The 144179-nt window shown below is 39.7% G+C and overlaps 2 protein-coding genes across 2 annotated transcripts; one reads left to right on the forward strand and one right to left on the reverse strand.

Moving 5' to 3' along the window:
- The first annotated feature begins 9563 nt into the window (after positions 1 to 9563).
- Positions 9564 to 106952, forward strand: LOC137864973 (uncharacterized). The gene is given in 67 exon segments (XM_068699630.1): positions 9564 to 9567; positions 9807 to 9857; positions 11433 to 11593; positions 13077 to 13147; positions 14008 to 14023; positions 15315 to 15488; positions 16318 to 16505; positions 17112 to 17194; positions 17295 to 17422; positions 25676 to 25779; positions 27331 to 27496; positions 29960 to 30142; positions 31519 to 31671; positions 32040 to 32184; positions 34642 to 34800; positions 35543 to 35661; positions 36703 to 37014; positions 37958 to 38161; positions 38633 to 38811; positions 39675 to 39860; positions 41316 to 41407; positions 41603 to 41785; positions 42075 to 42164; positions 43264 to 43343; positions 45443 to 45623; positions 46829 to 47005; positions 49219 to 49403; positions 49991 to 50171; positions 52623 to 52834; positions 54062 to 54224; positions 54886 to 54896; positions 55042 to 55181; positions 56597 to 56759; positions 56885 to 56950; positions 57467 to 57601; positions 58037 to 58156; positions 58397 to 58614; positions 60171 to 60457; positions 61105 to 61427; positions 72500 to 72616; positions 73245 to 73475; positions 74167 to 74374; positions 75633 to 75829; positions 76504 to 76644; positions 77152 to 77314; positions 78526 to 78707; positions 84193 to 84341; positions 84510 to 84875; positions 88391 to 88409; positions 89264 to 89383; positions 89794 to 89932; positions 90085 to 90098; positions 90334 to 90501; positions 91626 to 91994; positions 92940 to 93185; positions 93840 to 93894; positions 94318 to 94502; positions 95075 to 95167; positions 95564 to 95657; positions 96477 to 96664; positions 97358 to 97455; positions 97872 to 98056; positions 99850 to 100052; positions 100548 to 100725; positions 102515 to 102598; positions 104007 to 104074; positions 105949 to 106952. Coding segments are annotated over 67 exon segments (10197 nt in total). The 3' UTR covers positions 106093 to 106952.
- A 10143-nt stretch (positions 106953 to 117095) lies between these two features.
- Positions 117096 to 118607, reverse strand: RMI2 (RecQ mediated genome instability 2). The gene is made up of 2 exons (XM_068698929.1): positions 118155 to 118607; positions 117096 to 117950 (listed from the first exon to the last, which is right to left on the reverse strand). Exons 1-2 carry the CDS (start codon positions 118435 to 118437, stop codon positions 117802 to 117804), a joined length of 432 nt encoding a protein of 143 aa, XP_068555030.1. The 5' UTR covers positions 118438 to 118607; the 3' UTR covers positions 117096 to 117801.
- Between the last annotated feature and the right edge of the window lie 25572 nt (positions 118608 to 144179).

A 144179-nucleotide genomic window follows, 5' to 3' on the forward strand; every position in this document is an offset into this window, starting at 1 on the left:
CTTTTATGTATGTATGTATATTTATTTTCTGAGATGCAGAAGATACAGGAAGGTGAAGCTGATAACTTGCACATCTATTCTAATGCATTTTTTATGAACAAATTAACCAAAATATAGGTTAATGAGTAATTTGAATTGTGAAGAGTTTTCCTCTGCTGATAGATCCAGAAGTGGCATGCTGATCCCATTTCCACAAATGCCTAAGGAAAGAGTGGGGTCACCTGAAACCCTCCAACCTCACTTAACAAATTCAGATGAAGCCTTCCCCAACTGCTACCTTCCTTAGCTTTCAAGGACAACATTGCTGTCTGTTCCACTCGGACAGCATTATTTCCATTAGACTTCTGTCTTTAATCAACCAGTCTTGCACAGTGCTCAAACTTAGTTATTTCTAATGATGCGTGAGCCAGAAAGAAACATCTCACCATGCAAATGACATTTAAAAAAAAAAAAAAGGGAAAAAAAAACCCTGTTAAGTAAACACTAGCTGACAGCCTTATAAGAGGGTGTTACTGAGCAAAAGCAGTGGTTTCAAAAAGCTGCTATTTATTGCAGTGTTTTGGAAAGCATTTCGGACCATCTAACCAAAATAAATTTTTGATGAAGCTAGTTGATTTGTGTGCTAAAAAACAGTCAATTATTCTTCACAACTGAGTAACTCAAGGTAAGTAATAGAACACATGCCAACATCCTAGGAATAAACAACTTCGGAAGTGCAAGTACCTTGACAGAGATGTCAACAATCAAAGTGTATAGTTCTGGTATTTTATAACAAATTCACCTTTGTGTCCCTACTTTTTATTAAAATAAATAAATAAATAAAAATCCTGCAACGGGATGCAAATTGATTAGCTTCAGGATGACTTTTAATGTGTTTTTTTTCTTTTGTGAAGTGTACCCTCCATATGGTGTGCCAGATATTGCCGAATGTATCTCTATACCTGATTCACAAGTGATTTGTTTTCTCAAGTTAAGTCACCAAACCATACATGGTGAGACCTGCTGATTTCAGAGGAAATGCTTCTTATACCATTCTAAATCTTTTTTTATTTTTTTTTTGTGTGTGTGTTTTTGTTTTCTCCTTATGATTTTTTTTTTTCTTTTTTTGGTTTAAGAATCTGAAAATCTACTGTCTGTTTGAACAGGTGGCTGTGTGGTTTGGAGATACTAAAAATAGTCATGCACAAGTCTAGAATAAAAGTAAAATGAGTAGGAAGCTTTTTCAAAGTCCCGTTGTGGTTGGTTCATTTGTTTTTTGCAACTCCTTCGTATTCATGTTTCAAAAAGAAACAAAAAAAAAAAGCTTTAATGAGCTCCAGATGGTTATTGTATTAGCAGGGTGTGTGACAGACAATGCTTTAGGATTTAAAACCATAATATAAGATATGAATCTGAACATGACAACAGGGATTTCACAAAAGCATTGGAAAAAATAACACATAAAAACTGAAGTAGTTTCTATCTCTTGTTTTTCCAGACAGTATCGCAATCCAAAGACTGAAGCGTTATCTGTAAATCTTGGGTAATTTCCTCTATGATGGAATAACTAACATCAGTAGGAAAGGGTGAATGCCCCTGCTGTGCAGCAGCTACCCTCCCTGCTTCATGCACAGCCTCTGGAACAGTTGGAGCTGCATGCTCCATCACCACTGGGAAGTGTTTTCTCTTGTCACACTTGGGAGGGAGAAAGACAAAACCCCACCATGCTGGGTCTGCGATCCAGGCAGTCATAGCTTGTTACCTTTTTCACCTGGAGGAGGGGCAGAGGGAACATTGCTGAGGGAGTAACTTGTTGGCTGGTGGACATCGCTCAATTGTACAAAAGTGATATTAGGCCTGTACTTCGTAAGATACTTCTGTACATAATGGTGCTCAAATATTCTGCACTCTGAGATAAATATATATATATAAAAAAAACACTATTTTGAGTTCATTTTTGCATAGGAAAGAACAAAAAAAAAAGGTGAAAAATCTCAACACTTGACGCTCACCAGGCCCCAAGCAGGTGGGCAAGATCATGGTCTATTTTTGCAAAGACAGATTTTCTCTTTTGGGGGCCCTCCTGGCACTTGGCTCTGACTCTGCTGCCCAGGGAGAGGCAGGGGCACTCCCTAGGGGGGCAGCGGAGGAGTCTTGGGGTGCTGCAGGACCTGGGCCCAGCCAGGCACAGCCTCCTGCCCTCACGGCACTATGGGGTTTGGGCCCCACAGTAGAAGGAGGACATCAATGTCCTGGAGTGTGTCCAGAGAAGGGCTACAAAGCTGGTGAAGGGCCTGGAACACAAGTCCTGTGAGGAGTGGCTGAGGGAACTGGGGGTGTTTGGGCTGGAGAAGAGGAGGCTCAGGGGAGACCTCATTGCTCTCTGCAACTGCCTGAAAGGAAGGTGTGGGGAGCTGGGAGTTGGCCTCTTCTCAGTAGTGATAGGACTAGAGGGAGTGGCCTCAAGTTGTGCCAAGGGAGGTTTAGGTTGGAAATGAGGAGAAATTTCTTCCCAGAAAGAGCAGTCAGGCATTGGAATGGGTTACCTAGGGAAATGTTGGCACCACAGTCCCTGGGGGTGTTCAAGGAAAGGTTGGACGTGGTGCTTAGGGATGTGGTTTAGTGGGTGACATTGGTAGTAGGGGAATGGTTGGACCAGATGATCTTGGAGGTCTTTTCCAACCTTAACAATTCTAGGAGTCTATGTTGGTTGTGGGGAATGAGAAATGGGCACAGCGATCACTGTTGTAGTTGGCCCATTAATTGCATACTTTGGTTAGTGGTCTAAAAATTTATGTCTGAAAACACTCCTTGGTTTTGAGGCACCCTTTCCCACTGGGAAATTAGTTATTCTGAATAAATAATTGGTGACAAACCCAACCATTACCATCCCAGGACAGTATCCACTGCCTTCTGCCTTTTCCAGCTGTTCCGGCTGCAACAGGCATCTGTTCACAACTTCTTGATAAGACACGGAAGCAGTAAAGTCTATTAAGACATCAAAAGGTTGTGAAAACATGCAGGTGGGACCTGGGGCACAGGCTGTGGGCAGCCCAGCTAGGCTGCATCAGCACCCTGCTCTGAGGGAGCTGTGGCTGCCATGGCAGGAGGCAGTGTCTGCAGGTGCTTGCCCCAGGTGGGCTTTGTAGGTTGGGGGCCAGGGCCAAGGGTGCTTTCCTCCTGCTTCTGGCCATTAGGAGCTAATGTGAGCATTGTAATATTAATTTTAAATGCCTCACGGGCCTTTGCAAAACAGACTTTGCCGATTTGTTAAACCTCAGATTTTGTTCGCAATGCTAGCATAGAGTGTTCAGGAATTCATGGACATCTTTACTCTGTTGTGTGCTACAAGGTGTTTCTGATTAAATTTATTTCACAAACTTGTGAAATAAATAGATGAACAATTCTCATAGACTTAGTGCCAGGTAAGTCTCCTGAGTGTCATTAAACTAGTGTTTGTAGCGTTCATGTCTAGTTTTCCTCAGGATTTTCAAAGTATGAGTAGGTTATCTGTGACAGAAACATATTGGAAATTCCTCTGGGAGATTTATTTGTCTGTTTTTCTTTGGGGTGTTGTTTGCTTGTTCATTTATTTTAAAGAAAAATCTCTGTTATGGGGGAGGTAGAAAAAATGCTTAAATACATTGAGCTTGTTTTTCAGCCTTGGAGTGCATGTTCTGCTTAACAGCCCACTTGAATTAATGAAGTTGGTCAAGTACATAGGGCACTGAAGATATAATGTATTTTATTGTAATGATTTGACTTCGTGTTTTTTTTTTTTTGTCAGTGTTTCTCAGAGCTTGTGCCCTTCATGTTAAAACTTCAAAGCTAGGAATTAAATGTCTGGCTTACAATAGGCTCTTAAATATCTGAAAAAAAAAAAAAACAAAAATAAACAAACAAAAAAAAAAGCCCTGGAGTTTTGTTTGTGAATTTATTTGCTCTTAATAAAAATTGATTGGTAGGTTTATGAAATTGTCAACCCCAGGTCTATAAATCCTTGTGTGCACTCATTTACGTACAAGACATTTTTATTTCTTTGTTTCAATACAGTATCTTCCCTAAAAAATTGAAAGCCCCAAAGCCAGACGTTTACATTAAAATGCAGGTTTGTTTATTTTGGAAAGTGTGATTTACAGCTGCAACTGAAAAAGCAGAGCAAGATAGTTTGAACGTTATAGAGAATGAAAACCAGGTAACATTGATTCTGTTTTCAGAAAAATAGTCACTTCTAAGCCAAAGCCCAAATCCACAAGCCTCTCCGCTGCTAAGCTGTGCTGATCATGATGCACTCCGGCAGTCTGCGTACAATGTGCAGTACAATGACCCGAGTCTAAATTGTGAGTCTCTTAAGTCTGAGTTGTAGAATATTGAAATGTAACCCAGTCTGTAATTAATGCTTTTATATGAAAAAGTCACCATATGGTTATTTTTCATGGATCTTCTTGTCCATATTCAGTCTGTAGCTCTCATTGTTATTACTGAATGTCAGTCCTCAGTGTGGTATCAGAAGGGGACCTGTCTGGTTCTCAGACACCCAGATCAATGGTGACTTCTGATGGAAACTTCTGAATAGCTGCTGCTCTTTTCTTAAAAACATTTGAGTTTCTCTAAATTCTGCTCAAATACTAATGTCCAGTGTTTACAAATTAAAACTTTTTCTCCAGTGTTGAGAAAAAAAAAAAAAGAAAAAAAAGAATGGATCTTTTGAAAAAGTTTGCTTGTTAATCCTTAAAGAGAACTCTTCTGCTATGACACAACAGCTATCATAAATGCTTTATTTTTCCATAGAGGTGTCATTACTCTAAAAATAGCAGTTGAAATGCTAACATCCATAGCTAAGTATTTGTTTTAAAGCTTTGAAATGTGGCTTCTTTTAGGAAAGACTATAGCATCTTTTCAGAAAGGTCATCAGGACAGTCCAATTTGTTTAGTGTGATGCATATGTAACATTTGAGGAAGATACATATTTCTTGTCTCTTGTATGTGATAGGACATATATGCAATGTTGTTGATTTGTTGTGCGGAGCATTCTGAAGCATCCCAAAATTTGTGTGTGGATTCCCAAAATGTAGTACAGTCTTGTAAACAACAGGTCTGACACTGCCATCTGGTTAGTCCCTGCTGTGTTTCAGTGACCTCAGGCACAGGCTGTCTCTCAGCATAGTTTGTACAACCTTTCCTGGTCTCCCTCTTTCCTCCAGCTATTTTCTTGTAGGAAAGGAGCAGCCTGTGACCTGCATGAATTATTTTGTATGAAAATTTAAAAATATAACTTCAAGAGAAAATTAGATTTGTAAAAAGAAAAGAAAAAAAACACACAAACAAACACAAAACACACACAAAACAAACAAACAAACAAACAAAACCAAACAGAAACAAACAAAAACCACAATGCTATAAGGAAAGTCTAGTTTTTTAGAGAGAAAAAATGTTTCTGAAAGAGCTTCTGGAATTTAATGACTAATAAAATGACCATATTCCAAGATATCATTTAGATTTGAGCACATGCCTAATTCTTTGTGGTATGCTTATGCATAAAATTAAGCACTTATGTACCCTGACTCCAGACATGGATGTCATGCATGAGGTTAATATACACTAACTGGAAAACTTACTGTAAAGCACCTAATTCATTTGAAAATGAGTTTATGTTGGTATCTCAATCAGATCACCATGTTGTCCTAAATATGAAGGAAAGGCTACACAAGGGGACCTCAGTGCACAAATGCTGCTTGTACGTTGTTGATGTTGGGCTATGTGGTTCTTAACAGAGCTATGATAAAGTACAAATTTCTCCTAATTCCAGCTTTGATCACCCCACTGACCTCAGTATAAACTTTGTTCTTTTAAGTTGTTCTGCAATAGCTACAAGTTACAAAAAATCTTACTCTACAAACAGTTAAAAGTCAGATTCCTGTGGAGAACAGGCAATAGTAGTGATTCAAGAACATAATCATCACAACATAAGAATTTTACTCTGAATCATTAGGTTTTAAATTCTTGACCACATATTATCTTGCCTGCTTTTCTATCTATAATTGCTGATTGTAGATCAAGAGCTGAATGACTGCAAGTTACCTTACTGAGCAGGTACATGTATTGTGTCCAAATGAGCTGAAATCTTAAAATGAAAAATCAGAACAAATAAAAAATGGAGTACCTCAGCAGAGGAAAAGCAAACAGCAAACCACACAAGTTGCAAGATTTCTACAATGAACTCTCTCTAGCAGTTTCAAAATTAGAATTTAATGTTCTGAAAAAATATAGTTGGATATGGTAGGAGGTTTTCTCAGTTATTACTTGGGTTGATCACAGGAAATCCCTGCTGATGTGTGAAGTCTCTAAGATTGTTGGATCCAGTTTCAGGCCTGAGCTGTCCCTGAGTTTAACATTTACTCCCCACCTCTACTCTGCCCTGGTCAGGCCTCACCTGGAGTACTGTGTCCAGTTCTGGGATACCCCGGTACAAAAAAAAAAAAAAAAAAAAAAAAAAAAAAGAAGATCTCCTGGAAAGAGTCCAGAGGAGGGCCACAAAGATGATACGGGGGCCTGGAGCATCCTCCTTATGAGGAAAGGCTGAGAGATCTGAGGCTGTTCAGCCTGGACAAAAGAACACTGAGAGGGGATCTCATCAATATGTTTAAATACCTGAGGTGTGGGAGACAGAGGGATTTGGCCAACCTCTTTTCAGTGGTTTGTGGGGACAGGACAAGGAGTAATGGCCACAAGGTGGAGCACAGGAAGTTCCGTATCAACATGTGAAAGAACTTCAGGGTGAGGGTGACAGAGCACTGGGACAGACTGCCCAGGGAGGTTGTGGAGTCTCCTTCTCTGGAGATATTTAAGGCCTGTCTGGATGCCTACCTGGGCAGCCTGCTCTAAGTAACCTACTTTGGCAGGGGGGTTGGACCCGATGATCTTTCAAGGTCCCCTTCAATTCTGTGATTCTGTGATTTAGGGGATCTGTTTTTTTTTGTACAACAATATCTATTTAATTGTGAAGTATTTTATTAACTCTTTTTACTTGACCTGCTGTCTCTCATTTACGTCAGTCGTTGATCTATGCAAAGCACATATGAGAAGCTGCTTTCCTTTTAATTAAAATTTTTAAGCATTTTAAACTGGGCAAAAGTTAACCAATGGAGAAAGTGAGCTCAGGCAACAGGACGTGGTAACACTAGCTTCGTGGTGGAGTATGGTAGCAGGGACTGGAACTGCGGTTTCTGCTTGTGAATCTTGTTTGAAGTAAACGATAGCTCATGATAAACCACAGGGACTCACAGCAGGTTAGTAAGTGGCAGAAAATAAATATTGGCATGTTCAGAGCAGCTTCCTTCAGAAGGTCTTGGTGTGCTTGTGTAACTGAATTCTGTTAATGCCTCTGGCACAGGTGATCATCAATCCTGTTACACATCAAGAGTGAACAGTAGGTTTCCAGGGAAGGTGTGTGACGAGCACCCAGGTCTGTGTGAGAAACACTCTGTAGCAATAACTTAGGCTCAGGCGAGGATCTCAGTGAAGTAGTAATTTATTCGAGATTGCAATGGCGGGCGCCCCACAATCAGGAGAGCGCATCTACTAGTTCCAAAACACAGTTTATATACTTTTTGATGACAGGACCCTTCCCTGTTTCCCCACAGAGTGGGTAATCCAGGTTCACAATCTATCTGATGCTTCACAAACAATGCATGGCCTTCAGATGCTGGCCTGTTAAATTTCAATTTCCTTTTGACATTTTTACTGCTGGAAGTGGTAATGTTTCTTCACTTATCTGACTTGACTTGACACTGTGATTTTCACCTAATTGTCCTAAGGAGTCTGGTTGTCTGCATTTTACAAGATCGCCTGCTAAACTTTCTTATCACTGTAAGCATATCTCAGTACCACATTCCCTCCTTCTAAACAATGTAACTCTGCAAAAACAACATTTCTATTCCCACAGAAGCTCTAAGTTTAGGCACATTAACAAAATTATCCAAGTGCCTGACTGAACTGTCTGAGGTGTCCAGCCAACCACAGCATCTGTCTGTGATAAGCACGTTGAACAATTCTGACTGCAGCGTTCAGGTATCCACGTGGGAGCTGAGAGAGCTCTTAAATCTCATCCTGGGGAGGCATGCTGAACATTTTAAAAATCTGATGCTGCATAAGAGATAAATTTTCCAAGTTTGCCTTACTATATTTACTTCAAGTTTATTGAATGCGATACTGATTTCTTCATTAAAAGCTAACAACTTGAAACAAACTTTTTCCACAGTTTAAAAGAAAAGAAGGGGGGAGGGAGGGGGAAAGGGAGTGTCCCTTTTTTTTTTTTGCCTGAACCACAAGATACTTAGGGATGTCATAGAGGCAGTTGCAGTGATGCACAGGAAATAGATACCCTAAAACTTTGACTGGTCTTAACTTTCCATGTGCAAACAGAAATTCTCCTCCAGTCTGTCATGTGCTTTTTATGTTGTCTAGCAGTGCTTGAAATTCCTACCTTCATGTCAATGAGAACACGAAGCAATTCCCTGTGTGGTGTAGGTGTGTCCTGGTCTCCCTCAGACTCACTGCCCTCCCAGCCCAAGTCTGAAGGAAAGTCATGCTGGAGAGCAGGCTCTCCGGTGCTGAAGGATGCTAGCCTTGAGTTGTGATGTTTAAGTGTTTGTTCCTTAGTGGGCTGGTGCTGAAAAAAATCTTTCTTCAGCAGTAAAGCTTGCTCTTGTTCCTGTTTTAAATGGTACTAATGAATTCTTGATTGTCTGTGTGCAATAAAGATTTTAGTTAAGTAGACATTTTCCTAAGTTAAAGGCCTGTGGCTGTGCAGAAGTTTGGCGTATAGGAAATGTATTTATTGGATTAAGAACCCCTAGTTAATGCAGGCATAATTCCATTGAAAAAAGAGCCATAATTTCCTTTTTGTTCTTTATTTGGTTATCCATGGTATTGTTGCATTTCCATACGTACCTCAATAAATACACTAAGGCATGTCATCCCTTTATCTATGAGCTTGTGTGGTTTAGACACATGGAAAAGGGTAAAAGCAAAGTCTAATCCTTGCATACTTAGTAGCAAAACTGTCTTTTTTTTTTTCTTTTTTTTTTTTTTAGGGGTGGGGGGTGTTGGGCTTTGGTTTCTGTTTGGAACAACTCAATGAATGGTTGAGGCCTGGTAGCAACAAAAGGACAGAGGGTAGAGCCATGCTGATGTTTCATGTGGTCACATACTTTAACTCTGAAAGTAAATGATATTTTTCTACTCAGTGGTTGTTTCTAAGATTTTCTTCTGGAAAACTGAACTTTTAAAAAAGACAGAATATGCTAGTTATTGCTTTTCTCTTTTCTTTGATCTTTTCACTAAAAAGAAGGCAAAAGAGAATAGATACATATCTATACAAAAAAGTGTAAGATTGAACACTAGTATATACTACCTGAAACAACCACTGCTCTTATCTCTCCTCCCCTTTCCCCCCCAAGTGAGCTCCAAAGGGTTCAGCTCACAACACCACAGAGGGTTCCTGTCTGGAACAGGAGACCCCTGGCTCTTGGTGCTGAAATCAAATGTACACTTCACTTTTACACAGATGGTGGTGGTACGGAATGGGTAAGAATCCTTTGTATGAAATATAAAGTGGATCTCAGCACCAAACTGTTGGATATGATCCTTCTGAGTTGCTCTAACATTATGACTCTCAGGGTAAGGATGTGTGCTTGCCCCCCTAGGGTGTTCATATGTTGCTTCTTATTATTTCATGTTGGGTTTGTGGTAATTGAAGAGCAGCAGATCTGTCCTGAGCTGCACACAAATTCAATGCTTTTCAGTAATCTTACCTGTCATTACAGGATCCTCAGAAAATGTAAGTTCTGGAGCTTCCTGTTCTGCTGATTGTATTGGTGAGTAACACAAGACTGTATTCAGGCCTTGTATGTGATGAGGAAAGAGGGATTTGAAAACTTCCTTCTCTTCAACAGGGACGTTGATTTATTAGAAGAATGATATTTATGTCCAAGTGATATGCATTCACAGAAGTATCTGAGAAGTCCTACTGAACTTTACCATGCACAGACAGCCTCAAGTTCACATTCTGTGAACTGAGAAAACTCATAAACATTAGGGCTAAACAAACTACTAAGCCAGTGCAGGACAAAACCCAGCCATGTATGAATGTCTTTTTTCCAGAACCCAGTGTCAGCTCCTTTCATACTGAAATGGGCATGAAGAAAGACTTCTCCTTCAGTGACCATGAACAAAACTTCTATTCTTTAAAGGACGGACAGAGAAGAAGACAGGATATTGAGCTGACCTGGAAAGGTTTGGTTGGATGGCCTGAAGTACAGTTTATAACTTTTGCATCTGATTTACATTGCCAGCAGGTGCTTGAATGTGCAGATATATATATATATATATATATATATATATATATATATATATATATAATGTTTTTATTGTAGCAGGAGGGAAAACATGTGGATGTTCTGCTCACAAGATCTCACCCTGGCCTCTTAGCTTCCTACCCAGACAGTACAGCTTAGAGACCCTTGGCTCGTTCAGCATTATTTCATCCCCGTGTGGCATTGTAATTGAAAGTGCTTGAGTGTGTCAGTGTCACTGTGAGGCAAAGAAAAGGAAGTTCTATTTTATGGGAGTCACAGTGGTCAGTTTTCTGGGATCTTGTCTTCTTCACCTGAGGGAAGAATGTGTATTTTCTATGAATCTTTCCTCTTCTGCACTTCAGTGGTCCTAGATAAGGCCATACCATGATATCTTCTAGGGATATCATATTTGTTACAATCTCACACATCCAATCTCACACATCACAGACACCAAAACTTTTGGCACTGAAGGTATTATGACTCCAATCCTTTCCTCCTGTGAGGGTAAGTTATCACCTGGCCTAGAAGAGAATCTCTGATTAGAGGAATACAGACACTATGCAACACGCATCAGGGTGTCTGACATCGTGTTCTCTAGAGGACAGTGCTGCTAATGGATGTTGCAAGGTCACAACAATGTCTTCATATACAAACATGAACAATCCCTCTCTTCCCATGCTTTCTTTTCCTCAGCCTGGATCTTCTAGGGTAGGTTGTCAGAACCAAACAAACTTTAGTTTGTGAAGGTCCAGCTTTGCTGCTCTCTGAAAGGTGTCAAGAGAGCATCGTGCCAGAACTGCATCACATTCTCTTTCTGCTCTTGGAATTAGATTCTTGACTTGATGGGAATTGTGAGGCTGTGAGCATAAGAGAGAGGGAAATTCTCTCCACCTTCCATATAGGATCTATTTCTTGCATGCAGGGTGCTTTCAGAAACCCGGTTCTTTCAGTTGTAAGCCCAAGTGGGAAAGGAACATTTTGAAAATTTAGCCCCTTACTTATCTGATTTTAGTGGTGAAAAGATTAAAAAATATATTTAAAAAAGGAGGAAAAAAACCTGCAAAAGACAAAAGGTTTTTTGTTTGTGTTTCCTAGGACACAGTGTATCATACTTCCCCCAAAGAGCTAGATACAGCTACAGGTATTCAGCAGTCATCAACACGTTCCTGCAGGAGAGTATTTATAAAAGCAGTGGCATCTCTTTGGAGAGCACAGTGATCATTGAAGTATTGGGGAACTGCCAGATGGTTTTGAAAGTGAGTATTGTCATAGTCTGAGTGATTGGGATGAGCTAACATGGAACTGTGTCTTTCTGTGGGATTACTGCTACATTTAATAAATATTTTTTTCATAATTAGAGATGCAGATTTGCCTGAATGCAACACAACTTCAAATTAAATAGCTTAGAAGGCAGATTAAACAAAACATTTTCTTTCTGAAGTGGCCTGTTTTGTTTTCATAAATTTCATTGTTTTGTTACATTAAGTGCAGAACTAGATATGAAATACAGAACTAGATATGAAGCTAATCCCTTTGAAAAGAATTTGTTTTATTTTTAATTACTTTCATATCTGTAGCTGTAATTTAAAAATAGCAAACTTTTTAAAGAGAACTTGAGAAACCTGTATGATGTGCTGGATAGGTGCCTTTCCTAGTACAGTGTAAAATTCAGTTTTGTAACACTCCATTGATCTCAGTAGAAGATCTCTGTCTCAGTGACAGACCAACAGACCATTTTCAGTTTACAGACCTCTTCTTTAGGTGAGCCCTGTGGTAGGCAAGCTGAAGAATTACAGTTCTTAAAAAGGTGAGCATGGAAAATAAACTCTCATCTGCCTTGGTGTTCTTTGGGTTAACAAATGAGCTAATTCATCCGTTCTGTGGGGGAGTTGACATATGTGTGCAATATACAAAAATATAGATGAAGCCAACAAAGAATAGGATAGTTATCTCTGTCCTAATATGGCTATGTGGATAAAATTACCTGGTCAGTGGTCCCCTGTTTTTGCATAAAAAAATAAGAATTCGGTTACTGTCTTCAGGTTGAATCATTGAGTTCTGCCTTGTTATGTCAGTAGCTGAACTCTGCTACTTCTAGCTTTTTGTCTTAGTTGAGGTCTCGTAGGACATGCAAAAGAATCTGTAGTTAAATGCTTGTCTTTATAAAATAGAAAATATTAGGGAAAAAATCACTAGTGGTTGTAATCTATGCTGTATTTAAAAAGGGGACAATGGAACACCATTCTTGTTACATCATTCGAGAACAGCTCTTCCTTAGTACTACCAGCCAAATTGGAAATCACTTAGGCATGCATTTTCTCCTCTGAATTCAGTAAAATTAAACTATGAAATGGCTAATGAATATGGAGCACTTTACTGTGTTTAGTTGCAAGAATCAACCAACATAAGTAGTCATTTTGCTTCTCCACAGAAGTAGAAAGGATTTATATTTATCCAGGTTCCTACTTTAACTTAGAATTGGTGATTGTTTCTGGCTTGAAAATAAAAGGGTATAACTGTGCTGTACAAAATACACTTAATAATCAGTGAAACTTATTTGTAGAAGAAATTTCTGGAAACTGTCTCAGATATTTACCCTGAAGATGTGGCTATTGCAGTTGTCTTGTTTGCAGCACTGAGGCTTTTCTTCATAGTCTTCTACTTACATGTCCTTATGTGACAAAGTCCACATGTTCCTAATGGCATTGATATTAATTGCTCTATAATCTTTACTCCTAGGTGCAAGATGTACAGATCAAGAAAAGTCTTGCATCCAGAGAAGAGTCTCTGAAGGAAATGGACACTCTAAGGTGGAAAAACTTCTAATTTAGCTTAGTTTTGTTTGTTTGTTTGTTTTGTTTTTGTGTTTGTTTTGATACTGTATGGTTTAGCAGCAGATAAATCTGAAGACCATCAGTAAAATGAGGATCATATGGTCCAAAAAGATTTTTTGAACTTATTTTTCATCCTTTTTATGTAAAATTATTTGATGAGTAGACAGTTTAAGTGATTCTGGGTACAAACTGTCAAGCCTCTTGCTGCCTAGCAGCAAGTATGGAACATTCATTAGTTTTCTGAGTTGCAGTTGTTACTTGCAGAGACTCTTGAGTTTTGAACTCCATTTTAGAAGTTCTGGGTTTGTAGGGGACTGTATTTCTTGTGATGTAAAACTTTTTTTTTTTCTTCTTCCAGGTGATTTAAATTCCATTTATTCTTCTAATGTCACGAGTCTTCTAATGCCATCTTCTTCCACTTATACTAGCTTACTTTTAATATACTGTCAGTGTGTAGCTCTCTGACAGGCAAAGGTATGGACACTTGTGAAGAATCCTATATAAAAAGAAGCCTCTTCTAACTGTGGAGGTCCAGTATTTTTTCCAGAGAGCTTCTTGTATTACCAAAAAAAAAAGGAATTTCTGTTGTCTGGTCTGAGCCTCCTAATCTTCTCTTTGTCCTGCTGCTTGGATTCTCAGCCTTTAAACAACACTGACAAGTGAGATAATTGACTCAATTCAGAGTGTCAAAAAGAGCAAGTTTGGAGTAAATGTATTGCTTTTTATGTTCATCAAGAAGAGCTCTGTGTTCCAAAATAAGAGTAGTGGTATTGGAGTTCCAATCATTTATACAGGCACACATTCTTCCATAAAGATATTTGTTTTATTCTTTGCAGAGAAGTGAAAAAAGAGGTAGCAAAGAAAGCATTCAGTGAAGTCTGGCTATTGAAAATAATTATTCAGACCAGGGAACCTTATTAGCATTTCCCTCAGCCTATTGTGAATAACAGTGGTATAGCTTGTCCTCTGAACACGCGTGTAATTTCCACAAATAGTAACAAAAGCAACCTCATTTGCCTAGGAGTATAGAAACCCTTATCCCATGTACAGTCTTTTCTTCTGGAAAGACTTTTTCAATGCACTAACACCTGGACAATGTTTTCCTCTTGCACTGTCTTTATGAGTTGGCTTGAAATGAATGGTTAGTTCCAATGTTAATGTGCAGAAGAACCGTGTATCTCCCTGTTTGGGAGCTGACCATTGGAATACTGCAGAATTCTTCCTTTAGATGGCTTATCTTTCCCTATTGAGAGGGAAAATAGATTATTAGATTACATTGTGTTAGGACTGAAAATCAGTGTTCAAACACAGTCACTTCCAAAAGTGGAAACTTCTGTACTCTCAGCCTGGGATAGCAAAGTTACTGAGTCAGACAACAAGGACTGGGGGATAACACCGTGATAAAGCCCAAGTATGTACACCTAGCAGAGCAGGAAGATAAAAACAAAGGGTTGACTGGAAAGCACTTAATCATGGTTTTGTGCGTATCACAGCAGAAGACAAATTTTTAAGAGTACATGCATTCATGCAGTCGTTGAAGAGGTGAGACCTGGTAGAGTCATGCTCTAGGTTGACTGTTATTTGTGCCTATTATATCTATCTCCTTGTTAAAGACTACAAATTTTTACGGCTTGATGACAGGCTAGCAGCCCATGGTGCTTGTCTGATTTGTTTTAGAAGTTAGAGTTATGAAATTATCTGCAATTTGCATTCTTGTTGGGGTTAGGAAGCCAACACATTGTTACCTGAGCACAGTGTGCACTTGTTCTCATGCTATTGCTACATAGCATTGTTTAAATAAATGTTCCTTTATAAGGCGTGGGTCATATTCAATTCGATTTCTTTGAGTAGAGTAAAAATACTCTTCTTAGTTAACGCTTCTCTGCAAATACAGAGAATCTGGAATGAAAAAGCATATGTCTGTAAATGATCTGATTAAAAATAATGCACTGAAGTTAAACACACCAACAAACCCTGGCTTTAATAAAACCTGTCTAAGATCTTTAAAATGATTGGGCTTTCTGTGGCTTTTGTATCAAACCAAGTGTCCTGCAAGGTAGAATTTATGTCTCTCCTCTTTCATTACAACAAAGCAATGACTTAAAATTATTGTAATAGGCCATAATACTTCCTAGTATTGTAGCATGCATGTGTGATTTCACACTTTACATTTTACCAGATGGATGTGCTGGGAATATGCCCAACCAGGTATCAGCGAAAGGGTTCTGTTCTTGTCAAAACAAGGGACTTAAACCTCTGCTCTCATCGATATTCTGGTTTTACTTCTGTGCAGTCTGTTGCTCTTCCTTGTATGTCAGTAAGTGCTGGGAAATGGCATTGGTTCTTCCACAGGTCCTTTTAATTTCTTTGGAAAGTCTAAGGACCAGGTCTACAATTCGTGTCAGGTACTTCTATGGGAAGGAACATTTTTAGTAATGTAAATGAAAACATTTTGAGTAGTTGTTTATGCTCAATTACGTTTGTGCGTGTCTACCCAAATTTGAATCCTTAGCAAAGAAACAATTACTGTTGTTGTTGTCCTTTTAATGGCTATTAACATAATCTGGTTTTAATGCAGATTTGTACTGTAATTGTTGAGTATTATAGAATAAATGCAAGAGATTACTATGGTGCTTGTATTAACCTCTGTCATTAAAACCTTATAGTGGAAACTGACAGAAGAGCATGAAAGAGGGGAATAGAAAGAAGGAAAATAAAGCTTTTTTAAAAGCAAAATTTACAACTTTTCACTGCTCATAGCAAATACTGTTAATGTTTGTATTTTGTATCACTTTAATTAGGTGAAAAATAACTGTTCCTTGTATTGTACTAGCTAGTCATCATTTACCAGCCTTTTTCTCGACTTACTTGACCAGAAAGATCTGCTTAACACTAATGCTTTGCAAACTGAAATGAATTGAGACCATTTGACACTGAAAGTTAGTAGCAGTTGCATTTCAGTGAAGGAAAAGTGTAGACTGAAAAAAAGAGCACATTAACCTACACAGGCTGGGGGCAATCAGAGGTCTATACAGAAGACTTAACTACATCACAGAACTGGAAACCTCCATGAAGTCAGGAGTGAAAGAATTGGGCAGCCTGACATAGGTCATCAAGACTTTCCCTGAAGTATCTTTTCTTCTCAGTTGGAGCAGCAGATCCTGTCTTCTAAACTGGAATGTGTTCAGAGCATTAAGGATGGAGTCCTGGCAGAAGCCAAGTGTACTGAATCCAACCTCGTTGCATTTTCTCAGAAAAGGTGGCAGGGTAAAGACAGAGACTCAGTCTTCGTTGAAACTCTTTCAAGTGGAAGCAGAGACACTGTACAAAAAAGGTAATAGGATGTTTCTGCTTTATCAAGAATAAAATTATTTCTTGCAAAACCAAATGATTTCCTAGAAGAATCTTGGGATTGCATCTTGCCTGTGAGAACTCCAGATATTTCTGTTCTAGTATTAAACTATGTGAAAGGTGATGTTTGTACAGTCTGAGCTACAGACAGCTGCCATTTTTTTGAAAGCCGGAGAGACTGCTGTAACTGTACTTTGAGTGGCTATCTAAAAGTGGTAGATTGAGCTCTAAATGTGAGGAACCTTTTTTTTTTTTTTTTTTTTTTCTGCTTTAAAAATATTTATATATGAATTTCCAGAATACTTTTTATTTGTATTTGCACTGATGTAAGATGGCGTGATCTTCCTCCTGGGGAAGAACCTTAGAGTCCAGCCATGTATTATTCTTGGCACACAGATCTCCTATTGAATTTTGGGAGGTTGGGGTATGGGACAGAGTAAATGATTATATAAAACTAGAAAGGACAATGATTGTAAAGTAGCAGGGTAATTGTAAAAGGCATATTTATAGCAAATGGGATTTTTTTTTTTCAGATGTATCTGCTTTGTTTTGTTTCTCTGAATTTCTTTCACACCACATTTGTGTTTAGGCCTTCATTCTATGATATTCAACCAGAGTACAGGCATACATATTCATCCCTTGACTTTACGGAAACTAGAGAGATTCTTACATGTAGAAAGAAATGCTGAGAGTAACATTTCCCTAAAATTTGGTGTTAACCAAAGCAAATGGCCAGAAACCAGATGTCTGATTTTTTCTTATGTCTTTCCAGTGGGCTCCAAGGATCTATATATGACCAGCATGCTCTGTGAAAGGGAACAAACCAAGAAGGAGGTCACTGGGAAGGAAGTGACCAACCTATTGTGGAAGCTTTGCCTAGCACATAGTATGAGTTTTGAGGTGAGTTTTTACATGTAACTTCAGTTTCTAGTAATACACTTTGTGGTCAAAAAAAAAAAAAGTGTAGTGGGCCATATCCAGCTGGCGGATGGTCACTAGTGGGGTCCCTCAAGGCTCCATTTTAGGGCCCTTATAAATGTCCTTACAAATGATTTGGATGTAGGACTAGAAGGTGTTTTGAACAAATTTGCTGACGACACCAAACTTGGAGGAGTTGTGAACTCTGATGAGGGTGGAAAGGCCTTGCAGAGAGATCTGGACGGACTGGAGAGCTGGGCGATCACCAACCACATGAAGTTTAACAAAGGCAAGTGCCAGGTCCTGCACCTGGTAAGGGGCAACCCTGGCTACATGTACAGACTGGGTGACGAGACGCTGGAGAGCAGCCCCGCAGAGAGGGATCTGGGGGTTGTGGTAGACAGCAAGTTGAATATGAGCCAGCAGTGTGCCCTGGCAGCCAGGAGGGCCAACCGTATCCTGGGGTGCATCAAGCACAGCATCACTAGTCGGTCGAGGGAGGTGATTGTCCTGCTCTGCTCTGCGCTGGTGCAGCTTCACCTCGAGTACTGTGTGCAGTTCTGGGCACCACAGTACAAGGACATTAAACTGTTGGAGAGTGTCCAGAGGAGGGCAACAAAGATGGTGAAGGGCCTAGAGGGGAAGACATATGAGGAACGGCTGAGGGCACTGGGCCTTTTCAGCCTGGAGAAGAGGAGGCTGAGGGGGGACCTCTTCACAGTCTACAACTTCCTTGTGAGGGGGAGTGGAGAGGCAGGTGACCTATTCTCTGAAAACACTAGTGATAGTGATTCAAAGATTGAAGCCAAAATTTCCTTAAGTGGTGTATTCTTTATTGCAGCGCTGGATGCATGGGGGATCTTTCCACCTAGCTTAGGGATATGGTTTAGTGGGGAATGTTTGTGTTAGGTTAGAGGTTGGACTTGATGATCTTGAGGTCTCTTCCAACCTAGAAATTCTGTGATTCTGTGATTCTGTGCATATCTGAAGCAACAAACCATCTCATATTTATACAGCAAAATGATGAATATTCTATTAACGCCTATACATATTCATTACCCAAACCCGCCTACTCTTGCTTCGTATGCTAATTAGCTTATCAGTCCTTGCGCTTGCGCAAAGCCTTCCAAGAATTGTGGGCCGGGGTCTTTGGGACATGGGCAGTGGTCTCTGGGAGGAAGACCATAGGTCTTCCTCGTGATGCACTTTTCACCTTTTGCTTAGAAAATGCCAGATAGGATGAATCAGTTTTTTTCCAAGCTGAGTTGGATTTCAGCCTAGATGAGGGTTGGCAGATAACGGGATGTCTCAGTTAACAAGACATAACAGAAGGTTGACTCAAGTTATCTCAAGTCTCAGCCTGACTGAGGGTTGACAGATAATGGGATGTTTCAATTAACAAGATGCGTCAACATAACAAAAGGTTGACAGATAACAAGATGTCATCTATTTTGTTCTCATTAATTTTTAACCACAAGATTTATTCTATCCTAAACTGAGTCTATACAATATCAATAGGACTTGCGGGAACGGTGTTAAGCTGAGGCAGGGGATGTTTAGGCTGGACATCAGGAAGAGGTTCTTCACCGAGTGGGTTGTTGCGCACTGGAACAGGCTCCCCAGGGACGTAGTCACTGCACCAAGCATGTCTGGGTTTAAGAAGCAATTGGACTGTGCACTTGGTCACATGGTCTAAACTTTTGGGCAGACCTGTGTGGTGCCATGAATCGGACTTGATGATCCTTATGGGTCCCTTCCAACTTGGGATATTCTATGATTCTATGATTCTATGGTCTGAGAGTTCTACACAGACAGATGTATGACTTCCATTGGACAAGTTTAGAATCACTCTGGCACCATTACCGTGGCCCTTCATTATCCTTACGTAATCCATAGCATCAAACCTGTTCCTATGGGAATTGTACAATTTATGATGCAGCAAGAGAGTGTAACAGAAAGAGGGAGATGGGATAGTAAATCTAGTAGCCTCAAGGTTATGGAGGTCACTTATTTTTTAACTGGGTGAATCCAAGTGTTTGAAAGCAATTAAAAAAATAAATAAAACAAAAACCCAAAAATGTTCTTTTGCTCACTAAACTGACTGGCTTCTTTCTACTTATCTTTTTCTATTACCTGCATGCTGTACTTACTGCCTTTGTTCTCCCTTCCCTATTATGATTTAACTGCATGTTTTAGTTGTATCTTTACAACTTTGTATCTTTACAACTTTACAACTATCTTTGTATCATTAGGTATCAAACATATATAAACTCTACTGTAGCTCAGACAACTTTATATATAGGAGTTTAAAAAAATCTATTTTTGCTGCAAATTGGCTAAAAATTTTGAAAGATGAAACATTGTGTAAAATGGAATTTATGCATAATGGGTTGAAAAGTTTCTAAGCTCTGTTATTATGAACAGATTTTCAATCTTTATTCCAAGTTAGTTGTAATAGAGGTGGGGAAGCAGAAAGATATGTCCCATTTCTGGAGTATGCAAGTAAAGCCAAAAGATGAATATTTACATTAGGATTTAGCATTGCCATAAATTGCTAGTTATGTGGTTTGTTTAATATTCAAAATTACTACCTAACATATGAAACTAATGTGAATTTCCAAAAATATGTTTTTAAACATCATACATCTCTCCTACGTCTTGTGACCTTTTACTGTTCTTGGATAAGGATTTATTGTTAGACATGTCAGAAGAATACTGGCTCCAGGTTCTTCTTCTGGTAGTTATATGTAGCATGGGCCTGATTCTAAGAGTCAGCAGAAGTTTGTTCTGGCTACATTATGCTAAATAAAGAACAGTTTTTGTAGCAGAAAATTTAATTCAGTAGAAATTGTAGTTTTGATTTTAAAGGGCAGCAGTTTTAAAAACGCTGAAGCCTTGCATTGTTTTGGGAATGTATAAGTGCTGGATTATAAAAAGATAAAATGCTTTGAAGTGTCACTTTTACATATAAACAATAAATCAGACTGAAAAGATGACTTGTAAGGTTGTAAGACCACTGAATATTGGGAAAAAGCAATTTTGAACTGTATAAAAAAAGTCTGGTTTGTATTGACGCTGCAGTTTGTACAATTCAGCATCAAAAACTTCTTTCCTACAACTTTACTGGGAGATACTGTCCTTGGTAGTGCTATTGTTTCCATGTTTGAGTTCCAAAGTTCTTTCTCGTTGCCTCATTCCCTTAAAACAGTTTGCACATGAATCCCCTGCTGCTGAGTCTTAAATGGTTTGTTCCATGTGTTTCTGATGAATTCTAGCAATAACTATCATATTTTTTTGGGAGTGCTGCTTGGGGCCAGAGGCAACGTTCTCACCATTTTCACTGGTGATTGCTGCTAACGTAGGGTAGAATATTGTGGTCACATGGAACATGCAGTACCTTCATTTTTTTCTGTGACGGCCATCATTCTAGATGAGGGTCTGCTTGTATCCTTAGATTGTTCAGGTCTTGACATTTTTATTGATACACTGGAAGCAACATATCAGTTAGTATTTGTCGCTGTCTTTGAAACCAAGATCCCTATCTTCTGTGAAATTCTGAGGTTATCAAGAACACCTGTTATACACAATAGAGAATGATCAGCAGATGATGGTGCTTAATCATTGCTGATGGGAGAAAACTGATGCCAAAACCTAAGAGAGAGAGCACTCCAATATCCCGTTATCCTTCAAATTGAATGGTTCTTGCTGGTAATGGAGCTTCCATATTGAGCTACCTTGAAGAAAAAAAATAAATACAAGAACACAGTTCTTGTTTAAATCATTCATGGTCAGCATGTTACTAGAAAACAGATATGTCCTAATGGGGAAAACACTGAATTGAGCCTTAGTGCCTTCAAAAATCTTCAGTCCTAGCCTAGGAGAAGGCACTCCACCTTCATTCATGTAATGTAAGTCCGGTGTCAAGCAACAAAGGCTGTCTGCATCTTCCTTGGGAAGAAGTGACACAGATGCTCCAGTATGGGTACAGATGGGGTACATGCTTTACGGGGACTGGAGAAGAAAACCATGGCGGATTACAGCTCTGCAGGGTAGTGGTGCCTGTTTAGATATGAATATACTGCATATATTCACTTTTCTCTTAGTATTAGCTGTGATTAACAAGCACAAGTAGGTGTTTGTGTAATGTGGCATGAGACTTATGGTAAAGACATAATATAATAATAAAAAAAGACAGCCCTAGGAGTTACTACTAATGTATTAAATAGTGATCATAGCCTGACCTTGTATCACAGCCTGACAAAGACCTATAGCACTAGGCTGGGGAGCAAGCGGCAGGTGGCCTTTCGAAGTGCTGTTCTGTGGGACACGTTTCTGTCACTGAGCTGTAAGCAAGTCTGCCATCTTTTTAGCATGTGTTAGGGAGACTGGTGCTAAAGAGAGCAGAGCTGTGAAAATAAGGGTTCTTGGTATGTAGAATAAAATCAGCCTCTCTACTTATGATAACGCTGAATTCCATGTGACTGTCATTGTAAACGCAATATATAATGGCGTTTAGGAACAGACTAGAGTGCTAAATAGAGTTTGGAAAATGCTGAAAAAAGAAATCATTGTAGTGAACCTGAGAAAGTTTCTCTAAATCCTGCCTTCTTTTGAACACCCATATTTCAATGTCTTTGAAGAAATGGTAGATGATTTTTCCCAGAAACAGAAGGATGTCACTTCTGTCTCCAAAGGGGCCCCGATAGCTTCTTGTGTGGGAAATTTGTTTTGTAAATTACTAGAATTAGCACAAGTGACTGCTGTTTGTGTCACTGCCTAAAAGAGAGGTGAATTATTTATCATAAGGCTGTCCCAACACAGGGTTTGACTGGTCATCGGCTGTTTTCATTGTTCCAGGGTGTTCCTTCTTTGTGACAAGGCATTTCAAAAGGGATCTGTATTATCCCTCATTCTAACCAATAAAATGTCCTTTTGGCTAGGAAAGAAGTTATGGGAATGGTGATAGTGTTGCTTGGGAGACAGCTCTGTTATTATGCATGTATGGCTTGTTTGTCCCCTTATTGTCTGACTGTGAATGAGTCAAGATTATGCATCTCTTTCAGGACCCCAAACCAAGAATAAGTAGAAGGGAAAATCTCAAACTCCAGTGAAAACAGTAAACAGTGGAGAAAATGGAGGAGGAGACTGTGTCATTTCCAGGAAATAAAAGCTGTTGTTTAATTTTTTAAGCTATTATGAGACAAGATTGAATTTCAATGTGGATGTAGATTAGCTAATGGACCATTAAGTGGACAAGCTGCATACTGACAAAGAATGGTCAAAGGGATATGGGGAGAAGGGATCCTCACTTGAGAGAGATTTGAAGATTTGAAGGAAGGCTGGCACACAGCTTCTGCTGGGGGCTGCATTTACATATGGCCGTCTGAATTTTGATGCTGAACTGGTAGCTCTGGTGAATGTAGCTATATGTGTGCATTCAGCAGCGTGGGCAAGAGTATGTCAGGCTCACTCACCCAACTTCTGTATCCCAATCTGAGCCAAAAATGTTGACATATAGGGCATAGTCTCAGTGTTTTTTGTATGATATATACATGCACTATGGACCCATACAGTAACTAGTTCTTCCCATAAATATTCCACAAGAAGTTTTGTACAAACCCCTAATATTCTTCCCTTGCTTTCCATAATTAGTCCTGGTGGACTAATTAGTTCTGTCAGTAGACTTCAAAGAGAAGATTGTGCCACCTCCATGTGATATCAGACCTGTCATTCAATTAAAGGAATAACTGGTTCTTTAGCATATGTACAGTTGAAAAAAAACAATCAGCTGAAAAACAGAAGTACAGAGAAAAGACTAAGTAATTCCAAAGATGTATATTAAATTTGTTGGAGAGAATGGCTCAAACTTTTACTGAGAACACATATTGGTAGGTGAAAACAAATATGTTCATTGAACACATCAGAGTAACTTCCCTTGTGATTACATGGGGTTTATACTTGGAAGCAAATAACGTGTCAGGCTTCCAAAGAGTAAGTGCTCCTGTACATCATAAATAGAAGTATTTTATTGAGCAACATCTTACTACTATACCTTCTGATTTAAACTATAACATATCTATGCTTTCAGAGGAAAAAAAAAAAAAAAAGATGGAGATACAGATGTCTGCAGATAAAAGGAAAAACAAACTCCTGAGTACAATAAAAGCCGGGCTTCTTTATACTTCATTTAGGCTTGTGAGTGGTAGCCAAATTAGCATGTAGTTTCTGGTTCTGAAAATGCAAATAGAGGAATTTACAATGAGATTATTGTTTCTCTGACATCCCAATTTCAGTAAAACTTACCTTAAAAAGTACAAACAGCCTACTTCAGCAGGCAGTTCATTCCAAAGCTTTATTTTGTTAGGAAATAAAAATAGTTGTTTCCCTGCTAAATTTTGTCCTGGGTCTATTAGTCTAGATGTCTAATTAGATTAGAGTTGGTCTTGTCAGCAGGTATGAAACTGAATGAAGTTTGTCTACAGCCTAAAATCATGTTGCCTCAAAATATATTAGTCTGGAGATGGTACAGGGACTGTGCTGATCGGCCACCTGAGCCAGGCCCAACATGGCCTATTCCCGGCGGCAGCTGCACGCGCAGCTCCTTGTGATGGAGTCCGCGAGGCCATGCACCTCCTTAGCTCCCCCCTTCAGACTGCCATGGTGTGCTTACGTGTATAAAAATGGACATAAGGCCTGAATTTAACACATACTTTTGAAGAACTTCATTAAACAAAGTTTTCTGAATTTTACAGACTGTGAAATGTAATCTGTTTCCCCAGCTCCATGGTGCTCAGGGCTCAGTAATTTGTTTTTAAAGTGGACCTTAGAGCTAATGCTGGAATATATGTTTATCTAGCTGGATTTTAGCTAGGAATTATAAATGTCATCCAAATTAAATCCTACGAAGTGTTTCATGTACAACAATAAATGTCATTTTGATGAAATCAATACATTACTGCTGAAAAGAAAAGAAGTCCCAAAAGAACAGAAGCATAAACAATATTTATATTGGATCTGAAAAATGATTTCCTTAGCCTATCAAACAACACAGTAAGAGATTACTCTGTCTTCTTACTGAAAGATAAATTCTTTTTACTGAAAATGTTTTGGCAGTCTTAAATGAAAATTAAATGTTGGCATTGAGTTATTCCAATTTTTTATTACTTTTGGAAGCAGCTCCTGAGAGGAAGGTCAAGAGGCCCAAATAGGTCTCCCCCCAGACCTTTGGAACTGTGACTTAGTGTAATTCACACTGTTTGAATGATATTTACACAAAGAAATATTTTTTCATTGGAACCTGTGCAGTAGAGCTGTATCTAAACCTTTCACATCTGAAGTGAAAAAACAGTTGAAGTGAATCCTCATGATGTGGAGCATGATTAAAGCTTGCACACTGTGAAGTTAGATTAAAGTGAACATATAAGTTACTGTATTTAACATTCTCCTAATTTTTCAAGTAATGAGACTTATCTCCCATCTTGAACTTTAGATCAGGTCTCAGAGGAACATATCTACATGTTATTTAGCCTTTAAATGCTTTTCTTGCTGTACCAAAAGCTTCTACTGAGACCAAAATAACAATGTGATGAATAGTGTATATGCAAAAGAAAAGGATTTATGTACACTGACAAGTGCATGAGAATAATGTCCTGCAGGTAAAATAGCAGGTGTATGTAGTAGCAATTCAGCAGAGAAGAGAGCAGTTATGTCTTTGCTTTTCCCCATTAAGATGGGATATTGTCACACAAATATTAGCCAGAGACACTTAAGCAAAACTTTTAAGTGTTGGTCCCCCTTCAGTTAAATGATCTTTCTCATAAATTTCAGATTAAAATAAAGTTAGCTTGACTGTTGTTTCATTTTGTCATAGTTACGTCAACTGTTCTGGTCATGCACCAGGATCTCACAAAGTCAGAGAAGATTACAGTCTTCTCTTCCAGATTGTTATTCATTTGTTTGGAAGTGGTGTGCTTAGTGGTCACTGATCACTGTTGCTTGAGGGACTGAGTGGTATCCTAAGTGAAAGCCCTTCTCCTTAGATGTTTGCAGCCGCCAGAGAAAAGTTGGGAGGGAAGGAAGACAGAGGCAAGCAGAAAAGAGGGGTCTTGGTTCTTAGATTATGTCGCAAATTAGCAGCAATGCTGCCACAACCCAAAGTCTCTTCTTGTGTTCCGTTATCTAAAGCTGGTTTCTGCACAGCAGTAATACTACCTTTATTCTTGTGCTGTCTTGCAGACTGAGGACCTTTTCATGACTCTCGTGTTTGAGCTTCGACATCTTTCTCTTGAAGCCTTAAAAACACTATGGCAAAGATCTTCGTTTAAGTGCAGAGACGACTGGTAAGACCCCTTTAATAACTTAATTAAATATACACATTTATCAGAGAAATGTTTTGTAAATATTTTAAATGGATTAATGATCTAAACCCATGTCCAACTGTTGGATTTAAATTTGGAGTACTTTAAATGTGTATTGCAGATCTTGTTTATGTGACAGACATGATATTCTTCCTTACCAAATTAACATTGTATACAAAATAGACTTTCCTGTCCCATGCATATTTCAAAAGACAGATTTCCTGTTTCAGGAAAAATGTGAACAGGAAACTTGAGTCATGGCTTAGCTGTAAATTAGTGCTGATGGTTGTGAAAAACTACTGCCATTTGTCACAAAAAAAAGCTTACCTGGATTAGTACCTTTAGTGCCCTTAGTACTGGCTGAGGAGAGGAGACAAAGGCTTGGCTAGGAGTTACAGACCTGGTGAAACCATGTCTTTCAGTAGCAGCCTGGTCTCAGGATGCTTTATACTGATATTGAACTGCCAAATTGAAGTTCACGGTCCCCACTCCTTTGTGGTCAGGAGTAATTGTGATCCAGTGGTTTGACACTTTCAGGAATACTAATCTAGTATTATTAAAATCAATACAATTTCTTTCTTCTTCTGAAATCAATGTCCTGAAAAGTGAATACAAAGAGATAATTTTTTTTACTGGTTTCAGTATGAAATATCATTAGTTTATTTGAAATTCACCTGATGCCAGGCTTTTTTAACAATATTTTGTTTGTAACAATATTTTAATATTTACTTAACACAAAAGGGATAGATTTTGGTTTGGCTTAGGTTTGTTCTCATCTTCTGAGAAACAGTCATGTTAATATATATTAGAGAGCAATCTGAACTACTCTGCCTCTTTCTGTAGTAACTTTAGACTAACTTACTCAGGACAAAGTCACTAGTTTTAGGAACTAAGAAGAATTCCATATAGACTACTCTCTTTTTCCAATACAAGTGCTTTTACACAGTTCAGTTTAACTGCTTCCTAGTTAATGTAAATGTGTGTTCATCCACCAGTACAGGAGGTAGGTGCAGAAGTTTTACAGAAGGACTCCTAAGAGCTGAAATGTGTATTGTCTGATTGTCTGTCATGCTGGTGTAATCTTTCCACTTAGATAAGGTATAAGACGGTACAGGAAGGTAAAAATAAAGTTAATTCAGTAAAAGTTAATTCAAATATTTTCATTTGGTATTGGTGAAACAAAAGAAAAAGAAAAAAAATAATATAAAATTATTACTTTAAGATATTTTAGTCTTCAGAATTTTGGATGTCTTTGGACGTCTTTTAAATTAGTTTTCAGAGAAAGCAACCAAATATTTTGCTTAGAATCCTGGTTACAATGACTTACTGAAACACCAAAACATTTAATCATATCTTGGCTGAAGCTTATTTCCTTACGGTCACAAATCCAAATGAAAATGGAGATTTCTATGGAACTTGCCAGTGGAGTGGACTTTTATTTACTTTGAAAGAACCAACCTCAATGTGTTCGTTCTTTTATTCTTGAGTATTCTGGTCATCTTAGATTTGCTGTACTTTTTTCTTGTGTTACAGGCAGCCTTTAATAGATGCTCTCCCATCTTGTGCTACGGAAGCATGCGTTATCCTAATGAAAGAAATTATAGCTTCCAGAGAAGTTGAAGAAGACAAAATGGAATATTTCTTATGGTCATTTTCATTCATTCCTAAGCCCACCTCAGGCATGATTGAATCTCTTGCTGTGAGCAGACCAGTTTTTTCTATTTTTATTTTTTTTTAACGTTTATCATCAATCTAGTTGTTTCACAATTTTTGTATTTCACAGTAACAGTCTTTTTCACAGATTTACGCAAATCTCCATCTGCAGGCATTGTTTGAGCAATGTGGTGAAAGTACTGGTAATTTTAATTGAATTTTCAAAAGATGATCAAGTCCTGTTTGGTCACTGGAGCTTGATGTACATTTGTAGTCTAGAGACTTAAGAAGCAAAAACAAAGCAAAACAAAAGTGTATGAACTACCCTACTACTGTGGACTCTAGAGTCTGGGCTAATTAGTTTTAAAGTTCAATGTCAGGTCTGTGTGAGGATAGGATATAGAAATTTGGCATTTGCAGGTTTATGGGATAGATATAATTATTTTCACTTTAAAATGGGTGAATTTACTAAGTTGTCAGTGCTTTTTGCTAATTTTTTAGGTGGGATTTAGAGAAAATATATACTGATGATGGTTTTAGTATTAAGCAAGAAATAAACCCAGCATAGGTTGCCTCAAGGGCATTGATCTTTCAGTTCCCTTTATGACTTATGTGGTTGATTGCATACAGCAGCAGAAGTTTACTTATCCAAATGTGTTAGTTAAATGCTAGCCTGCTGCCTTTGCCATTGAAATATTTTTTATATTATGTGTACACATACACTCTAAAGTTCATCTTTATATATTTATATATATACACACTATACCAGTGGAAAAATTCAGTAGTAGCCTTGAAGAATACACCGCACTAGCAACTGCCATACTGCAGTAATAAATGGTGCAACTATCCTCAAATACTTAACTTAGTGTGATTTTGCTGTGTGTTACAATAATGAACAGTGCCTAAAATCACAGATCTGCTCACTCTGTGCATTTACCTTTGTTACATCATATCCTCAGGCACCACCAAAGCAAGCATGAACTTTTAATAGTTTTACATGTACATGGCCCACCTTTCCCTCTGTAAAATTTCTGTTTTCTCCTTCATTCCGGTGACTTTCTTTTTTCTGTGATCGTGGTACTTATTTCTCTGTTGTGCAGCTCTTCACTTTTCATTTCTTCATCTCCTCTTCTCTGTTTCCTGCTGTTAGCTCTTCTTTTCCACTTGGGATTATAGCAGCTGCCCTCAATTTGCTGCCTAGACATGCTGTCACGGCAGCTTGTAGCCTTCTATTAAGACAAGAAATTGGACAGAAATTTGAAAAGCTGATAGGCTGTTACTGCATAACGTGCAGACGGGAACAGCTTTGGTTGTGGTGAGCGAAAGTAACAAGCCTCTTTCACCAGATAGAACTTATTTGTTATTATTATTTGTTTGAAAAGAGTCTGGCTGCTAGGTAAGATGTATATATTAACCATGTACCTTTTGTACAACGACAGATGGCATGTTGTGAGCTAATGTAAAATATAAAATCACTAAAATTGTATGAAATTTGGCAGGTTCTGCAATAAACTTGGGTTTTCCTTTGTCCTCCACCCTCCTTTTCATGTAAATTTTAGGAAAACAGGAGACTGTCCATGGATGTGGCTCCGATTTGGAATGTAAATGATATTTAAAATATCAATATTTTGATATTGATAAACTGGAACTGAGTTTTTGGCCAGCTCCAAGGATAAGAAAGCCCAAAATACGTGTATGACAGGCATGAATGTCACAAATGCTGTGCAGTAAAGCATAGTAACTGATCATCCCCGTTGAATGCAAATGTTAGAGCATTGATTACAGTTACAAGACTTGGACCTTGGAAAAGATACGTAACTATGAGATCCATAAATATCCAGTCAGGCTAATCTACCATTCATGGATGCTGTATGCAGGTTACCAGTTTCAAAAGCATGTGCTACAACTATAAACACATCATTAGATTTCATAGATGGTTTCAAATACTCTTCTGTTGGACTAGGTAACTAGCAATCACAAATAATTATCTTCTAATTATTTACAAATAGTACAAGAGTATTAAAAATAATTATTTATGGAAGTCTTCATCAAGGCACAGCATATTGCGTAGTTGTTCTTCCTTAAACATTTTAATGCTAGTTTTTACATCCTCTTCTAAATTACTTGTGTGTCACATCGGGGATACTCAATTCATCATTTTGAGCATCCTGGAAACTAGTTTAGATTTGTTTTCTTACTCTTTCCTGAGCACACAGGGCATGATTTCTTGTGGAAAGAACTGAGGTCTGTGTCATACTGACATTACCTTAGCCCTTCTGTTTACATGTGAAGGCGGAAGAATTTTCCATTATTTCTCTGCAGGGTAGTCTGTTCCCCCTTGCCCCCCTTTTTCCCTTTTATTCCTTAAAGGGCTGTTTGAAAGCATGCATTGTTGAGATTGAGTTTTAGTATGTAAAACTCTGGATACATCCAGTTTCTCTTGTGTGTTATAGTAATTATAAGGAAGACTTTTCTGATGCAGCCTGTTTTTATTCATGCTTGTTTACAGCCTTTGCTGAAGTCATCCGGAGCAAGCCAAAGCTGCTTCTTAGGAGTGACTGCTCTCTTACATCGGTTTTGTTCAGCTCACAGCTCTTGTGATGGTGTGCCTGCTGTGCAGAGTATGATGAGGACACTTGGAGAATTTTTGGGAGGAAACTGTACCGTGCAAGATTCAGAAGGTTTGAGCCAGGTATTGATCATATAGATACCAGCATGTGGTATAATGCTTTACCACATTACTGTTATGATCTAGAATATATTTGATGGAAATAGTATTCAGTGGGTTCCCAGAAAGTCATGAATACAAGTTTTTTTGATGAATATCCTTGAATAGTATGAGCAGATATAATCCTGTAATCCAACAATTATTTCTGACCGATCAGCACAGACATTCATGTGTATTTAAAGAAGGAAAAGTCTTGGGTCTTTTCTTGAAGTCATGAAGCAAACTTCGTCACTTGAGATATGGAAGAACACCCATCACTCCCCTGTAAAGTGGCATGATGATGAGAGTTTCCTATTCTTTGGTGACTTCCTTTGGACATAGAATCATGTACAGTTGTTGGCTATGATGTCATTGGCTAATAATTTTTATTGAGTCACAATGTCACTGTCTGTAAGCAAATTGTGGTTTTGGGAGGGTGTAATGGGAAAGTCTGTGATTTTTACTCATTTGTCTTCCAACAAATCTCATTAAAATTAGCTAAGAGATTAGAGAATCAGAACTGGGAGTTGAAGTGGAGCCTCTTGAAACTCAGCAGCATGTTGCAGTGACATGCATAGGTATCTCTGATGAGGACAACTTTTCTGAAAATGCTGAGCACTACAGGAGAGACCTGCCACCTGAGCTTTCAAACCAACAGTGAAAGGAGTCTTTGACCCGTACTGTTAAGGAAGATTTTTGAACATTTTCACTGTGTTGGCTTCAATGTGATTTCCAGGGGACTGTTGGTGAAAAGATAGGCCCCATATTACATACATGTACATGTAGAACTCCCTAGGCTTTAAAGCTCTAGACTTCAGTACAGACCTTTTAGCTAAAAAATCAGATTGCCAGCAATTAATATACTTTCTGGATTCTGAAATGGCACAGGTTTCCTGTATGTTTAGCCAAAATATATGGTAACATATGGCATCTGGTAATGAGTTATTCTTTTAAATCAGTTATTACCCAGTACAGTTTCCTGAATTCCATGTTAGATCACTAAAAGATATTTGAACTTGAAAAACTTTTAGTGTATATCAAGTCCATGACTTCTGCTTTCCCACTGCAATGCAGGTTGGTTGGTTGGTAGGTTTGAATGTGCTATTTCACCAGGTCTAAGCCAGATTTTACTTGTGTTACATGACTTTAGGACACCAGTCCCAGTCCATATTCATAAAAGGTCTCGTTCACACTTTAAAGCCAGAGTTTAGCTGTTACAGTAGGGTCTGCAAGGAAATCTCCCATATGAGCAGCAGTTATTTTAAACAGAGATTTTTGCAAAGTAAATGTTAATGCAATAAGTTTTCATGTACAGCTGACAAGATATGGAGATTTATTTATGTTCTACTTTGTATTTACAGATGCAGCTGGTTCTAAAAGCTATTGGAAATGCAGGAATGGCAGCAGCTTCACTTGCTCCTGTTTTGAGCCTGTGTGCTTCCCTCCAAAGCAATCCAACTGAAATTTGTCTACCTGCTATCCAGGCATTCAGACACATTCCCTGTTCTGTTAGGGTAAGTAATTTATTGCCAGGTGGCATCATGGTACAGTTGCAGAGTTTGGACTTTCTCTAATAGGTAAGAAACATGCAAGCAGACAAGAAACAAATCTAAATGCTTCTTTCAGCAGAGCTTCTTTGCTGTTGGAAAGGTTGGTATGGCCACCTTAAAATTGGACCTATGGTAGGTTTTGCAATAGCTGAGGTATCATATCTAGTGACAGAGATAATGTTGTGTGGCTTATGTCTATGTGGGTTAATGGTTAAAAACTTAATAACTTTATATATAATAACTCATTATATAATAACTTTATGTAATAGCTGTATCGTTCATTCTCTCCTTTTTTTTTTTTGGTAATCTTTTTGTCTTTCTTTTTCTCTTAGAATGCTGTATTACTTGAGCTGTATCAAGCAGCCAGTGAAAATGTGGAAATAAGGATTGCTTCTTACTATATAGCAATGAAATGTCCGAATGAAGAGTTGCTTAAACAAGTACAAAAGAGTTTGCTAAAAGAAACTTCCAGTCAAGGTTAGCAAAGCACCAACTGGAATCTTAGGAATTCTTCAGTGATAACGTTAACTTTACAGGTCTAATGTGTACCAATCTATTTCAATGTTTATTTAATTTCACTACTGGGTAGGTTGTTTTTAAAAGATTGTTTTTATGGCTGTCCCATTTTGTATTAACATTATGATGCTGTTATTTGAACTTTGTGAATTTATTTTAGCAATAGTAACTATTGGCACCATTTCATTAACTTAATGCTGATAAAGAGATGCATGGAACTTCTCTGATGTTTAGTGCATCCCAGATACAAATGAAGAACTACAAATTACATTTTATTAAGTTGTGAAAGAAGTAAATGGCAGAAAAAAAATTGCAAGCTGCAGGTATTAATTAAACTATTTCTGAATTATATTTTTAATGCCTCTAAGTCTCATATTTCCTATTAATTTACCATATATAATATTTATTGCCATTGTCTTTGTTTGGTCTTGTCCTCATTTGCAGTTATTTTATGTGTTTTGGTATGGTTTTAATATTGACAGCAGTTTAAAGATAGCATTAGACAATGCTATCTTTAGCATTAGACAATGCTATCTTTAGCAGATCCCAAGACAGCAAAGAAAGTCCTGCTGATTTTCATCTTAAAATGCCTAGAAACTTTCAGGCTTCCCTGCAGTTAATAATAGATGCTCCATCACTGTGCCAGCAGTAGTTCTTCAGGTCAACCAATAGTCTTCTAAGGATCACAGTTTGAGAACTGTGGATCTAATGGCAAAAAAAAAAAAAAAAAAAAAAAAAAAAAAAAAATGGCGTCAAGAAACTGTTTATAACACAAGAAAAATGAAAATGTGGCAACTGGGACATATTTGGTTAGAAATGTTCTGAAAATGATTTTTTTGAGTGGCATTAATCATATATCCAAATATATAATAGCTGGGCAACAGTGTAACAGCTGTTTGGGGAAATAATGAACACAGTTAATAACCTCTTAATCATTCATAGTTCATTCTAATTAATACTGCCTGCTTGTCTGGTTGTGTGACTGATTATTGCCTAATCTGAGACAGATTACTGACATGAGAGACTGAATAGAGAACTGATGCCAAGTACAAAATCTTCTATGCTATATTTAAAAATAGTATTTTTATGTAAATAGCTTATCTGAAGGAGAAGCTGTTTAGTCTAGTATGAAATCAAACTTTAGGTTCTATAAAAGTAAAGAATCCTACCAGCACTTTATTACCAATGCACAGGGATTATTTAAAATAGTCCCATATTTTGTATGAAGAAGGGATTTTTTTCTCAATAGTTTCAACACATACAATGAAGAATAACTTTAGAGTAGTCTTTGGCTTTTAAATCTGTCAAAAACATAAAAGGGTTTTTAAGGCAGTTTTCAAGTAGATGAAATCAGGCTCTGTTTGCTGCCTGGACCCTAGCCAGCTCTGAACATGAAGCTGTGTATCCATTTTATCTGGATGTTGTGTCCAGACCAGTAAATCCTGCAGGGATTATTAGTTTAGGCTCAGTATTGTGCTCACCTGAAGATATGGACTATAATCTAAATCACAATTGTGTAAATGCATGTGCTTTTTTTTTTTTTTTTCCCCAAAGTGTTTTTCGGAAATATTCTGCATTGCACATTGTAGAAGGAGTCTTCGTATTTTAATTTGTTTGCTCTATACAAAGAAACTTTCTTGCCAATTTTCTCTTACAAATTCACCTGCAATTCCATTATAAACCTCAGGGTACTTGGTTATCACTTGCCAAAGTTTATGTAGGGAATCTGATAACTAGAATTCCCTATATTTAAAGTTGCTTAATGCTTGGCATTAAAAGGCTTTGTTTACTGCTGCTTGTAGTTTTTATCTGTTAGTTTAAGATTTTCATGTGCTTGCTGTCTATCCCAGATTTAGTTTTCTTGTTTGTGCTTGCTGTCTATCCCAGATTTAGTTTTCTTGTTTCTGCACACTGGGTCAGTGATTTGCTAGAACAAAATGAGCATTACTGCCAAAGTGAGAGTGTAAAACCATATTTCAAATAATTCTGTTGCATTTGTTCTTTGAAAAAGGGACAGAAACAGTCCTAAATTATTTGAGCAGCACAGCCTGCCTCTAATTTTTGTATGTATTGCATCTTTTTTTTTCAGCACTCATTTGAATTTAGTATAGAAGACCCTTTGCAAACAGCAAATAAGTATCTTAACATTTCTTGCTTGCTTGCTTAGTTAACTGAGAGGCATAAGTGAAATTAAGGAGTGAAAGGCCAATTACATTCCATACTGGAAAACAGTAAGACAGTATCTAAATAAGCTGACTATGGCAAAGATAGGTGCTGAAAATGAGTGAATGCTCTTGTGATCAGGGGAATTATTTAGGATTAATTGTAGTACAAATAATAAAAAAAAGACTGTATCAGTCTTAAGAACAGTTTTATTTTTTCTCTGGTTCCCAAATGCTTTTATTATTCTAATTTAAGTGGGTTCCTTTGTTTGGAGTCATCTCTCTCAGCTCCTGGAGACAGATGATCCACTGAAGAAACACCTTCGAGATTCTATTCCCAGTGATATCCTAAACAGAGATTTTGACTGGGAGACATGGAAATACTCCTCATATTCAGATGTCACATTCCAATCAGGTATGTGGCATTTTAGAACTTGATGCTTTGGAGCATATGAACTATTGAAATCCCACATGTCTTTACACCTTTCTTTACACCTTGGTGTGGAGATTTTTAATTTCTAAGACATAATGGAATCCAGTACGCAAATGGAGGCTTGATTCTGCTCTGACCTTAATTGGACTATTACTACTATCAATTGTAATTCCAGTAAGCCAGATACCATGCAATTTTGTGCACATGGTTAGTGAGAGAGGAGAATAAGAACCAATGTGGTGTTCTTTATTTATTTATTTTAAAACAATTTTTATAAACACCAACTTTTGATTCCTTAGTGAGCTTCCTCTGCAGCAACAGAGCATTGGGATGTGTTTTTTCTTCTGATACGTGTCTTATTCTTTTTATAAAACTCAGATTCCTTCCTGTTTTATTATCTATTCATTCTTTGTTTTCAGGGAAAAATCTAGAGAATATTTTTCAGACTAACAATATGATTCATCTATCTCTTCCAACATAGTTGTGTGAGATACGTGTTCTAATTGTTTTTTTTTTTTTTTTTTTTAAGGTTAGATAATAGGCTTTCAGACATGTCAATTAAAATCTTTGTTATACTAGAGTTAAATAATTTCTCCTGCTGTTCAAATGTTTTACTCACCACCATTTTAAAGGACAGAGTTGCAATTTCCCAAAGCATGATAAGACTTGAAAAGTATATGAGAATAGCTCATCTCTGACTGACATCTGATATTTTATATTGCAGCTGGTGCAGGTGCAAATATGGAAGCATCAGTGGTCTTTTCTCCTGAATCTTTTGTACCACGATCAGTCATGACAAATTTGACTGTTCACCTTATGGGGCAGGCTATAAATCTACTGGAGGCAAGTTCTGGGAATTTTTTTTATCCCTCTACTCAAGGGACACTTGGTGTATTGAAGTACAAAATATTTTCTGTTTTCCCATTACAGTTCCTTTAGCAAGCTATGGTTTTCATTGCTGCAGCAAAGTTGCCTTCAGACTCATGACTCCTTTGCATAATGGACTTAGTTACAATAAACCCACTCGCTCTGATAGTACTGTATACCAGTATGTATGCTAATTGAGTTATATTCAGTTGTTGTTGATTCAAATAAAAGATGAAAGCCAGTACTGTTGCTTTCTGAAACACTTGTCTTAGCTCCTGTTTAGGATGGTAAGAATCATCTAGTTGATTTACAATGAAAAATGCAATAGCTTGGATATGCCACTCCATTAATACAAGAGATAAAGAGTTTTATATTTCAAAGTGAAATAACTGTTCTGGTCCCACTGGCCATACTATGGCTGGGATATTTAAATGGCCTGCCTGCAACCCTGTCATCTTTAACTGTGTCTCTAAGAGAAAGGAATGTTTGGCATGTGGACTCTTCTATTGCAATTAAAAATGTGTACACAAGAGAGAATTTAATTTAACCTTCAGATTTGAAGTGAAACTTGCATATTCCCTGGATTTGTATGTGTTAGTAATACTATTTTAGTCAAACTTGCAAGCAGAATTTTGTTTCAGGAGCAGAAAATTGGTATTTTTTTTGTCATAACAACCAAATTACTGTTTGCAAAGTGATAAAATAGGAGTAGCTAACTGTCCTGTCATGGTGTAAATAAACAAGTATCTGAATACAAAATGATTTTTATTATGTACTGAGCTTCACATAGTCAACAAACTGAAGTGTTTTTGCTAGTAAGATTTAGTACTGAAATATCCAGTATTGGATGCTAAAAGAGGTAAGACACTTTATAGACCCCAGTGACTTTGTATGGAAAATTCTTGTTTGTACAAAAACCTAAATATTTAATCTTGATATATTTTTAGTCATGTTTCTGCCTGTACATTGCTTATGCATCTCATTTTCAGTCTTTGAATGCTGTATGCTTCCCTGTAGGTTGGTGTATGGTTAGAGAATGCTGAAGCTCTCATGCAGAAGATTTTTGGGCAGAAGTTTGATACTTTTGGTGACAAGTTTTTTGCAAACACCAACGAAAGAAACCACAAGTCAGGACACCCTGTGCAAACAACAGGAAAAGTCAAGCAGAGGAAGCTGACTTTTAAGCAATATAGTCCTGCTGATCATCTTGTAACTATGGCTGGCAAGCCAAAGTTGAGAAAAGCTAACCAGAATTGGCCACATCAAAAGTATAGCAAGATGAGTGAGTTAGTGAAGAAGGTAATTGACAGTGTCATGACTTGGAAAAATTCATAACATTACCCAGTTAACCATAGGTCCCCATCTAGAACTGAACATTTGTTTTGTATTAACATGCCTCCCTTGCAAAAAGCATACATACCCTTTTCCATTCATACAACATTTAACAAATGTATAATATACAAAGCACAAAGGGCCATATCTTCATTTTTTTCAGATTGTATTATTGTCTCAAAACAGTGACTCTCAGCCAGAGGAATGTATTGCCTGTGTTTTGGGCTTCATCTTACTATTTGAGCACTGATTGTCTTTTTACTGATGTCCTTTGGGCTATTGACTTCTGTCGCACTTTATACAGTTGCTTGATTCCTGAGTCATGTTGTTTGTGATTTGAATTCCCAGTTTGTGTCAGATGTTACATTGACCCTTTGTGCAATAACTCATGAACAACTAATATTTGGAGAGAGCTATGTTTATTACAGGGAAGATTTGGAAATTTACTTCAATTGTTGATGTATTCTTTGGAAAACTTGGGGGCTGTGATTTCTTTAGTTTGTCTTAGACCATCTGTCCTTTTAGGATTCATCTTCTTAGAGTTTCTTCTTACAGTGCAATCTCATGTTCATGTTGTGTTCCTGTTGTATTAATTCCTATGGAGGGAAAATGATTTTATTTTTTTATTCTCTTAGTTTATTTAGCAATCATGTTGCTCATAATGGTGTATTGACTGAGATTGTATTCCCTGGTATTTTTTCAAAGTTTCAAGTGTTCAAGTACTGCAATACTTATTATTTTGTTCAGTCATCTTAGGACTAGTGCTACCTGTGTTCATAATGGAAGTCAGCTTGTGTTGTATAGAGCCGAGATTTAGCTGGAAAGAGCAGGTATGAATCAAGGGTCTTAAATGGGCTTGAAATATTTATAAAAGGCAGCCAATGTCTGCTTACTACTAGCCTAGCCTGTACTGAGGAATTGTTTATTATAGGCTTGAAAGAAATTTAATATAAACATCCTTCTCTTCCTGATTTATTTATCATGTCAGTTCACTGAGAGAAAGGTGAGAAAGGAGGAGATGAAATGCAAGCTAAGCATGAAAATCTTTGGAAATGAAGGTAGCTTTTTGGATTGTGAAGATTTAAAAAAGCAAATGAAACATTATTCTTTAAATCTGGCTGAACTTGCTGTCAAACTTCTGAAGGTAAAAGGAACCTTTTTTAATTTGAAAGTAAATGCTTTTAGAAACTACTTTCTGATGTATACATGAAAGATACAACATATTACACATTGTTTCTCTAAATTGAGCTCTAAAAGGCACTAGTATATATTGGGTTTAAACTGTATATGATTAATTAGGCAAGGATTTGTTCTGCTGTCTAATGGTTCTTACCTCTTGTTTCTGCTGTTCAAAACCATCTGCGTTTAAATAGAAAATTATTTCTTTAAACAGGATAGAATTAGTAGTGAACCCATGCCCTGACCAGATGCTGGCCTTGGGCTGCTTTCTACCTAGTTTCCAGTATCAGTTCAGTTTAAAACAATTTCACAGCAGAGAAATGCATTGGGTAGTTATGTCTGGAAAAAAATGTGCATCTTGGCTTTATTATGCAAAATAGAATTCTGGGATTTTGCATGCATGTATGTTTTTTGTTTGTTTGTCTTTCCACTACAGGGACAAGAGATCCAGCTTAATAAAAGGGTTAGTTTAGCCACGGAAGAATTGCAGTTTCCAGTAATTTCAGGCTTTCCTGTTCAACTGGCAATCAATGCCTCTGCTGCAATCAATGTTAAAATGAAAGGCAAAGCAGACTTCAAAGAACGGTCAAATTTCTTTGTAAATGGCATCAAGCCATATCAATATCAAGCCAAGGTAATAGTTGCTGCAGATGCATGTCATTTCCACATATTACTGGTTTTAAGTACTAGTTCCTGACCTGAAAGTTCTGTATGAATGTCATTGTAATCAATTAGGAAATTATTGAAGATCTTGAACAGTCAATCTTATATTGCTGGGTGGTTTCAATGCAATAAGGGCAGTTGTGATTTTCTATCCTGACAATCTGATTTTGAACTTTATTGCTGTGCTTTTCCAGATCTGTTTCAAGCTGACCATTCTTCCTACCTCTAAATCAAATTCCTAAATGTTTGCATGCAGATGACCTGTATGCTTTACCTGCTACAGGGATAGCATCTAGAATTTTTCTCAGGACCAAATATACAGTTACAGCTTATGGATCAAGAACCAATTGGATGATTTAACCCTACATTTCCTTATCTGACTATTGTAGTTTTTTGTGCATACTGAATATGTTTACTAAATTTCACTATGGGCAGCATAATATGTATAAATATAGATAGGTAAATATAAAATATATATATATACAAAAGATAAACTTACACCAAACCACTTAGTCCAAATCACTCCTCTTACTTGATATTTCATGCTGAAGTCTGGGTTCAAATCCTTTAGGACATATCTCTTACAACACTTAATTTTACTGTTGTTCTTCTTAGAAAGTGTGTGTCTGTGTACACACAATATCTTAAGTTATTTCCTGAAACAAAATACTCATTATTATTTTAATGCTAGAATATACAGTCTATACCACCAAACACTATGTATTTACTGAAGAGGATAAGAAGACTATGGTTTAGATTAAGTGCTTTAAAAATAAAGTGCTCTTCATAGAAGGATGTATACCTGAATTTTTCAACAGTGCCTTTATCCAGATTTCTGTTCAAATGGGAACTGTGGGGACTGTTGGACAAGCTGGCCTAAGCTGGTTAACAGGAATAAGGACATATACTAGTCTTGATGGGGGAATCCAGGTTAAAAAGGGGCAAGAGCTCAAAATTGTTTTGAACACCCCAGAAGAATCTATGGAGATAATTAATTTCAGGTAAGCAAGGTCATCTTTCTAAAGTAGTAACCATGGTAACTTTCTTGAATCAGAGCTTTACTGGCAGGCTTATTAAGAGAGCAGAAATATATTCTGTCAGCAAACTGTTTTGGTCTGACTCTTAGTCCAAATCCACTATTCAGAAGAAAAGGAAGGGGAAATAATTATGTGTTTTACATTGTTTTAACAAAAAATCATTGATCCTTCCACTGAAGTAAAATGTTCAAATCAAAATCTTGTGATAAAAAGATGTAAATTATTTTTTTCCATACTGCTCAGTTTTTTCCTACTGAACATCAGTGCTCTTTTTGGAACCTTAGTCTTAAAGCAGTCTAGTTCAGGGCATTGGAGTGGTGGAGAGAAACCTTAGCAATACTTCTTCTACAGATTTACCAAACACAGGTGTAAAATAATATTTAGCAAAACACTTGAGTAATTTGAAATATTGTACTAATAAGATGTGCTCATGCACTTCTGACGAGTTTTTACTTAGGTTCTTTAATGTTAAGTAAAGGTTACGTTGTCAAATACATACTACCACAACTGACAGATGTTAAGCAAATTAATGATTTGTGCTAATGCAAGCCGTGCTTTTAGGCTCTTGGTTTTTCTTTGGACTTACACCTTTGTTAGAAGTTCAGCTAGAAGGCACTGAGGTCATCAGTGTGATGACATTGAAAACCACATGTAAACTGCATGGCTCTTAGGCATGACTATGGAATCATGAAGTATTTTCAGTATGTGGATTGTTATTCCTTTGTGCTTATTTTAATTTTGGACATTGCAGTACTACAGGATACGCAGTTCAGGAAAAACTGTGGAGTTTAAATGTAAACCATTGATTTCTTTAGGACTGCTGGAAACTTACTGATATAATTCTGTTTCTGTCAGCTAGGATGAATGACAGTCCACAAGAGTAAAAGTCAAAGTAACTACAAACCTGTTTTGTCCATTATTTGAACAAAAGCCTGTGTGTAGAGCCTACTGGATATTTCACTAACCCTCTTTCTCCCAACAAGGACAGATGCCGTGGTTCTTGTACTAGCAGTTCAGTGAAGTTCTGAAAGAACTTCAAGACTGGAACAAAATCCCATGTCCATTCGTACCCTAAGGGGAAAAAAAATAATAATTAAAAAAAAATAATCTAGAAGCCAGAAGGTAAATGGATTTGCAATAAGCTGACCATACCAAATTGCTCAGAACAGAGAGCTCTAATTGTGACTGTAAAAAGACAAAGAATCCTACAGAAGGATCTCATGATAGTAAGAAATTAAACATGGAAATTGTGGATAAAAATCAGTGCTAATTAGTGGAAATGTAGACTGAGCTTAGTAGAATTTGATTTTTCTTGTGTTTCTCATGTGGTACAAGATGAAATGTAAGAATTCTGTTTATATATTGTTGTAGCTTTAGCATAATTGGTTTTAAGTGACTGTTTGAAATTCTTGGTTGTAGCTCTAAACTCTTCTTCACAATGGTGGATGAGACTGAACGTTTTGATATTTTCCAAGACCACATGGAAAGCAGATCTTGTACTGGGAAGGAAGGTAGGTCTAGCTATCAAGTTTGTCTGAGAAATCTTGATCATTCTGAAATATCCACAACAGATGTTTTATTCATTAGAATTTCTTCTTTACCATATTACTTCTAGGGGGTTCTTCAGTGCTCAATGTGCAATATTTATTTGTATGTTTTCTTTGCTTGGTGTTCTAGCTGAGTGTTCAACTGTTTTTTTCCACTAGTGTCTGAGTTTATTGGTTGGCGGCTGTGTTCTGAAATGTCATATCCTGACCCAGCTAGTGCTTTGCTTTATCCTCTTGCTGGACCTTCAAGAGTGGCTGTCACATTAACTAAACAAGACAGAGGCCTACAGCAGTACCTTGTGGAAGCTGCATATAACTATGTTCCTCAGGTACCATTATGCTGTGCTTTCCTTGGCTTTTGTAAATTTATTAGTTTACTTACAGTGATGAATGAATGGTATATGAATGGCACTTTATATTCAAATTGACTAATTTTCAGTCTGTGGTGTTATTATTTTAATTCCCATTATATTGGAAAAAGACGTAGAAAACAACTAATGCTGACAGTAGCTGAATATTATTTTCATATATAAAACAATGCACAGGATTTGTTTTGTTTTATTAGATGAGAGTTACAGGACTAAAGCATCCGGCATCATTTTGATGACTTTTTTTCTGTTTGTGACAAAAGACAAAATAACAACAACAAACCCTCCCAAATCATTAACCACCTTATTTAGAAGGAAATTCATACAACCAAAGAAAAAAATTGAGATTGATGGTAGGTTTTTTCACCTACGAATCAGATCATCTATTAATGTCAACTAGGAGAGCTTCATTAGAATTAATAGAGAAATGCCAATATATTTCAGTCAATAATCTAATGCTAAAATTAAATTATTGTGTGATAGTCTTTCAGTTTACTGCTTTAGATAACACTCATTCCTAGTGATTTTTGCATTTCAGACTTTCTATTTTTGAAAGTCAGCTTTCAGTACAGGGTTCACAAACTCACATTGAAGAGGAAAGCCATTATATGAAATTAAGGCTGAGGAACAAAATTGATAGTTTTATAATCTTCTATATATGCTGAACTGGCCTTACCTATTCCTGAATTTTAGTTTGCAGTATTCTGTTAGTTATGATACGAAATTACTTGTTGCCAAACGAACTAAGTACTGATTATAATATTGCTGTGCATTATAATTAAAAGTAAAATTTCAATCATAGTGTAACATAAAAAAAGTAAAATCAACAAGTGTATGGATGAAATATGAAGTGATAATTATATGGCAATAATATAGGCAATATATTTCATCTTTGACATGCTGGACAAGACATCTAGATTTATACAAAAATGTGCTGTCTGCCAAAGTCAGATTTTTTTTTTCTAATTTTCTTATGTATTTTACCAAATCACATGTTTAGAATTTGTTTGCCCCTCTGGATTTGATTTTATTTTATATGTGTAATCTCAGTTATTTTCAAATGGTTTGCACAGAAGATTAACCTACACTCTGCAAAGCTTTGGGTGGGAATATCTCCACAGCACAACACAGTTTATTAGTTTTAGGACAGGCCTAAAGGAAGTGTGTAAACCACTTCCAGAACTAAACTGGTTTATTGGAGACAGCTTGGTTGCCTCTTCTCAATGAGAATTCTCAGAATGTCATTTTAAAAGGAGGTATGTATTCTGAGAATGCTTCGATGCCTTTGCAAACTCTGTTCCTAACATTTTTCCCTTGCTCTGATATTTATTACATTTTTACAATGTAAATTGTTGCTCACAGAAACAGCAACCAACATTTTTGAATATGTTTTTATGAAGCATTGCTATATGGTGTATGTCCAGTAAAAGTGAAGTTTTATTTCTCTCTAAGGGAAAATTGATTCTTCTAAGAATTCACGAATTGGACACCTGGTGTTGATAATAGATGACCAAGATGTATATTACATTAAGGTATGTTTTCAGATCATGAGCTCTGGTACTAGGATGAATACTCAAATAAAAGCATGGAAAAGAGAGGAAATTAAACACGTGTTGAAAAATAGTTTTGTGAGCAATCCATCAGAGAAATTAACAATACACTTTATGACATATTTTTGAGATAGACTCTGCTAAATTGCCTAAATTGCTCTTTTTTTTTATTTATTTTTTTTTTAAGCTTGGCTTCTTCAAGTAACCTAAAATAATTTTGTTACATTCAGATGTAGTCAAAACCTTTGGGTTGCTTCCAATGTTAAGTGTAGATAAGATCACATTGACATGTGTGGACTTTGGCCCATTACGTGCATATGCAGTCACACAGTTTTTCAGACCTGTATTCTGTCTGTGCATAGAAGCTTTGAGTAAACCTGGGCTAATTTCTTCATGTATGTGGAGTGTACATATAGAAGAATATATAGAAGAATCTGAAAGATGTTCTTTATATCATATAAATTTTTTATTTTTTTTAAGCATTGGGAAATAACCAAGAGCATGCCAGTGTTCAAACTCACAAATGAAAAAGCAAGCAAAAATGCATGTGGGAGTTAATAACTGAAATTCTACTAGCATTTTTTGTTTCTATTCCAGGACTTGAACAATTTTTTTAATTATGCAATTGACAGCCACAGCAGCATGCCATGCATGTCTTATGTGGGCCTCCAAAGTCAGTTAATTTCAGACACTGTGTTTTCCTATGGTGAGCACATTACTTAGATTTATTTTTTTTTTCTAGAAAAATGTTGATGTTTCTCCTGGTCTTCAGCAGAATAACAAATCCAAACACTAATTAATATTGCAGATTTTTGTATTTGCATCAAATCCAACCTAAATCTAGTTCCCTACTGTGAGGCCGCCAATATTTTCAATAATACCATATTATTTTTTGGCCCAGTGTTAGAACATTCTTTGTGATTTAAGTCACTACTGAAACCAGCAGGAGGTGAAGGAAATCAGCATCTCACACCTCGTATAATCATAGAATATCCTGAGTTGGAAGGGACCCTTAAGGATCATCAAGTCCAACTCTTGACACCGCACAGGTCTACCCAAAAGTTCAGACCATGTGACTAAGTGCACAGTCCAATATCTTCTTAAATTCAGACAGGCTCGGTGCAGTGACCACTTCCCTGGGGAGCCTGTTCCAGTGTGCAACCACCCTCTCTGTGAAGAACCCCCTCCTGATGTCAAGCCTAAATTTCCCCTGCCTCAGCTTAACCCCGTTCCCGCGGGTCCTGTCACTGGTGTTAATGGAGAAAAGGTCTCCTGCCTCTCGACACCCCCTTACGAGGAAGTTGTAGACTGTGATGAGGTCTCCCCTCAGCCTCCTCTTCTCCAGGCTGAACAGGCCCAGTGCCCTCAGCCGTTCCTCGTACGTCTCCCCCTCCAGGCCTTTCACCATCTTTGTAGCCCTCCTCTGGACACTCTCCAACAGTTTCATGTCCTTTTTATACTGTGGTGCCCAGAACTGCACACAGTACTCGAGGTGAGGCCACACCAGCGCAGAGTAGAGTGGGACAATCACCTCCCTTGACCTACTAGCGATGCCGTGCTTGATGCACCCCAGGACACGGTTGGCCCTCCTGGCTGCCAGGGCACACTGCTGGCTCATATTCAACTTGCTGTCTACCACAACCCCCAGATCCCTCTCTTCTAGGCTGCTCTCCAGCGTCTCATCGCCCAGTCTGTACGTGCAGCCAGGGTTTCCCCGTCCCAGGTGCAGGACCCGGCACTTGCTCTTATTGAACTTCATGCGGTTGGTGATGGCCCAGCTCTCCAACCTATCCAGATCCCTCTGCAAGGCAGAGGGAATGTCCATCTCGTATAATGGAAAAATAAATAAAAATAAATCCATCCTCCTTCACCATTGCTTGCTAATGACAAATTTTTATGCTGTTTTTGTTTGTTTGTTTGTTTTGTTTATTTGGTGGGGTTTTTCCCCTGGGATGTATAAGAAAAATTCTTTTCTTTTTCTCTCATATCATTTCTCTAATGCCCAAGTCTTCTCAAATCTCAATCAGTTTCTAGTGTTGAGTGCCTGGGGATTTTGTTTTTCATTTGTTTGTTTGTTTTAGGGTATGACAGATTCGCAAATACTGAATGGAGAGCAGAGATATATGACCCAAGTGGAGTTAAAGCTGGTAAAGCAAAGCAGTCCTGTCATTCTGTCAGGAAACATCACAAAACAACTTGTCAAGAAGATAGCTTTTTCAGTATCCCTGAATAATCTGTTGAAGGATGCTGCATTTCTATCAGGTCAGAGGACAATAAGTATTTGCCATATAAATATAAATATAAATTCTGGAGCCCTTATATATTAAAATTGCCTGGGCTTGGACATGCATTTCTAAAGTCCCTTTCAAATCAGTAAGACTGCCTTTTAAAATGATTTTCCATTATAAATTAATGCTAGTATGTATTTCAGAATAATAGGAATTGTAGAATAAATTGTAAAATAAATATCTGTTTATAATTACTGTTGAAGAGGGAAGAGAAAACAAGTTGTAAGGAAGCACTTAAAACATCAAAAACAAAACATCAAAAATGGTTCTCACGATATTTTCTATTGTTCACTTGTGTACAAAGCAGTGCAGAGATGCAAATATGTAGCTCAGCTCCTGATACTCTCTATTTAAAAAATCTTAAATCTAAAAATCGTAAAATTATTTTTTTCTCAAACATACAGTGAGAGGAAAATGTAAGAGATAATACAAGAAAGAGGACTTAACTATTTATATGACATCAATTCATTAAAATGTAACTAAATACAGTGAAATAAACCAGTATTGTAGGACTAAGGCTCTCATTTTATCTTTAATATTTCTTACTGTAGTCTCCATGTGGCAAAGACATTGCAAAGTTTTACCCAATATTTTCAAATAAAACTATCTTTTAAGGAATGGATTTAGGAAGATCACCCTTTGGTAAAATATTCACCTTAACTTTTACATGGAGTGCCAGTGACTGCATCTAGAAATGGTGCTGATCTGATTTAAATTCTTATCCCCTGAGAACTAGCTGCACCAGCTCTTCTATTGCAAAGCCACAACCTTGTTCTGAGTTAATGTAGAAGTAAATCTTCATGTTAGCTGTTAGTCAATTAAAAGATCAATCTCTTAGAATTGGTTCCCATTTAGAAACAACTTTGGCTGGATTCACTTCACGAAACTTTAATATAGTCTGAATATAGTCTGAAATATATAAATATATAAAACATATATTTATATATATATTATATATAATACATAAAATGAGAAATATAGTCTGTATAGGCTGTATATATGTTCAGGGAGAGTCTGAACATCCAGCTCTCTTTTTGTTTACTACACAGGGAGTATGTGGGATTCCTCAGTTAGACTGGGTGAAACAGGACACATTTGTGTTTTTCCCAATGTGGTATTCCTTTTTCTAGCTAAAGTAACTACATATTCCACCAGTGTATCATTGCTCCTCTCTTGTAGCATTTCTGGAGAAAAAGTTTGATGATAAGCTGAGGCAGTACTCATTGGAAGGGAAGACATACCTTCCAGGTGTTCTTGGAGTTCACGTCATTGGTCTTCTCCAGCAACGTGAGGGCTTGTGGTCTCATGATCTGAGGATAAAATACGGATTTCTAGGTACAGTGAAAAAGAAGGAAAGTAAAACATTCTGTTTTTCACATTTTTCTGCAATTAAATTGCATTCAAAATTCATGTAAAATGTGTTTTTCAAAAGTATGTCCAACATTGATTTAAATTTCACTTTTTAAATAGGAGTTGTTCCTAATTAATTGACATTCTCAGGTGCTTATGCAAAGTGAATGGGTGCATATATTCATTTAAAAGCATGAGGGTTTGTTTCCAGGAAACAACTGTTTTTTCTTGGCCACAAGGTATAAACTGTTTTAATTTTATTGGACAAAGCAGGTAAACATTAATACAATTATATCAAGATATTGAACAGTTGTAGTAGCTGGTCATGATGTGCAATGTAGGGTGACTATATAAGTAAAGTATGTTGCACATTCAGAGAAGATGTGTAACAGTATGAGTAGTAAAGTTTTCCTAAACCTACACAGGTATGACCCCATAGTTTTGCTAATAATGGCACACTGATTAAAATATTTTATACATGCAAACAGAAACATATGTGAACACTTATAACAGTATTAGGTGATGTCTAGCTATACCTGTATAATTATGCTTTTATGACTACATAAAAGAGCTTAAGTCATATTTTTATATATGCCCAGTCTGGCAACTATTCAACCTGAAGCAGTCAGCAAGCGTTTTCTTGTAAAGTAGTAGATTTTTGAAAAATAAATTAGTCCTCATAGTCAGTAGTTGAAACTTCAAATTAATTATTTTAAGCTCTTCTCAAGGGTCACAAAATCTAGAAGTTCATTTCTGTTTTTCGTTTGAGACATAATGTCAATGTCATGATGTCAGCAACTGAGTAGTAACAAAAAATCTTCAAATATTGTGAGACACCAAGAAAAGTTCAAAAGTTAAAAGTGATTAGTGTATACTACTTTTGTTTCACTTAGATAAAAATCAATTTAAATAATAAATCTATTCTGTTTTTAATATATTTATTTAATTAATTATTTACTTCTAAAGAAAAAGTGAAAGAACATGCAAATGTGGCAGAGTAAACATCTAAGCATAGCCTTTGCGTCTCTTAAATAAAATCAACCTAAATCATTGGATTATATTCATTCCATTCTTAATGTAAACCATCTGTTTCCAATTGCCTAAAATTGGAAATATTTTAATTTTTTATTAGAGTATAAAATAAACACAGGCCTGAACTCTTATATGTAAAGCCTGTTGCTAGGATTTGCATTTCTAGTATAGCTTGTGGGGAGAAAAAAATAAATTGTAATTCATAATACATTTTTTCCCCGAAGTTTTATAGCATATCTGCACTCAGCAGTGCAAGGTAGAGGTACTGACCAAAGCACTTGTTTATATGTGTGCTGAGTAAATTTGTGTCACTCATGTACTGAGGGGCTTAAACAGAGCAATGTCCAAGATGTCATTTTTGGATCAGTCTTCTTCTTCTCATCTTTTGTTTCTCTTTTCTTTCTGTATAGACACAGACATCTAGTGATGTTGCTAATTTGTGCAATCCACTGCAGCTGTAAGTGATGGAACTGTTCAATGATGTCATTTTTAATGTATAAATTCACAGAGCTTCTGCAGAATGTTTGCTATGGAAGTTTTTGTTTTATGTAAAATGACAGTATTAGTAAGTTTGTGATTTATCTAATTTTTCAGTACTTGTAACTAAAAGTCAGAAACTTTGCTTATTAGACGTCCTATGTCTTGAAAATAACCTCATTTTTTATTAGTTTTCTAGTTCAGATCTGGATTTATTCTTATGAATTTCAGTGTGTGCCTCTTTAAATTCTTTTCATTTGCAGACTGTACAGAGACAAAGGTTAACGTAAAGGGAAATTACAATTAATGCCAGATATTCACTGCAGAATAGAGAGCTGAATGTCAAATAAACTTCTGAAGTAAAGGGAAATTTTGTATCCTTTCAGCTTTGCTTTTCATACAAGTTGAAAGCCCAGGAGTGTTAAGATTTCCCATGTATCAGGATCTTGCCAGACTGCATCTGCACAGTGAATCCATGCAGGGCAGTCCACTGGGAGTGCAGTTGCCTTAGCTTTTGAGAATAGCAATTTGACAAGCAGTGAATTGACAAAAATTTTTGGGCTTTGTAGTCTGAATTGACATATTTTGATGAAACTTGATTTTTGCTTTGGAAAATTTGCAACCTTTTCTTCTTTAGCCTTGCTTGCTACTTGGGAATATTTCTACAGCCAGTTAACAACAGTAACTAAATGAGAAAGCATGGTTTACAGGAAAAAGACAGATTTTCATTCTTCAGGTTCACCTGAAACATGATGTGAGTGCATTTTGGCTTTCCTCCCAGATGGAAGTGAACTATGGGAAACACTGGAACAAAATAAACTATAAGAAGAAACTACTGATCAGCCAAACATTTAAGAATAGTTCCAGTTTTTTACTAGTCAAGTATTTCATGGAGGTAATCATGATTGCTGAAGAGTAAAACCTTCATTTCTAATATTTAACAGATGATCTTCTTTCAAAGTGCATTCTATGGGCTACCAAATGAAAGAAAATAATCATTTATATTGGCAAATCCTGTGATGTTTTATTTGTAGAAAGTTCTTACAGAAGCTATTCAAGTAAATTTTTGTGTTGTTTCTTAAAGTAGCAGATCTCCTCTGTTATTGTATTAGAATAGATTATAGTTTTCTGAGGAAGGTTGTCATTATACTATTCCCATAGAGAGCACCTGTAAGCACAGATTTTATCTGTGATCACAACATAGGCTTACATAGGATTATGGACATTATTGTTTTTAACCAAGTAAGTGATCCAAAATTCAGTGGAAAATATCATTTTTGAATCCCTAGTAGATAAAACAAATGCATGTTAAAGAAATTTCAATCTGTAATTCATCAGCATTCATGAAAATCTGTAAAATGAATGGCAAATGTCAAGAGCAGAGGCAGTAACTGACCTTTCTGTTACTGTGCGTGTGTTAGTTTAGACAGCTCTGAAGACAGGATCCTGTTTTTATTTAAATTTGCTTCACTTGTTTTCCAGTTTAGTGTGCAAGTCGTGGAAAAGCAGATGAATTACAGAACCCAACTGCAGCACTCGCGCAGCTCTCAGGATTATTTGCAGAGCAACACCAACTTTAAGGTGCAGCATGATGACTGCATGACATTTTTGGCTGGACTGCAATGGAAAGATGTATCCAGAAATGGCCTGAAGAAGTGGGAAGGTGAAGTACCACAAACGATTTCCAGTCTGTGCTTAGAAAAGCATACATGCAATGTTACAGCTGGGATTTTATGAGGTAGTCACATATGGGTGTAACAGAATCTTTGAAATATTGGTTGAACAAGGCAGACCCTGGAGGTTATCTTGACAAGCTTTCTGCTCGAAGCAGGACTGTTTCTAACAGCATATCACATCTGCTGTGGCTTTGTCCAGCTCACTTTCCAAAATCTCCACCTTTCCCCAGCCTAGCTGACTTAACCTCTTCCAGCAGTTCCTGAGACTCTCAATGTGCAATTTGTGGCCATTGTTCTTGTATTGTATGCCTGTGTTGAAGGGTTTGTGTTTCTCATTTTTGCCATTTGACTTCAAGTTAGCCGTAGGCAGCTATCAGATCTGCCCCACCCCTTTGCCAGGCTAAATAAGCCCAGTTGCCTCCCTTTTTGTCACAGGTCTTGTCTCTAGGCATTTTATCATCAGAACAGCCCTCTGTTCTGTCCTGTCTGATTTCTCACTGTCTGCCTGGCTCTGGGTGGTCCAAAGCTATGTTCAGTGTTGTAGGCAGGGCTTCTCTGGAGCTTTGCAGAGGGAAATAACTCTGTTTGATAGCCATGCTCCTAATGTAGACTGGTATTATCCTACTAGCTTTTGACTGAGATAACTGACCAAGATGTGAGACATGTTTTATTCATTTATTTTTTATTATCAACTTTCTTTAGAAATAGTGATCAGATTTGTAAATACATTAGAAAGTGGGACACTGAGATGAATACTAATGGTATATCTTAAGCTGTAAATTAAACACCTGTGTATGCGTATGGATGTATTTTTAAAATCGTATTTTTTTTTTTGGCCTTCGATTCATAAAGTACAGCAGGGAATAGGCCTTTATTATTATAAGCTATATTTTACATTTTTGGACTTCTTTCTCAAATAGAGATTAAATTACCTGTAGCATGCCAAGAATCGATTTTCTGATATTTAGTGCTTAAAATTGATTGAATGACACTACTATTTTATGCTTCAGTGGATTACATGCTATTCAAATCAGGGCAATGATCAGCTCAGTGAGTAGATATGCTATTGAGATGTATTTTTCGAAGCTAGTATATACTATGTGTGCCAAAACTTGGATCCTTATTACTGCAAAACAACTAGCTTGATACAGTGGATTAATTATTAACTGTTGTGCTTTTCTGCTTGTTAAAGTGAAATGAACTAAGGTCAAATTAATTCTGAAGTCTTAAATGTGGAGATTACTTTGTGAGTGACTGTTATAAACTTGTGCATTTCTGAACTATATTGCAGTGGGTAAATGGCATAATTTGATAAATAACCAGTGAAATTTCAAAAGTGAGTTTTCAGCACCTTGTCAGATATAAACATTCTGAGCTGTCTGGAAACTAGTTTCCAAAATAGCCTACCAATCTTGTTCAAAATGTATGTATTGCAGGATTTAATTACTATGTTGGCTTGTGTTGAAACAACTTTGATAAAAGCCATTATTGTAATTGTGTGAATAATAGCTACAGAATTACAGTTCAGGTAAAGATTCTACATATTGTTGAAGGTCATGCAGTAGAACACTTTTCTGGAGTAATTTAAGTACCAAGTTCCATAAATTTCCATTCTTGTAAATGGCGCTGTGTGTTAAACTATGTAGTATGTTACATTAGTGCAGGACATTCATTTAACTATGTAGCATTGTGGTGGTTTTACTCAGGTGGGCAGCCGAGCTCCACCACAACCGCTCTCTCACTCCCCCTCTCCTCAAAAGGAAGGGGGAGAAAATACAACACAGAGAACTCGAGGTTTGAGATGAGAAAGGTTTAATTAAAGGGAAAGGGAATGGGGAGGAAAAACAAAAATACAAAAGAAACAATCAGTCCGCGCGGAAGCACAGAGAGAGAAAAAATTATTCTCTACTTCCCATCAGCGAGCGGTGTTCGGCCACGTCCTGGGAAGCAGGGCCTCAAACACGTAGTGGTTGTTCAGGAGGAACAGCCCCCTCCCCCACGAGAGCCCCCCCTTTTATTGCTGAGTGTGACATCAGGTGTTATGGAATATCCCTTTGGTTGGTTTAGGTCAGCTGCCCCGGCAATGTCCCCTCCCCATCACTTGCCCACCCCCAGCCTGCTGGTTCTTGGGGGCTTGGAAGGAGTCCTGATGCTGTGCCAGCACCAAGCAGCAATAGACACAACACTGGAGTGATATCAGTGCTGTTCCAGCTACGAGTGCAGAGCACAGCACTGTGCGGGCTGCTGCAGGGAAAAGGTGACGCCAGCTCAGACAGACCCAACACAAGCATCCAGAGATTTTGACAACTCTGAAGCCAATAGTAGCATTCAGTCTCATTCCAGAAACCCAGCTTCTTGTCAGCTTTGTTGTAGAATTAGAAGCCAGGTAGCTTGAAATCTCACATTTCTGCCACCTTTAATTTATATATTCCTTCCAGGAGAATTAAGTATGGACACCCCATGGCTATATCTGCATGCAGCTCACAAAATACATCAGCCTCAGCATTCTGTTTATTTATTGACTATGGAACTGACAACTGGCAAAGTTCTCTCCATTAAAAATCTTGTAGTGGAACTATCCTGTAAAGATCAAAGCAATGAAAAGGAGGGGAAATTACACATTTACACACCAGCAACCATATACCTGCAAGTAAGTAACATGATGTTTCCTATAGTGTAAAGCTTTGATGATGCAGCTTTGTGATGGGTACCTAACTGAACTGTCATCATACTGGAATAACACTTGCTCAGCTTGTTATATGAAGTAGCTTGTTTGAGAAACTAATCCACTATGTGCCAATTTATAAGAGAGCATCTTGAAAAGTTGATGTTCATCTGTTTCTTATGCTGGAATGATGTGCTATTCTTTCTCTGGGGGCAGGCAAATCAAAACAGCCAGGGTCTCTTTACTGTCTTTGAAAATGTTAGGGCCGCTATCTCTGCCTCTATTTGGAATGGAAGTCCATTTATTCCTGCACAAAGCCCAAATATTTCATGTCAGAATTCTACCTAGGAGTGTACAAACAACCGTAACTATTTTTAAGTTCTCTCTCCTCTCCTTCACTCCAAGAAAATGAAAGGTTATTTCTTTTGTTGTGACTCAGAGTAAATTCAGTCTCCCATAATTCTGTGTGAGAATTTTCTCTAGTAAGTTCTCAATGTTTAATCTTCAGTCTTTTTCATAGGAATTCTTCCACTTTCTGTGAAAGGATTAGATATCCCTTGGGTGGAATCCGTCTGCCCTGAATCTATCGATTCTAAGCTTCTTCGTAACTTATTTTCAGCTGTGCCGTGCAATGGAGATTTTAAAACCAATTTCATCACCAGCTGATTAACAAATATAGTTAACCTTTGTCACCATGCAAGGTGTAGATTTGCCTTGGGGAAGCTTCATTATTTCCATTGAGGTGGTCCTTATCTGTCTCTGTCTCTGTGAAAAGAGATTCTAGATTTTTTGCCTTTCTTCCAGACATTCACAGTGGATTCTAAATCTTTAGTTTGGTTTATCCTTAAGGTTTTCCTTTATTTTGAACTGCAGCTTTTCCTTGTTAGATCACTGATGGTTTAGGCACAGTGAAGAAGATTGTGAGAAACATTCTTCAATGAGAAAGGAAACAAAGTATTCATCACCTATTTTCTTTCCAACTACTTAGCTTTCTGTCTCTCCCTTGCTTGTGGGGATAAAATAATTTTTGAGATCTTTATGGAAACTCAGATTATGTGGATAATGGAAAAGCTGATGCACTATTTCTAATAGTTATTGTAATGAGCTTCTCCAAGACAATGCATTCTTTTCAGCTCTGGCCTGTGATGCTGGCACAATAGGATTTTCTCTGTCTCAACTTAACCTGACTAGTATGTTCCCCTTTATTTTTAGGCCTCCACATTTAATCGTCTTGAGAGAAACTTTCTGCACAGCTATACTGAAATGGTATCTTTGTGGAATCAGCTTGTGAAGAATGAGATTCATTTGGAGAATAATGAAAAAGACAAATTTCTTTGCTTTAAGATAAAAAGCACAAAACAAAACTTCACAGCCAGCTATTAGAATCTGCCAATGGTAAGACAAAAAAGTACAAATGTACAAAGGTAATTTCTCTGACCCAGTGCTGTGTTTTTCAGGTCTGCCACTTTCCCCAAATATGTCTTTGCTTTGTGTTGAAGGTTAAACACTTCCAGTGCTCCTTCTTTTTCATCCATTTTGACAACCTGCAATGTAAAGCTATATTTAAAAACAAAACCAACCAACCATACCCCACCCTCCAATGTCATCCCCCACAACAGTTTTGAGTCCTATGCACCTATCTGGGATGCCAATCACAGACAGAAGGGCAGGGAGGAGAGAGCAAAAAGATATAATATGACTAGAAATAGAGCTATAGATGTGATTGCTTACATTCTTACATTTTGATACAAATGTCAGGTATGGAAGATTATACTGTCATAGGGAATCAGCATATTTTGCCTATGAGTGTGCATAGTAACAGTCTTGGGTTATATGTCATTCAAGCCTCTGCATCCTTTCCAATTTATGATAATGCTTAAAATCATGTTTGCTTTGCTTGGTGCCTACAACATGGGAAACGTAACAAATAGTTTGTCTCCAAAGAGGAGTAATACATTAGTAAGGATGTTTGTTGTCTGACACACTCAGTGGTTTACTATTAATGTCACTTTTATTCTTATGTAAATTGCGATCAGGATTTAAAGTCGTGCAGAAAGGGGATGTTCTGTGAAATGACAGTCTCACTGCAGCCTATTAAGCTGTGTGGTTTTTGTTTTGGTGTTCCTGAATATGAATACAGTGAATCTGATGCAATTGTCCTTTTCTCTCCTGGTGTCATGATTTGACTGCAGCCTATGAAGACAAACTTCTCTGTGAAGGCTGTATGGACAGATTACAATAGTCTGCCTAAAATTCTTCAGTTTGGAAGTCAGATAGAAGAACTGAAGAAGGAGAAGATGCTCTATCAAAAACGTGGAACAGTTTATTTCAGGTTCAGTAGTTTCATTCCTATCTCTGAAGAAAATTTTGGCCTACATTTAATGTGTATCTTGATGCCCTTGGGGAAAGGTTCTGGGCTTTACATGATGAATGTGTCACATGCACAAAGCCTTAAGTCTTTCCCATCTGTCTCTGCACTTCCTTGAGCACACTGCCTCCATGGGCTAGTTATTTGCATCCACTTAGCTTTCACACCCTTCCTTGAAGCAGTAGAGAATAAAGTCATCAAGGGAAACAGGCAGTTTGTGCTGTGACAGTGTGTTTGTTGGAAAATTTATTAGACTTAGAGCCTTCTTTAATGAAAATGTCAGAATTCACGGTGTCCAAATGTCCAAGGGGTGAGAAGATCCAAAATCTAGATTTGATCCCCTGTGCCATTCAGATATGGTAGGAGTAATAGAAGCATTCTAAAACCAAATATTTCCCTCTTAAGACACATAACAAATAGTCTTATTTATGTTTTAGAAAGCATTTCCATTTGGTGGTTAGAATGATTGCACTGCATCTAGACATTGGCTGTTTCCAAAGTTTCTCTTATTTTCGAACTCATTATCGAAACACAGATTGAAGCCTCTGGTAAAAATGTGTTGTCAAACCTCAGAAATCTGTATCATCTCTAGAGATATCTCAGCTTTCTTAAGGCATAGTAGGGTCAATCGAAGTGCACAGGCTCCCTTAGGAACCACTGTGCATCTTGGAAATAACTTTATGTATATACGTATATACGTATATAAATAAAAAATGAGAAATGTCTTTTCAGTGACAGAAAAAGTATAGAAATGAAAAATGAGAAGGTATACCAGACATCCAGAATGTATAAAGGCAGTCCAATATCTGATTATAAAAGTTAATGCATTTTTCCAAGACTTCCAACTAAGTAAATGGTGAGAAATATTTAAGAAAGTCCATAAAATGTTGCACTAAAGTAGTAAAGTGAACTATATATTGGCTGAACATCTGTTGCATAGAATTCTTGGCATGCAGTTATTGTTTCTACAGAAAGCATGAAGAGTGTTTGATAGTGTATACCTTGAAAGCTGCCCTAAGCTTTTGGACACTGGACCTGTTTGAAATGAGTCTTGACCATGCAGATTTATAAAACATATGTACTAGTACGCATGTCAGAATTTTAGCTCATCCTCTCACCTGGTCTTCCAAGCCTTTCCTGAATCCAGGCTGGAAATTCTATCAGAAATTCTGGTAAATGGGTATAGTTTGTATGATGCTATAATTACACTCTAAGAATGTTTCAGAGGTCCTGGCTGCATGTGTTTTGCTTCTGTATCTGACAGACTGATGGCATCTGCAACTGAAGATTTGGGAATTCTAGTTGAATTTTGCATGATTTCTCACTGTGGCTGTCCATTAAGGTCTTATATGGTTTGTTCATTCCTTGTTGTGCTCCAGGCATCCTTTTAAACTGCTGATTTTGCAGACTTTTTTTCTGCAGGAGACATTTACTGTTGACAAACAGCAAAAGCACTACTTTTTGGAAACAAAAGTTTTGATAAATGGTCTGGAGGAATCAATTCAAACTCTTATACTTGGCTACCAACTTGAAACCCCCTATGTGAGTTATATAAGATTTTTTCTTCTTCTGGTATGCTGGAAAAAGCCAGCAAGTGAGTGATTTAATGTACATATCTTAATATCTTATGTGCCTTCTATTTTCTCTCTTTTTTTTTTTTTTTCTAGATTTGTGCTGGCTTACCTCATCCTTATAACTACAGCTTGTTCCCCAGAGATGTTGAAATATGCATTTTAACTTGAAGTCACCAACCTGTGAGTAAAATTACCATTAAATTTCATTTAGAAAGAGAGATTTATCACCTCTCTCTATAGATTACCAGTTTATTGTCCGTTTAGACCAAATTTGCTATAGGTCTCTAGTTACTCACAAAGTAAATGCTGTACGCAAAAAATTCATAGCACAATGATGTGCTTTGTGGCTGACTAATACAGTGTTTCATATAATAATATATAATGGTTTGTATGGTAATATATAATAATCCCTAATATAATCTTTCAGAATTAATTTTAAGTATAAATATCACTATAATTAAAAAGTGCAGGGAAAGAAGGGATTCTAGTCCATATCTAGGTATATCTGTTCATCTTTCTTAACAAATGCTTTTTTTTCCTTTTTCCTATTTTTTGCTCATTTTTCATTCTTTGCCACAATGTAATAGCTTTAAACTGCAATGATTTCTCTCATCTTTCATAATATGTAGGGTTAATACCTGATACAATTCACTTATTCACATTCTTAACACATAGGTGAAGCATGAGGTTGAGACTACCTTGAAAGTCAACAAGCAAGATGTTCTCAGCTTTCTGGGAAGATACCAGGACAAATCCAGTGACATAGACTTCAGACATCTTTTACATGTGAATATGATGCACTCATTCCAGGTATTGATGCTGAAACTGGTCTTCCTCCTTTCCAAAGAACAATGTTGGTTCTCCATGTTGGTTTTATTTATGGCACTTTAATTTTCATGTCTTGTGGCTCTTTTACTGCATTGTCTTTAGAATTTTAATTGTTTTATGCATGTAAGAATCCTAGTTCAATAAAGGTCAGGCTCTGACAAATGCTCCTTGGTGTGTAACAGCTGATCATCAAATTATAATCCCTGTCAAATATGTCTTGTAAGAAACACAATGAGTATTTGTTTTCATGTGTTTTTCAATGTGTTTGATTTATTTTTCTGTGCCTTTGGGTAAAATTGATGGAAAAAAAATTACATACACATTAGCTTATACTCATCCTCCACTTCATGCTAAAACTTTAGATGGCAAATCTCTTGAAGCAGTTGCAGTAATTATGCATTTTACTTTGTCAAATAGCTTGAGTATCCACAAGCAATGGGCCTAAGTGGGGAGCTATTTTCTAGGCGGACCAATCCAGAACATTTTGACTACAGGGTGAACGTAAAAGCGATCATCAACAAGACCATGTCTTCACAGGTTAGTTCCCTACTTACTACAGTCTCCTTGCATGAACTTTCAGGCAAACAAATTATTCAATTTAATTTTTTAATCCCTCTGACTGACGTATTTTAATGGGTTCATGAGACTATCAAACCTTGTTTCTGCCTACAGTCTTATTTCTCAGAATGGTGTTTTAGTATGATTTCATTATGTTGTTGGTGTTTTATTATGATATGAGATTCTTAATGACCTGTTCTCGATTTTCTCTATGCATAGGCCCAAGCAGCACTGAAGAGTTGTGATGAAAACAAGCTCAATGGCTCTCTTTACCTTCATTTTAATGGAGGGGATGTGCTGATGCTGGAAGTTGATATGAACAAAGAAAATAGGAAGAATGCTAGAGGTGTTGAACTGAGGGCTTTTCTCCACCAAGCAATCCTTACAAGCCCTGAATCAGTACAGCTCCAGCTCATGTGCAAAATGTTTCCATCGAGGTAGAAAAATCAGAATCTTGGTTAATAGAGGAGCTGAACTGTGTTCTGTGATAAATATCTAAATGTAACTATCTTCATATAGCTGCAGTGTAAGCCACTGCCATTTCATGCAGTAGTCCTGTTAGTGAAACACTCTTTTTTAAAGAATTGGTAAAGGAAAAAATTCAATCTATACAGTTTTCAGTCACTGACCAATGAAATGAATATTACTTTGTTGACATGTAGTTCAATTCTATCCAACAAGTAGATTTTTGTTAAGGTTTTATTTGTTATCAGTCTTTTAAGAGGGTTCAAACTTTTGGGAAGGCTCTCTAACACTCTGCAAATAGGATTGTCTCACCTTAAGGTATACTGTGTAGTATACTTGATTCCAGAAAGTCAGATGGACGGCTTGAAAGAAATTTGCAAATTGTGTCTGTTTTGTACTTGAAACACTGAAAACTGAGCTTCTTGTTTTTCCAGATTTCCCTAAAAAGTTGTGCTATGTTTCTCCAACACTGTTCAGCTCAGGGCTAAGATGCAAAGAAATGATTGTTGGTTCATTTACCAACCCCAGATGTTAGTGGCTGTTATGGTTTAACCCAGCTGGCAGCTAAGTACCGCACATCCGTTGGTCACCCTCCCCCCTCCCTCTCTGGGATGGGGGAGAGAAATGGGAAAGTGAAACCTATGAGTTGAGATGAAGACAGTTTATTAAGACAGGAAAATAATAATAACAGTAATAATAATAGTACTACTAATAAAGTGTATGAAACAAGTGATGAACAATGCAAGTGCTCACCACCCACTGACAGATGTCCAGCCTATCCCCGAGCAACCAGCCCCCCCACCCCAGCCAGCCAGCCCTATATATTGTTTAGCATGATGCCAGATGGTATAGAATACCCCTTTGGCCACTTTGGGTCAGCTGTCCTGGGTCTGTCCCCTCCCAGCTCCTACTGCACCCCCAGCCTGCCCGCTGGCAGGACAGAGCAAGAAGCTGAAAAGTCCTTGGCTTAGTGTAAGCACTGCTCTGCAACAATTAAAACGTCAGTGCGTTTTTAACACTTTTCTCATCCTAATCCAAAACATAGCACCCTACCAGCTACTAGGAGGAAAATTAACTCTATCCTAGCTGAAACCAGGACACAGGACAGTGGCATTTCAAATTATTGTTAATGCTGAATTCTCGATGATGAGCTTTATAATTCTGTTTCTAAATCGGCATTGAAGGGAGATTTCATGTTGTGGCAGAGATTAATTTATTTTCAATTCTATCTAATTCTGTCCAACTCTATCTACTCCTTCAATCTGCCAATCTTTGAGACTCTATTGAGTATTTTTTTAATACCAAATTAGACAAGTGGTGAATATCATGTACTATTCCATATATCATGTACTATTCCGATGCATCTGACTCACTGATTCACAACACTGGAGCAAATTGCCCAGAAAGTCTGCAGAGTCTCCTTTGTTGGATATACTTAAAACCTGACCTTACACAGACCAGAGCACCCCACTCTTGTCAATCCTGCTTTGAACAGGGTGGGGGTGATGATCATGAAATAAGCATTATAATGGGACCTTACTGGCAGTTTTTATCTCCGTCTTTTTAGACTTCTGATATCTTCTGTGATAAAATTTAATGAGAATGGGCTTCATGTGGGAGCCCATTTCATGGGAGCCAGACAGCAGAAAGTTGGTTTTGTCTTGTCCCTAAATGTAAGAGTCCAACACACGTTTTCTGGATTCAAGACTATACCTCATCTCCTTTCTCTGAATGGATTACTAAAGCACAAAAACAACATTCACGATGGTATGTTCTTACTTTGTGTTTTGCTGCAGCTATCCAAGACAACTTCTTAAAATATTTCTTACTGAACTGCATTTGATGCAGAGAGTATTTAACAATCAAAATGAACTATTGATCGTTGAGTTGAAACTACTTCTGAGTGAATTCACATAGATGCAGTTGCATTTTTCTTTTGTTTTATAATTTTCATGTTTTTGCTAATTGAAGGAAGTGGGAGGCATCCTTCCTATGCAGTCCTTCTGAATCACAGAGGGAGACAGACTTGGGACCCTTACTCTTCTGAATGGTTCATGGATGCAATAGGGCACTGCAGAGTTCCAGTGGGATTGTCTAGCTTGGAGGCATACGAGTAGCCTTTGTGATAGGTCACAGTCCCTGTGTAAGTTTTCCCTCAGAGAGCACTGCAGTGTAGTCTGTGGCCTAAAGGGTCAAGGAACTGATGAATAAAAAGAAATGGTTGTCAGAAGTACCATTATGTAATTTGTTTTAAACATAGACACTTCTATTAGTAGATAAACTCTCTCTCAAGAATAAACTGATTTGCTACCTGGATTCAGGTAAATTATCTATTAAATGAATTTCCATTGATTATACTTCCTCCTGATATTAAATAAATAGTTAAGATGTTGCTCGTCAAATCCTGGTTACTTCTGTCCCAAAGGGCACCTCTCTCCATTAATCATTTCTGTTCATTACAGGTAACATCAATTTGATGATCAACAATGCACTGTATGGATTCCATCTCGGGAGCAGAAATGTGTTTGGGAACATCACCATACGCAATATCACTTTCACTATGTTTCAGAATGGCAGTCAGGCAATCCCAGCGGAAGCAAAACTGAAAGGACACCTGGAGCTGAGTAAAGAGATGAAAAGAGGTCTAGTTAGCTTCCACATGGATGAGAAGGCCCTTTTTGTAGATTTTTCCAAAGTCATGAGTCATGGACACAATAGAGTCTCTGGGACTTTCACACATAATATCAGCTCTTTAAACAATGCAGGTATGAAGAAATCTCTGACTTGATGGTGTGATGTAACAAGATGTGAAGGTGGGCTTGTCTAAATGTATGCAGATCTGTAGAAGTAGATGAGATTCATTTGTTCACACCAGAATAAAGTTTGATTCACTCTTGATTTAGCAACATTCTTTTTCATATTAAGAATATACAATAATATGTGTAAAAGAATATTTAAAAACTATTTGAACTGCTTCAGAGTAAATTATTTCCCATTTGTACATCTGTATACCTGCATGCTGATCCATTCCTCTAAGCATATTTTTATGCCTGCTTTGGCTCGGGCCATAGTTGAAACACTGAATGCCATTGAATAAATCACCCAGTAAACTGTTTCAAGTGTTGTTTAATAAATCATTTATTAAAAAAAATATAAACTGTTTACTTCTATAGTGCATGCCACATTTTAATTTAATAATCCTTTTTTAAAATATGATTTTTATATGGTAGGTAATGTCCTTTCTTACTGTAAATATCAGAAAGCGCAGCTAACTGGAGGATAGCACTTGACAAATCTGTTTCTTTTTATGAAAAATGCTAACTTTCTTAATACAGTTTTTCAGTACAATGACAACCCAGCATTGTTGATTTTGTTTCCTTCCCTGTCAATAGGATTGCCCTCAGATGGCGTTCTCACCATGATATATGAACACGGAACAGGAAATCACACCATTACTGTAGTCCTGCAGAGCGTCAGTGAAAGAATTTCCACTGTATTTGGAGGTCACAGGCTGTCCACAGAACCTCCTAAATCCCATCTGTCTGTGAGCACAACGTCACAAAGATAAAGAAATATGGGATCCCTTTTGTTGTGGAAGCTGCTGGCTATTATGAAGTAAGAAAAGTTCAGCCTATTATTATTTAATTTCTGGCAGAACCATTTCTAATAACTAGAGTTTATTCCTGTGCACATTATTCCAAACACGTCTGCATTTTTGAGATGTACTAAGTTAATATGCGAAACAAAGGTGCCTGTATGGTTTCTTGTCATACAGTGTACCTGTTGCCTGACGTTTTGGATCTGAATATAGACTAAACAAGATTTTACATTCACTTCTGATTTCAGTGTAGTGCCTTGCTACTACAAGAAGTATTGTACAACAGGAGTATTGTCCAATTTGATTTTTCCCCTAAAACTGGGAAGCAAACAGGGAGGCATTAATGTATGTAGCCGTCAAGTAATTGTCAACAAACCTAGCAGTGCATTGTGTCTTGTACTGGGATTTATCTAATACTGATGTCATCCTTTGGATGTTGCTGAAGAGAGGAAGAGTGCTTAGCATTTCTTTCCATTTGGAAATTTCTATCCACAGGAGCATCACAGATCATATTTCATGGTACAGTGTTGCTTGTCTACTCTTTTGTCTATCTGCATTTCTGCTATAGATCTGTGAACTATCTGTGAAATTATAGCTCTCTTGTATCTCAGATTATCCTTCCATAAAATAAAAAAAATAAAAAAGTTCAAATATTTTTCTTGTTCTTATGTATGCTGAAAGGCTCAAGTCACTACTAAAGTCTGTGGAGAGTTCAGCCACTGTGGTACAGTGAGCCACAGAGTTGCGCAGAGGAAGAATTCTATACCAATCCCCCTCGCCCTGCTAACCAGTAATTTCACTGGTTTCATCAGGTATGCCTTAGGACTCAAATCTTCCTCTGTACTCAATGCTCTCAGTATGTTTTAAAGCCTGAAGGTATCATTGGCACACAGCATTCAGAAGGTGTAGTATGACAGGAAAATCTCTCTTTGAAATGAAACCGTGTTCAAGAATTTGTACTAGTATTTTGCCGGTGCTGCTGCCCTGACACAGGCTATCATGTTTAAGCATCATGAAACAGACTCAGCCTTTGCCAATTGTTGCTGGGATGTAATTTGTTTCTTCCCATGATTTGGTTTCTTTTGTGCTTAGAATTTCACCACAAAGATTGCTGCATTGATAACGACCACCATAGAGACAGAACAGCTCAAAACTGAAATAGAGATGAAAACCACTGGCAGTGCCATGGAAATTTCTCTTTCGCTTCATCACGATGTGGGAGGACTGATTAACATTGTTCCGTGTATACTACAGGTAAGCAGACATCCTGCTATGTGGTGTATTTGATCTAGCTTTCTGTTGTGTGTCAACTATTTGAATTTGTGTCGTGAGAACAAGCTAGCAGGTCAGAAGAGAGGGTGAATTTTGTCAAACAAAGCCACCACAGAAAGCTTAAGAGTTGTTTGAAAACATGCCTTTTGCTGCTAAGTAAAATGTGGTGGATGACAAAAGTATTAATGTAATGAAATCAGAATGGGCATATATCTAAAAGAGTGCTTGCCCAAGGCCAGTTATATGCAGCCCCATCTTGATAAAGCAGAGTTTTCAGGTGGATCACTTGACTGTGGGTGTGGTGGTTCTGTCAGAATGTCAGGTGCTGTCAGGTGGTGATGGCAGAATGAATAATAATAGCAGTAGTTTTCACACAGCCAACAGCGCTTCCCAAGGAACTCACTTTCTGCATTTGGAACACTGAACATCTATTTGTGACGGTGCTACTTCCCATGCTGCAGATAAGAAATACCACAATCTCCTGCTAAAATTGAAAGTCAGAGTACTAAAAAATAGTTCAGTCTAGCCAGCAGTGGTTTCCTATTGCTTGAAGATATATTTCTGTCTTTATCTATACCGATAATATTTTGGTATGATAATGTAAAACTAAAGGTGTGTTTTTCCTTAGATCCACTAAACTGTTTCTTTTTGGAGATTTAAAAACTTTAATCTTAAAGCTATGCTTTAACATATTCATGCTTTTTATTCTGAAAGCTGTCTTTTTCCTCACTCCTTTGTATTTTAGTTCTCTCTGCTTTTCTCCATGCTCTGAATGTGCTTTGTTGATATGCCAACAGGTTACTTGCAGCGGAGAATCTAACAAACAGGTTTCTGGCCTTTGCAATGGAGAGATTGCATTTCACCATTTTGAGGTACTGGATTCATTCATAAACTCTGCTGTCAACTACATCTTCTTGTAACTACCAGAAAGGGAATCTAAATGCTGGAAGGTGTCAGAGATGTAGAACTGTAGCTGGAAGTTTGGCACACGCATTAAGATATTCTTAGTTCCTTAATATTGACAGGTTCATACAGATCAGATTACTTGTCCATCAAAAACCGAGTAAGTCCATGGGGAGGGTTGCACTCAGTTTCATGCACTCTTGCGGAATGCAGCATATTTGGTTTTACTCTGTTGTTGAGCAGCCAAGCTGAAATGAAAGGAACAAGGGAGCATAGGAGACACAAGCTGAGGATTTCATAGTTTACTTCTTACTCTTTCTGCTCTTTCTTACTAATAATTTATTTGTGAAAGTCCCTATGATACTTGAACTGTTACAAAAAGATACACTTTATAATCTGACATTTTCTTAAGAATGTGTTAAAAATGTCTCCTGCGACTGATGTTATATAAGACTGTTTGTCTCTATAAAGATAGTAATCATAGTGATGGAGATTGCCATGTTTCTTCTAATGGCAAAAAAAGACAAATGCATTTCAATTCTGCCCTCATGTAACATGGGTCCCATCTACATAGCACTACTCATTCCTGCTGAGGTCTGGGGAAATAGAACACATTCTCACATTGCTAGAGCTGTATTTGTTTATAGTAAAAACAGAAGTAATTATAACAAAAACAATAGTAGATGGTTTTTCTCATACTAATAAATGTTTGAACAGGCTTTTTTTCTCTCCTTTTCTTTTCTTTTCTTTTCTTTTCTTTTCTTTTCTTTTCTTTTCTTTTCTTTTCTTTTCTTTTCTTTTCTTTTCTTTTCTTTTCTTTTCTTTTCTTTTCTTTTCTTTTCTTTTCTTTTCTTTTCTTTTTTTTCGTTTCTTTTCTTTTCTTTTTTTTCGTTTCTTTTCTTTCTGTTATTGTTATTGTGGAACTCTAACTAAAGGTTTTTGGCCTTTTCTCCATTTGTTTAGGTACTTATGAATATGTAGGGTGAGTACCAATATGTTGGCAGGGTAGTAGGGAAATAGTTCTCTTTTAGTAACATGTACCTTTTAAAAAAATATATGACCTGACAGGAAAACAAATTTGACAACATTTTTTTCTGTAATTTTTCAGAATCCAACAAGGGTTTCACTGAATGGGTCGATGATTACCAGCGACTTTAGTGTCATCATCTTTGGACACATTTCCTTTAATGACATGTTTGCCTGCCTGCAACTTCATGCCAGCACTAACATCCAGCCTCATTTGGAAATTGACTTCCAGCATTCCTTGCCTCAGCTTCAATCTCTGGGTATTTCCAAAGAGAATCAAATGAAAGTGTCAGCTATCAGAAGTGACAAATATAAGGGGATGCTTGATGTCATCTTCGGGCCTTGCAGTTTCAAAGCTGATGGAGAAGTGAGCCTGAATGCAATGAAACAGAAATAGAATTACTTACTTTTACAAACAAGTGTGTCAGCCTAGAGGTAAGCATCAATTGTTTTCTGTATGGTGTTATAACCGCTCTATTTCAAACTATCAGGAATTACAGAGAACTCTCTCCTGATACAGGAGTATCTTTAATGACAGTTTTGGTCATTAAAGTAGTTCTGGTACAGCACCGAGTGTGAGTGAGGGAGTGTATTTAAAGTTGAGAATTTAGGGTAGTACAATGGCAGATGTTATTGCTGTTGCAATAAAATAGTTGCTTAATTGTAGCTTTTTAATTAGAATAAACTCTTGTTTTGAAATCTAATGAAAATCGTGTACTTAAAATTCTGGAGGATTTCTTTGGGGTTATGAACTTTTCCTTCTACAGTATTTCTTAAAAGGATGTTTTAGCTTTATTTTTTTTTTTTCCATTCCGTTTATTTTGGGGGTAATTTCTGATTTCTCTGTGAAAACAGCTGTCTTGTATGGTCCTTTCCAAAAGCATATCGGTTCAGAAAGAAGAAATGCTTTCTGATTAATTAGTAGGACAGTTTTTTTAATTTATTTGCTTTAAATAGTGTCATCTTTTCTGTTGCAGAGAATGGGACTGCCACATGCTGTAGCCTTTGGGGGCTCATTTCAAAAGAACACCTGCAATATTGACTTGTTGATGAACCTCCAGTATGATGGCAAAACAGTTGATGTGCAGATGGATACTTCCTGCAAAAACAAATATGCCTTCCAAGGGATGCTCAGGCTTTCAGTACTCTGGACGAGTCAACTTGGGCTGCCTTTTGAAAACTCTGTCCTGTTCTCTGCTTCCACAGAGTCCACCACTGGGGGCATTTTGTTGCTGCAGGCTGGCAAATGCAAACTTAAGGCTAGAGGAGATCTCTGTATACAGAATAAAGCTGAATGGACACTGGAAACAGAATGTCAGCTTCTGCAGGTAGCTCTTGGAGGCTTTTAACAAGAGACTTGGGATCAAATGAGGGCCACATAGAGATTTAGCTAAAACAACAGTGAATGTTGGAAAACTACTTTAAAGACATATCTGTCTTACTGCATTAGGCAAAAAGGTATCTAAGGGATCCTGTTGTTTGTAGCTGTTCTCTGTAAGCTAAGATTATTTCAGTGTCTTTATTGCTTGTTGTCCTGGCAGGCTGAACAGCAATTTTAGTTTGAACCATTTGTCAGAGAAATGTTTTCTCTATTCTCTCTTTTTTTATCATAGTAGAAGTTGTGAAATTTCCTTGGTTTTCATATCCAGCATCACTGACTGAATTAGGAAGAAAGACTATTGTGAGATTGGGGGTTATTTCCAGATGTTCATAGGCATTTATGTTTTGCTTTTAGCTCCTCAGTTTTAACTTTCTCAGCTGCAAAGTAGCAAGATTAAAATAAAAATGATGGGAATGTGTTTATCATAGTATTTTCATAGTCATGAAGAGGGAATATAAACCACTTAAAATATTAAAAACAGTAGAGTTTTCAGTATCTTTGCAAATATTTCAGAAAAATGAGTTGAAATGTTTCATTTGGGATGTTACATAGGACAAACCTGAAGCTTTAGTATCAAAAAATAAAACAAAATCTTGGAATGCCAGATGCAAGAATATATTTTAGGCCTATTATTTTGTGGGTGTTAATGTGTTCTGAAAATTGAGATTGGTCTGGTCTGAATGAAGCAGAGGATGGTCAATAAACCTTGCTACTCTGAAGAAAGTGGCATTTTGCATTTTTGTAAATGTGTAAAATTTTGTATAAAGAAAGAATTTGTAAATTTTGCAGGGCAGTCCAAAAATCTTCCCTCAGACTTTATTCAGGCCAAATAGTCACCTTATCATTGGGAGTGAGAAAAGCAGCAGTGCAGGGATTGCAGGCTTTGTCTCTGATTTTGTAGCATAAGATCTCCTTCCTTTTGTGCTGTAGGGAAAAGAAAAATTAATCAAAATTTACTCATCTCAATGTGTATGTATAATCAAGGGGATTTTTTTTTATTTTTTTATTTTTATTATTTTTTTAATCTTGGTAGGATCTTAGTATTCCAACTCAGTCATGGCTTACAGCATCTGTTCAGAAAGACAAGTGCCAAGCAGAACTTCTCTGTGTCCTTGAGACAGAAGGCAAGACTGCCCATCTTGAAGTAAGAGCAGAGTGCAGACCAAAGATCACACTGGAAATTCAGTTCAGGCATGATCTCTCTCAACTGAAAGATGTCCCAAGGGAAAATAAGCTGTCCGTAACCTCACGAAAACAGTTAAACTATCAGATCAGCTTGGGAGTGAAATCAGGTTCTTGTAAGATTCAAATGAATAGGGACTTCCTCACTGAAAAGAAGCTTCAGTGGAAAATGTCTATAGAAAATAAATGCCAAACAATTCAGGTATAGGAAGGAATTTTTGTATTACTCTTTATTTTATGCTGCTAAACCAGAATCTTTGCACCTACTAAAAAGAAAACAGTCTAATGATTTCAGTGGTAGCAAAAACCAAACCAAACCAAACCAAAAACAAACCAAAACAAAAAACATTCTCTTAATGTAACATTTTACTTTTGGAACCAATCATTCACAGTAGAATGCCTTTAAAAGGTTTAAGCCAAATTTTACAGGAAACAGTGCCTATGGTCAATGAACTTGCTTGTACTAGCTCTGGTGTATTTTTCTAAAAGGATGGCTGAGAAATCTGCTAGATTTTAATCTTGAGAGAATGAGTATTCAAAGTTGTCCTTGGTTTCATCTGTGATTGTAATTTCACAGCAGTTTGACAACAAATCTCTATAGTAGTTTAAAAATATATCAAGTAAACTGGGAAACAAAATGAAAATATGATTTAAATAAATAATCTTAACGTCATAAAATTTTCATTCAGCTTTACAGGAAATTGAATTTTTTAGCAAACTGATGTGTAATGTATGAAAATGTATGAATGTATGAAAAACATTGTGTAGGACACACAGAGTGGAAAAAAAAACCACAGCATTAAACAGCAGTTGCAATTTCCTGGGAGACCTTGATTGAGGAATATTTGAGGGGAATTTTGGTTGAAAACCAACAATGACATTTTGAACAATCTGTTTTGGACTTCCCTGGTGAGACATTTTCTGTGGTAATTCTTGAAAAGCTGACCATACAGTTACCCCTGAGCTGAATCTTACCATTTAGAGTGCCTGACTAGCACTGCCACATCACACCTTCTGCTTCGTTAATGAGATTAAACTTCTGAGTGTGGTGAGAATCTCACTATAGGCTCTAAACAGCAACAGTAGTATAAGAAAGTAGTAGTTTCTTTGTTGAAAATATTTAGCTGGTAGACATATGTAATGAAAACTGGAGATCTGTGGAATGACTTCATATCACACATTTGAAATGTTGTCCATCCTTTGCAATACAGTCTCATTGCTGTACGAAACAAAGGAAGGTAAGCCCCATCCTGGGGATAATCCACCTGGCAGGCATCAGACATACTGGGAGTCCTCATCTCAGAAGGAGTTAAAGTGCTGGTGCCTGGAAGGTGCTAAGAGAGCTGGGCAGTGAGGCAAGTTTCAAAGCTCCCTAGGTGAAGAAAGGCAGAGTGCTGTGACCTTTCTCAGCAAGTTAGTGTGGCATGCTGAGCCCATTCTGCCTTTTGATGGAGGTGTGAAAAAGTGGCACTTCTTCCCTCAGTTCTTACTTATTAGTTTGTTTTCTCAGACTAGACTGTTGTAGGAAGGTGGAGGGGGAGAAATTCTGCAGCAGGATTTCCTGAAGTAGCAGTTTTAAGTGTAGCTAGATTGAGCACTGAATCTTCAGACTGAATATTCATATTGCTGTTTGAAATAATTGCATTGTTGTACTAGGCCTCTCACAGACCCCACCAATTAGTGCTGCACAGCCAGGAAATGGAAGGGACAGAATTGTGTGTGGGGAAAGTTTTAGTGAGATGTTAACACAGAATGAGCCGTGGATTGAATATGCACATCAGGGAAAAATGGAACATATAAAGATGAGATTTACCTGCCCTCTCCTGAAAACAAAGCTGTTGTAATCAACCTATGTAAACTGTATGGTTTCACTGGATTTATGGAAGCTTTTTGTCCTTTGAGCAATGCGTAGGAAATCAATTGACACTTCACTCAAGTAGGAAGATCTGTCAGGTTGTCCTGTATCCTATTTATGGTAACTCTTATCGAAAATATGTCTAACGTCTTCAGAAGAAAAAAGAAAAAAGTGGATGTGTATACTACCTGATGTGCTAGATTTAGAGCTAGGTGCTATTATGATTACTTAAAAGGAATAAAAACTCTCAGGTGCATAACACCTGTGGGTAAGCATAAAAGGGGTGAATTCTGGTGTTTTGTTTAGTGTGTATTTTTTTTTTTTAATTATTATTTCTTTGTTCATTTTACTTCTACAGGATCTTGGAGCACCAGTAAAAATTGATGGTTCAGGCTATATTTTAATGGATAAAGTGAACCTAGATTCACAGACCTTCATCATTGTTGATGAAATTAAATTACAAGTACTCCTTATACTAAACATCACTGATGTAAGTGTCCTGAAGACTATTAGATTGTATGTGCAAAGTACTGGATGACATACTCTAAACTATTTTATTGGGAACAAATAGACAAGCTTTAGTAACAAATGCCAGAATAAAAATTAAATCTTCAGAAATTTGACACCTGTAATATACAGTAAAATACATAGGATAATATGATACAAGCTGTGATACTTTCTGAAACATTTCCTTATTATGTTCTTTGTCTGCATATATTTCTTTATATTATACTATTTGGTATTCATTGTATTGTGCATCAAATATGATACAACATGCAAAAACACAGGTGCTGATCACACTCCAGATATACAACAGGTCCTCCCAGTATTAACACTCCTCATTCATAATGGAAATACACAGCAATGCACAAGAAAAAACAAACAAACAAAAACAAAAAGGCTGTGATTTATAGAGCAATCACTGTGATTCACAGTGCAAAATAAAAGGCAATGATTAAATGACACACTGCTGTTTGTTTCTTCAGTAAGACAACACAAGAAAGGCTGTGAATCTCTTGCTTTCTTGTTGACAATTGTTTGGCTTCTCTTGTCACCAGTGCAGGAGAGAGGAGTACATGCAGAGAGAAATACATGAAATTCCTTTTGATCATTCTCTTGCTTGCCATAACTGGTAATTCCGGGGTATTTTGTGCTGTAGAGAAACAGATTGCTAGTGGAAGTTTTTGACATGAGAGTGGAAGTTTTTGACATGAAATGACATTTGCACTTTTTGTCTTGTAATTGAAAACTGTTTTTTATACTGTCTGTCAGGCTTTTTTTCTATTCCCTCTCTCCTCCCTCCCCCCCCATCCCCAACCAGTGTAAATTCCTTAATTTCAGTGCAATTAGCTTTAATTAATGCTGAGTGTAGGACAGACAAATATACTAAATTCCTGTTTTGAACTACATATGGCAGCAAGTTTTGGAATCTACACATATTTTTCTATATATGTTGTGAAATTTTAACTGGAAAGACAAGAGCTGGATGTCGTGCTAACCCATAACATTCAAAAAGCTGCTGACATTGGAATTCCTATGAGGACGTTAGTTGATGTAATATCAGAAAAAAAATTGTTACTTCTATAGAGGACTGACTTATTTCTGTGTGAACAACAAGCGAGTATCTTCTCCGTGTTAGGAAGCTGTGAAATAGAGGTTAGCATGAGCTGATTGGTATGGTAGAAATCACTTTTCCACTTGAAATAGCTGTGCTTGAGGCTCTCCTAGGAATACTCTCCAGGGGCTGGTTCAGTTTTAAAGGTCTTAAATGAAGCCACTGTCTTTCAACCACTCCTGTGCCATCTGTTTTAGCAATAAATTTGACTTCAGCAGTGATCCATGATTCCCATTTGTAAACTGTATGTCCTGCTTTCAGTTTGGCTAGAGTTAATTTTCTTCATAGTAGCTGGTATGGTGCTGTGTTTTGGATTTTGGATGGAAGTAATGTTGATAACATGTGGCTGGTTTAGCTGTTGCTGAGCGGTGCTAACACAGAGCCAAGGCCTTCTCTGTTTCTTGTACTGCCCTACCAGCAAGGAGGCTGGGGGTCCACAACGAGCTGGGAGGGGACCCAGCCAGGACAGGTGACCCAAACTGGCCAAGGGATGTCTCACACCATGTGGCCTCATGCTCAGCAGTAACACGGGGGGACTTGGCCAGGGGATTGCCACTGCTCGCAGACAGGCTGGGCATTGTTTGGCTAGTGGTGAGCAATTGCATTGTGCACCACTTAATTTTTAATATATATATATATATATATATATATATATATATATATATATATATATTCAGTCTTATTAAACTGTTCTTATGTCAATCCACAAGTTCTTGTGCTTTCACCTTGTTCAATTCTACCCCCGTCCCACTGAGGGGAAGTGACCAAACAGCTGCGTGGTGCTTAGCTGCCTGCCAACTTAAACCACAGCAAACCTTTATTTTCATGCATCAGCACTAGATGCCTCATACTCCCTATTGCAGTACAATGAAGTGACATAAAAAAATTAGACAATTCATCACCTTACATTTTTGTAATTTTACTCTAATGTGTAATTAGTAGAATAATTAGAAATAATCAGGGCAGTGTCAATGTCAAAGGTGCACCACGGTTAACTTTTGTTATATGTTTTTTGTGCATAACAGATTAGAGAAGAACTGAGCCTTGTCCAGAAGTTGGGTGTAGTGTCTCTGAACTACAAACTTACTCATAACATAGAGGCACTGAAGGCTTTGCAGGTAGAAGAGAGGATTGAGTTGCAGGTGAGTTATCAGACACTGACAGAGGAGACACGCACCTAGCCTGGAATCAGGTCAAAACATAGAAGCAGTAGCTGTGGAAGTCAAATAGCAGGGGAGTCCAAAAGCTCACTTTGTTCTTGAGGGGCTGGAAGAACAGCTTGTTGGACCCGAACTTTTAATAGGAATAAGAGCTTGGAGGCTTGTTCCCAATCTATGAACAACCCAAGCCACAGGTGAGCTTGCAGCACTCCCTACCTGAGGAGGGCAGTGAATTTTAGCATATGCCTTGTCTGTCTGATAGAGCTGCAGTGTGCCATGTATAGACTAGACAGAGTTGAGTAACTAATAACAACTTCAAGGTTTACATTCCAAATGGTATTTTCCTTCCAGCCACTGATTATCTGACATATTTTTATATTTGAGATACACGAGCCTACAGCACAACACTAAAGCTTTATTAATCACATAACTGCTTGAATAGGGTTAAGGCATGGCCATGCTGGAGAATACTTGTTAAAATCTTAAATTTAAAAATAACAGGTAGCTTTCTTCAATATTTCTAACTAGTCTGTGTTGCAAAATGATATGAATTTTTATTTACACGTCTTTGAGATGATGCTACCTAAACCAAAAATGGAAACCTGACTAACATGAACTTTGCATTTTACAAAGCTGTGTTTTCACAAATTACCATTGTTGCTTGCAGGCTATTTTGAACCTGAAAGTGATCAAGAGATTGAGTATTAAAGTGCGTTATGGTGCTCACTTGACAGTTCTTGAAGGGCATATCCAGGAGTCTGAAACAAGTACCAATGTAACAGGAAATTTCAAGCATACTTGGCCATGGCTGATACAAGCCATAATCCCAAAATCTATACAGGTAGTTTCAAATAAATATATAAATAAATAAAATTATTGTCCTTTATTGTAATGTATAGATCATGGCTAAAATGAGAATTACAATTTTGTAAGATGAGACTTTCTGATATTTAATAATATGGATGGCTAAAATCTGGGCTACTGAAATAGAAAATTTATTAACTAATTTCTGGACCAAGTTATTCCATTCTGATCAGTGTTAGTACAATGTGTTTTATGAACATTGCACATCAACGGCAGTATGGCATCAGCACATTGCATTGTGAATTGGAATATTGCTCCTGATTTTGTTAATAGGAATGTAATACTTAAAGAAATAATTATTTAAGTACTCTTTCAGGGAAGTACTGGAGCACCTACTCTGTGGTAAACATTGGCAGTATGCATGGATCAAAGATCCTTTATATAACAGGAGTCATGTTTTTCATGTTTTTGTGGGATAAAAGAGAACTAATGAGAATTTGAGATGAATAAATGAGACTTAAGTGATTCGAAACTCATTCAGTTGAACAGATTTGCTATGGGAAAGTCATAGATGATTAACGAAAGGATAAGATTTTTTTCTGCTAATGGATAGATTTTTAAAATAAGTATAGACTAAAGAGACTTTTCACTTCCATTTGTTCTTCTGTTTTAAAATTAAATGACATTTAAATGGTAATTCAAAAATATATCTACATGTTATTTTTTAGGTAGATGTGTTTTTTCAAGGAATAAATGCTACTCAGGAAAGATATATGCATATTGCAGCTGGAGAAACATCAATCACATACATAACAAACTCTTACTATGTTGGTCACCAAATGGATATCTTTTGCCAGAGTGTACATAATAACGAGGTGCTACAGGCATCTGGCTACCCTAGGGCAATCAGCTTGATTCTCAGTTTAAAGATATCAGGTAGGTTCCTGCTGTTCCTTGTGGCATTCTTGTTCAATAATAGCTCTTTGAGGATGTTTCAACTATTTCTTCAACAGATACAAACTGATTAATGTTTTCTACATAAAAAAAAAGGGCCTATTATTTTTTGGGTGTTAATGTGTTCTTTTTATTTTTTTATTTTTTAGTAAGTGAATAAAATTGTCATTCTTAAACTACATCTGTTTTTAGTTATATTGCATTTGCTTTTTTTAATTACGGGAAACATCTCACAGGGTACAACACCTGGTAAAACTCGTGATCCCCAGGATACTTAGCTGCATAAAATAAGAAACTTCATTTTCCAGATCACACAAAGAAACTTCTACAGAGCACAAAAATGTGAATTCCAGTGTAATTTTAGGCAGTTTTTGAAAATAATTACAAATGGCTTCTATTTGTTGACAGAACCATCCTGAATAAACCAGTCTGTCCTTAAAACATGCCTTGATGTAAATCCTAACTGTGTTTTCCTCAGCTGGTGATTTTCTTTCTGATCAAGTAACTCCACTGCCCACACAGGAGAATATTTGTGGTGGTGGCAACTGTGTAAATAAAACCATAGAGCGCCAAGAAGTAGGAATTATTGAGGCCAGCAGGCACTGGATCAATACTGTTGTTAGCCATTCTGAAAAAAAGAAGCAACAGCAAAAGGCTTTTGGGACAGCCACCAGTGGTGACTGTATGTTTACTTTCATGTCTATGATTCATTTTCTCCTAAAGATTTTTGAGATTTCATATCTCTCATCTTATTTTTATTTCTTAGCAGTCTGTATTTTCTCCTTTTTCAAATACTAAAAGCTGGTAGCAAAATGGAAGAAAGGTCTTAAGTTGTGCTGTTTGAGTAGTGTTGTTCCTTGTGTAGCTGGAACTCAGTCACTGGAGATAAAAACAGCTCAGAGCTCTTCACTAGATGGAGTGGCTATGTGCCAGTTGGCTATATAAGCTAGTTGACTCTAGTCACAAAAACACATTACTGTTGGGAACTGACTTGTCACTTAATACAGGTTCACGGGTACATGTTCTCTTAAGACTGGATAAGTTCAAGGACATCCAAAAACCTCTGAATTTTGCTTCGCTCCTCGAACCCACAGGCTGCAGCTTATGTTGTCACAAATGGATGACCTCTTCATGTTGAGTGTCTCAATCCAAAAGCAGGATGGATTAATTTTATACAGACTACTGAAATTCCTTGAAAATGAGCCCTTCAAAATGACACTATTTTGTTATTGCTATTTAGAAAACAAAACCAAGACTACATGTGAAGTACAGTATGATGACAAAGATATAACCATGGATATGGATGTTGATACCAGCTTTGAGCTCTATGGTTTATTTGAATTCATGGCAGAGGTGAAGCATTCAATATCACTTCTCCATCAACTGGGACTCCCCTTCTTCCTTCAGGTAATAAACCATAGATCTTTTGCTGTACTTTGATTAGACCTGTCAACTAAGTTGCACTAGCATGAATCCAGAGCACCTCCAACAGACTCAGTGAAATTACTCCAGGTTTATACAAGCTGCAGAAGAGAGAACTTGGTCCAATGTATCAGAATACTTCGTTTTCTTAAGTACAAATCTAATGGTCTCTTTCTATAGAAACTCAGAAGGTACCTGAAATCACTGATTTCAGGATCTAATCATTTCAGGAAGGCACTTGTTTACTGTCACTTCCTAGCTGATTTGGGTTGCTAAAATTGGGTTGCTTTAAAACTTTTCGGTTGCTTTAAAACTTCTTAAAGTTTGTGTTGCTTTAGCAGTAGTAGCAGCTGTCCTTCATACACTCACTATACATAGAGAAGACCCGAGGCAGCTTTTGAAGATCTCCAAGGAGGGAGGCTTCACAACTCTCCGGTCAACCTGTGGCAGTGAAGTCAAATGCAGAACACTGTTACTCCTGAAATAACTGGTCACATACAAACAAACAAATTTCTTATGCATGTTACTCAGTATATACTATTTTGTACCTGTCTTCTACAATGTGAACATAAGTGAAATTGACAAGTTAGATCTGTCTAAGGTCTTGAGGACCATAACATAATATACTGTGACAAGAATATGAGCACAATATTCATATCTCTCTCTCTCTCTCTCTTTGGGAACTTTAAAAGGTAAACTCTGACATGAGTGAAGTAAAAGGCAAACTCTACCTCAGCATAGAAAAAAAGGATTTTAATGCTACAGCTAAGCTAACTTTCACTGGAACCAGCTACACCAATGTCATTGAAATAATACAGACAATGTCCCAGGTTGGTACCATCAACTCAAATGGCAAAAGGCAAGCTGTGACTATCTTATTTCTAGAGCATGGCAGCCAGGATGCTGGCTGCCAAACCATGAAGAGCAAGTACAGCTCCAGTTGCTATGAGGTGCTTTGCCCTTGATTTCTTCAGTAGCATGAGCAAACAAAAATTTGAATGGCTGGATTAGCTTGCCTGAATGACAAATGATATAAATTGTCATTTGGTTTGATATTTGTGTGCTCCTATAGACAGGGTATGTTAATACACAGATACCTAGGAAATAAGAAAAATCATATATTAAAAACTGAACTATTGCTATTTTTTTTTTTTATTATTATACAGGTAATAAAAGGAGTGATCAGGCATTAGGGTATCATTGTGCTAGACTTTTTACAAACACATTTCTAAAGCTAGATTCTAAACAGGTAATTTTGGGTATGAACTATAAACTCCAATAGGTTTTTAACTTTTCAGAGAACTTGGGATTTAATGTTTGTCCTCTTTTATTTTTAGTTAAAAAATCTTCCAGTGCAGCTTGTGTTCATGACAGTTTACCAAAAAGGCAACACAACACGTATGCTGAGGCAAATTGCTCTGTGGGATGGCAAAGAGGTAAAGATAACAGGCACTTACACAGGACTCTTTCCAAAGTTGCATGGAGGTCATGACATTCAGGGTAGGTTTCTAAATCCTTTTGTTGATAGCATACTATACAATAAACTAAGTCATATAAACCTGATTCTAAAATCCATATTCAAATTGTCTCAGTCCAGGCCTTACAAGATCTTATTTGTTTCAAATTCTTGAGAAGTTTGGCTGTTAGAAACGTCCACTTCGGAGACATATTTCTGCTTTGTGAAGCATGTGAAACTTCAATAACCTTTAGTAGTGCCAGGAAAAAGCTTAGCCAGACTGAAAAGTCATCAACAAATACAAACATCTATTACTATTTTACAATAAATTTCAGAAGTTCTCTGAATTAAATGAAACATTTAATCTTATTTTTATGTTTGCTTTTGAATATTTTAAATATTTAATGAAGAACAAAAACATAGGAACTAGTATTGGAGACATAAACAGACTTAGATACCATTTGTAAACAGAGAAGAGCATTAAAATATTGCAGCTACTTTCTTTCTAGCCAGGGCACTAGGATACATAGCTCGGAGATGGCCGACTGAGGTTTGCATCTGCATTCTGTCTCATTCAGAGTAGTAGATTTGAACTAGAAATCCCTGTTTAGGTGTGGGGCTCTTGCTCTCTTCTAATTTTTCAATTCTAATTTTTGTTGTTTTATTGTCACATGCTTCTGGGGCTTTTGTCAGAAACTGTAGTGAATTCTGTTACCCTAGTGCACTGGATTGCTGCAGGAAGCACTGGTGATACAGGCCACTACCTTGAGGTGCTAAATCTGTATGCTGAGGCTGTGTTAACTGAAAATAGAGAAAATAACTGCACTTACTTGTTTGAGAATTGTAAACTGTTACATAATGGTAAAGTCATCTCAGCTCCATAAAGATGACTTTCCTGGCTGTTATTGTGGGAAGTTGCTTTGGGTGTAAATAACAATCTTCTGATTATTAGGGATAATTACTGATTTGCTAGCAACTAGAAGACTCTTCATTTCCCTTAAATTTTTCGTATTCTGTAGAAATCAGCACACTGAAGTCACTATGGCTGTTGGGTAGGGGTGCATACATGTGTGTGAACCAAGACCATGTTTTTTCTCTGAACCAATTGTTGCCCCATTCCCTGTGGGAGAGCGTATCCTGTACCTTCTTCATTATCAGAAAGTAAACAGTAATGATTCATGGTGAGGAGAACTTACTTGTGTTTTTATTGTTGTTGTTTTTTTTGTTTTGTTTTGTTTTTGTTTTTCCCTTGCAGTGGAGCTTTTCTGTCCTTTTTCCATTACCTTCCCATGGCATGTGAAGGTGAAGTTGTATATGAAGCAATCAACATGCAGTCTTTGGGATGACCTGACCGTCATTTGGAAGGAAAAGGACCAGGTGCAGGAGCCCACAGAAGATATGTGTGGGGGGATTTACAGGAACTATGTCCTGGTTTCAGTTAGAATTAATTTTCTTCCTAGTAGCCCTCTCTCTCTAAGGCAGCTATACCAAAAGCCCACCGGAACCCTTTTGGGTCCTTGCAATATCCTCTTCTAAGATAGTCTATGCCAAGGATACATGGAGCATCCGGGTCAGTCACAATGCGGTGCTTTTCCCACTCATTCCCAGTCAGACTCACTTCAGCCTCCAATACAGTCAACTGCTGAGATCCCCCTGTCACTCCACAAATATAGATGGGCTCTGGTCCTTTATAGCTCGATGGCATTATAGTACATTGTGCACCGGTGTCTACTAAAGCCTTATACTTCTGTGCGCGTGATGTGCCAGGCCATCGAATCCACACAGTCCAATAAACTCGATTGTCCCTTTCCTCCCCCTGGCTGGAGGCAGGGCCCCCCTAATCCTGGTCAGAATCTTCTTCGTTTCTGCGTTTGAAGGACTGTCTGCTGGAAGTTGGAGCAGCAAACTTTTCAGAGAATCCCTTTTTCCCAATTGTTTTCTTTTGCAACTCACGTACCCGTGCCTCTAGGGTTGTGGTAGATTTTCCATCCCATTTTCTCATGTCCTCTCCATGGTCTCGTAAGTAAAACCACAGGGTGGCACGGGGTGAGTACCCACCATATCGTCTTCCTTGTGTAGATGAACGCCTACCCCTGATAGCTGAGACACTGCTCTGTACAGGTGCAGAGGAGAATAATCTCTCTTCAAGTTGGTGAAACTTTTCAGAAAGTGTTTTCTCCCAGGTGTTCTCTTTCGGTCATAGGACACTGGTTGGTTCAGGTGGAGAGGAAGATAGATTCTCTTTAAGTTGGTGGAACTCTTCAGAAAGTTTCTCCACAGCTGAGACACAGGCCTGTAAGGAAGAAGAGAGACTTTCTTTGTACTGCCGGAGTTGTTTAGCCACTTCATCCACTGTGGGTTCCTCATCCTCTTTCCAGGCCATTATTGCCAATGAGCTGGCATATGATGATGGTGCACTCCGTACAAACTTCCGCCACATGGGTCGTGTACACTTGACTTCATCTGGGTCTTTGGATGTTTGTCTGAGGTCTGGATCCTCATAAATCACTTCCCGTATGGCTAATTCCCTCAGGTACTGGATTCCCTTCTCCATAGTGGTCCACTTGCCTGGTAGACATAAAAGTTCTTCCTTGAAGGGATACCTTTCCCTCACAGCTGAGAGGAGATGCCTCCAGAGGCTGGTGGATTGTGCTCCATCTGCAATTGCTTTGTCAATGCCGGCGTCTCGAGCAAGGGATCCCAGCCACTTGGCTTCCCTGCCGTCTAATTCCACACAATTGGCTCCAGAGTCCCAGCACCGGAGCAGCCAGGTGACAAGCTGCTCACCTATACAGCGACCAAAATCTTTTCGCACATCTCGTAGCTCGCGCTCGTTTAGGCTTCAGGTAGTTACTGTTGATTTTTCGACATCCTCATCTTCCTCCTCCTGAATCCTTGATGGCCCAGCGTCGTCGTCATCTTCGTCATCTCTATACCTAGTTTTGGCAGAAGCCTTACCTGGATTGGCAGAAGACTCTCTGCGTTCTAAACGACCTGAATCTCTATACCATTTTTTCACCTTCTCTACAGGGGCAGCTTGCACTGCTACTGCTCGTTTCTCTGACTTTGTTACAGGGTCTGCCACAGGGGTTGGAATACCCTCTGCAGGGTCAACTTGCACTGCTACAGCTCGTTTCTCTGACACGGCCACAGGAGCTGGAGCGGCTGCAGGAGCTGGAGCTGGAGCGGCTGCAGGAGCTGGGACTGGAGCGGCTGCAGGAGCTGGAGCTGGAGCAGTTGCAGGAGCTGGGACTGGAGCGGCTGCAGGAGCTGGGACTGGAGTGGCTGCAGGAGCTGGAGCTGGAGCGGCTGCAGGAGCTGGAACTGGAGCGGCTGCAGGAGCTGGGACTGGAGTGGCTGCAGGAGCTGGAGCTGGAGCGGCTGCAGGAGCTGGAACTGGAGCGGCTGCAGGAGCTGGGACTGGAGTGGCTGCAGGAGCTGGAGCTGGAGCGGCTGCAGGAGCTGGAACTGGAGCGGCTGCAGGAGCTGGGACTGGAGTGGCTGCAGGAGCTGGAGCTGGAGCGGCTGCAGGAACCGGATCTGGAGCGGCTGCTGAGTCCACCGTAGGGGTCACAGTGGCCGTTGGATCTGTCACAGGGCTTGGAGTGGCCGCAGGGTCTGTCACTAAGTTGATAGCAGTATCAATGGCAGCTCGATAGGCATGAGCCAGGCCCCAGCACGTTACAATGATTTGTGTTACTTTGGAACTGCCAGAATCATGACACCTTTTTTTCAACCATTCTGCCAGTTTTTGAGGATTTTGCCATTGTTCAGGGGTGAATTTCCAAAACACTGGGGGTGCCAACTGCTTTAGATGCCTGCCCATATCCACCCATACTCCCTGCCACCCACAACTATACTGCCTCCAGGCAGATCTCCAGATGAGCTTCCTAAGTAGTTGTTTAACTTTAAGCAGAACCTGAAGTGCATTCAGGAGGCAGAACAACAAGACTATGGTAGTCTGAGTATCCCAAGAATATTCAATATCTTGGAGAGCTATTGTGACAAGCTCAGGGGATAAGAGGGTGGTGAAGGAGAAAGGGAGAGTAATCAAGTAAGAAAAAATATCCTCCCCTTTCCCCTCCACAGATTGACTCTCTAATGGAGAAAAACAATAGGTATAATTGCTAATAGTTCCCAAGATACTGTTTCCAAAGTACAGAGTCCACGATGTTACTGAGTATAAATACCAAGTTAGAGTCATGACCAGATATCTTATTGTCTCATAAGCCATTGCTATAACACTCAGTACCATAATGATCTGAAACCAGGGCCCGGAGAGGATAAACAACACTACAGAGAGCAAATACGGAAAATAATGTACTATAATACTCAATTTGGAAAACAGGCGCAGCAGAGTTGAGATTAAAGCAATCAGCATCGTGACAAGTGACTATTAAGCAGGTCTAATCCTTACACCAATTTTAGTTTAACACACTCTGGTCAGATCTGCCGTTATCTCAACCTTTCGGGCCCCACGTTGGGCGCCAAAAAGACTGTCGTGGTTTAACCCGGCCAGCAGCTAAACACCACGCAGCCGTTCACTCACCCTCCCCCCTCCCTCTCTGGGATGGGGGAGAGAAATGGAAAGTGAAGCCCGTGAGTTGAGATAAAGACAGTTTAATAAGACAGGAAAATAATAATAACAAAAATAATAATAACAATAATAATAATAATGATACAATGGTGATAATAGGAAAGTAATAATAATATGTACAAACAAGTGATGCACAATGCAATTGCTCACCACCCGCTGACCGATGCCCAGCCTAACCCCGAGCAGTCCGGCCCCCTCCCCTAGGCTAGCCACCCCTATATATTGTTTAGCATGACGTCAGATGGTATGGAATACCCCTTTGGCTAGTTTGGGTCACCTGTCCCGGGTCTGTCCCCTCCCAGCTCTTACTGCACCCCCAGCCTGCCCGTTGGCAGGGCAGAGCAAAAGGCTGAGATGTCCTTAGCTTAGTATAAGCACTGCTCTGCAACAATTAAAGCATCGGGGTGTTATCAGCACTCTTCTCATCCTAAGCCAAAACACAGCATTCCACCAGCTACTAGGAAGAAAATTAATTCTAACTGAAACCAGGACAAACTATTAAGTTTGTGAATTTTTTTATTTTTAAGGCAGTATTAAACAAGTCAAAGAACTCAAGTAGGAGTTAAACTATACTTCCCAGATGCATAAAATGTTGTGACTATGGAACGTGAGCAAGCCATATACTTGTTGGGAGTATTTTCAGGCCATAGTATTTTGTTTGCATTAACCCCATAGGTTGCTGCATAACCAAAGGTAATAAAATATATATTTTAACTAACTATGCCAACTTACATGTATGTCTGAAATACAGCATCTTGGCTATTACTTTTTTTTTTTTTTTTTCTGAATAATGGAAAGAGAAAAGACAATTGTAGTGGGTTTACGTGGCAAGGTTTTGGTAGCAGGGGGCCATAGGGGTGGTTTCTGTGAGAAGGATCTAGAAGCTGCCCCATGTTTGGTAAGGGCCCCATTGTTTTCCAGAGCTGAGCCAATAAGTAACGTTGTTTTGCGCCTCTGTGAGAGCATATTTAAGACAGGGAAAAAAAACACTGCGACACACAGCAGCTGGGAGAGTGAAGGGAGTGAGAAATGCCCTTGCAGGCACCAAGGTTAGTGTAGAAGGAGGGGGAGAGGTGCTCCAGGCGCCGGAGCAGAAGTCCCCTGCGGCCTGTGGTGAGGACCATGGTGAAGCAGGCTGTCCCCCTGCAGCCCATGGAGTACCACGGTGGAGCAGGGTTCCATGCTGCAGCCCATGGAGGAGACCACGGTGGAGCAGGTGGCCCTGCACTGATGGAGGCTGCCGCCTGTGGAAGACCCCTGCTGGAGCAGATTCTGGGCCGGACCTGTAGCCCGTGGAGAGGAGCCCACGCAGGAGCAGGTGACCTGGCAGGAGCTGCTGCCCGTAGGAGAGCCAGGTTGGAGCGGTTTTCTCCTGGGACCCCACAGCACAGGGGATGAGAGTGACCGAGAAGGAGCGGCAGAGAAGAAGTGCTGTAGGCTGACCATAACCCCCATTCCCCTGCGCCGCTCGGGGGGAGGAGGTGGAAGAGGGTGGATGGGGGGGGAAGGTGCTTTTGGTTTCTTTCCTTTGTTTCTCACTTCTCTAGCTTGTTAGTAATGAGCAATAAATCGTACTATCTTCTTATGCTGAGTCTGTTTTGCCCGTTACAATAATTATTGCATGATTTTCTCATCCTTATCTCAACCCTTGAGCCCTTTTCACATATTTTCTCCCCGTTCCTCTTTGAGGAGGGGGAGTGAGAGAGCGGCTGTGGTGGAGCTCGGCTGCCCACTTGAGCGGAACCACGACAACAACGTGTAAAATGTGTTACCATCAATGTGTTAACATAAATGTGCCTGCAAAAAGAATCAGAATTCCTTTAACAGTATCCATTTACAAAGTGCTAAAATCCCAAATTTTACTTTAGAATTTGTATAGAATGTATTTTTGTGCTACTATTCAAATTACCAAAATATGATACCTTCCAGCAATATTACAGAATTTAGTTCCTGACTCTGCAAATATTTTTGTTTGTGCTTGAATTTGCAACATCTGACTAATCATTCTGAGGCAGTGGAACCCAGTGATTAAAAAAATCATCTAACGATGAGATCAAACTTAGGCCTCAACAAACTTAAGAATGGTTCACCATCTTCATAACAGGCAAAGAACAGTATTACTTTCAGATGTGTCATGTAAGAAATTCAAGTAGCAAGAATGTCCTTATTTAAACATCAATTTGGCTAGCTACTTTAAAAATGATTTTCTTAAGCAGACATCTCAGGAAAAGGTACAGAAATATCTTGCTAGATGTATGTTTGAGGTCAATATATGAGAGGTATTTTATTTCACAAGCTTCTTTTACATCTGTTTATATTGATAAGGTATCAGTGTTATCTTCTCTGAAGTTTGGAAAAGACCTGGTCCGCATGGTGGCAGAGCTCAAGGAGGAGGTGGAGAGGTTGAGGGATATCAGGGAGTGTGAGCGGGAGATAGACTTGTGGAGTAACTCCCTGCAGGGCCTCAAGGAGAGGTACTGAGGTGAGACGCCCCAAATGGGGGTGGACCCCCTGCCCTGTCGCCGTTGGGCAGAGGGAGGGGATCTGGGAGTTGAGGAGGAATGGAAACAGGTCCCTGCTTGACATCGCAGGCGATGCCCTACCCTTCCGGCCCCACCTTCCCAGGTGCCCTTATGCAACAGGTTTGAGGCCCTGGAGCTCGAGAGACTGGTGGGTGAGGAAGAGGTAGCAAGTGTTCCCAGGAGGATGCCTAGGGCAAGGAGGTCGACTCCACACCTCAGGACTGTCTCCACCAAGAGAGACAGGAGGGTTATTGTTGTGGGAGACTCTCTTCTTAGGGGAATAGAGGGCCCTATTTGTCGGCCTGACCCTACCCGTAGGGAAGTCTGCTGCCTCCTTGGGGCCAGGGTCAGGGATGTTGCCAGGAAGCTTCCCAACCTGGTTCACGCCTCCGACTATTATCCTCTCTTGATAGTCCAGGCAGGTAGTGATGATATTGAAGAGAGAAGCCTGAAGGCTATCAAAAGAGAGTTTAGGGAGCTGGGATGGTTAGTGGATGGAGCGGGGTGCAGGTGGTGTTTTCGTCCATACCTACAGTGGCAGGGAGGGGTACAGAGAGGACACAGAAAGCCCACCTGTTAAACACGTGGCTCAGGGGCTGGTGCCAATGCAGAAACCTTGGGTTTTTCGACCATGGGGCACTTTACTCAGCACCCGGCCTGATGGCTGCAGATGTGTCCCTGTCTTTTAGGAGAAAAAGGATCCTGGGCCAGGAGCTGGCAGGGCTCATTGAGAGGGCTTTAAACTAGGTAAGAGGGGGGATGGGGCTGAAGCAAGGATTGTTGGAGCTGTGCCAGGGGGAACAATAGCAAGGCTGGGGGATAGGGCAATGACCCAGCTGAAGTGCATCTACACCAATGCATGCAGCATGGGTAACAAACAGGAGGAGCTGGAAGCCATCGTGCGGCAGGCAGGCTACGACTTGGTTGCCATCACAGAGACGTGGTGGGACCAGTCTCATGACTGGAGTGCTGCAATGCCTGGCTATAAGCTCTTCAGAAGGGACAGGCAGCACAGAAGGGGTGGCGGTGTGGCTCTCTATATTAGAGAGTCTTTCAATGTTGTAGAACTCGAGGCTGGGAATGACAAGGTCAAGTCCCTTTGGGTTAGGATCGGCAGGGACAACAAGGCTAGCGTCATGGTTGGGGTCTGTTATAGACCGCCGAACCAGGATGAGGAGATGGATGAGGAGTTCTACAGGCAGCTGACAGAAGTTGCGAAATCTTCAGCGCTTGTTCTCATGGGGGACTTCAACTTCCCTGACGTATCCTGGAAGCATAACACAGCCCAGAGAAAGCAGTCTAGGAGGTTTCTGGAGAGCGTGGAAGATAGCTTCCTAACGCAGCTGGTTAGTGAGCCTACCAGGGGTGGCGCCCCGCTAGACCTTCTCTTCACAAACAGAGAAGGAATGGTGGAGGATGTGGTGGTCAGAAACTGTCTTGGGCAGAGTGACCATGAAATGGTGGAGTTCACTATTCTTGGCAAGGCCAGGAAGGGGACCAGTAAAACTGCTGTATTGGACTTCCGGAGGGCTGACTTTGTGCTGCTCAGGACACTGGTTGGTAGAGTCCCTTGGGAGGCGGTTCTGAAGGGCAGAGCAGTCCAGGAAGGCTGGGCGCTCTACAAGAGGGAAATCTTAATGGCGCAGGAACGGTCTGTCCCCACGTGCTCAAATACGAGCTGGCGGGGAAGAAGACTGGCCTGGCTCAACAGAGAATTGTGGCTTCAGATAAGGAGAAAAATGAGGGTTTATAATCTTTGGAAAAGTGGGCAGGCCACTCGGGAGGACTATAAGGATGTTGCGAGGCAGTGCAGGGACAAAATTAGGAAGGCCAAAGCTCATCTGGAGCTCAATCTGGCTACTGCCTTTAAAGACAACAAAAAAATGTTTTTACAAATACATCAATGCAAAACGGAGGACTAAGGAGAATCTCCATTCTTTACTGGATGCAGTGGGAAACTTAGTTACAAGAGATGAGGAAAAGGATGAGGTGCTTAATGCCTTCTTCGCCTCAGTCTTTAGCGGCAATACCGGTTGTCCTCTGGATACCCAAAACCCTGAGCTGGTGGAAGGGATGGGGAGCAGGATGTGGTCCTCACCATCCGCGAAGAACTGGTTGGCGACCTGCTACAGCACTTGGATGTGCACAAGTCGATGGGGCCGGATGGGATCCACCCAAGGGGACTGAGAGAACTGGCAGAGGAGCTGGCCAAGCCACTTTCCTCATTTATCAGCAGTCCTGGCTATCGGGGGAGGTCCCAGTTGACTGGCAGCTAGCAAATGTGACGCCCATCTACAAGAAGGGCCGGAGGGCAGACCCGGGGAACTACAGGCCTGTCAGTTTGACCTCAGTGCCAGGAAAGCTCACGGAGCAGATTCTCTTGAGAGTCATCACGCAGCACTTGCAGGGCAAGCAGGCGATCAGGCCCAGTCAGCATGGGTTTATGAAAGGCAGGTCCTGCTTGACGAACCTGATCTCCTTCTATGACAAAGTGATGCGCTGGGTGGATGAGGGAAAGGCTGTGGATGTGGTCTACCTTGACTTCAGTAAGGCTTTTGACACCGTCTCCCACAGCATTCTCCTCAAGAAACTGGCTGCTTGTGGCTTGGACTGGTGCACGCTTCGTTGGGTTGGAAACTGGCTGGATGGCCGGGCCCAAAGAGTCGTGGTAAATGGAGTCAAGTCCAGTTGGAGGCCGGTCACTAGTGGCGTTTCCCAGGGCTCGGTGCTGGGGTCGGTCCTATTTAATATCTTCATCGATGATCTGGACAAGGGCATTGAGTGCACCCTCATTAGGTTTGCAGATGACACCATGCTAGGTGCGTGTGTCGATCTGCTCGAGGGTAGGAAGGCTCTGCAGGAGGATCTGGATAGGCTGCACCGATGGGCTGAGGTCAACTGCATGAAGTTCAACAAGGCCAAGTGCCTGGTCCTGCACCTGGGGCGCAATAACCCCAAGCAGAGCTAGAGGCTGGGAGATGAGTGGTTGGAGAGCTGCCAGGCAGAGAAGGACCTGGGAGTAATGGTGGACAGTCGGCTGAGTATGAGCCAGCAGTGTGCTCAGGTGGCCAAGAAGGCCAACAGCATCCTGGCTTGTATCAGAACCAGTGTGACCAGCAGGGCTAGGGAGGTGATCGTCCCCCTGTACTCGGCTCTGGTGAGGCCACACCTCGAGTACTGTGTTCAGTTTTGGGCCCCTCGCTACAAGAAGGACATAGAGGTGCTTGAGCGGGTCCAGAGAAGGGCGACGAAGCTGGTGAGGGGCCTGGAGAACAAGTCCTACGAGGAGCAGCTGAGGGAGCTGGGCTTGTTCAGACTGGAGAAAAGGAAGCTCAGGGGTGATCTTATTGCTCTTTACAGATACCTTAAAGGAGGCTGTAGCGAGGTGGGGGTTGGCCTGTTCTCCCACGTGCCTGGTGACAGGACCAGGGGGAATGGGCTTAAGTTGCACCAGGGGAGTTTTAGGTTAGATGTTAGGAAGAACTTCTTTACTGAAAGGGTTTTTAGGCATTGGAACAGGCTGCCCAGGGGCGTGGTGGAGTCACCATCCCTGGAAGTCTTTAAAAGACGTTTAGATGTAGAGCTTAGGGATATGGTTTAGTGGGGACTGTTTGTGTTAGGTTAGAGGTTGGACTTGATGATCTTGAGGTCTCTTCCAACCTAGAAATTCTTTGATTCTGTGATTGTGTGAATTACAAAGCCACTGTTGCCCACCCATTTAATTACACTTTGAGACTACTGGAGATTCATTTCCTGTCTGAAAGAAGAGCCAGAAAGTACAACCACCAGGTGAGATAATGTGTAAGGGCTACAAAATACAAAGCTGAAATACTGTATTGACTGTTAGTGTTCTTTTCATCTCAAAGAATTGCAGAACCTGATATCATCTCAAAAAACTGAAAAAGCACAAAGTGGTATCATCTACTTGTGTTCAAAACACGAGTGTTATTTCCATTTGTAAGCATAACTGTTGCTAGCTGACAGTATCTGTCTTGCCTTAGCATTGACCCACTTTGGATGGTAAGAAGCCAGAAACACACAAGAGCCAACCTAGCAACGAAGTAAGGCAAATTTTGATGAACAAACTCCCATTCTTACAAACAAATAAATAAGCCAGAAAATAAGGCAGAAACCATTTGATAAGGTTTTTTGTTTTGGTTGGTGTTTTTTTTTTTTTTCTTTTTTTCTGATAACCTAAATTTCAGTACCATTAGGAAATTGCAACACAAGTGTGAAAATGTGTGAGACCAGAAAGGCTTTAAACTAAGATTGTTATTTATGCTTGCAAAGCATGAAGGGGGCAAAAAGGTGAAGAACTCCTCAAATCATCCTTCAAGTTCAAAGATGACAGAATGCTTTTTTATCTGAACATTGTATGCATAATGCAGCACCTGTATGGCATGGGCCTGGACACTTCAGTTGCTGAGGCTGAAGACTTTCTGCTCAGTAACAAGCTGCACACTGTGCAATGTTCTGTTTGTTCATGTGAAATATTTTGGTTGTCATAGTCATGCCACTGAGAGCTCTCAGTAAGTCAGTATGTCTCAAATGTCATTTTCAGTGTAATAAATTCTTTTGTAATGTCATTACCCCACTGTTACCATCAATTGCTCTGCATGATGGACCAAATGCAGCTTTCTGAGAAAATAACAGAAAAGCTTCTGTTGCTTCAGTTGTAAAAGAGCAGTTTCTCTGTGTATTTTGCTAAGGCCTTCAGCTTCCAGACCACATACAGTTCAATGGAGACCTAACACTAGCAGTTTTAATTGTGTTGCTTTTTTTCTCCACTGGATGGAGATCATTCTGCTACATTGCCATGAAGGCTCTTCTGCTAGTTCTAGTCCTGCTTCACTAGACAAATCCTTGTCTTCTAGTTTCAGCTGCAGCTAACGTGCAATGGTGGGCAGCCTACTGACATCCAACTGACCCTGGAGGATAAATCAAGGACAAATATCACTGCCTGGAATGGGTGTGTGTCAGGCTCTTCAAGACAGGTATGAATCTTTGAGTCAAAGAAGGATAGGATGTAACTGATACTATTTGTCTGTTTCAGAATGATTTTTTTCTCCACCTGTTATTATACGAAAACCTTTTAACTTTTTTTTTTTTTTTTTTTTTTTTCCCTGCCGCTGCCTCAGAGGAAGAAAAATAAAAGCTCTGAAGAATTCTGTTTCATGTTGCCAGGTATTTTTGTACTTGGGATGCAGTTTTTCCCCAGTACAGAATCATCAACCTCTTAGAGACTAATAATAGATATAAAGATAGTTTATAGATATAAACTGTTCAAGGCTTCTCACAAGGATGTATTTTGCCCAGAAAGTGTAGTCCTCTAGAAAGGCCAATAATACTGAACACTTTTTTTTTTTTTAATTACTAATGTCTTTTTTTTTTTTCCCTCTTCCAGCTTCAAGGAATATTAAGTATAGAACACCTTCATGCATGTGGGTCTCTAGAAGAAACATCAGCATCATTTAAGGAATATCTAGATCTGAACTGGGATGACAAAAAGTTCAAACACAATTTAACTTATGAGGTAAAAGAAGGCTGGTGTATCTGCTAACTCACCACATTTTTTCATGGAAGTTGTTCTTGAAGGATGGAAATTTTGAATGGCTTTTAATAAAGCTTATGTAAAGCACCATGTTCTATGAAATACCACTATTTCATTTTACCTTCTATATTTTTCTCTCCATAGGAAGAAAAATGAATGTAGCATAAGTAAGAAAAATTGAGTTCTTATAAGCCATACACCTCAACATAAACCTGTTGAGTTAATTCAGTAGGATGGGGCCTAACAACTGTGCTGATACACCAAAACATTGCCAGGTGGAAATGTTATGTAAAAACACTGAATCTGAAGTTGAGAGCTCAGGCAAAAGGGTCACTGAGGAGTGTCTAAAGTTCTGTTTTCATATTTTTACTCTGTTTTCTTGTTTAATTGCAGAAAAATCAATTCTTATATCCTGATAAATTTCAGTTAGAAGCTGTTATGGAAAACATTTTCCTGACTTCATGCACCAAACAGAATATTCTGGGTAAAATAGAAACAAACTATTCATCTTACCTGGATTATTACATGAGCTTTGATTTCTGCAACATTCCAAATGTAAGTCTCACATAATCATAATGAACCTACTTCACTTTAAACTTAATTTCTGGTTTGGAGACTGGATTTTCCTCAGCTGCAGTTTTTCACAAGTATTTCCTTACTTATGTAATTTAAAAAACCATAAATAAACAACGCATTTTGATGGACCGCAGAGAAAGGTTATGTTTGCCACTGTAGTGTTACTTCTTCTTAGTGTTACTTCTTGGGTGGTTGGACCCAATGATATTTTGAGGTCCCTTCCAACCCCTACAATTCTGTGATTCTATAATTCTTTTTCTGTAGGCCCTATTATGGTTGTAAACATTCCCGTCCTCTATGTTCTTTCTTTTCTATTCCTCTCTCAAAGGTCTTTTAAAAAATTTCATGTTTCTGCAGAATACTAAAAAAGGCTCATGCATGATCAAAAATGAAACTAGGCCTTACCCTGTAGTTAAGTTTACTTTTTTTTTTTTTTTAATGTCTGCTTTGCTGGTAGTGACGGACTTTTGAACCTTATAGTTGTCATTTATTTTTATATTACTCAGACAAATAGAAAACGCTTCCATGACCTTGCTTAGGTGCAAGTTCTGACCCCAAATTGCCCATAGGTAGTCACAACAATAAAAATATTTGAACTTGCAAGACATGTGGTCCTTCTTTCCAGTTGCTAGTGGCTAAAACACATCTCAGTTTCCTCATTTACTGTCCGAGCATGTCACACTCATTCAGGAATGAGAAACAGCTGCCAAATTCTGATGCCAGTGAAAAACTTTTTCCAAGATGAAGATGTGTTACTGCTTGTTTATTATGGGGAAAATGTATATATGCATCACTTTAAAATCAGGTGTATATTTATTTTTTGGATCCTTTTCTTCAAAATATCTACATAGGGTAGCTGAGAAGCAAAAAGGCAAACATAAATTTGTTTTTAATATGGTTTTAACAGAATTCAGTTACAGTACAGCTGTTCATCGTCTGAGATTGTAATAAGTGAATATGCATTATTGTACCACAAAAACTGAAGATGTAATGAAGTAAGCACTGTGAGGAGGAGGCTGTGTTGATTTCTGAAACTGCAAGTTTTGTTAATAACTACATTGTGTAATTTCATGAGAATGCCAACACCCATGTACAGCCTCTTATGACTATATGAAGAGCCCATTTCTTTGACGGAATTAAGTTTTAACACCTTCTTTGGTTATACTTTGCTAATTATTTTCTCTGGAAAACACCAGCTCAACAAAGGAGACATCATTTTGCAATCAGAGAGCAGATTCCACTTTTCTGATCATGGGACAGATGAGGGATTGATTGGATTATCCTTAAAAAATTGGACCACAGCTGATGTGAAAAAGTATTCTCTGGAAACTGAAGTGAGTTTTTATCTTATTTTATTGGTAGTGGATTTGTGGGGGTTTTGTTTCCTAAAGACCTACTGCCATCTATCTTCCAAAGTGCTCAGGTGCAGCCAGTGGCTTGTAAAACAGCAGGAAAGTACAGACAATATACAGCATTCCTGATTTCTTCAGTTCTATTTTTAAAGGAGCAGTTATGCAATGTACAAGCAGTACTATCAAGACAGAAAGGAAGGAAACAACATTAGTTACCTGCAGAGCTCAGTGACAAATGTAATAAGTGTATATCAACTGGAGTACATAATTTTTTCAGAAGCTGTGTGTTGTTGTAGCTCACTTTCTTCAGCATGATTGGGTTGTTTGGTAAGGCATGTAAAATCACCATAGCAAAAACAAAAAACCAAACCAAACAAACAAACAAACAAAAAAGAACTAAGATTCAAAGCATGATTTGCCAGGAAGAAAAAAAAAAAAAAAGAAAAAAAAAAAAAAAAAGAATTGGCCTTCTTAAAAAAAAAAGCACAGAACAACTAATACAATGCTCATCTTGAGACGAATCTCTTCCTCTTTCTCTGTTCTGCTCTTTCTCTACTCTTAATTTTCTGTGATATGAATAACATAAACAAGCTGATGGTAGCAAAAGAGTGGGACGGAGGAGTGATGTCCAAACTCTTCATTAGGAAGAATGTGGGTAGTTAGTCATAATTAACTGAGAGAATAGGCCATTCTTTAAAAAATTATCATGATTTAATAAGTAACAGGCTAAGACAAATGCTACATAATTTTTCACTCTCTCTAAACTTGCTCTGCTTAGCCTTTCTCTATTCCTTGTTTTGGAATAAATGGAACAAATTAGCAGCCTTACAGGGAATTGACTGTCAGAGTATGTTTCTTTCATTGCTACCATTAAAGGATTGTCCACAAGCCTGGTCATTCAGCTCTTGAGCCAATCATCCTCATGCTTGTGCCTCTCTCAGTAACTCCTATGTAAGTGGATAAGCATTGGGAAACACTTTCCTTACAACTTACTTCCCCTTCTGTGGAAAGCACTGATAGTTGGGCATCATCTCTGAACATGGCTTCATTAATTCTGTGTGGTGGCTTTGAACAAATGTGTTTTTCCTTTATGGCTGCATTTTATTAAAAGGCTCTGAAGACACTTGGCTAGGCCTGACAGGAACTGCTACTTCCTCAGCTGTTCAGAGCCAAATCCTGGTGGAGGGGATTATTGATCAAAAAGAGAAAGTAAAAGTAGCTGCTTCTAAAGGAAAGGAGTGTTTGCAGTACTACGTGGGGTATTTGAAAGGTATGTACCTTCAGAGCTACCAATGGTATGAAGAAGCAGGAGGAAAGGTTGTGTCTTAGTTTCTAGGGCCAAGCTAGCTTCAGTTTCATGGCAATCCAAAGCTATGGTCTTTCACATGATGAAAAGCTGAAGTTTAGTACTTGTTACACAGAGGTCACTTTGGTGGAGACTTTTGTATGAGTACTGCCCAGGGAAGGATTATAACAGTGACTGAAGGTAGGATTCGTTTCACTTTGATTTAGCCATCTTAAAATTGTGTGCCTCATTTAAGATAGTCATTATATTCCAATTTCAGTGAATGGAAAGAGAGAGGCACTTTTAAGCGGTTGGCTCAACCCCCATGCTGAAACAGATGTATGAAATCACCCTCTGCAGGTCTTCCAATCAGACATCATTAGTTCTGACTGACCAGAGAGAAGAAACAGGGCTGTTATCTCAGACTGTGCTTGGCTTTTGGATGACTGAAGTTAGTTGAAACGAGACCTGCTGCAAGTGCTTCCTGTTGTGACTTATCCACCTTTTGGACTGTATTAGATTTATTTATGTGCAAACCAGGCAGATTTGGTGGTGTGATAGTTGCCTCAAACCCATTTTGGTGACTATCCCAGTCCTAGTTTCTGTTACAGATTTGCCTGCACACACTTCTGTTCACATGTTTCTGCAATGTAAATTTCTCTCATGGTCATGTCCTCACTTGTAAGTGCTGTGATCCATTTGTGATGAAGACCATTAGTTTATGGATTGTTGAGGTCACAAGTTTGTAGAAGTAATTCAGCTCAAGTCTCTATACCCAGATTCTGTGCACACCTCTCCATCTGTTTCTGCTTATTAGTACTTGGGCAGAAACAACTTACATGTGTGATGGGTAGTTGACTGATAATCTTTAATTTATCACTTTTAAACTTCAGCAACAAAGCATAGTGGAAGACTAAAGATTAAAAAAAAAAGAAAAAGCCTGTGAATTACTGTCTGAGAGGATTATTTTGCTTTATAGTAATTAATTGCTTTCCTTTCAGTAGCAACTCTGTACTTCTAAAGCATTCCCAGCATTTTTTTTCTCCCATGAATATCTAACACTCAGATACTGATTTATCGGCTAAGTAATTAAAAAGCTGTCTTTGAAACAATGTCTGTCTGTGTTGTTCCTGTAAATGAAGTGCTCTCTTTTAATTCTCCAAGGGGATCTGGAAGAAGGAATGGAAGTCAGTGCTTGTACTGATGGGCAACAGATGGCTGCCATTAATAGCTATCTTAACATTAATGATGAAAGGCAAGAAAACGTGGGACAAATTACTCTGACAGCTGTTAATGAAAGCTTAAATTTTCTGGTTCATGGATGTGGGGATCCAGTTCTTAAGGCTGAGGTAAGAACCTTCAGTGGCAGTTAATTGTGGTGTGGCTTTTCCAGAATAGTGTTTAATCTTTCAGTTGTAGCATCTTCTAGGCAGGCTTCTGTTGTGAGTTTTGGTGAGTAACCAGGGGAATGTTGGTTTAAATTTTTAATTCATAATAATATTATTTTACAATTTGATGTGAAAAGATACCATGTTGAGAATTAAATAGTTCAGCTACACCTAGAAAGCATAGAAAATATAGTACCCTCTCTTAAAAGGTCTATTCTGTGAAGAGGGTAAGTAATGTGAGAACAACACTAATTTGCCAGGAGTGCTCAGCACATTGGTTACAAAACTGGGATTAGAATTCTAATAGGGTTTCGCATACCTACTGCTTGGAGGAGGCTTTACATGTTTTCATCCTTAGACTCTTCTGATTTCATTTCTAACCATTGAATAATGCAAAAGTAATTTCCCCTAAGAAATGGGAGGTCACTGTGGATTTTTGCTGTTGTTGAAACTATCACAAAATTTAAGTGATTTAGACCCAGTACAAGCAATTCTATATCATAAATTCAAAGTATTTGTTCATCTTCTCATAGGACAAAATTAATGAAATTGGGAACATTCTCAAAGCCAGACTGATTGAGAAGATAAAGAAGCTTGATGGATATATCTGGAGACTCAGGAGATCAGTAAGCACCTGCACAGCATTTGTGATAGTATCATGAAATGTTCATTCAGTGTTAATAAAGAATCATTAGGTTGTATACAGCTGTTTTGGTTTGCTCAAACATTTAAATGCCTAATCTGGTGCTAAACTGGAATTCATACATTGGCAAAAAGAACATTTCTTGGTCAAGACCTTATATCTCTGCACCTAACACTGAGAAGTTCAGAATTGCCTTGGAATGGAGTTAAAGTTTTGCTTGTGATCACTGTGTATTTTGATAGTTCTTCTTTTTTGGGAACCACTCCAGGTGCAGCGAATCTATTTTCTGTCTGAAGCAGTTGGCTGGCCTTCAATAGCCTCACAAAAGATAGCAGGATTCTTCCACAGTGTGGGTAGAGCTTTTACCCAAGTGTGGTAGCAAAGTGGAATCAAGCAGATACTAAGAAGCAAGCTCCCACTTTACCTGAAAAAAATTCAAGACGCTGTCCAGCAAATGCAGAATGAATTGCAAAGTAAGTAAAACCATGCAAAGCAAGGAGAAAAACTGCACAGGTCAATGACAGTGCAGGGGAGTGGGAGGGAAGGAGTATAAAAGTTGTTGAACTGCAGATATTTCTATTTTGATCTAGCAAAAGTAGTGACCTTTGCTCTTACATATTACGGAGAAGGAGCCTTGATGCAGTCAGCTCTAAGTAACCCCAGTGTGGCCATCCTTCTAATGAAATCACTGACGAAGCATTCTCGTGGTCAAGAGTCTGGATTCAGTCAGATGAGAACAAGACCTAATTCCTTAAGCTGAAGCAGTTATGGTTCCCTGGCAAGCATTCCCTCCCAAAGGGCTGTTCATATCCATCCTTGAGTTTTGAATGCTTGTACTAATCAGATTTCACTTGACCTGTTGTTTTCAAATCTATCTAGTAGCCAATATTTCTGGGTTATGGCCCATATTGAAACCATTGAGAAACATGGTCAGCCATAATTATCTGTGAGATCCTTCAGTTTTCAAAATAAGAGTAACATCTCATTTTGAAACATCTGACACTAGACTCTTTCCACTCAAAAATCAGATTTAGTTGATACACCTAATATAAGTGGAACAGGGTTACAGCTAAATGCCTGCTTTGGTTTTTCATGACACAGTGTCCACACACACACGCAGATGTGAAATATGCCTAACTGCCTTGAAGATAAAGCTGCCTTTTCCTGTTTTCTGTGTCCCTCCTTCACTTATGTTGGAAGATGCAAGGATTTAAAATTAAAAACCAAATCACTCTTGGTTATCACTTTGTAACACATTATTTAAGGATTGTTTCATGTAATGTTTGTTTCAGACCCATTAGCAACTTTGAAAGATGCCTACTATGATGTAACCTTAAAGCCACTGGATGAAGTTTGGCAGGAGAAGACAGAAGAGTACATGAAAAAAGTCCAGGCATTTTTGCCCAGGATTATAAAAGATGTTTGGCTAATGGAGCCAATCCAGATGACATTAAGGACTGTTAAAATAGGCTTGGATATGGTTGGTATAAATAATTTATTAATTTTTAATATTTTGAAGGAAAAGGCTTACAAATTTAAGTCTTAGCTTTGAACTGTGGATACACAAAAATACTTAATATTTTTATTTATGGAAATTCTGTGGTTATCTTTCTACATAAGAAGCTTATGCACAGCTAGTGTACTGTTCCTGAAATATCTAACTTGCTTTGACAGTAGTGCTTCAGTAGGACAACAGGAGAAGGATTTGCTTTACTGGTTTGGTTCAAATCAACAGCAGTGAACTGCTGCCATCCATGTAGCTTTTGCATTTTCTGTACAGAGAGGAGGGACTGCGATTGTACAAACAATTTTGGACTCCTGTAGTTGAAATGATAAAGGACATATCATGACACAAATTTATATTAAGAAAGATATCAATCCCTTTGTAAGCCCCTGTAGCACATTAACTCAGTGAAGTATTGGTGTACAATAAGTAATGTTCTTTTAGGAAAGATATATATTTCTATCCACTTTTTTTTTGCTGGAACAACTAAAGTCTGTCTTCTGGATACTAACCACTAAATGACAAGGTGCTGTCAGGCGAGTGATAAATGCAAGAGAGGTTAAAGTGCAATTTCTCTGATTGTTGCTTTAAAACTCATTATCAAGTATTGACCCCACACCAAAGCTGTACAGAAGAGTTTTGTAATCTCCTTTTCTGGCTCTCCAGTAGACCACACAGCAGATGCTCAGGTGGGCAGAGGCCATGGTTTCTAGAGCTGTGAGCAAGATCTGGAAGCCCTTACACAACCTTTACAGTTTTTCAGCCAGGTAATTGTTTTTCTTTGGAGGACTTCTGCTGCTGGGTACCATTCTAAATGGATATATGTGTTAATCTTATATGTTAATCTTCATATTAGCTTATATGCTTCAGGCTGAAGATAGCAACCTGCCCATTCTCTTCTGTGGGCACATCATATCATGATGTTTATGTTTGTTGTCTACTAGGATAGCCTGCATTTCAAAAGAAACTACCCAGCAGCAAACAAAATAGCAATAGCTATGATAACTTGGCCTTATATGGCATGTTTTTTTTTGTCAGTCTTAGTAATTGTACATCTTTGTTTTGCTATTCTAACCAGACTACAGTTCTTATGAATATTTCACTTCCACATTTCTAATATAGCAACTGCATTTCATCGGTTTAGCAGTTAAGGAGCACATGTTGTTTTGCTTGTATTCTGCAGGAACTGTTCAGTGGCAGTGAAACTGCCAGTACTTCCTAAAGCATACTGTTCTCTGGATCTGGCAAATATTACTAATTACCTCATTGAAGAAAAGCTAATGAGGCCTCTCAAAGATCTCTACAACATCAACATGGTTGCAGAGTATTATAGATTCAAACAAAGGATGATGGAGAGTCCCTTTGAACGTAAGCCCTTTCAAAGTGATGCTTTTGGTTTTTAGCTGGGTCAATTTCCAATTCATTCTAGTCTGCAAATCCTATCTGGAATAGTGGTTTACATAGAGATGCTCACTAATTTATAATTTTCCTTTAAACTTCTTTATATACACTATTTCTTCTAAAACAGTGATTGTATGTATGTCACATCGTGGCTAAAACTGTCATGCAAGAAATGCTCCTCTACTTAACAGTCATGCAAATTTTGCAACTCTTCACATTTCCTACTGTTGAGACTATAAATCAACACGTGGCATTTAGAATCATAGACTGGTTTGGGTTGGAAGAGACCTTAAAGATCATTTAATTCCAATATGTCTGCAGGGACCCCTCCCACCAGACCAGGTTGCCCAAAGTCCTATCCAGCCTGGCATTGAACACCTCCAGGGATGGGACACCACAGCTTCTCTGGGTAACCTGTTCCAGTGCCTCACCACCCTAATAGTAAAGTTCTCCTTGATACCTAATTTAAATGTACCTTCTTTTAGTTTAAAGCCATTATCCCTTTCACTACACTCCCTGATACAGTCTTATCTATATGCTCTTGTGATTTGATTCTCCAGTTCAATGCTAGTCATAGAACGATTTGGGTTGGAAGATCATCTAATTCCAACTCCCCTGCCATGGGCAGGGACACTTCCCACTAGATGAGGTTGCTGAAAGCCCCATCCTGCCTGGTCTTGAACAATTCCAGGGATGGGACATCTACAGCTTCTCTGGGCAACCTGTGCCTCACCACCCTCACAGTAAAGAATTTCTTCCTTATATCTAGGAAGAAATCAGTATCAATTCAATCTATATCTACCTTTTTTTAGTTTAAAACCATTACCCTTTGTCCCCTCACTGCACCCCTTGACAAAGAGTCCCTCCCCAGATTAACTGTAGCCTCCGTTAAGTACTGGAAGGCTACTATAAGGTCTCCCCAGAGCCTTCTCCAGGCTGAACAACCCCAGCTCTCTCAGCTGTCTGCACAGGAGAGGTACTCCAGCCCCTCAGTATTCTTCATGGCCTTCTTCTGGGCTTGTATATAGGTATCACCATATCCTTCTTGTGCCAGGGGCCCCAGAGCTGAATGCAGTCATACCTTTTGACCCTGGGCCTTCTCATGGAGGCTTTGTACTCTGAATTGGGCAACATCACTTCTGCTGAATCTAGGATGAAAAAACAGCTCTACCAAATCTTGAGCAGCAGTATTGCCTGAAAAGCACTGCTAAATACTAAAAGACTGCATTAACAGTCCCAACCGTCCCTTGTAGATACTGGATCTTCCAGAAAGACATTTTCAATGTCTCCCTTCCAGTAAGCAGACACAATGGCGGGGATTGAGAGTGGGTCTTAGTGACCAAAGAGTCTAAGTAATATATCAGGAGTGTTTCTGGACTGCAACAGTGTTTGATACTCTGTTTTGTCAGGGTATTTTTTGATACAGAATATTCTTGTTCTTTCCTGTATAGGTATGTGTATGTGGGGGAGGGGAATGGGGTGCTATGATTATCAAGTAGCATGACTGTAAATCAAGGTGAGCTTTGAATCCTAACTCATATTTGTCTAAACTTTAGGGCACTCACTTGGCTTTATAATGAAAAATAAATCATTAGATCATTTTCTTTCCTGGAGAAATTTTTGTTGCAGAGCAACTTTTGACTAATTAAAATGTAATAATAGCTTGGAAAATTCTTTTATGAGTAAACTTGTGAGAAGCTGGTCATGTTGCAATATGCAAGCAGCAGCACTGACATTTCTTCTGAAATATCTTTATCTAGATCATGCTATGTTAATGGGTAACAGGCACGTTATGACTTTTGATGGAAAAATTTATGATTTGGCAACAAAATGCAGCGTTTTTCTTGCCAAGGATTTTCTTCACAATACTTTCACTATTATACTAAATGAGGAAATCCGTGATCCACGATCGCTGTATGTGGTGATGAACCAGAGCGTGATCAATATCTATCCAAGACTGAAGGTATGATGGCACAGTCAAACATTGTTCCTTTCTAGACCAGATATTATCTTCCACCCCTGCCCTCAAAAAGTCTTCAAAGTATTAAAGCTCCAAACATAGATGAAAACATTTCTTGGACATAAGTACCAGGAAGTGCACTGATCATTAATCAGGAAATAACTCCCCAAACCAAAATCACTTTTAAATCAGGGGCTGCCTCTTTTCTCTCTTGGTACTTAGGAGAGAGGCTTGGTGAACTTTTCAGCTTTTCTCTTACCTGGTCTAAGAGAATAGCAGTTAAAGGGTCTGATGGACAAACTGGGCCCACAGCCTCAGTATACATGGGAGGCTGTATGCTTTCCTGCTCTCTCAGAAGATTAACACAACCCAATTCTTATTTCCTCACTCTGAGCTAAGCAAAATTGACACCACCTAACCTGCAAACACAGTCTGAGCATGCCTTTCCTTGGACTTCCATTGTGGCATATTTGAAATTGCATTTTCACTTTAAAACAGATGTCTAAAGTATCTGTGGTAGAGAACTGCCAAGGACTGGATCAATCCCTTGAAAAGAGTACCAGTGATTCAAGGAAAGAAACCAACAAAATAGAAATATCTGATCACAAAGGAGTTTCTGTCTCTTGTGACTTTCAGTATGATCTCTGTACTGTCACTCTGGCTGGATGGCACCATGGTGAGTATGGTCAGCTTGCCAGCTGTATTTTTCTGTACCTCTGGAGTGTCCTCACCTGTATGGGGGTTGTCTTTCCTTTCCTTCTCCCCATTCATTTATATAAGCCCAGGAAATGGCATTCAGCATTCCCAGTTATTATCAAATAAAATACTATATATTTTATAATATATACATATTATATATATACATATAATTATATTAATGATTAATAATGTATTATTATATATATCTACTTTTTGGAGTTCTGCTATGCTATACTTTTAGAGTTCAAGATGGAACTTGGTGGAAGAAGTAAGGCTAAAAGCAGGATTGCAACCCTGGACTTTCGGAGACCCAACTTCGACCACTTCTGGGACCTGCTTGGGAGTATCTCACGGGCTAGGCTGTTAGAGGGCAAGGGTGCATGTGAAAGCTGGGCTACATTTAAACAGCACTTCTTCCAAGCTCAGGATCGGTGCATCCCTAAGAGTAGGAAATTGAGGAAGAGGGGCAGGAAACCTGCGTGGATGAGCAAGGAGATCATTGATAAGATCAAAAGGAAGAGGGCCTGGGAAGGGACAACCACATGTATCAGTACAGGCTGGGGGATGACCTGCTGGAGAGGAGCTCTGAGGAGAAGGACCTGGGGGGGTCCCGGTGGATGACAGGTTGACCATGAGCCAGCAGTGTGCCCTCGTGGCCAAGAGGGCCAATGGGATCCTGGCATGCATTAAAAGGAGCGTGGCCAGCAGGTCAAGGGAGGTGATCCTCCTCTACTCTGCCGTGGTCAGGCCTCACCTGGAGTACTGTGTCCAGTTCTGGGCTCCTCGGTACAAAAAAAAAAAAAAATCTCCTGGAGAGTCCAGTGGAGGGCCACAAGGCCACAAAGATGATACAGGGCCTGGAGCATCTTCCTTATGAGGAAAGGCTGAGAGACATGGGTCTGTTCAGCCTGGACAAAAGACTGAGAGGGGATCTCCTCAGTGTGTATAAATACCTGAGGTGTGGGAGACAGAGGGATTTGGCCAACCTCTTTTCAGTGGTTTGTGGGGACAGGACAAGGAGTAATGGCCACAAGATGGAGCACAGGAAGTTCTGCACCAATATGCAGAAGAATTTCTCCACGGTGAGGGTGACGGAGCACTGGGGCAGGCTGCCTAGGGAGGTTGTGGAGTCTCCTTCTCTGGAGATATTTAAAGCCTGTCTGGACGCCTACCTGGGCAGCCTGCTCTAAGGAACCTGCTTTGGCAGGGGGGTTGGACCTGTTGATCTTTCGAGGTCCCTTCCAACCCCTTCAATTCTGTGATACTGTGATATGTCCTTCCAGTAATGACAGCAAGTATTTACCCAGGTTACACTTTTTCAGCTCAACAGAGCAGCAAGCAATGGGGGTTAGATGTAATGCAGTCAGCTCAACCTCAAACTTTCCTGAGAATCGCTGTTCTATAGCAGGCTTGTCTTGTCATACCTGTAAGAGCACAAAAGAGGGAGGCCTAACATTCCCAGGGTTGGGTTGGAATACATTCCTATCCACATGCCTCACTCTATTCTAAAACTCACTCCACTGAGATTAGCAGAGAATTAACATGATGTATTTATCTGGTCAGGAGAAGCAAATGAACAGCTAACAAATTAAATGCCATTGCAGTTTGAGGAAAAATCTATAATGGATACTTAGGCATAGTTATCCTCTTCAGTATTGCAGCTGAGCTCTGCTGTGTGGAATAAACAGAGCCCAGAGAGAGCTTCTGAAATTTTCCTGTGTCTACACATGACAACTACATTTTACACCATTTCAATTTAATTCCAGGTATTTCAGCTGGACTTTTTGGTACCAATGATAATGAAGCTGGAAATGAATGGATACTTCCTAATCTTTCTTTCTTGAATGAAAGCTAGACAGAGAAAACGGCAGCATATCCTGGATACTTTGTTTTTCTATGTTGAACTAAGGCAGAAGTTGCACATATTTGCTAAAAGCCATCCAAGAATAACCTATGCATAGGTATTGAGCATTTCTGGCCTAAATGGTAAGGTAAAATATGGAGGTTGCTTCTGCTGTTAGAAGAAACTGATGTTACAACCAAGTATATTTGATGTTTTCCTGTTTACAACACCTTTGTAGAGTACACAGCCAGGTGGTACTAAGTTTGCTGTAAGTACCACAAGGCCGTGGTTTGTACCAGGCGCCCTATTATATTATGGGTCTGAAGTTTTCTCCAGAGCTGGATGTTGTCGCTGGCAATGCTGAGACTCTTAATAATTTTTTTGGTGTTCCTGATTCTCATTTATCAAGAAACAAAACTTTAGAAAACAGTAACTGGTAAAGTTGTTCTCTGCCCATGTGCCATTAAGTGCTAAGTTTTTTTCCAGAGGCTTAGCAGCTACTGATTCAGTTATTAACTTACATGAAGGAACTTTTTCTATTTAAGAAATTATAACATTAAGTAAATAAGTTTTACTCTTTTACCAGTAGTTTTATACCTCTTTGTGTAAAGGAGACTTAACCTTAATTCATGTAATGTATCATCAGATAAAAATAATCTAAATATGAAAAAACGCATGTATACATGTGAATGCAAATGACCAAAATAAAATCTTAGCCTTAACATGCTCTCAAGCTGTGTTGATAGTTCTTCTAAATCCCTTCTTCCATAATTTGAGAATCTACTAGAAACAAAGAAAACATCATATTGCTATTAAGATTTTCTGATTCTGTTTACTTTCACGAGAAAGAACACCAGAAAGTGTCCCAGTTCTGGACACAGAAATACTACTATTCTCATCTTTATTTCAGTACTTCATGTTAAAAACAAGGATTGCTTCAAGTCTCTTGTACTTTTCCCTGCTACTGGCTAGTTATATCTAATAAGTTTGCAGCCTGTACTTGTGGGACCATGACATGACTAACTGTTGATGTAATTTTCTTAACTGCTACAAAGATTAACTTCTAACACATTCATAAAAATGCAACTATCTAATGCAAAAGTACCTGGAGAAGTTGAACTAGAAATAATAACCAATTAAAAACAATACCTAATGAAACTTACTGTCATAAACAAGCTGGGGAGTCATGGATGACCTTCTTTAAGTAGCTGATGGCATAATGGCTGTGCTTATGCTATTGATTAGTACATTTTATTTGTAGGCCATGGCATATTTGAGGTGCTGTATACTGCCAAGAAAAATTTATAGGTGACTACAGCTGAACTCTGTGCTGTTTGCAGTCATATCCCGTTCAGTAAAAATGTAATAAAAGGACTGACTTGCCAATAGTGTACTAGCATCATACATCATTAAAGGAATGGCTGGAAATACAAATGTGCCAAGTCAGGAATTGATAAAAAGTCTTAAAAACTTTTATAAGGAGGTAAAAAGAGATGATATGGTGGAAATAACCAGTTCAAATAGCCAGCTTTTGCAGATGTGCTGATAATATGGAGCTTGCAGAAAATCCTTCCTGACCAGATGTTCTGGCACAGCTGTACGTGACACAGAAAGCAAGCAAAAGAATCAGGTTAAATCTGACCAGGTAGCTAAGCCTCAAGCAAAAGCAGTCGGTCACCCTGAATTCCTGGAGTCACCGCACATTGCATTACAAACTCAGTCTGGAAACTTACTACCAGGAGCTTTGCTACAGCTACCTCAAAACACCACCTTGCAGATAGTCAATGAAGCTCTTGTGTTACAAGACCAGCGGCTGTCCAAAATGAGGGGATTAGTAAATTAACTTTACAAATGTGTGACTCCTGCAGGAAGAAAGATTAAACTTGCAGTTTAATTTTTTTTTTCAACTGAGTTTGTTGCTTAAAGAACTTCTAAACTCAGAGATGTGCCATCTATGGAAATTACTGATTAAAAAAATGTGTAAGTTGCTGATTTGATTACAAGTCCTAAAAAGTGTTTGGTCAAAACAAATCATAAGAAATGTTAGTAAATGCTGTTCATTAGCAGTTCTGTTAATATTTAGTGTCATCAGCTTTTGACTGGGACCATATTTAAACCATGTATAACAAAAATGCATTCGCATTTTGTTGTCCAAAAATGCTCATTCTTGTAAGGAACTTCAGGTGTGTTGTTTTTTTCTCTCTCTTTTTTCTTTTACAGAATCACAGAATTTCTAGGTTGGAAGAGACCTCAAGATCATCAAGTCCAACCTCTGCCCTAACACTAACAGTCCCCACTAAACCATATCCCTAAGCTCTACATCTAAACATCTTTTAAAGACTTCCAGGGATGGTGACTCCACCACTTCCCTGGGCAGCCTGTTCCAATGTCTAACAACCCTTTCAGTAAAGAAGTTCTTCCTAACATCTAACCTAAAACTCCCCTGGCGCAACTTAAGCCCATTCCCCCTGGTCCTGTCACCAGACACGGTGGAGAACACGCCAACCCCCACCTCGCTACTTTTGTTTTAAGCCTTCTTGCTGTTTATTATGTATGAGTAATCCAGTGAGGAGATTAAGATTCTCCCCTCTCCACCCCCCCAATCTAGTAAAAGCACAACTCAAATCTGTCATATATAATAAAGCTAAGAAAAGCCAACTATTTACTGTGTCAGCAGCCACCCACTAGAATCCTTTAGTGAATAACAAAATCAACAGAAAAAGGAAACAATGTCTATAATCTGTAATATTTATGAGACAAATACTTTAATTTATGAAGAGTACAAGGTGCTTCACAATATTAATGAAAAATGGATGTTATTCAGGGCAGTGTACTGAGCTGCCCAAATCTTCCTTCAAACCACTTCACACTGTAAATCTGAAGAATTCACACTACTATACTGATGTGTGTATATATATATATTTCCTAGGTGAGCAAGTGCAGTCTCACACAGAAGAATGTGAAGCCATGTCCAATTACAGATAAGGAAAAAGTCTGTAAGGAGTTTTTTGAAGAAGCACATTCTTGTCTCAGGAACTGCTTCAAAGTTGTAAGTATAACTGTGTCAACCAAGGACTACCCAAGTACTCAAATGTCATACTTCAGAACAGTGCACAGAATTATTGCAAGGATATAAAAGTTTAATTGCAGATAACTTAAGCCTCAAAGCCTTAAATTCAGGATGAGAATAAAGATTTGTGAACAGTATTTACAGGGTAGAGCTGGGGGGAGGGGACAAAATTCCAAATCTCCTTTTCAATTCTCTTCCAGGTGTATTGCTAGATTGCTCTCTCTAGAAAAGATGTATGCTTGTACCCCTTACACCAAACAAGTAAACAAACTCCCTTTCTGTTAAAGGTGGACCCCAAACCATTCTACATCATGTGTACATATGACATGTGTGCCTCAAAGAAGATGAAGGCTGCATGCAGTTTAGCAGCAGCTTTTGTTCATTTGTGCAACTGAAATTTTGTTCCTGTGGAAATTCCTCCTCAGTGGTAAGTGTCTTCATTCTGAATATTCTGAATGCATTGTTCCAATACTTTCATATCTGATATTCAAGATCACACAAGAAAATGAAACTAATGAATCTGACTATGGTGTGAGTAAAACCAGTCCTATTCCAGAATTAATTCTCCTTGCTCCTTTTCCATCTTATCTATCCTTTCTGCTGCTTACTCAGAAGCACAGCATAACCTATCTGATTCATACTCTAATGGCTTTCTTATTTCCTCCTAAATTGCTTTGTAGAATAAAGCAGAGGGGATACTTGTAGTATATAAAGGAATTTCATGAGGAGTTCCAATTCGCAGATACTAATTTTGTTTCAACCTTTTTTTAGTCTAAATATTGCATGTGGATGCATAGTAACAGTATTATTGTCGTGGTTCCGCTCGAGTGGGCAGCCGAGCTCCACCACAGCCGCTCTCTCACTCCCCCTCCTCAAAGAGGAATGGGGAGAAAATATGTGAAAAGGGCTCAAGGGTTGAGATAAGGATGAGAAAATCATGCAATAATTATTGTAACGGGCAAAACAGACTCAGCATAAGAAGATAGTACGATTTATTGCTCATTACTAACAAGCTAGAGAAGTGAGAAACAAAGGAAAGAAACCAAAAGCACCTTCCCCCCCCATCCACCCTCTTCCACCTCCTCCCCCCGAGCGGCGCAGGGGAATGGGGGTTACGGTCAGCCTACAGCACTTCTTCTCTGCCGCTCCTTCTCGGTCACTCTCGTACCCTGTGCTGTGGGGTCCCACCCACGGGATGCAGTCCTTGATGAACTGATCCGGCGTGGGCTTCCCACAGGCAGCAGCTCTTCCAGAACTGCTCCAGATATGGGTCTGTACCACGGGGTCCATCCCTCAGGAGAAAACTGCTCCAACCTGGCTCTCCTACGGGCAGCAGCTCCTGCCAGGTCACCTGCTCCTGCGTGGGCTCCTCTCCATGGGCTACAGGTCCGGCCCAGAATCTGCTCCAGCAGGGGTCTTCCACAGGCGGCAGCCTCCATCAGTGCAGGGCCACCTGCTCCACCGTGGTCTCCTCCATGGGCTGCAGCATGGAACCCTGCTCCACCGTGGTACTCCATGGGCTGCAGGGGAACAGCCTGCTTCACCATGGTCCTCACCACAGGCCGCAGGGGACTTCTGCTCCGGCGCCTGGAGTACCTCTCCCCCTCCTTCTTCACTGACCTTGTCGCCTCCTGCAAGGCTGTTTTCTCACTCCTCTCACTCTCCCAGCTGCTGTGTGTCGCAGTGTTTTTTTCCCTGTCTTAAATATGCTCTCACAGAGGCGCAAAACAACATTGCTTATTGGCTCAGATCTGGAAAACAATGGGGCCCTTACCAAACATGGGGCAGCTTCTAGATCCTTCTCACAGAAACCACCCCTATAGCCCCCTGCTACCAAAACCTTGCCACGCAAACCCACTACAATTATATAAACATACTAAATGTACTCGGTGACATAATTTTGTACTTTTCATTCTCTTATGAAACGATGTAAAATGACCTATTGTCTTTAAACTTACCCTAGAATTTCAAGATTATACTAGGTATTTTAATGCAGATGTTACCTATCTTCTGGGAATCTGAAGTTAGCAAGCTGAAAAGCTTGAAAGAACAGTAATTTTAGTTTGAAAATTTTGGCATTGCAGTCATTGCATGTTTCTTTGTGCATTGCTGCAGAACCTAGATTTAGGACAGTTAGTACTCTAAAAGTGACTGCAGTTGTGTTTTGCTAACTGTACCTGTATTATTTGGTAATTATTGATAAGCACAGAATTCTTGTTAAGTAAAGAAAAACCTGTGTAAGCCCACAATCCAAAAATATTGTTAGTAAGAAAGTTTAGTCCCTTCCTGTTCACTTTCTTCAGAGTTACTGCATTACAGTAGTTACTACACCATACAACCATACAGTTACCATTTCAGTATTATCCTATTCCAGTTCAACCTAACTATTTTGCAATATACACATCCAAAGAACAAACATCAGTCTATGCTAGAGAACTGCAGTAATCAGAAACACTTTAACAAAAGGATTACAGTACCTATACATTTAGGCATTATCTGTATTATGTATATTCACTAGTTTGTACTATACATCGTTCCCACATTTTTTTAACCTCTCTCTCCATTGGACCATCTTTGTTGAATTCTGCTATTTCTTGACTACTAATTGTGATAGTATGGTACATTGACATTGATAGTTTGTACTACTTGAGCAATATGTTATTAGTCAACAATATTACTGTCTCAATAGAAATTACCATAAACTAAACTTATGGTCGTGAACATTATGATCAAAACTTGCTCTTTTATTCACCCATGCAACATTACTCCTTAGTTTAGACAAAACAAAATGAAAGAACAAAGCCTTCTATGAAATTTGTTATATGCTTTTATCTTTGCACTGAATGAGAACATTGAAAGAAACACACACATTATTGTCATATTAATTACTGCCACATTTGCCCAAGTAATAATTTAAGACATATTTTTACAAGACTGCAATGAGAACACTTACTGCAAGTGACAGAACCATGCAGATGAGCCAATTACATTCTTGATAAAAGTTTAAATTCGAGTGTTTCATTTCTAACTTTGTTGTTTTGATATACACAATGCAATGTTATTCCTTTGCATTTGTAAACAGACCACCACTTCAAGAGAGTGATTTGGTGACTACAAGCATATTTGTAGTATACATTTACAAGTGCTTGCTGGATCTTTACTCACTATCAAAGGGAATGACTACCAAATGTTTGTAGATAATTGTGTAAGCCATAAAATATAAGCCTAGAAATCACACATTCAGTATACATAGAAGTGCATTACATATATACACTCTCATATGCAGTAATAATGCCACATGGCCTTATTTACTGAGTCTACCCTGTGTATAAACAGTAGATGGCCACGAAACTTCAATTTAGGTAGTATCTTGTAAGCAGTAAGTGGTTTTAGCTCTAACAGTTTATATAAACAACTCACCAACATATGAATACGACATACCAAGATGAGGAGATTGATGAGGAGTTCTACAGGCAGCTGACAAAATTACAGAATCACAGAATTTGTAGGTTGGAAGAGACCTCAAGATCATCTAGTCCAACCTCTGACCTAACACTAACCAGTCCTCCACTAAACCATATCACTAAGCTCTACATCTAAACATCTTTTAAAGACCTCCAGAATGGTGACTCCACCACTTCCCTGGGCAGCCTGTTCCAATGCGTAACAACCCTTTCAGTAAAGAAGTTCTTCCTAAGATCCAACCTAAAACTTCCCTGGTGCAACTTTAGCCCGTTCCCCCTGGTCCTGTCACCAGGCACGTGGGAGAACAGACCAACCCCCATCTCACTACAGCCTCCTTTAAAGAGAGCAATAAGGTCGCCCCTGAGCCTCCTTTTCTCCAGTCTGAACAAGCCCAGCTCCCTCAGCCGCTCCTCACAGGACTTGTACTCCAGGCCCCTCACCAGCTTCATCACCCTTCTCTGGACTTGGAGTTGCAAAAAAAGTTGCAAAATTGTCAGTGCTTGCTCTTGTGAAGGACTTCAATTTCCCAGATATATCCTGGAAACACAACACAGCCCAGAGAAAGCAGTCTAGGAAGTTTCTGGAGAGCGTGGAAGATAGCTTCCTAACACAACTAGTTAGTGAGCCTACCAGGGGTAATGCACTGCTAGACCTTCTCTTCACAGAGACAGACTGGTGGGAGATGTGGTGGTTGGAAACTGTCTTGGGCAGACTGACTGTGAAATGGTAGAGTTCTCCATTCTTGGAGAAGCCAGGAAGGGGACCAGTAAGACTGCTGTGTTGGACTTCTGGAGGGCTAACTTTGAACTGTTCAGGACACTGATTGGCAGAGTCCCTTGGGAGGTGTTTCTGAAAGGCAGAGGAGTCCAGGAAGGCTGGGTACTCTTCAGGAAGGAAATCTTAATGGTGCAGAAGCGGTCTGTCCCCACGTGTCCAAAGATGAGCTGGTGAGGAAGAAGACTGGCCTGGCTGAACAGAGAATTGTGGCTTGAGCTTAGGAGAAAAAAGAGGGTTTATAATCTTTGGAAAAAAGGGCAGGCCACTCGGGAGGACTATAAAGATGTTGCGAGGCAGTGCAGGGACAAAATTAGAAAGGCCAAAGCTCATCTGGAGCACAATCTGGCTACTGCCTTTAAAGACAACATAAAAATGTTTTTACAAATACATCAATGCAAAACGGAGGACTAAGGAGAATCTCCATTCTTTACTGGATGCAGTGGGAAACTTAGTTACAAGAGATGAGGAAAAGGATGAGGTGCTTAATGCCTTCTTCGCCTCAGTCTTTAGCGGCAATACCGGTTGTCCTCTGGATACCCAAAACCCTGAGCTGGTGGAAGGGATGGGGAGCAGGATGTGGTCCTCACCATCCGCGAAGAACTGGTTGGCGACCTGCTACAGCACTTGGATGTGCACAAGTCGATGGGGCCGGATGGGATCCACCCAAGGGGACTGAGAGAACTGGCAGAGGAGCTGGCCAAGCCCCTATCCATCATTTATCAGCAGTCCTGGCTATCGGGGGAGGTCCCAGTTGACTGGCAGCTAGCAAATGTGACGCCCATCTACAAGAAGGGCCGGAGGGCAGACCCGGGGAACTACAGGCCTGTCAGTTTGACCTCAGTGCCAGGAAAGCTCACGGAGCAGATTCTCTTGAGAGTCATCACGCAGCACTTGCAGGGCAAGCAGGCGATCAGGCCCAGTCAGCATGGGTTTATGAAAGGCAGGTCCTGCTTGACGAACCTGATCTCCTTCTATGACAAAGTGATGCGCTGGGTGGATGAGGGAAAGGCTGTGGATGTGGTCTACCTTGACTTCAGTAAGGCCTTTGACACCGTTTCCCACAGCATTCTCCTCAAGAAACTGGCTGCCCTAGGCTTGGACTGGTGCACGCTTTGTTGGGTTAAAAACTGGCTGGATAGCTGGGCCCAAAGAGTCGTGGTGAATGGAGTCAAAGCCAGTTGGAGGCTGGTCATTAGTGGCGTCCCCCAGGGCTCGGTACTGGGGCCGGTCCTCTTTAATATCTTTATCGATGATCTGGATGAGGGGATCGAGTGCACCCTCAGTAGGTTTGCAGATGACACCAAGCTAGGTGCGTGTGTCGATCTGCTCGAGGGTAGGAAGGCTCTGCAGGAGGATCTGGATAGGCTGCACCGATGGGCTGAGGCCAACTGTATGAAGTTCAACAAGGCCAAGTGCCTGGTCCTGCACCTGGGGCACAATAACCCCAAGCAGAGCTACAGGCTGGGAGATGAGTGGTTGGAGAGCTGCCAGGCAGAGAAGGACCTGGGAGTAATGGTGGACATTCGGCTGAGTATGAGCCAGCAGTGTGCTCAGGTGGCCAAGAAGGCCAACAGCATCCTGGCTTGTATCAGAACCAGTGTGACCAGCAGGGCTAGGGAGGTGACTGTCCCCTTGTAATTGGCTCTGGTGAGGCCGCACCTCGAGTACTGTGTTCAGTTTTGGGCCCCTCACTACAAGAAGGACATGGAGGTGCTTGAGCGGGTCCAGAGAAGGGCGACGAAGCTGGTGAGGGGCCTGGAGTACAAGTCCTACAACGAGCAGCTGAGGGAGCTGGGCTTGTTCAGACTGGAGAAAAGTAAGCTCAGGGGTGACCTTATTGCTCTTTACAGATACCTTAAAGGAGGCTGTAGCGAGGTGGGGGTTGGCCTGTTCTCCCACGTGCCTGGTGACAGGATGAGGGGGAATGGGCTTAAGTTGCACCAGGGGGGTTTTAGGTTAGATGTTAGGAAGAACTTCTTTACTGAGAGGGTTGTTATGCATTGGAATGGGCTGCCCAGGGAACTGGTGGAGTCACCATCCCTGGAGGTCTTTAAAAGACGTTTAGATGTAGAGCTTAGGGATATGGTTTAGTGGAGGACTGGTTAGTGTTAGGTCAGAGGTTGGACTAGATGATCTTGGAGGTCTCGTCCAACCTCTACAATTCTGTGATTCTGTGAAACTTTGTTAAAACTGTGAGCCTGAACATTCAACTGATGTTGTGTCAAACAGAGTTTTAGAATGGCTTGGTAGTGAAAAGACTGAAGTCAGTCAGTGGTACTGGTTTACATCATCCCATTTCTAAGAAAAGGATTGGAATTATCGTGGATCACAGGCTCAGTTAACAACAAAAGCATGCTACTAAAACAAGTAGAATATACTGGGATGCATGTATGAAGAAACACATTTAAGATAAGAAATAATTACTATACAGCTTATTTTATACATTTGTTTTTGAGTTAAGTTGTAGACCAACTGAGAAAAGACCAGAGGTCTCTCTGTGGGGAAAAAAAAAAAGAAGAGCTGAGGGAAGACATGAGTTAAGTCTTTAAATATGTAAACAGGCTAAAGAGAAGGAAGTGTAACAGACCAAACTGCAGTAAGTAAGAATTAGGTTGGATATTGTGAAAGAGATTTAAGGGCCAGGCTAGTCACGCATGGTTAACAGCCAGCCATCTAAGGTCATGAGAACAGAAGAGATGATCTCAGTCAGTAATAGCTGTATCTGCACTCTTTCTTTTAGAAAAAAAATCTTTCTTGTCAAGGGTATTCCATTAGATAGATGAAATAGTCTTAACAGTGCTTATTCAGACCCCTTAAACCTGAGTAATAATGCTCTTCTTTTCCCCCTAACTGTGAATGTATCATCAAATATGAAGAAAGAACCTTACATTTTTATTTCAGTTTGGTGTATCTAGACAAAGCTGTAACTAAAACACTAGAATATTTTTCCACAACTTCTTGAAAACATCATAAATATATATGGTTCTATTTCTCCCTTCATAAATTTCTTGTACTTCAGCATAACAACTTGCATCATGTATCATTTGTTAATTTCTATCCTTTAAGCACCTACCAAAAACTTAATTGGATTTCATCTCTTCTTTTTTTCAGCTTGAGCCTTTTTTGAGTGGTAGATACCAGCCCTGAAGATGGAAGAACCCCTTCAGCATCCAAAATAAAATAGCTATTTGGATAGCAATACTAGGGAAAACAAGGGGTGTTAATGAGATAGTGTTATGATGATGAATATAATAAAGCACAAATAAAATAGAAAGCATAATAGGGCATATAGTATAAAAGGAAAGCCTTTCATCCAGAAACACCTGAGGCCAGAGTAATCACTTCAGTACAATGGAGGAAACTATAATCAAGCAGAAGGTATTGTATATGAGAATATCAGTTACTTAAAAATAATAAAAAAAAATGTTTCAGCCAGTAACAGCATTATTTCATCAGAAGCCTTGAACCATAGCATGAATACATTTAAAAGATGACAAAAGATCTTTTCCAGTTCATATTAGTACAAATAGGCTACTTTGTGACAGCAGTGTATGAGCTTTGAACCTGTGCAGACACGCTTACAACTTTTTTTCCAGAACTGAAAATCATCTGTTCAATACATTCTGGAGAAATTAACCTTTTTCCAGAGAAGTGCCCCAACACACACGAGGTCTAAGACAAAAATAAGATGGCTAAAAAGATGCAAAGGAAAGCACTTAATCATTTTCATGCTGGCTGATTTTTCCCTTATCAATGTACTCATTGTTAAAAGAGAAGAAGCCTTCTTGGTATCTGCACACCAGTTTCACATTCTCCCTTTGTGTCTTTAGAAGTCCCTTCTTGGAAGTTAGTTTAGACATTTGGAAAAGGTCACTGATAGCTCTGGTATTCATAAAGTAGTCTTAAAGTGTTATAGATCCTGTTGTGTAAAAGTGTCTCATCTATTGAATTATTTTCTATATTGCAAGTCTATTAATTAAAAAATGCCTAACAGAGAGACATACATTTCCCTATACAGTACCAGGAATGTGATTATTTTCACAGAATCACAGAATTTCTAGGTCGGAAGAGACCTCAAGATCATCAAGTCCAACCTCTAACCTAACACAAACAGTCCCCACTAAACCATATCCCTAAGCTCTACATCTAAACGTCTTTTAAAGACTTCCAGGGATGGTGACTCCACCACTTCCCTGGGCAGCCTGTTCCAATGTCTAACAACCCTTTCGGTAAAGAAGTTCTTCCTAACATCTAACCTAAAACTTCCCTGGTGCAACTTAAGCCCATTCCCCCTCATCCTGTCACCAGGCGCGTGGGAGAACAGGCCAACCCCCACCTCGCTACAGCCTCCTTTAAGGTATCTGTAAAGAGCAATAAGGTCGCCCCTGAGCCTCCTTTTCTCCAGTCTGAACAAGCCCAGCTCCCTCAGCCGCTCCTTGTAGGACTTGTTCTCCAGGCCCCTCACCAGCTTCGTCGCCCTTCTCTGGACCCGCTCAAGCACCTCCATGTCCTTCTTGTAGTGAGGGGCCCAAAACTGAACACAGTACTCGAGGTGCGGCCTCACCAGAGCCAATTACAAGGGGACAGTCATCTCCCTAGCCCTGCTGGTCACACTGGTTCTGATACAAGCCAGGATGCTGTTGGCCTTCTTGGCCACCTGAGCACACTGCTGGCTCATACTCAGCCGAATGTCCACCATCACTCCCAGGTCCTTCTCTGCCTGGCAGCTCTCCAACCACTCATCTCCCAGCCTGTAGCTCTGCTTGGGGTTATTGTGCCCCAGGTGCAGGACCAGGTACTTGGCCTTGTTGAACTTCATGCAGTTGACCTCAGCCCATCGGTGCAGCCTATCCAGATCCTCCTGCAGAGCCTTCCTACCCTCGAGCAGATCGACACACGCACCTAGCTTGGTGTCATCTGCAAACCTACTGAGGGTGCACTCAATGCCCTCGTCCAGATCATCGATGAAGATATTAAAGAGGACCGGCCCCAGCACCGAGCCCTGGGAAACGCCACTAGTGACCGGCCTCCAACTGGACTTGACTCCATTTACCACGACTCTTTGGGCCCGGCCATCCAGCCAGTTTCTAACCCAATGAAGCGTGCACTAGTCCAAGCCACAAGCAGCCAGTTTCTTGAGGAGAATGCTGTGGGAGACGGTGTCAAAAGCCTTGCTGAAGTCAAGTAGACCACATACACAGCCTTTCCCTCATCCACCCAGCGCGTCATTTTGTCATAGAAGGAGATCAGGTTCGTCAAGCAGGACCTGCCTTTCATAAACCCATGCTGACTGGGCCTGATCGCCTGCTTGCCCTGCAAGTGCTGCGTGATGACTCTCAAGAGAATCTGCTCCGTGAGCTTCCCTGGTACTGAGGTCAAACTGACAGGCCTATAGTTCCCCAGGTCTACCCTCTGTCCCTTGTAGAAGGGTATCATGTTTGCTAGCTGCCAGTCAACTGGGACCTCCCCCGATAGCCAGGACTGCTGATAAATGATGGATAGGGGCTTGGCCAGCTCCTCTGCCGGTTCTCTCAGTACCCTTGGGTGCATCCCATCCGGCCCCATCGACTTTGTGATCGATTTTGTGAAAGGTAACATTACAAAATCCTTCAGCTGTCTTTGCTTAAGAATATACTAACAACAAAATAACAGTGTTCTTAACTATGAAATGTTGATAAATAGTTGACTTCCTCATTTTTATGCTTCCCCAATTTTTATTGATTATTCATAGGAATAACATTGAACAGTTAGAACTGGCTGAGTTTAAATGGTTCATAGAGACAAAAACAGCAGCTGGCTATACTTACCTTGGGTTTGGAATGCAGTAAATTGTTTAGTATCATCATCAGCCAGTTTCAAAGCTGCAATCTGGAATGCACCTAGATGTGCACATAGCAATTACATAGCTGGCTGAAGGTAACTGACAAGGATCAGAAGTGATAAAAGCACTAATAAGCCTTTAAAACACGAAGTCCTTTACTCTTTCTCAAATTAGGCCTCTCAAAGTTGTTTTCGCATGCATAGCATGCGCAGAATCTTCCATTGCTTACTAGGAGCAACAGTTCCTTTTTAGTATAACTAGTCCAGCCACTTAGATGGGTGCTTTAATAATGTTATCAGCTGGGGTTATATACAAGATGTTGCAAAGGGTACTGAAATCCAGAAGTCGCAGGTGCATTCACTAAGATTGATAAAGAGTTAATTCACAGTCTAAGAAAAAAAAAAAAACACTCCACAGAATAACTCACCATCTTGCAGTGTTTTTCAGATAGGGGAAGAAAATGTTGCAGCAAGGTCCTGTTGGCACAGGGAATTCCTAGATGCTCCTTGCAAACACGTGTGCTTTTGCAAATCTTGCAGCTTTTGCTGCAAAAGATCTTGCTTCACTCACTCATTTGAAGGCAAGGCAATAAACAAACTGTTTTCCTACAGAAAACGTGTACAATCCATTTAAGAAATAGCTCATTGCTCTACATATCAGACAATATAAATGACTGACCTTGCCTTCTGGCTCACTGGAGACCAGGAGCTTCTGCATATGTAACTCCTGCAGATCAGAGCACACAAACACACACACCAACTGTCCTTAGAAGAGAATAGAGAGACTAAGTTATTCTCTTTTGATCTCACATCAAAATCTACTTAATAGATAGTATTTAATTTCCATACACTGTGGAATTGTGTTTGCAGCTTTAAAATGTATTTATTACCAACCACCGTGTTCTCGTCTTGAACACGGTGCACCAATACATGTACTTATATTTCCAGTAATTTAGGCACAAGAAGTATCTAGGGGATGACTCTCGTCTTGTAGATGAGAGTCATCCCCTTTCTTTCTTTCGTATCATCCTTTTCTTTCGTATCACTTTCTTTCGAGTCATCCCCTTATCTTTCTTTCGTATATGCAGAGGAAATGTTAATTAACAAAACCCAATTGCTGGACAATACAGTCCCAAACCACAAACCTACACCATATGGATAACGCAATGCTTTCTTTAGGACTCAAATTCTCTTTAGACAAGATGGGAAATAGTAATATTTTTCAGAGAGTGCTTTTTAAGGGTTTTTGATTTGATTTAGCATTTTTTTCAGGAGGAACGATAGATAAACGTAACTAGAAAAATACCTAAAAATAGCATACACTTGAACAAGAAAGGAAACCTTCAAACAGACAAATGCGCTTAAGAACAAGTTTTCACAAGGTGGTGAAAGTATTTACATTTTGAACCTGGAGAACCTATTCCAAGGAATTCTGCATCACATCTTTTGAGTTAATTTCACTTCACTGGAACACACGGGTTATTACTGTACCACTTTCACTATTTCAGAAACACAGAAACCAGAAAGGTATTTAAGTACACGATTATGCTTAGTTAGAAAGAGACATCTTTCTTACAAGTAAAGTTTACTGGCATGGTTATTACTGAAAGAGAAAACACAGAGCAAGATGCTATTTCCAGACACATCTAAATGGTCTATAACAGCTTCTGCTTTCATTCCACGTATCAAGCTCACCCTGGTAACATGAAACGCATCACTGGGAATGCCTGCCTAGGCACGTGCTCCTAGAAACAACGGCTAACAATAGCAGAAACATGTCGCATTCATAACAACACTTCCAAGAGCATCAAGTGTTTCTCAGATAAATGTAGTTTACTCTGTTGGTACAAGACTGTGAAAGAATGATTCAAAGAATGATAGCACCATGATTACTATCACATATGCACATTTCCCTCAACTTAAATCTGAGCCCAACAAAATCCAAGCCCCTGCCAAAAAAAGCCCAAGTCTTGTTATACTCCAAGCGTGTTGTTTGAAATCACAAATAGCCAGAATGGCCCAGCGCAGTGCACCAATACATGTACTTATATTTCCACGTCTTTAGGCACAAGAAATATCTAGGGGATGACTCTGTGTAAATCCTCCACTTCGAGGCTCCACATATTCTCATGCACCGGATTTTCAGAAAGATCCGTCATCTTTATTGCTCGCAGTACAGGCTCGGGGCTGCAGGACCGCACCACGCCCATCACCATCACGTACTTCCCTGAGAGAAAATACAACAAAAGCAGCCAGTCTGAGGCCCCCTTGACCTTTACGTCTTCATTTCATTTCTAAGGCGGGCAGCGAAGCCGTTATGACCACGCAACGAGCTCGAGGTACATTTCGGGACTCCGGCCCCGCACTACACCCGCCTCCCCGAGGCCTCAGGGGGCCGCCGAGCGCCGCCCGGCCCCGGGCTCCGCGGTACCTGCGCTGAGGCACGGCCGCCCCTGGGGCACGGCCTCCACCCCCAGCACGGTGAAGGCGCCGCTCGCGTCCCTCAGCCGGGCCGAGCCACCGGCGGCACCGCCCCGCGCCACCTCCAGCACGGTGCCCTGCATCCACGCCGCCCGCAGGCGCAGCGGTCCCCGGCCCGCCTCCGCCAGGCCCAGCGCCCACATCCCGTCGGCGCCCCGCACGGCGCCCCGCAGCTGGGCCGCCAGCACCTTCACCGGCGGCCCCGCTGCCTCCCCGGGCATGGACATGGACATGGACGTGGCCCGGAGCCCGCCGCGCAGCCGCTGAGGGACGAAGCGAAGGGGAGAGGGCGGGAAGCGCCGCCGCAGCCCCGCCTCAGCCGCCTGGCGCCGCTCAGCGGCCGGGGCCGCGCTGGCAGGCCTGGGTCAAGCCGAGGGGGGGGAAAAGGCGGTGCCCGGCCACGCTCCGCCTGCCGCGGAGCGGGGCTGTGGGGTTGTGTGCGGGGAAGGCGTTCCCCACAGCAGCCGGCCCGGCTCGCCCCGGTGGTGGCTGCTGGTCAGTAGGAGCCGGTTCTCGCTCCGCCTCAGTTCCCTAGCTCCCTCACCTGCTCCCCTGTGGTGTAAAGACAGAGTGTAAGACCCCAGCCCGTGCTTTGACCGGAGCACAAAGTGCATCCCCGGGGGCGGCACCCTCCACGGGATGAAGCCGCACCGGGTGGATTCGTCCCGGCCCCAGCCCGGCTGTTGTGGGCAGCCTGGAGCCGGCCCGGGTGCCGGTCCCCGGGGTGTTTCGTAACCACTGAGCAGGAAAGGAGAAGGTTAATGGTCACTGTGCAGTTAGCGTCCTCTGCTTCGTGAGAACAACACGCTTGTTTGCTCAGGAAGGCTCTCAGGGTAACACATATATGCACACATATACATATATGTATACATACATATATGTGCGTATACACACACACACACACCTGTGGAAATTTCAAGCACTATGCACAGAAAGCACATGCAGCCCTAAGCTGGGAGCTTTTCAGCATTACTTTTCAGTCTGTTTATATTCCAGACAGGCTAATTTGCTTCACTTCACTTTGAAATCCCTGAAATGCTGTGGTCTGTTTCAGGTGGGTAGGTTGGCACTTTATTTGGAAAATATACCAAGAAATAGGCCAATGGAAAAACAGGAGAATGGGACAAACAAAAGTAAAAGAATCAGGAAAATTGTGGGGACTGTTTCCTCAGGTTCACAAGCTTTCTGTTACCTACAAAAATGCAAAATGTGTAAAAATACATAGAGAACTGACTTCTCTCCAGTCACTCTCCAAAGCACGTTTTGTTCTCCATTAAAAGAGCCATTACTCTATTTTAAAAAATCCAGTTTCAAGTAGCAAAATACATTGAAAGACATTTTTTTGCCTACTCATCCATGAATTGTTTATTCAGAATATCTTTTCTCCGGAGACATTTTCTGTTTAGAGACATTCTGTAAATGGGACTTTATTCCTTTTTTTTTAGAGTAAGGAAGCAGTTAATGTTTTGTTACCATTTACAGTAAGAATAAAAGATAATATTGGTAATAACAATAAAAACACTGACATCCAAGTACACCCATTTCAATACAGAATCATGTAATCTGGCAACCAAATCATATGGGTTACAGGAATAGAAAGACATTAGATGGTTACTGTATATGAATGCAAAATTTGAGCTAGGCTCACTGGAGAAGAATATTTGTAATTTACATGTATGTCCCTAAGCTACAGTCTCTTGACAGCATCAATATTTAGTTTCACATTAAAAAATAAATAAATTGTGCCAAATATTGATAAAAGTATTGTATACCTATTTGTTACTGTATAGTAGGAGAGTCTAATACTTATTAAACCATTAAATCTACAGATGAAGGCAAGACCCCTACAAGAAAGTAATCTGCAGGAGAGACTAAAAGGTCGCTTTTAAAAGACTTTCCTTGGAGAAACTTATGAGAAGAGGGATGGAGTACTGGTGATCTCCACCAAGTAGTGGTTTGTTTTCCAAAACCAGAAAATCCTTTCCTTTCAGCAAAAAACAAAGCTATTCTGAACTATCTGCAAAGTTCTTATCAAAGAGCTGGCTCAGCACGGAGACACAATCTGGGCTGCAGGAAGCATGTCTGATGCCTCAGCAGACAGCGGTGTTTGGAGGTGGTCCCACAGCTGTTGCACCCAGGTTCGTGACAGCAGAGGAAGCTCAGCACACTTTTGGGATGGGAAAGGCAGTGAGCTGGTGGCTGGCAGGCTGTAAATTACACTGGATTAAGTTTGAGTGCACATGCTGAGAGTATGCTGCTGAATGAGCCAGTTTTGGTTTGTGGGGAATAAAATTGAGTCAGTCTTCTGTCTGCAGCTGCAACACGTGCTTTTCTTTAGAGCAGGACATTACTCCTTTCAAGGATGTTACTCCTCACGCTGACATGCATGTGAGAGGTGCAGTTACAGCGTGGGTAAGAAAAGGTCAGACAGAACACTGATAAGATAGCCCGTAATGGAGCCAGGTCTCCCTCTGTTAGGCTGGCACTGGTTTGTTTAGTCTCAGGAAACTTGGAAAAGAATTTGACCCGAGTGTCGTCTGAAGAGATTTCCTAAGAAGCAGCAACTCAAAATGTTATGTCCAGTTTGTACGTTGTCACCCTCTCACTGACACTGTGACTTAAATGGAAGCAATTCTCTGCTTTCTGCCTCTAATTTTAGTGAAAGGCTGCTATTACACAATAAGGAAATTCTTCTTTGCAAAATAAATAAATAAATAAATAAATAAATAAATAAATCTGCTATTTTACAGTCCTTCACCCTACCCAAAAGAATTTTAAAGAAAAGCTCTGTCCCAGTCCAATGACTGTCTAGAGAAAAGTTTCTTCAGTTTCTCTTTTGTAGTACTGAGAAATCCCTAAACAAACTTCAGACAAACTTTAACGCTTCTTTCAGCGCACACAAGGAACTGTCAAGTTTCATCTTTGAGAGATCCACCATAGTTTATGCTTGTTTTCTTATATTGCACACAGAACTACAAAAGGCAATCACAAGACTATATAAAATTCAGTAGTTTCCTGCTCTTTGTTTTGTACCATATAAAGGGTGCAATGTGGACATGCTGACATGATTTTAAATTAGCAGGCTAACGGGTTGGAAGTAATGGGTTGAAAATCAGACATATTTGCATCCCTAGCTCAAAGTTCTGCTGCACGCTTTGGGACTGACCTGTCTGGCAGGTGGATGCTGAGTTGTTTCACCAGCAGTTTCACAGGGCTGGGAACCAGAAAATGCTGAAACAGGAAAACTACAGCTGGGGCCCAGCAAATTTAGCAGGTTGCTGTGGATACATGTAAGTGACGCTTTAGAGGTGACTTGAACTGAGGCATCATGAGCAACAGATGTCATCAAAACACTGCTAATAGCAGTGAGGGTCTGGGCTATCCTGTGGTGATGTCCTGCCAAAACTGCGTGGCAGTTACCCCAAGGTAAAAATGAACTAACTTGTCTGGTGAATGCTGTCAAGTAAAGCCTTAGTAAGGCACCCTTTGTGCTCTTTTTTTCTGAGAGATCCTAGCACAGGTGCTATGCACTGCATGTGGGTGTATGCTTAGCAGAGTCAGTAGAGGATTTTGGTCAGAATACCGCAGCTGTGAAGGAGCTGACAGCTGCACCCCGTGTATGGCAGAGGGAAAAACAGCATTTGTCTCAGGCACCTCCGCAGGGAGGGTGAAAACCTCAGCTTGTGCAGCCAGCCTTAACATGAGAAACGATTCCTTTGCTCTCACTGCCACGCAAACTTACCCAGTTCCTGTCACTCAGCACGCATCCCTACCGCTGGTAGTCTATGGGCGATGAAAGCAGTGCAATGCTCTCCAGCTTAGCTGACTCATTTCATTTACAAAGAATACTTAGAGGAAATGCTTAGAGAGTTCCAGTTGTGTTCTGCAGAAGTGGGTGTCACCTGTTTATTCCTTTCTATGCTACAAATATGCCTGGTGAGTAACTGAAATAAATCCACATACTATGAGTAGGAGTATGACATGGTGAAAGAAGAAAAAAGGAATAAATCACTGTATTTACAAGTACTGCTTGCTGCCCTGGAAATGGTCTGTGAAGCTGGCTTCCAGATGGGCTTACACAAATTTCTGCATCAACATAAAAAAAAATAATAAAAAAATAAAAATAAATCTTTAAAACAGTAAATATGAATGGCATCCAAAGCATTAGATCTCAGTACTGACTGAAGTGAAGCCAGTAGCTAGGAGACTTTAGAGGTTCCACTTTTTTGACTTCACTTTGCTTCATAAAAGAGCTGGATGTTTAGGAGCAGCTTAACAAGACTGGAGAACCCCTGTCAGCAGTGCAGGGGAATACAGATTGCAGCATCCTCCCTGGACAGCTGCTGCTGGCATGCTATAAATATTCTCCCATGACCATCACCAGCATCCAGCTTATCCACTAAGAGTGAGAACAGAATCATTTTCCTAAAGAAAAGCAACAAGAAGAGTGACATTTTATTTTCAAAATCTTAAAATCTGCTATGTCAGATACTAGAAAAATACATAAAGGCCAGTGAGGATGAGAAGTTACATTCAACATGGAGCACACCTTGGCATGGTTCTACAAGATTCAAGGTTTGTTCAAAAGGTTATGAAATAACTTCCTTGTGCCTGTAAGGAAAGGTAAGACCTTGAAAAATTGCTGAATTTTCAAGCAGGCCAGGGCTTTCTCAGGTCCAATCAAAGACAATCTCTACTGCTACAAGCCTTACTTTGCTTAAACATAAAACTTTTCAGCTACATCATCACCACTCAGGCTAATTTAAATTGGTACAATGTTAGAACAAGATTAAAAGCAGGTCAGAGTCTTATTATAATGACTCAGGGATTTTATAGCCATCTCACATTCAGCACATACCTGCATTAATTCAGGAAAAAATGTTTTGGAAGTTTAAGATGAATGTCAAGCTCTTTGAAGAGGAAAGTTTGAAGCGAGCCTCCATAGAGCCTGAATAAGAAGCCTGAACAGAGGAAGCCCACGTGTCTGTTGCTGCATCAGGGAAGGTTTTTGCAGTCTTCAGGAGACACATAAAGCAGACACCAGGTTCGGTACCTGCCAAGCAGACCAGTCAGCTGGTGTATTATCTGGTTCCTCGTCACTGAAAAGTTGTAGAAAAAAGTTAATACTCACTACTCTCTGTGCTTTAGCCAGTGTTTTGTACTTGTATTCCCATCTTGAAGTAGGGAGTGAAACTAATTTTTTAAGTGACCCATAGATCGTGGAGAAACATCTAAGTCACAAAATGGGGTGACTGTCCTTAGCTAACCACATTTTTCTCTGAGATCAGAGCATCTCCATGTAGAATGTCTGCACTGATTTTCTATGGAGCTGTGACTAAAGCTTTGCCTGTGTGATTGCTTGGGGATGCCAGACAAAAAGGACCCTGCTCTGGACACTGGTACGAGCAGCTCTGGAGTCCTCTTTGGAAACTGTTCATGAGGGACTGCTCTCCTGACTCCCCTGGCGCTGGCAGTGATACTGGCAGGAATAGCAGAAATGGCCTCGTATGGGAAGAAATGTGCTAGGTACAGGCTATACAAAGCCTATTTATCTCTTAATATATCTGAGAGAAGATACAAAATGGTAAATAAACTCACAGATTTCTTTCTAAATGATGACATACAGTGTGTAGTTGCTGAAATATGTTTTCACATTCTAAGGCTTCTTTAATTTATTGAAAAATCAAAACACATGAGATCTTGTGAGCCAACTGGAGACATCCCATTAGTTCAGCTTAGAAAACCTCTGCAACTCATGTGAAAATATCACATTTTAAAATATAATTTGACATTAAAATGTCACAAACTGCCTCCACCTCCTGATTTAAGTCATTTTTGTTCAAAGTTTCAAGTTTGTATTCTGCACAGCACCTGACATTAAACACTATACCGAAACTCTCTAATTAAGACCCATCTTTTTCCACTAGGTCCAGAATATACAGGTTCAGATATGAGTTTGAGGGAATGAAGGTCAGACTTTTATTGTTGGCATTTGAAATCTTGCACAACCATCGCTGACAACTTATCCATAAGTACCTCATCTCATACATTATTCAGAGACAGGAATTTGGGGGTTGGCACTCTTTTTCACTTAAGGTAGATATATCTGCTGGTTTTAAAAGATTTTCATCAGCTCATGCCAGTGAGACTCTATAACCCATGTTGAACTATGTTGAACTATGAACTAAGTAGGAAAACAAAATGAACCAGAGGAACATAAACAGAAATTAAGAGGACCCACTTCAAGGGAAAATGATAAAATCACTTATGCACAGGCGAGCTGACCTTTCTGCTGGTTGTGATGAAGACTGCAATGAGGCAACAATATAAACATTGATTTATCTCAATAAATGTCAAAAATTAATAATGAATGGTATTCAAAAATGTTTGATGGTTTTGCCAGGTGGTTAAAATGTACGCAGTAGTGTAACACAGTGGTTGTTTCTAAAGGCACCTCTTCATATAGCAAACTAAATAACAAAACTGGGACTTGAAATTCAAAGATAATCAAAAAACAGAAAGTGATTCTTCAGGGATTCAAATATATTGAAACCAATAACTAAGCAAGCCTGTCATGAAAAGCAGCAATAGATGATAAAGACAAAACCAGCATGCCTTATTTTCACAACCTGAAGAGGCCATAAAACCAGACTTGCAGTAGAGAACTCCATTGCAAAAGCCAGCAGTGCTCATTAATTCAAAACAGAAATTGGCAGTACTTTAAGAGCCAACTAGGGGACATCAGCTTGCCATAGATGATGTCTAAGTTCCATGGAAATGTCACATAGAATAAAGTGACTGTGCAGAGCAGGCATGAAAATGTGTGCATGTTTTTGCTTGCACCTTTGGAGTTTTGATGTTCCAAGCATCAAACACTTATATTCAAATAATTACAAATATCGTCCAGGAACATCTGAAGCTCTGTGGCTCTGCTACAATTTCAGCTGGTATGAATTTCAGACAATAGACACTTCAGAATGGAAAAGGAGAGCACGTGACCTCAGATTTGCAAGGTAAAGCTCATCAGAGTACTCAGGCCTCATTGCCGGTTACAGTCTCATTTACAAGAAATGCACAGGGTGAAAGTGAAAGGTGCAAAGCAGTTTCTTTCTCTTACCCACAGATCTCTGTACTTCGACTATGCTTTACCTAAATTCTTTTAAAACACAGTACAGCGATTACTAGCAAACAATCTTAACAGATGTGGGTTAGATATTTTCATTTTCATTGTTTACATAGATTTTAAGGTAGAGGGAGAATTGTGATCTTCTAGTTGAACCTATTGTTTGACAGAGACCATTGGTTTATTTGCATTTGGGGACCTCTGACTCTTACTTGGCTGGGAACTCTGGGGTTTTGGTCCATACCAAGCCATGAGGGCCCCAGCAGGGCCCCAGCAGTCACCAGTGGGAGTAAGGAAGAGGGAGTGCAGTCAGAATGGCCTTCATGCTCCCTGCCATTTGAGCCAATCCCTCTTACACTTTCCTTGTCTGAAGCAAGTAACTAGGTGAACATCTGGGCAATGGCAAAAATATTCGTCATATCTTTTTTTTTTTTATTTTTTTTCCCTCCAGCCAGAATGGTTAACTATGGTTAACCTTACAGATAAAGGAATTCATAGTTCAGGGCAGACATAAATGCAAGTAGGCTGGCTCCAATCACTTCCAAGTTCCACTGCTTCATCTTTCCTGGTAAAATTAAGCATTCAGTCATACAGGTTAGATTCAACATATATAGTAATTTATGGGTAGAAGAAAAAAACAAAACAAAACAAACAACAACAAAAAAACAACACTTTGGCTAGCCCAGTTAATTATAGTAAATGTTACCTGCAGAACCAGCATTGCTTGGTATCAATCTACTGATTGATTCTTCTGCCTTGGGACCTGTTCTGACAGCTAAGCAGTGCCGAGAGATGCTACATACTTTAAGCCATCTGTGGTATCAGCCTGATTGAGAGTTGCAAGTGACTTGCAAAATCAAGTCTGGTAGGGACACTCGTTATTAAGAAAGTCCCTAAAGTCAGAGAAGTGAGCATTCAAATAGCAGCACATTTTACTCATAGGTGGCAGCATTCAGTGAATGCCCCTTTCGTTTTTGGCTACTTTCCCTTCTGTTTCTTATAAAGGTCATTGTACTACCCTGGATTCCATCTGGATACATTATCTGGGGAAAACAGAAATTCCACCAAAGGAAACAGAACTGAAAGCAATTAGAGAATCTTCTTCATTCATCCTGAAATCTGTGAAATAGATTGATGTGTTTCCTTCTGAAGGCTGCATTTCTCAGCTTTAAAACAACTGTGCTCACTCCACCACTGCTTCTGTGGTCTTCATCACACAGCTGTGGAGCATTGCCAGCTGATAACATTTGTAAAGACCACTTGCAAAGTCATGAAAGAGGCAGTGCTGCATAGTTCTTACTCCTAAACTGTGGTGGAAATTTAAGATTCTGTTTTTGAATTCAAAGGAGTTTGCATGTTTTGCAAGCTGCAGTTTAACTTATCTTGAACTATAGAGTTTATGGTATGTAATTGTGCATTTTATGGCCTGTAATCTTGCATTAAGCCATGTGAAATTCCTGGTACATGAAAAGGAAAGGGTGCATTGTTGCTTTGTTGCTTAATCAGTATAAAGTAACAGACAGGGTTTAGCAGAGCTGCTTTAATCTTTCCCAGTAGCCCTCTCTCTTGCAGGGAAAACTGAAGGATCAGTTTCCATCATAGCTTCCATTTGCTGGGTTGCATTCACACTGTTGTATTATCTATAAATGTCTCGAGTATACAGCACTTCAACCTAATACCTTGGAAGTCATACCTTCTTGTTGCAGCTGTAATTAAGCAGACTGTGCATTGCAGAAGGTGAGAAATGATCAGGTTCTGCAAAACAGACCCATGGCAGGTCACATCCTGGGGCAGCCCGGTTGTCCACCTAGCTCAGGCAGGAGAAAGCTGCTACCCCCTGTTCCCAGCTTTTACCAAGTGCTACAGCTTGAATTGCCAGTTTGGCTTCTGTGGAAGCAGGTTAGCTCTGATCATAAAAGCATAAGGTGAAGGTGGGATGAGGCATCTGGATTGCAAATGCAGACCTAGAAAGCTCTGAGCTTTGTATAAGCTTGGCCAGATGCCTCTGGAGGAAGGAGAGTTCCCCTGATTGCAGAGCAGACGCTGATCATGCACTGCTTGGGATTGACGTACTTCCTGCTTCCCCCCCCCCTTTTTTTTTTCTTTCTCTTTTCTTCCTTCAGCGCTCACAGACCCTGCTATAAAGCAGTCTCATTAAGAAGGAAAAGGAACTCTTTTTCCCTCTGCTGCAATTATCAAGTGACAGATGACTTAAACCTGGGAGGCAAGGCAGCTGCATATTTCTACAGACAGGAAATGTTGCATGGTCACACAACATTGCAAACACAAAAACTGGGACTGCTTCTATTTAAGCCTCTGCCTTGGTTCTGTGAAGAGATCAGACATAAATCCTAAACACAGGCTTGATTTGCTAACTTCCCTAGAGCTTAGAGATAGACTTCTTTCTTGCTCAGACCTGTTGTCAATTTTAGCATTTATTGGCTGTTATAGCAAAGACTGAATACTCATTTAACCTCACCAGGATACAATCTGTACTTGCACTATATTCCAGGAAACTGTAGTTCACATTTTCACCTTAAATACAATTACCTATAAAGCATTTTCAACATAAGACATTAATTCAGTATGTTTTTCTTTCCCATAGTTTTGCTACAGTTTGATCTTTATGGGACAATTGTCACTATTTTTGCAAACTGAATGAAATATGGTGCTTTGAAAAAAAAATCTGGACCTCGCCACAAGCCTATAGAAGGAAACATTATCTGGTTATCCTGTGAACTTGCATTAGTGCCCAAAAAAAGGCATTTGAAAGTCCTTGAGTTACACAGGGAAAGAATGGGACTTTCCTTCAAGCCTGCAGGTTGGGGCATTGATTTGAGAGAGGTGAGGCACTGACTCCTGGCTCAGTTTCAAATACCACTTATGTACTTTACCTAATAACTGCTTAATGTACAATATGTAACAGCACTCAGAAGAGACACCAATATCCAGTGTTTCCCACTCATAGGTGAGCAGTCTACCTGTTAAGCTCCAAGTTTCTCTTGGCTAACAAATATTCCTTCTTCCCTTTTGATGCAAACTCTGCTTTGCAGTTAAGACACTTTCCAGAAAACTGACATTTTGCCTGCCATCATGCTAAGCAAGGACAGAAATCTCAGTTTTCCATATACTAAAGAGGTCTAAGTAGTAATAATCTGCCCCAGCAACATTCTCTCAGCTTGCTTGTTTTTTTCAAAGACTGCCATTCTTCAAAGACCTCATTTTGAAGAACTTAACTCTCGAAAACTATGATTAACGTGCATAAACTGAAAAAGTTTCAGGCATACCTTTGTGGGCAATAATACCTTACTGACTGCTTGCACAGCATGCTGGCTGCTTTGGACCTGCTGGTAGAGGAGCTCAACTCTCACCGTGCAGTGCAGCAGTCCACAATACTGCTCCAACACATTATCTCAGGAGCTTCACAATTTTACGGTCAGTGTTATGGCATGCTCCTTTCTTGGCTTTCAGCCTGGTTAATTAGTGAAAGGTTACCAGGCAGTCTGTTTCAGAGCTGTGTTTAAATCTGTGTTTTTTTAATTCTCATTTAGTGTCCAAGCAACTAAATGAGTCTTCCCTTGCTAGGCTTGCTTCCCAATCTATAAATATGAAGCTGGTCCCCACAAAAGGTTTTGTCATACATGAATGAAAAGCATGATTTAAACAGCACTTGGTACTGTTTATCACTTAGCAAACTTCCCTTGTTACACTTTACAGACAAGCAAAGCGGGGCTTCAAAGTTTGAATTGCCCAGGAAAAGCATGTGTGCTTCTTGGAGACAGATTTTGATTATTTCCTGTATAGACACATTATGCAAGTACACTCTAATTGCATGCAGTGAGATCATTGACAAAATTGACAAAAATATCTTAAATAAGATAATAAGGTGACAGGATGAATTTTCAACAGACTGACCGAATGCTCATACAGATGGAGGGATTTGAACACATTTGCAGTGGTCATCCCAATTGTTCTCTGAATCAGATTAACTCATCATATAATGATAGATAACAGAAAGATATTAATGATCTTATGAACTTAGAGTCTGTAATCTTTTTCAGTCATAATCTGTAATGCTTTTACTAGACGTCTTCTGCATGCAGGGATGAAGATATGATTTTTCCATCCAGCAGAGGGGGCTTGGCAGCAAGTTTTTTAAATACAAACGCAAGTGATTTCTTTGGAAATTGAGCAATACTATAATTAAACTGACTGTTATAGGAACTTGCATAGTATTAAAGATAAAAACAGAACTTCCTATGAACAAGAGACACAAATATAAACAGACACAATTCAAATTGAGTGTCTTTCTTGCTATCTTTGTTTCCCTTTCTTCTCAGTGTGGCTTTTCTATTTCACCAGAAAGCCATTTCAGTTATACCTGACAAGCACAGTGCACAAGAGAAAAAGGGTTTTCTCCTAATTCCTTTGAAAATATGAGTCCAAATTAAACCTGTCCCTGCAAACTACTTCAATACATATACCAAACAAGACAAACAAACAAACAAAAAAATTAAAATGGGCTGGCTAGTCTTCTGATGTAATTCCTCTTTTTCATGATTAACTGTCCTCAAACCTGTTTGCTAGTTTGATTTCCATATACCCAGAAGAAAAGTGCAGGGAGGTGCATGCTTGAATACCTGGGAATCTTATTCACTTTATTATTTCTGATGAATAGAGCGATAACTGTGCATGAGCACTTGGATAACAGTGCTCAGTGGTGCTCAAAATCTGATTTTCTCCACTGAGAACCATCTCCAATTTTAATGACAGACTCTGGCAAACGTAATTATTGTCAACTTTGTGGCTCCAGCTTCTGGTGAAGGAAATATTGACAATAATGATGCACTAGTAACTTAAAGTGAAATTTACACCAGATTTAGCAGTTGGCTCAGATGTCTCACCATGGCCAACAAGGGTGCAGTGATGTCCCTGCCTGATGTGAACACGGGCTGTCCTGTACTGGTGCGGCAGCAGGCACCTTGCAGGGATGCTGATGGGTGCGGTGCTCTGAGCAGCCCAAGCTCTGCCTACTCACCCTGCCACTCACTCTGGTGAGCTCTTCTCAGAAGGCAGGATCTCAGCAGCGTTGGTGGGGTACCGGGGCTGGCACCCACGTGGGCCAGCACCCACGTGGGCTGCCACCCACGTGGCCCAGAAATTTTCCTCAAGTACTAGTATACTTTAAAAAGTAGTGTGTGGGGGAAGAAGAGGAGGAGAATTCTAGTCACTTGGTGAAATGAAATTTTCTTTTGGTGTAGTGCGGATATCGGGTTGTCTGCTAAAATTTCTGTTCGGAAGTGAATGTACAATATGTACTGGCAGTATATACCACCATATTTCTGACAGAAGAAAATGTTGGGCTATGAGAGTTCTGAAAGTTCACTGGGAGGAAGGGGATGCAGCAGGACATTGTGTGTCCTCAGGCCCAAAAACTAGGCCCTGGCTAAGAGCACTAGCTCTGTGAGATGGTGATCCTGGGCCCCCTGCCTTTAAGCTCCCTCACCCATACCACATCTGCAGCACTTCCACCCACTGCTCTCAGTTTCACCATTCCTTGGACCCAGTGTCTTCTGTATCCTTCACCCCACTTCTCTAAACCCATCTCAAAGACTTTACCTTCTCTGTAGAGCTGCCTTTCTCCTCACAGCAACAAAGTACCTTCCACACCAGGGCATCCCCTCCCTGACCTGCCCTTTCTGCCTGTCAGCAGAGCCTCACCCTCACTTCACAAAGTTGCCTTCTCCAAACCTTCAGGTGCTCCCAGCACCATCCCTGCCTTGTGGCTAGCACCCCACCACCAGGTCCCCCTGCTTCATCCCTCCCCACACTGCCCTGTTCCCTTTGGCCTCTGCCCTTTCCTGGCACCAGCTCCTTGGGTATCCCCTCCTCATGCACACTGTGTGAGACCCCTGACTCCTGCTTTTCACACAGGAGCATTTCAGAACAGAGCAAACCCTCCACTGGTCACAGCTGCAAGAGCAGCAGAAAGAGGATTTGTCAGGGGAACAGCAACTCTGTGGTAGCTTTCATAAAACAGAATGAACCACATAGCACTGCTGTGTGCACTGGTGGAGAGGACTGAGGAAGAGAAAAGAGGAGAAAGGTGGGTATTTATGGGAATTTGCAAGAAAGAAAGAATCCACTTTGATGTTAATGACCTGAGTCAAAATATAAGGAGGCTGAACTTCCCAGAAAGGAAGTTCACTAAGAGGGAACCACAGATAAGCTTCAGAAGCTAAACTGAAAACTGGAGGAGAAGGTAGACTTAATTCTCAGAAGAAAAAAAAAAAAGAAAAAAAAACTGTCTGAAGTATACTTTATTGAAGACAGAGAAAGCAAAAGACAGAGAGCAGCTTGAAAGTAAAAGAGGTATTAAACAGAATTACAGGAAGCAACTAAAAAGCAGCAGGCAGAGAAAAGCAGAGTAAATTTGAAACCCGGGACACTAGGATTTGTTCACACAGGGAAAGGTCAGATGGCAACAAAGTTCCAGGAGTATCATGGAACAAGCCAACAAAGAATTAGCTGACACTAACACATAGGAAGTAATAATAATAAATAAATAAATAAAAGAATTATGAGAAAGAATGTGAACTGGAGGAGAGGAGACAGGCTAGAAATTAGAGATGAAAGAAGAGACAGAACAAATACTGCATGGGATGAGGAGGGGCAAAGAGCAGAACAGCCCATTCTAGCTCAGTTCATAGGAACTGAAAATCTCCCAAATCTGCTTTATTAATTGCCAATGCCAAGTTTAAAGCCTTATGGGTACAGAACTTTTTGCATAGAGAGGCAACTATCTGTGCAGGTTCAAAATGGATATGGGAAAGTGTTAGCTTAAATAACAGAGCAGGTACCGAAACTATGAACCCAGAGGAGTAAGGAGATGATATCTGGCACAGCTTCAAACAAATATTCTAGGGCAAATGAGACTATAGATACTGCTGACCTAAAAACTGCCAGACATTGCTACTAATGTTATTTTGCCAAGGGCATAGCTTCTTCCAGCTCAGCTAATATTTCCAAAGAGGCTAATGCCTTGAAGGAACAGTAGGTACATTAGAAAACATATCATAACCAAACCCTTAATCATCTCCTATCCATCCAGCATATTCACACACACACGTTTTAAAATAAAAACCAACCATTCTTCAGTCTCCTTGCACATGAAATGAAAACAAAGAAAATTCCATCTTCAGGCCAACGACAGATGCAGGTAAGAGTCCAGTTAACGTACATTAATGGAAGTCCCGAAAACTTTCACGTGAAAAATCTAACAAAGATCCGAGCACACAGACTGTTTTACAGGCATGGGTCACTGACAGTGAAACAGTTTCATAAGAAGTCCAAGCAGTCTAGTTGTTCTCCTGTAAGATCATTACCTTAAGACATTAACAAATATTGGGTCATATTGTCAATTCAGTTCCTCCAGGGATGAATGGAGCCCCTCTTGATATGGTGCAAAAGGAGAAGTAAAAATACACAACTAGAAAGGGTGTCTGCACCAAGTTCCCAGTGACTACAGCGGCTGAGTCACAGTGGGTTCTTGGACATGTAGGGGAGTTTTAGCAGGAAACCGCCTACCACTTTATTTACAGCTCCACTTCAACTATGCCATTCGACTCAGCTCAGTAGATGATTTTTATCACAGTAGATGTTGGGGATGCATTTGCAGAGACACTTTCCAGGTCACACATGTGCAGCATTGGATTTATGTGAGCCTTCTATGTTTTCACTTTGGATGGGAGAAATACTGCCCCTTCTGTCCTTTTACCCCCCAGTACAAGGTAGTACTTTTTTCCAACCACTCTGATTTCTTTCTCATACCTAGCCTGTATGCGTATTTTGCATTGCCGGACTCCTAGAAACCAGCATGCTACCATAGTATGCCTTACCAGCATTGGTACCTACAGTGGCACATCCAGCACCTGGAGACAGAGTATGCTGCTCTATCACACAACACACTGTCTTTTTCTGGCAGTTAAAGTAATTAAAACAACAACAAGTTTGTATCAAAAAAGCTATGCTGGAACTCTAGCAAAGCTTCTTTTTATGAATTTCTTCTTTGTAAAGTATAGACCTCTATAGAAAATATATATATATGTATTTTTTAAAATGGTAATTATTTGCAAATTTTAGCCCTCGAAAGTTAGAAAGGGCCTTCCCTGTCTTTTCCTGCAAATTCTGTCCTAGTTTTGTGAAAGAGTTAAGATCACACATTTCACCAGCACCCCTGCGTCACTCAGCATACAGATGCATGAGTGGGCAGTTTTCAGGTTGCGTGTGCATGTAAATCTGATATTGCCCAATTTTTCGGTTCTAGGCTTTGTAAACCACATAGCATCAGTGCAGCATGTGTGCCTGGTGCAGAACAGGAGGCTGGCTGTGGTGTGCAAGTACAAACTGCTAATTAATTACTCTCAGGAACAGTGATATTCCTGAGCCTCATGACTGCACCAAAATCCCAGTTTCAGAAGTGAATGGCTGCTGAATCCCAGTGTGAAGGACACACCTGTGTTCATGGAGGGCTTCTTGGCAGAGCACGCCCAGCCAAGGACAACACCAGAGCCCAAACCCTCTGACCTGCATCTCCCAAACCTGCTGCTTCCTGCACAAGTCTAAGCCCTGAAAAAGGGGGCTGGGAGATGATACAAAGACAAGAAAACACGTCAGTTGGATCTGATTCTCTCTGTTTATACCAGTCTACAGAAAAGTTTATGCAAATTAAAACCAGCCACAGGACTGCTGGGAAGCTGCCAGCTACACTCTTGGTTAGGGAGGGAGTGAAGTTCAGAGAGGGAAGTCTCATCAGGCTGGTTCCCAACAGCCAGCAGAAGCATCCAGTTCAGTACAGCAATGTGGGGGTTGTTGCTACAAAGAAGCAACTACATTAGTCATCCATGCTGGTAGCTTTTTTATGCTCGAGTTTTTATTTTTTTACACCCCAGCATTTTTTTGTGTGTGCATGCTGCACAATGTTCTTCTTGTGGCTCATTTTTTTAAAAACAGTCAGCTCTAGCCCTGCCTTTCAAGTACACACTTGAGAGCTCATGCAGAGCAGAGGAAAGATGCTGAATGAATCACAGGAGACTATCTACTGGCCAAAAATGTGCAGGATTTACAATTCATGGTATTTTAGGCAGCAGGTCTGTCACATGAAGAGGATTCATCGTGATCTGACCCAGCTGAATGAGTGTAGTGCTGTAGAAACCAATGGGGTTATCTCCCTGGTCTTAAGGCAGTGTTATTATTTCTGTCCCCTCCAAATCACTGTCTTCCTACCTGTCTACCACCACCACAACCACATGTTGGCACAAGATTAGCAGAAAATAACCACACTTTGATCTGCCTGCCACCCATTAGGGGAAACTGGGAATTCACTGGAATTCAGGGAACTGGAGACAGGTCACAAGTTACACTCTTGGTACCACAGTTTATCTGCACAGTTGATATTTTAGAGTTTCATGTGTATTGCTCAGTTTCCCTGAAATTAACCTTTAAGAAAAGAGAAAGAGAGGAGAAAAACAAAACAAAACAAAACCCACAGCCTTTCAGGGGGATCAGAAACCAATTTCAGGAAACACTATCAACTTTGATGGTAAACACAGCCACTGAAAGTAAATAGTAAATGCATTATTTTGTGTGTGTGTGTACTGAATTAATTTTTTTTTTTTTTTTTTTTTTGAGTTTCATACAGAAATAGAGAAGGAAAAGTGCAGAACACTATGTAACACACTGCTGGGATCAAGCTATTTATTGCAGACTGATCAGGGGTGAGCTATTTTTAGTATGATCCATGAGCAAGCAAGAAGCTTAAACCAAGTGAGATGCTTTATCCAGTAGTGTCACCTGGGATCCTTCCATGCCATTATCCCGTAGCATCACATCCCTGGCACGTGCACAACCTTGATCTTGGGCTTCTCAGCAATGCAGTGCAACAGTTCAATGGTTGTGCATGGGAAAATGGGACAGTAAGAAAGTAAGGAGAAAATGTGAGAGGAATAAAAAGTCAGGGTGAAGACAGGAAAACGAAGGGAGCTAAGTGGTACCCTTTCAGCTAATTCAAAACGTGTAACACAAATGTATCTAGACGTGAGCATCACATGTCTGTGTTTCTGTCTCTTAAAAAAAAACAAGCTATTTTTAGCAGGAAGGTGGTTTGGACCCCAGTGGACTGTTCTAGGTGCAAGTCTACTTTCCATTTTGCTAACAACAGTGATTGCCACAGTGCCACCAGCAGCACTTTGGATGCTGAAGTAAAGGCTAATGTGAAGCCATGGCACTTGCATCCCATTCCTATTAAAGAACCAGCACACACTACAGAACAAGGTCTCAATCTTTTTGGATGAAGGAAAAAAAAAAAAAAAGAGAAACAACCTAAGATCACAGACCTTGTACTATTGTTACTGGGCTTACATACTACTATAACTAGTAATCCTCTGATGGGCTCTGATGAAGCTCCTGCCAAGCCTATAGCAAAGAAATCTAACCTAATTCAATATTTCCTCCTGAGCAAAGCAAGTACCCATCTGGGAGGATACATGAGCATTTTTAATGTAGCCAGACATTCTGGGTCTCTGGCAGGCCTCCAAAGACAGGAAAAGCTGTTAGGGTGTGTAGGATCTTACCCGTAAGTCCTCCACCTCTGTTGTGTTGAAGTTGTGGCATGGTATGAGCACCAGAAAGGGACAAAGCTTTCACTGACTGAATGGAAAATCCATATTCCCTGTTAGTATTCTAACCTTTCCCCATAGACTCAGGGAGAGAGGATGTTCACCTACTTATATGGGAAATCGTTTGAAAGAGCATGGGATTTAAATTCACATTCATCAGTTTATTGGGATTTCTTTGTATTATTGTTACTAGGTACTTAATTGCAACAGTTTGCCCATAAAAAATCTCAAGGGAAAAAGCACCGCTACTTGATGTTTGAAGAATTATATTTGCCTTTTTTTTTTTAAATTAGAAATTATCACCCAACAGCTAATCTGCATTTTGAAAGTGGTGATTAGAGAAATCCAATTACAGAACTTCAGCATAGGTATTTCCTGAAAGAGCAGTCACTTGAAGGCTGCAGTAATTTACATTGAGTGGGGCTGTAATATCAGGAGCATACAGATCATTCTGTTTAGAAGTAAAACCAGAACGTCATGGACCATAATTTTGGTACCATTGCAGAAACTGAGAGGTTACTCAGGCCGTGCTCAGAGTCAAGGTATGAGACAGTCAGAACAGGACAGCTGCAGTAAAAAACTAAACAGAGGAACAAATCTAAACTGTTTGTGGATAAGAATAGCTCCAGCTACCTTACCAGAAGGGTTTTCTGTGAGTAAAGTTGTATTAGAATGACTTGGAGTTTGAGATCATCACATGTCACTACTAATATGGTCAATAAGTTTTTGAAGGTTGTCTTGGCAAGCTCAATTCAATTTATGTGACTAATCCTAATGCTTCATCTAGACTCATCATCCGAAAATTTGCCAGTATTTTGATGTTATTATGAACTGAAATGGATTTGCAATTGAAATACAGCACAGAATTTCTTTCCTGTTTAAGACAGCTGATAACAGGAGTCCTCACAGAATTGGAGGATTAAGTTGCCCTTACAAAGTGAGTCACCACAGACGTCAAACCTCCCAACAGCAATTCAGCGAGATGTCTATAGTGCTCCTGGAGGAAATCCTCTAAGATGAGCACTCTTCCCACTTTCGTATTCTCAATTGCCTAATTTACTGAGAGGGGACATCAAGGACTGCATGCTATGATACGCTAATTTTACCTAACATAATATTTCTTAATTAATCCACAAGCATTTGTGGTGAGGTCTGTATCTAACTAATATAAATATTTCTAAACTTAGAGAAGGCATCATTAATATCTTTGGATTAAGTTTCTGATTTATCACTTTAGTTACAGATGCCAAGAGTTCTACATGTAAAGTACTTTTATCTTGTGTCAGAAATAGCCAACTTATTTTCCAGATTCCTAGAAATTCTGCAGTGTTTGGAATATGATGAAGCTAATTTATTCTGAGCACAGCTTGTCGACTTCACAAGTAAAATTGGCCAGAGTTTGCAATAATTCTGGAGAAGGATGATGTCTGAAATAAAATAAAACAAAACACTGTTAATTATGGCAGTGGTTTTGGCTTTTATTTTTTTCTGTTTCTTGGCAAATGCGGAATTAATATTTCTGTTCTGAAGTAGACTGTTGAGCCACTTATCAAGACCTATTATTTTTCAGGAAGTGAAGAGAGAAGAACAGAAATCTAGCTAATTTCTCAGTAAATACATCGAAAATTGAGAAAATAAAATTAATATTACCTAATTGTTGCCTACATTTTTGCAGACATAAATTCTATAATTATCCAAGGCCATAAAACAGCATTAAAATCCATACAGGATCTATCTGTGTAGCAGAATGAGATGCGCATTCACTAGTTCCTATTTGTTGTATATATGAATTATTTGCTACTGCAGAACCCAGGGTCCTTAATATTTTTTCACCGTAAGAGGTTGGGTGGTTTATGATCTTGAGGTTAGATTGTGACTGTAAAAAGATCAGTTATTAAATTAGCAATCACAGTAGGAATATAGAGGCCTACATATCACAGCAGTAGGAAAACCCACAAAAATAACTTTTTGTGGCTGAGTTTTAATGGTGATTTATTCAGATTGAGGCTTGATGATTTCAAGGATTAACAATCCAACCAAGTTATCTGAAAACGTCTCAGTGCATTGTGAAATAAATAGGATTGTCCACGTGGATCTGGATGAGAAGCTGATTTACAATGCAATCAGCTTTTGATTTTTCAGCTTCCTGTGTGCTACTTCTGGATTCTCTAACAGCACTGTATCTGCCTTCACTCATTTAAAAAGCCAGCCCACTTTTTTTTTTTTCCCTTTAATTTGAACGTAGAGAGACTCAACAGTCCAAGGAAATAAAAATGAGATTTGGGTCCATCTGACAATATTAAGAATGAATTTTCATCTGTTTCTGTGGACTGAAAACCAAACGTGGGGGAACATTTGAGTCATTTGCTCCACTTCACCCCAACCATAAAAATCTCCTCATGTTGGTTGTGCCTGTGAATGAAACGTATCAGACAGTGATGCTGCAGCCTTTGAATTACTTTAGCAGAAGTTATTTGTGTGTGGTTTTAATAGATGGAATCATGAGAGCACCAGAAAGGGCATCAATTCTGTTAATCTGCAGCAGTAAATGCAGATCTGTAATCTTGTAAACCATGTAGGACACAGACTAACTAGTCATTGAAAGCACACGGAAGTGACAGAAAATGACTGTTAAGAACTGAAAACTGTAAGAGCAGAGGATAGTAATAGCATTAAAATAGTGACAAAGACACTGCAGGCCTTTTTGGATTATGAATGGATGTTTTGTTTGCTACCCTCAACACTCCCATTTCACAAATAAATATCCCCCAAAGCTTATGACCTCTCCAGCATCCCCTTCTGACATTACATGAAGGACTCCAACTGCATGTGTGAGCACTAACTTCAGCTCCAAAAACTACAGCAGAGTTCAGTGCTACAGCTGATTTTCCTGTGCCATTTTACCACTCTCCATTCGTCAGCCTGGGATCTGAAAATAACAAGAATGGGGAAATGGAGAAACGGAGAACGTAGCTTCAAGAGCAAAGGAGAGAGCTGCTGGGGTGGTAATGAAGGCAATGGAGAGGGGGTAGAGGAATGCAGTCTGTTCTGGCTTACTTCTGAAAGGATCTGTCAGGTATCATGGAAACCAGATGAAAGTAAAATTAGCAACTGGCTGTGAAATTCAAGGTACATGTTCCTCCAGCCACCACTGAAACCTCTGCAGTCCAGTAAGTGGAAGCCAAGCTACCATCATATGGTTCTCCTTTAAAATATCCAGTTCAGTTTTTACTGCGGTAGTTCTCCTATCTGAAAGGCAGCCTACTACCTCTGCAATTAGCACCAGCATTATTGTTGGGGACCTAAGATTCCTCTGCCAATTGTGGAGTTTGCACATACAAACAGGCCCACACCCGCGCTATGCAAATCTCTCATTTGTATAAAGAAATTAAAAAAAAAAAAAAAAAACACCACCAGAAAGCATGCTGCCCTTTCACAATGCTTCTACCAACAACTTCAGTCCTTCCTCTTTTCTCTTTTTACTCAGCTAATTACCAAGAAGGATGTCTATAACTGAAATGTAGTCAATCCAAACCACATTTTTGTATAGTTAACTGCTTAGCATTTGAATTCATAAGACTAACGCAGATCTTTATTTGACTTGATTAATATCAACAAAGGAGCTTCCACTGAAGAGCAGGCAGAGTCCAAGTAAACCAACATTAACTGCTCCAGAAGAAGAAACTAACAACATTTTAAATAAACAATTCCAAAGTAGCCAGCTTAGGGAGGAAAGGAAAAAAAAATGCTTTAGAGAAATTAGGACTTCTTTAAAGTATAACAGTTTATTTCTCTTACCGAGATATATTTCAAAGAATTTGTCTGGAATATTCAGAGCAACTCATGAGAGGGAGAGGCTCCACTCTTACTCAATTTTAGTATGCTCTTAAGCTTAATTACTTTAACATCCCAAAAACACAGCTTTTCATCCTAGCCAGTAGACATATGCACATCCTCATGGCTAATACTGACAGCAATCTGTGTTAGAAGACAAGAATTAAAATTTTCTATCATCCATCCTAGCTGGATGGAATCTAAATTATACATTACCTGCAGAACAGCTTGAAATTCAGCTCAGAATACTGCTTGTGTACTGACTGGCCACCCCTAACCTAGGTATAGAGATGAAAACAATCTGAAGACATCCCAAACTCTATTTTGTTCTTGGCATAAAGACTTATCTATGCTGCCATGGAGAAACTAATACACCCAGCATCCTTGAGTGACACATAACACGGGCATTACTATCATTATAAAATGAGTCATCTTTATAGGCATTTGCCTTTAGGCAAAATGGCTAAAAGGTTAAGAGAATAAGCTGTACTGAGCAGGCTCACTTTATTACCTCTTAACCTACAATACAACAGTATGGAAATGGAGATATATAAGGAAACGTCTAATCAGGGTAGTTAGATCTTTTGGGCATGTCCCATTTAAATACATCAAGCTCTGCCCTTAACACCAAGTTAAAGTGGGTGACGGAGGTTCACACTTCTCTCAGTGCTGCTGGTTTCAGTGCATCTGAAAGCAAGCTCAGAAACAATGTGGTGTCTATTTTACTTGCAAAATCAAAGAATTCCGATTTCAGGGGTTTCATTTAAATGAAAATTCAGATTCTGGAGAAGAAAACAAAACCCACTAAAACAGGAAGGATGGTATTGTGGTTAAGTTTCTAGTATGGTGCTCTGAAGACCTGAATTATGTTCCAGTCCTAGCCCTTCAGCAGGCTGTCTCACTCTCTGACTTAAAGCAAATCACTGAACTTCTTAGTGCTTCAGTTCCTCTGCTCTACAAATCATGCTGCTGGTTTGGGCAGTTTATACAATGAGCTCTTTCATCCAAGGGATACCATCTCCAACAGCAGGACAGGGGAGGCTGTAACCTCAAAACACTAGTAATAACATATGCGACCCTACTTACTTGAATCATTCATACAAGAAAACAATTTATTAAGCCTGGGAAAAATATTTTAATTATTCATTGACAACTGTCTTAATAAAAATTAAAAAAAAAGCTGATTTAACATTAATATATTAATTTCTACACTGATCATCCACTTCCTATACCAAACTCTAACCAAAACACCATTCCGCAGACACGTTGGCCTACCAATTAATTCGGCTTCCTATGAAAATCAGCATCTGCCTCTCGTCTCAAGAATAAGGAATGCAGCTGAAATGGGGAGCGCCTGCTGATTTTCTAATTGTTTTAAGTTATTTGCATTTTTTTTCTTCCCAAGGACTGTCCCTGAAGGGTGGATGAATTCAGTAGCGTGTGGAGTGCCCCAAGAGGGATTTTATTCTGGGGAATACCATACATGGTATCACAGCCTCCTACCCCTTGGTGGTTTCACAGGGTGAAGAAAGGCTTGGAGGAGTCATAAAGGAAGCTCTGCCTACCTTACACTGCTGCTAGCATTGCTCATGGTATGTTTTCTGAAAAAAGAATCTAGAAAAACAGGGAAACGTCACGTATTAACCCCAAGAGACACAGTGCTCTCCCACCTCCAACACCGTCCTCAGATCTGTGCTTTTTCCCTTGCTGCCTCCTGGCAGACCTCCCCCTACATCCAGTGCACTTCTGGCCCGTGAGTAAGCCATGCTCCTGCTGTAGAAACGACTGGAGTTTCCTCTGATTTTTTTTTTTTCCTCTCATTTTCCAAGCCAATGTTTGTGAACTAGGAGTCAGGACTCTTATATTAAACAAAATTGAGTTTGTTCTTTATCCAAACCTTAGAAGCTTTACCAACACAATCCTTCACATCCAAAGTGTTTACATTCCCGCCCAAAGAAACAAGGGAATCCTTTTTCTTTCACCCCAGACTTTGCCTTTCTTTTCTGAGACCATCAGCAGGGAAGAATGAGAGCAGGACTTTTTTTTCTCCATGTGAAATAGCACTTCGTGGAAAAAAATCAAACAAACAAACAAACAAGAAACCAACAGAAGGTCTGAAAGAGTTTCCAGGGAAGGCTCTACTTACCAGAGACAGTCTAAAGAGCGCCTAACTCACCTTGCAATATGCAACGAACCCTCATTAAGCTAAGCTCATTGAGCAGAGATCAGAAACACCTGAGTTGGCAGCAGTGCTTCAAACTTCAGTCATTTCAGGAGACCTTCTTTCCATGTGGGCTCTGCTCAGCAGCTCTCCCTCAGCTCCAAATTTATGCACTGCCCCCTACTGGGTAGAGTAAGCTCTTTTTGTCTAAAAGTAACATCTTTTTATCCAAACCTGCTGGAATGGATGTCTTCGACAGGCCCAGATAATGGGGATTTTAGGTAGAGGGAGAGGGGGTAAGGAAGTAAACAGAAGGCTGAGGACAGGGCCTTGCAAAAGGAAACGTGTGAGGGAAAATCAAGATATCCCAATAAAACTCAACGTGTGAGACCCTCAAGTCTAAAGCCCCAACTCTTCCTACCACAAAACCTTCACCCCCTGTAAAAGTCCTTCACATGTCACAACTAAGTCCTGCTTCTCCTGGGCAAGCCTTTCTAGGACAATTTTATGGAGCACTCCAGACCACTCTCACTGCGATTCATGTACAGATGACAGCAAACATTAAATCAGCTACTCAGTCCATGGCAGCCAGACAGCATGTGCACCCAGAGGAGCTGCTTTCCCTTGTGATTCTACAAATTAAAAATGAGGTGAGAGTGTAACAGCTTTCCTGGCATGTCTGTGGCAACCAGCAGCCAACCTCCATCTCACCTGAGAAACACCTGCAGCACCGTGCTGCTGTATGGCCATGCCCTGCTCCACTCCTGAGAGCCGCAGTGATGGCAGAAGGAAGAAGTGCTTCAAGCCAGGCTGGGAGTTAGAGGATCTGAACTGCATTTTTTGGCTCTGATTTGCCTTACAGTCAAAGCACTTCAAATCTCTTCTCAGTGGAGGGGAGGTAGAGGACTTTGTTTTATTTAAATAGTTTAAATGCAGTCAAGGGCAAGGCGTGGTCCTACTGCGTCTGAACAGTGCCTTGTATGAAGCAGCCCTTGAAGCTACTCGCTGCATGGAGCATACCACAAAGCAAAGCAAATAGTGGTAAAACATTTCTCACTATTGCATGTTTGAATTCTAAAGCAAGTTTCGGTTCCACCATTCCAGAATGCTTTTGTTTTACAGAGAAAAGCAGCTGAGCTTCCCTCCCCCAGTCGCTCATAATGAACCTCAGCTCTAGCTCAGTCACTCAGAAATGGCCTGAAAGAGATTTCTGAGTGAAAATGGAATCTCTATGCCAGTTCTTAAAATTTATGATGAGCTCTGTTTCTCCAAATTCATGACAGCTGTACTACATGAACAGCAAATTTTGGTGGCTAGAGCATCATCAGAAATTTCCAGGTTCACCTACTGTACACCAGCGGCCCATCACTGTAGGTCACTGTACCACCACGAGGTTAACTAACTCAGTCTGACCACAGCGGCTTTTGAAAAGAATATAGAGCCCCAAAGCAGGAAATACATCCCCTTGACTGTATCCCAAAGGGCAACTCACAAGTCCTTTCTGGCCCCCAGCTCTTAATCATCAGACAGAAATACTTCCTTTTCATTGTCACAAAACACCACATTGACTGTAAGGGGAAAACATCCTCTCTCTGCTCCTCATGTAAAGCAGTCTGGCTCCAAAACTCGCCTGTCATACTGCATGCACCTGACCACATAGAAGAGACAATCTTATGTATTGATTCCAGAGTTGAGAGGCAGTGAATTCCTCAAACCTTTTGGACACACTCGGGAAGGTGAATGTCTGCACTAGGTTAGGGCAAACGGCTTCCAAAAAGGAAGAGTCAAAAGAAAGATTTCTCAGCCTTTTAAACAGATGTTGGTTACTGCTTTAAGTGGCATCCTCTTTGAAGGAAAGCACACTTTGCTGGGACCTGCCTGAAGGAGCAGATCAAACACCGGCTTGATTACTTAAGGCTGACAAATCTCCCTGTGGGTGAGCAGAACAGCATCCCAAGCCTCCTGCACTGGCTGCTGCCAAGGTCATAAATACAGCTGGGGATTTGAACAGTTACTTGTAAGTCCAATTGCCCTAGAGAAAGCCCCGAGGAAATTCTCTCTCAAGAACTCTAAAACCAGTGCAGCGTCTGCGCCGTCCTCCGGGTGGAAGGCTCGCAGGTTTCTCTGAATGCTCTTCCAGCGCAAAGCCACTGCTGCTCCAAGTCTGCACCCCTTGTTGGC

The sequence above is a fragment of the Anas acuta genome, chromosome 15 (assembly GCF_963932015.1).
Source record: "Anas acuta chromosome 15, bAnaAcu1.1, whole genome shotgun sequence".
Lineage (NCBI taxonomy): Eukaryota > Metazoa > Chordata > Aves > Anseriformes > Anatidae > Anas > Anas acuta.

Coding starts and splice junctions, on each gene's coding strand:
- RMI2 (XM_068698929.1), bottom strand. CDS start 118,437: ATGTCCATGTCCATGCCCGGGGAGGCAGCGGGGCCGCCGGTGAAGGTG. Junction 117,951..118,154: donor GCGGCCGTGCCTCAGCGCAG/GTACCGCGGAGC, acceptor ATTTTCTCTCAG/GGAAGTACGTGATGGTGATG.